General features: G+C 36.9%; 1 protein-coding gene across 2 annotated transcripts; it reads left to right on the top strand.

Annotated features, from left to right (window-relative positions):
- The first annotated feature begins 46,833 nt into the window (after positions 1-46,833).
- VGLL3 (vestigial like family member 3) lies at positions 46,834-96,377 on the top strand. Of its 2 annotated transcripts, none has more exons than XM_081063582.1 (4): positions 46,834-47,484; positions 61,047-61,164; positions 69,849-70,373; positions 91,121-95,680. In XM_081063582.1, exons 1-4 carry the CDS (start codon positions 47,359-47,361, stop codon positions 91,162-91,164), a joined length of 813 nt encoding a protein of 270 aa, XP_080919708.1. In that variant the 5' UTR covers positions 46,834-47,358; the 3' UTR covers positions 91,165-95,680. The 2 variants fall into 2 exon arrangements, with proteins under 2 accessions (XP_080919708.1, XP_080919707.1); XM_081063581.1 differs by having other exon boundaries at positions 46,950-47,484; positions 60,870-61,164; positions 91,121-96,377.
- The last annotated feature ends 47,802 nt before the right edge of the window (positions 96,378-144,179 follow it).

The raw sequence follows: 144,179 nt of genomic DNA, 5'->3' as shown, positions 1-144,179 counted from the left end.
TATATTCTAGTAACATTTTTAATCTTCATGACAAAGATAGAACTGTAAAAGTTTCTTAGGCAGGAAAAATAAAATAAGCAACTAAAAAAGAACCTCAGAAATTTGAGGAGAACATGTTGTGATCTAATAATTATAAATTGATTCAGTCATTTACTTACAAATGCAAGAATAATTTTCAGGTAATCACAAGTTCAGAAAACATATTATTCATGTATATTTTCTGGAAAAAGCAGATGTCTGTACTAATTGACTAAGAAATAATTCAAAGTAAAAAGAAAAATTTCAAAATTAGAAAATTACGTGATACAAAATCTGTGTGATGCATACCCATATTACTTACTTTTATCAATTAATTACTTTCTTTGTGGACCAAACCAACAGTTTTGATCTTTACTAGGGCTAACCCTTAAATTAATAGAAAACAATAACATGTTCTTCAGGATTTCAAAAAGCATACTCTAAACAAGTTTAGTATTTCATAATTCATTTATTGAGCTTTTTCTATATTTCGTTAAGCACTGTTTTAGTACTCACAATATTTTTTTTCTAATTTATCACTCACGTCAATTTTATAACATTGATTTTTAAAGCCTATTTATTTTTAAGTTGTTGTAGGCATACAAAAAACTTGCAAATATTGTAGAGTTTCTTCATATTCCTTACACTGTTTCCATTAATAATCACACCTTACATAACTATGGCACAATTATCAAAATTAGGAAATTAGTATCAATATAATACTATTAACTAAAATACAGACATTCAAATTTCACCAATTCTTCCAGTGTCTTTATTTCTATTCCAGAATTGGATCCAGGCTCCCACATTGCATTTAATTATTATTTAATTTACCCTTAGATAGAGTCAGAATAGTTAAAACAGTTACTCAGTCTTTTTTTTTTTTTTTAGTTTGTGACCTCGGTATTTTTGGGGAGTTAGGTATTTTTTTTAACTCCAATAAGTATCTCTGTGAGGTCAGCCAGAATGAATACAGAAAAAATAGTTGTCTTTCTTTGAAAAATATGAAAGTGAGAGCCCACTAGTGGTCTAGTGCACAAAATATTGTATCACACAATAACCAAATGCTACTGTATTTTTCTGAATGTATATATAAGTATACAGGTACATACACACATAATTTAAAGTACAAATCAATCAAAGATTTTCTTCTTCAATTTTCTCCTGAAACAAAAATTATAACAACCAATTTTATAATCAAATATTAACTATCTTATAAAACCAAGCACACAGCTGGAGATTGTTTTGAAAATACTAATCTCAACTCAGGCAAATTTAGATCCAGCATTTACTTATCTATGTTTGTTCCCAGCGTCTTCCAAGTAATAGACTTCCACAATTTTATAAACTACACTAAGGGCCCTGGCATTTTACATACATTTTAATAATTTTGCATCATTCTGTAGCAAACATAATTTCTCTGCTGACTAGTGTCAAATAATGAAGTAAAGCTACCGGAAACAAATCAAGCTGTTTTTATTCCAGATAAATAATCTTCTGAATATAATGGAAACTACTTAAAATGTATTTGAATTCCTCTGTTAAATTTGGCAAGTAGAGCAAGCTAAAATTTTTCTAAGTGTGGAAGCTATATGAGAGCAAGAATATGTGTCCTTCTTTTGAATTGAGCTCCTTTTAGTAGACAAGTGATGGACCAAAGGAAAAGAATATTTATTCCTAAAACACAGGCTTCTGAAACTTTTCAGTAGACACACAACCTTAACGATGGGCTAAGAGAAGGAAGCCATGAAGCCTAGACAAAGTAGAAAAATGGAACTGGAAGCCATTCAAGTAAAAATCAGATGAGAAAAACGAATTTTGTGAATAGATAATATTTCTCCTTCAGCTAAACCATGAAGTGCCACTTGTGGTTTCATTTAGTTGATATTTACCAAAAATAGTTTTGTGTCATAAAAAACTATTTTTTCCCCTTTCAGTGATATCCATAAAATGTAAACTGTGAGATATCTGTAAGTTCTTCTAAAATGTACAGCTGGAAAAACAAGGATTTTAAAACCCTGAGATGGTTTGGGTCTATTTCAAGGTTTTGTTCTTGGCCTTACACATAAATGAAAAGTTGCCCTTGGCCTCCGTATGTGGGAATGACAATTTAAAACTTTCAAATACATACGTATTTCATTGGTATATTATATGCAGTCTTTGTCCATTTAAAAATATTTAATATTTAGAAACTTTAATAAAGAATGAGAAATATATATATATTTACTGAATATTAATAATATTTGGTTTCTTTTCTATGACTAATATGTTTTCCTAAGCCTGGACATTATCTTTTGGCACATTATTTTATCTAAAAATGGATAATTTTCACTTCTATATTCTCCATGTAGCTAAACATTAATGTTTTGATATATTTAACATGTATCATTATACCAAGATAGTATAAAAAAGAATCTTTTTGCATAAACATTCATATGGTAATAATAAAAAAATGATATTATCCTTTGCAACTATGTAAATCAAACCTGGCAGCTGGTTGTTGGCAGTTAGAAAAGACCCACACAATTATTATTGCAAATTATGATGAGTAACTGAACCCAAAGCAACCCCTGGCACAACTGGATAAGTTAGTCAAAGAAAGAATTGCTAGCAATTATGTTTTCTGATTGCCTACAAGCAGACAACAAAATTTGTGGTTGGTGTAGTCTCATGTATGTCTGTTTTCTTAGCTAACTTCTTGGTCTGGCTCCTTGAAGCACCATGGGCAAAAGAAAAATGTTTTATATTTTTCCTTTAGAATCAGAATGCATGCTTATCCTTAAATATCTCCTGCTTCTGCCCCAATTAGCCTCTGACTATAACTTTCTGTAGTGCATATGAGATTAATGTGCAAAAATCAACTGTTGTGAAATTCCTACTAAAATTTTGCTATTTACTAAATAGCAAAATTTATAAAATTGACTATTAACAATTTTACATTTAATGGTAAATAACTGCTAAGTGAGCCTTTCCTGAAAGCATATTTGAATGAATTCAGGAGGAAATGGGCAAACAGAAAATAAGAGAAGAGTTGATGAGGTGATAGAAGAGACCAAGTTCTTCCACTTCATAATTTGGCCTACAGCAGCCTTGGGAGAGATTAGTAGCTTTGGACCCTGCCACTGTGTCTGCATCATCTGTTAGTTGTGATATGGGTCAGAATAATATTGTAAAGATATTAATGATATTTCCTTTTCCCACCTGGATGCATTCTTTCCCTTCCTCCTGACGCCAGCAGATAGACTTCACTGTTTTCATCATTTTCAGGAGGGAAGTGTCAAAACAGAAACACAGTGGCCACAGCAACAACCAAAACAATATCAAAAGAGGGAGAATCAAAGAGGGAGAATGTTTGAGTTTCTCCATGGCTTTCATTTTCAGATGCTTAACCCCTTGGAGAAACAAAAAGGATTTGAGATACAGATAAAGATACATAAAGGGAAAATGATTTCTTTTCCCACCAACTTTCCCAACTGGAGGGAAGAGAAAGGAAGAAGACAGTTTAAGAACAAAGGGTGGGAGGTATGTGAGGATCGGAGAGAGCGATTGATTATGTATCTCATCTCCGGTTAGAGTCCTGGGAGGTTGACCTCTAGGCCCAGAAACCATGGAAATCATTGTAGTGATTTCTGTGATTCTAACGTGTCATGGAAACATCATCATAATAACAGATAACATACACTTGAAGGGGTCACAAGAGTAGAAACTTCAGTGCTGAGCTGAGTGGCCTGATAACGAAGGTCCACATGCAGCAATACATGGACGCATGACTTAAAGATGTGGTTCCCCACCCTGTAAGCACTTGAAATTATTTAACATAACTCAAACTTAAACCCAACCCCAGAGGAAGAAGCAGAAAGCCTAAATTGACTTAAAACAATTTTCTGTTACACTGACAAAATGAGTGCTTAGCTTACAATTAATTTGTTACGAAAAAAAATTAAGTATGTTTCTTACACACTGAGTTCTTGCACACTTACTGAAATTCACACCGGCTATTACACACACATAAGCAAACATTTTACAGTCAGGGAAGCCGTCTCACTGTCAGCAAAGGTGGCACCATTTGAGCAATTTCAAAGATGAATGCGCCTGATGAATTATGGATGAGGAACATTTAGAGAGAGAGTAAATGCAAGACTATGTAAGGATGAGAGGAAATTGTGTGTCTGAGTTAGCTCAAGAGATAACTTATAGAGTACATTCACCTATGAATTGTTTGACAGAGATGAAGGGTAGAAAAGTAGACCGAAACGGAACACTAAAGTCCTTGGTTTAGTACTATAGTTGATACAGATCTATTAAAATATTTCAACTAGAGTAGTGGCATGAACAAATACAATTTTGGATAAAGATAACACCAGCAGAATGTGTAGGATTCTTTGAAAGTGGATGAGAATAGAGGCAGACAGACCTCTGGGAAGCTGATAAGAAATTATTACAGTAAAAACCATGGGAGTAGAGATAGAAGAAGGAGTTGAGATTTACTTGGCATGTAGAATTGACAGGACTTGGCAAATTTGACATTAGTTATGAGGGAGAGGTTGATGATGGCTCCCAGTTACTGAATGGAATGTTAGTACAATTAATCAAGCAAGATAAGGAATATGGGGAGGAGATATGTAGAGGTGACCAGTTGACTATTGGAAAGAAATTCTTGGATATCTGGAAGATTTCTGCACTAAAAGCAGATTAGGGGAATTCCGTGACCACAAAACATGGCTTGGGGAAATTTGTACAGACTTTCCAATATTTGCAATTTTACCATGTCTTCCTTACTTGTCTGTCCCTTTCTTTCTTCAACCTTGAATCAGGCAACAAAATCTGAAATTTTCAATGTTACTCAAATTTGACATCTCCTGTGACTTTGTATTTGGTCCCAATTTGCCTTTATTGCACTTTCCCCGTACTGATTTAATTTTGGAATCTTGAACATAATAATCCTCATGCCTCAGGATGATTTAAAATGACCTTGTCCTGCTTTGTGGCAGGAAATAGGCCATGAACCATTCCAGTCAAACAGGAAAATAATAGACTAGGAAGAAACATATTTCCATACACTGTAGACAGAAAATCACCTTGCCAATGGACCAAGGTAGTATTCATTTACCAACGAGCAGGTGGCAGTTATATAGAATTAATGAACTGCCAGATATACCAAATGCTCCAGTACTTACGACAATGGGAAACACATATGCAGTGATTTCTTTATTCCATACTCATATTTTAAGTGCTATATATATATATATATATATATATATATATATATATATACACACACACACACACACACACACACACATTTATTTAGTCCCTTGCCTCAATCCTATGAAGTACTGTTATTAACCTCATTTTGCAGATGAAGAAACTGAGATACAGAAAAATTAAATTTTAATTTTACATAATAATGTGGATTCAAACCCAAGAAGTTTAGCTCCACAGACTTCATTCTCATTCAATATACTATACATTTGCAATTAGTTTCCTATTGCTGCTGTGGCAAATTATGTATGACAAACTTAATGGCTTAAAATAACATACATTTATTATCTTTCAATTCTGGAAGTCAGAGTTATTAAAACCAAGTACTGCGCTCCTTTTGAAGGTTCTAGAGAAGAATCTGCCCCCTACCTTTTCCAGTTTCTAGAGGCAACCTGCATTCCTTGGCTTGTAACCCCCTTTACTTCAAGTTTGAAATCCTTTTCTAACTCTGCTTCCATTGTCACATTTCCTGACTTTGATCCTTCAGAATCCCTCAAATAAGGGCACTTTTGATTAAATTGAGCCCACCCAGGTAATCCAGGATCATCTCTACCTGGAAATCCTTAATTTAATCATATCTACAATGTCCCTTTGCCACATAAGGCAACATGTTCATGGGTTTCAGGGATTAGGATGTGGACACATTTGGGGTAACACTATTCTGTCTGTCACACCAGACACGAGGGTATCTTCTCCCTGGGAGACCTCAATATTACCCTTCTACTTTTACAGAGTTATTTAATCTAAAAGTAACATTTCTCTCCCACATAGACACACACAAACACACTTTCCCACTCATACAACAACTGTCCAAAGTGGAAAAGGAAGTTTGCATTAAACACATGAAACAACATCATGATTGAGACCTGGTACTTCATAATGGCCAAGACCTATAGTCCTGCCTAGATACCAAATGGGCACCAGAAAATTCAGCCAGAAGCCAGTTTGGTAGACCAACTTCTGTAATTGTTAAATTGAGCCCTGGCAGATCCTTTGGTTTATTTATTTATTTCACACTACTTTGTTTTCCAAAGGATTTGAAGTGATAAATTCCTATTGAAGCTGGGTAAGGATTATAATTTTCAATTCTTGTGGTGCTAATATTAATATATTGTCACAAAACATGTAGGAAGATACCAAATACATAATGGTTCCGAGTTGCCTTTGTTTCTTTCCAGAGTCCCCACACTTGAGTCAAAGGTTAGAAAAAACAAAAACAGACAAACAAAAAAATGTATGTCAGGAATTACCCCACAATCCCTTTAGGTGGCATGAAGTTATAGTCTCTGGTGGGAAAATTGCTGACAGAAGAATGAGGTCCAGGTTCCTTGTCCTTTGTTTTATACTAAATTAAGCACTTAGCTGTCATTTGCTTTAATAAATCCTTCATAGTCTTATTATGTTCCCAGACGAACCACAACATAGTAGTATACATTTAAATAACACGAGTAAAACGCAGATGTCTTAGAAAGCATTGTTTACATTTTGCTTCTATTTTGGGTATATTTACAGAAGATTTAAGTGCTAATTCTTTTGAACTTTTTTCACAAAAAGAGGGTGAATCTACCTTTGAGTCATTGTTCAGGTTCGAGATAGTCCTAGGTTATGGCTGGCTTTAAATGGTCCTTAGTCTTCAGCTTTTCATTTATGAATTTGTAGGATATTCATTCCTCCCACATACATATTACCTGTAGTCTCCAGAAACAAGTAGAGGCAATCTCTTTTCTTCCTTTTTTGTTCTTCATGCTGTTAGAATAAAAATAAGGAGTTTTTCTAAATGAGCTGTATCTTGTTCACACACATTATTAAACTGGGAAATTGGTACAATTCCATGTTATTTTTAAATCATCTCCCTAGAATGTACTTATCTATTCTGAAATATTCAGAAAGTTATTATTTTTTATGCATTGACAATTCTTGTACATATTCATTTTCTAAATACTTGAAAAAACAAAATGTCAAATTTGAAACTTTTATATTGTATTTGTGGTACAGCCAGTTTTCCATATTCATGAGTAAAACAGGTAGTGCTTATTAACTGAAAGAAGACCAAATTTCTAAATTTTCATTTGATAAAAAGCTCTTGGGAAAAAGGCAGAACATCTTATTTCTGTTTCCCAAACTGCTTAGATTTAAAGGTACATCTTAAATCCAGGTAAAAAAAAAAACACACAAAACAACAACAAAAAACGTTTTTTAAATTACTTTCTTTTCAGAAGAAGAATGTACTAGGGAACGTATTAACTGTTTAAAGTCTGCATTTAGAGAGTATGGCAACTGGACTGCTAAGATTGGGAGAAATAACACAAGTTCTGACTCTTCTCCCAAGAGGTAACAAAGCCTAATTCTAGGAATACAGCACATTTGTTTTAGCTGAAAGGATAGCCTCAAGATTCTGGCATTTTATAAACTTCCCCACCCAACTTGCCCAAATTTAGATATGTGAACAAGAAAGATTATGCAAATTAGTGCACATGTGACTAGATTGTCATTAAATGCTTGTTGACTGAGTTGCTAGCTGGAGTAAGAACTGGCACTGAAAATGCGGTTTGGGAAAGGCCTGGGGGGGGTGGTTAGGGAGGAAACACAGAGAGCCATTGGAAAGTATGCTGTTTAGAGCAGAACAAACCTCAGAATGATTCTGGATTTGTGGAGTGGGAAGAAGAGCAGGAGAGAATTGTGATATGTACACACACACACAGGCACACACACACACACACACACACACACACACACATATTTTCCCTTAGAACAGGAACTTTCTTTGCAAAACTGGACCACAATTGGCCCTAAAAGCACTGGACTTGAGCATCAAGAGAATTGGATTTTAACAAATCTGAAACTTGCCGTAATTTAATCTGGAATAAAATTGTTCATCAGTGCTGTGTCTAGCTCTTACTTCTTACAATTCTGCATGCACGTCAATCTCTCTGGAAGAACTTCCTTGAACCGTCAGGACCAGTTGAAGGCCTGTCTCTTTGGAAGTAAGTGGCTGGCCCTGCAAATCTCTGGGCATTAAATTCCCCATCATTTAAACAAAAAAGTTGAATCTGATATGTCTACAGTTATTCACAGACTGTTGGGAAAAATGAAGAAATATAAATGAATCCTAAAATACTATCAATCAATTTACCAGAGAATATGTCATTCACTATACAAGTATTCACGAAGCAACTATTACGCACCACACATTTCAGTGAGCAATGGGGAAATACCGATGGGCCAAAAATAAAGCACTCCTCTCAGAGAGTATGAAAATCAAGGTCTTATATTAAAATGTTTTTGTGGGGCTCCTGAGAGGAGGACTTCAGCAAACACGTGGTGTGTAACATCCCTGCTGTCCTGATTCAGGCAGCCAGACTCCAGACACTGTCCTTATTCTAAAGAGCTACTTTATTGCTTTTGGGCCAGGTAACTGAGAACAATAAACTGTGTAATGATTTAGAAGTATACGCCTGTTCAAACAAATTACACACTTTCCCTAAGAAATCCTGGACTAGAATGGACACAGATCCTTCATTCTTCTGACCTGTATTTCTCTAATATGTTGCTGTGGATTTTCGCTAGTTTATTTACAAAAAAAGAAAATGACTTGGAAAAGTCCCTTTTATAGAATGAGTTTCAACGTTCCTGGTGTATCCCAGCTGGCACTTACCTCCATTTTAAAAGGAAACGAGAGTTTGCTCTGTTTAGTAGTGAAACAAAGATACCTGGACACTACCACACCGACCAATGCTCCTGGAATAGCATAAAATGATCAAATAATAGAATACAAGCATAAACTATTTGAGGAGATTTGTGTGGTGACAACAAATGCACATGCTGTCTGATTCTTTGCTCCTTCTTTCAAGATTTGTAGGCAGAGTTTTACTGATCGTTGTGGTGTTAGGAGGGGTTTTACTACTCATATAGCCACAGGTTTCTGGATTTGTCTGCATCCCAAAGAGTTGCCTTTGCTCTGCTATCCTCATTTAGCATGACCCAGGAGGGATTTCAAAGGCCTGCTCATTTCTTTTTTGGCTCCTCGTAGAACTTCATAGGGAATAGAAAAATTCCTGAGCCAAGAAGGCCAGCCTACAGAAGAGGTCAACTCCAGGAAGGGTGTGGTGTTCAGTGTTTCTTTATGGTCCACAAGTGAAATGGCCAATGCTGTGAGGCAAAGAAATGTGATTAATATGCTGATGCCTTTTCCATAGAGTAATCTTGTCCAACTCTTCCTTAGTCTCTAGAAAGACTCTTTTAAGAGGAGAGAAAGAAAGAGACTATCTATGTGCTCGTGTGGTGAGTGCGTGGGGAGAATTTGATAAAGTGTGACAGAAGGGGAAAAGAAAGACATCTGAAGAGAATGTGTCTAAACAGCTTACACAAAATAAATTCTAATTATCAATCTTTACATTTTCATTAGAATCAATTGAATGAACATATCTCAAGTGAGTTAAATCCTGAAATCAAAGATTACAATTGTTGTGGACTGATATAGAATACTGAAAATAATAAATGGCTTTTCATGAAAGCCACATAGGGTTTTCTTTACATTAATACAGAATCTTAGGCCATATCACTTTGATTGGTCAAAATTATGAAAATTGATCAAAATATTTTCTTAAAAGAATCAAACCATACAATATTGGGTGACTTTAGGGGTAAAAGTAAGTAGTATATCATGAAATAGTAATAATAGAAATAATGATAACTATCATTTGTAAAACATATCGAACATATTGTATAGTGCATAAAGGTCTTTATTCAATTATTGATCCATTTTATTTATTAAATGTTTATTTAAGAATTGACTCAACAAACATTATACAAGTCTCCTCTGAATGAGCAAAACAAAATGCCTTTATAGAACTTGTAGTTCTGGAATTAAATGTCATATCCCATTTATCTTTCATAACAAATGTATGAGGCAAAATACCCACATTTGTAAACATGGAGCCGGACGCTCAAGAAGGTAATCCTCCAAGGATACTCAGCTGGTTGGCTGACTGCCAGGAGTGTGAATTCAGTTTGCTAAATCCCAAGTCTATTCTGAAGGTCCTGGGCTCCCTAAATTTTAGTGTACGAAGAAGCAGTGTGATTCAGATTTCAGTATGAGACTAGGACTGCTTTACTACTAGTCAGCATAAAGAAAAGTGGAGATCTGAAGTGTTTTAGATAACTATTGACAGTCAAGAACTAATAGTAACTTCATTTGCTGGCTATACAGAGTAGTCAGAAAAAGCAAAAGTTTTACAACTAACGGCAAGCAAGGATGTGATTCATTGATAAGCCACTAACGGCTTATTTTTTTTCCTCCTTAGAAAAATGCATTTTTTTCAAATAAAATTTAAAATAAATTGCAAATCAATTTTGTATTATAAAATTTTAAGCATAAAGTTGAAAAATATCAGGCATCTTTTGATTGTTCAGTCAATTCAATGACCAATCTTGAAAATTAGAAACATATGGATGCCCAAATTTTAAAAATATTTATTTGGATTGTTTTAACATCAGTCCAACTTTCTGGTGATAACTTTAAAGTTGGAGAAAATATATTTTTAAAATTTGAGTATTATTGAAAAACATTGCCACATAACTCATGAAATTGTGAAAATGTATCATAGCAAAACAGGGAAAAAATAGTCATATTTCATGGAAAAAGGAATGACTTGGAAAACAATATACACAAACAGTGCATTTTTAGTAAAATTGAGTCCATGTGGAACACTGTTTTCCAAAATATAGAAACTAAACCATCTTTTCTGAATATAAATTAAATGCAGAAGAGGAAAATAGTTCCCATTCTACCCCATTTCTCTTTATGGTTTATATAAAGCTAATTTTGAAGTATTTTTATTTTATTGTAATCGCTTACTGACATTAAATAGAAGCACATTCTAATACTTCAAGTGTTACTGATAGTTTTAAAATAGCCCTTAGATAGTACATATTAACATAATAGATTTTTGGAAACCACAGTTTTTATGGCCTGACATTAGACTTATAATTGAAGTGTGTATCTTTGCTTAAATAAAACAGGATCATGAAATGTAAGTTGAAGTTAGGAAGGCCTATGTTTTACTGTGGTAACAACTCCCAAATCTGAGAAACAACTAAAGTTTTGCACTCATGCTATTTGCTGGAAACAGGCCACCATTCCTACGCCAGCTTCCAGTCATTACACGGGAGGGTGGAAAGAGGGTGATGTAGGCACCGCAGTGTCTCACATTGACAAGGAGCCTGTGTAACTTCCACTAAAGTCACTTAACCATGCCAGCCATACTTTAGCCTAACATGGGCTTGATAAGTGGAGAAAGAGAATATTTATGAACAGCTCTAATGAATATAATGACTACTATAGAATGCATCTTTACGATCATCTAGTTTGTACCCATTTAACAGATTTGAAAATGAGCAAAAGAAAGGAGTTTGCTCAAAATCATTAATTAAAAACAATTGGTATAACCAAGGTTGTTTTTTTTTTTTTTAATCATTCTAAAGTTATATATTAAATAGCTTCTGTGTGCCAGCTCTGATCTAGGATCTTGGCTTTAAAAGAGGAGAATAAGGATGAGTTATTAAAACAATTTTCTCTTAAGAGGTGACTTCAGAATGATATCTTGGACGAAAAGTGAAGATTTCGAAAGAAAAACAGGAGAGAAAAAGAACATTTAGGTGGACAAAAGAGAATCAGAAGAGAGGCATGAAATAAGAGTGGGTTTTTATTGAGCCACAAAAAAATTAGTAAGGATGGGTCATAAAGTACAAATGAGGGTCTGGTCTACCAGAAAATAAGAAGGAGCTTGATATGAGGGAAATACTAAGGAGTTTGAATGTGTGCGGTGATTGACTAGGGGAGAAGAGGGTCTTCTGATTTCCAGTCCAACATCATTTCAAAACTCCATTTTAATACCAAATGCAGCATGTAAGTTAATGACCCAATTCTTCCCGAGGGAGAAGGCTGTTTCTGGGACTGTGTTTGAGCTCATTTGCATGTCTTTGAGACAAAAGAGTTGGGGCTGAATCACCATCTTCCATGACTAGTTTTCTGGTGTTTCACAGCCTGGAAGAATTAATAAGTGATTCAGAAGGACGACAGGGATAGGTCCAGATTCACAGTCTTCAAATAAGATTCAGCAGAGAGGGAATGGCTATCCCTGAGATTACGCTATAGCTTTGCATGCTCTACTGTATTCCAGAGCCAGAGGAAAGCCATGCATGCACTTCATATGTGTTTAGGAGGTTTCTTCTCTCAAAGGCAGGCAGTGCTGGATGACAAAAGGGGAGCAGGGCCCAATTTCCTTCAGCGGAGTCTGAACCCAGCTGGATTAAAGAATTTAAAAGCACACAACAAAAAGACCCTACTCATTGCATTTTCTATTCCACCCAACTCTCATGCCTGAGAAGAAGATATCACTGATTTTCTTTTAAAAGACAGAGAAGCAGGAAAATTGGTTCAAGGGATAGTCTTAGGGAATCTGACTATACAAATCAATACTCACAAAAGCACTGCTCATGTCTTTTTCTTTCAGACGTGTAACTCCTCCTATGGTACACAATTTTATACATTTGATGGAACACTACAATAAGCATGGTTGAAATTTAAAAAAAAAAAATCAAAAAGAAAGCTTTTGCAGCCGCTGAAACACCCAGGACTACAACAAACTCTAACTCTGACCACATGCAGAACATGTTGCTTAGAAACCCCAGGCAGAGAGTTTGTGTAGCCACTTTAGATCTCCCCAGCTTTCCCTGTGAAGAAACTGACATTGGGAACCACAGCATTAAGAAATGTAGACACGCAAGTCATATGTAAAGGATAAAAAAAAGGTATATATATACCTTTGGTCACTGTTGGTCCTAAATATACATAGGTCTAAACGTCTTAGCTTTTGTTTTATATTTAACAAATTATATAAAACCTGAAATCCTGACTTTCACTGTTTGGGTCTAGGATCAAAATTCATGCTGCTTATGAGAGTTATTCCCCATGTGCTCTGTGGCTTTCTAGTCTCTCTGATTAGAAACTGTTCACCCACAATGTGAACTTTTAGGAGTCAAGTTGATGCATGTTTAAATGTTTTATTGGTCTGGAACACAATCTCACACTCCTATCTGCATTAAAATTCCCTATGATTTCATATTAAGAATAACTGTATCACAGATACAGTAACTCCAGATTATGGATTACACAGAGTGAGTTTATCTCTTAGACAGATTATTGCTGTAGCCATCCATCTGTTTCACTGTGGTGTGCCCAATCCTCAGATTACACACTAACACCAGAGAAAACTTCTTAAAAAGCAAATCTGATCTTGTCTTTCTGTTACTTGTAAGTCACTGTTGGTTCACTACTAAAAACAATAAAATCTAAACTTTTTAGTATGGCATACAAAATATCACTATTGCTTCCCAATAGTCCATTCTATTTTCACTGTCCTCTGAACATGCAATGCCCTTTGAGACCTCGATGGGTTTGTTCCAGCTTTTCCACAACTGGAATGTTCATCCCCTCCTCTCAATCTGATGAGCATCCACTCACATTTAAAAACCCAGCAAAAATATCATTCTTTTGGGGAAAGCCTTTCTGATTTCCCTCAGAAAAAGATGGTTACTATACTAGACAGTCAAACTCTGAATCTGGCCCAATCAAGGAGTTTAATAAATAGTGTTAACATGATTTAGAATCTTTTCCCATTACATATTTGACTTTCTGATATAAGTAATTTTCTAGTCATAGTTGTAACTTCATTACATGTGAGTTACAGTCTTACAGCAGTTGTAGTCAAAAAACTTAACACAGTATCACTAGGTAAATTGTTTCTGTTCATTAACTTATATTAAAGTTTTGGAGCTATGGTTCTTCTAAAGAAATGATATCTTATCTCCAAATTGATGAAAACACCAGATTTCAGAACACAACATTTTCCTTCATGGAACATTCTGACTGAATCCAAGTATAATACAGATAATTCATACATCAGACATACAGATATTATTATCATAAAGATAATAATAAAGTTTCCATTTTATATATATGTATATATATATATGAGAAAATACTATTAATATTTGAGAGAGTGGCCCTGTTACTGCTAAATTATATCTTTTTTTATTAAAATATATGTATATACATATGCATATATATATTTAGCAGTATATATATACATATATACACACTACATATATAAGTATATATGTATATATATGTATATATATGTATATATATATATATATATATATATATATATATATATATATATATATATATATAAACTAGGGGTGCCAAAAATGTATACACATTTTAAGAAAGGAAAAAAGTATTAAAACTGTAATACTCAATATATACTGATAACAAAAGATGAATGAATACAAGTCACGTTTGACTTCTGCAATTACAAGAGTTGCTGAAAGTGGTTATCATCAGCATCCAGACACTTCTGATTATGGCGAACTACTGCTTGAGCAATGTTGACCAAAGTGTCTACTTGTACACGTTTTTTTGGCAACCCGGTGTGTGTGTGTGTGTGTGTGTGTGTGTGTGTGTGTGTGTGTTTGGTTAGCTTAATAAACACACATGAGAAACCCACTTTTTATTTAAAAATAATAACAGACTATATGATTATCTCGTAATTCTTATTTTATTTGTAATGTGAATTCTACATCTTCAGATTTTACTGATTCTCCCCCATTTCCCATCAGGTCCATTAGACACTATTGTAAAACCAATTAAGACTATTTTATATAGCTGTACAAATGAAAATACTAGGTATTCACTTGATATGTCTTTTTTAGAATGGAAACTTTTTGAAAATAAGGACTTGGACGTGGTATCTTGCTCAATACTCTATTCTTAATGCTTTGCTCAAAATTTGAAACATAGTAGTCTTTTAACATATAATTATTGAAGGGATGAATATAAAAATTGAATGCTTAATCACATATTAATTTTCTCATTTTTTTTCAAATATTAAACACAGAGCTTTAGCATAAAGGGGCTTGAAAATATTTATTTTAATAAAAAGATATAATTTAACAGTAGCAGTTACACTATCTCAAATAGTGTTTTCTCACAAAAAAAAGGTTTTCAAGTACTTATTATTTGTTAAGAACAACATTTATAGTTCAGACAGGACCAACGTGGAGATACTGTTGCAATCACCATAAGCAGCTACTTCTAGATCTGTACTTGGTTTTGTAGGCCATGAGATTTTCAAAGATCATTTTGCGACAAAATGTCTGTTACTCAAAGCGCTGACAAAGTTTTTAAGATACAGACCTATGAAATTCTACTAAGTATGCAAATATGGACTTTATGATTCTCTTTGGTATGAGGATACGTAGATGTCTAAGTATGAAAAAAAACACAATAATACTAGCAAGGAAAGATTAGGGTTTTGTGTGAAGTCAGAGAAAGAGATCAAGAGAAAAGAGTGGGAGGAGAGAGAGAGAGAGAGAGAGAGAGAGAGAGAGAGAGAGAGAGAGAGAGAGAGACTTGATCTGTGTGATTATATCCCAGACTGATGGAATTTCTATTGAGGTAGGGGTGAATTTATTTCCATCAGGTTGAAAATAACATAGCAGGGTCGTGGAGTGACATTCGACATGAAAGAAAGATCATTAATATAATGGCTTATTGGGGAGAACTGAAGTTTGACATGTTAGGCAAAACCCAATGACAATCTTTTAACAGAATAAGGAATATTCCAAGTCTCTCTTCAAATCAGGGAAGAATTTTATTCTAGAAGAATATACTTTTGATAATTTATGCAAATGAATACCTTTGGAGGCTGTGGTCAAGTGCAAATCCAGTGTAGTGTTCAAGTAGCACATGATGAATGGGTCAAAGTGAGCAAGGTCAGCAACACATGCTGCTCAGTGTTTTTCACTGATACTATCACATTTAATAGTTTTCCTGTGGTGTATTTTGAAATCTAAAAAAAAAAAGGGGGGACAAAATAACGTACTTACATTAGAGGCAGCTTATTAATAGGAAAATTGAGAGCACAGTTGTTGTCCAACAGGAAAATAAAACTGGGACATTTTTATCTTTTCATTTTTACAAAGTCATGTTTTTCACATTTTTCTGATGAGAAATGATAATAATGATCGGTTAACATTTTGACTGCTTACTCTCTATCTGTGATTCTTATGCATTATCCATTTAGTATTCATAACAACCCTACGAAGCTGGTGCTATATTATTATTGTGATTTTTCAGGTGAATAAATTGAGGGAGAGAATGGTTAAATATTCAGCCCTAGGTCACACAGCTGATAAATAGACCTGGCATTTCAACTCAAGTCTGTCTGACTCAGGAGCCTGCACGGCTGACTTTGTATTTTTGCCACACATCTGAGAATGGGGACAGCTTATCCCTGTGTATGCTGAGTGACAAGATCTCAGGGGAGTGGTGTGAAGAGGGTAAGAAAGGGTGAAGGAGCTAATTTAAATAAACTAGGGAGAGTGCTGTATGGATTCAGCCTGGGATAACCATTTGTAAATCTATGTCTAAGATCCACTGCTTGTAGAAGTTATCTCATGATGAAGGAACAGAGGTTTACTTTGCGTGAAACCTGAGGAGTCTCATTTTCCTTGAGAAAAGTTATAAAGGAATGACTGAATGCACAACATCTTGAAGGCCCAACATTCTTGACATGTGATATACCTTCAAATTTCTTCCTTACCATCTTTGAAGCTGATATTTAATCTCTGCATAAGAATCACTTAATCCATCACTGTGCCCAAGCTGCCTTTTGGATAGAATTCAGGAAACATTTTAAGTCACTTAACAATTCATTTTAAAGAGAGGGAAATTACAATTAATACTTACAAAAGAGATTCAAAAATAACAACATTTAAAAAAATTGGACCCTTTCACATAGTATTTTCATGCTTATGGTGGAAAGCACTGGGTGGTCTGTTAATATTGAGAGCTGCCACTGAAATAAAATGGTGACTATAGTGCAAATCTGTATAAATCCTCAAAGAAAACTTGATCTTGGAGATGTTTTTGTCACCAGGGGAAGTATCTGTTACATTGATAAGAATATAAAAAATATAAATAATAGACCCAATGTTGTAACTTACACTGATGATGATACCATAGCACATCCGGGTAAATTCAGAATCCATACAGGTGCTAAAACCTCTGAAATTTTTTAGGGAGTATCAGAAATTTATTTGCTGTGTCACAAATCCATTGCTGGGTTTTACAATGGGATCTCTGGACTGCCATAGTTAAAAGATATTCAGCACACTTGAGGACAAAAGTCTCTCAGTTGTCCCTGTAATTGCCTGGTGTGTGCCCAACAGCTTAGATACTGTTAGATGAGGTGATGTATTCTCGTGGTAAAGAATACACGCTCTGAGTTCTTATTTACCTTGAGACATGTATTAGATTTACCACTAGATAGTCATGTGACTCTGATCAAATTATTTGTTCTAAGCCTTAGTTTCCCCATGTGTTTAAAGTGAATGTTATAAGACCTACTAATTTGGTTGTAAGGATGAAATAAAATAATCAACAGACAGCACTTGGTGCCATCTTTGACTAACAGTCGGCACTCAATGGAGAGCAACCATTATCATTTCAAAAAGAATCTTAGGGATGGATGCCAGACTAAGCAAATAAAAATAAGGGATTTTCATTTAAACTTGAATTTCAGAAAAACCACAAATAAATTGTAATGTAAGTCTGCCCTATGCAATATTGGGAACATACATTAAAAAATTATTCATGTCCGAAATTTTATCTGGCAACCCTAATCATTGTGTTGATGATAGTAAGCATTCAATGGTTTTGTTTAATCAGTTTTGTTTGAATATGTAAATAAAACTATGGATTGAGATTTTTTTTTGAAGTGGCTACATATTGATGTATTTAAATAAGTTAATTTTGCTACTTTGAGGAAACTTTGATCTAAGAGTATTCACAGAGTATTCTAAGAGAATAACTAGATATCACTCTCTTATTTAGCTAATAGCATAGAACCTACTAGGTGCCTGTGTTTGTTAGTAATGAGACATACAAACAAAAAGAAATGCCAATACAGAGTGACAGAGGTCTACATTGCAAAGAAATACAAGATTACAAATCAGTATGGTACAGATCTAGAGAGAAGGGTCCAGGAACCATGGGCTGCAGGTCAATTGAAGAACATTCAGCAAATAATGTGCCAGATATTCCATGAGTAGAATGGGTCTACAATGCCAAAGCCCAAACAGGTAGATGATGTAATAATCACATAAACACATGTAAAATTACAACTGTGGTAAGTACACTGAAGGAGGGGGTAGGTAAATGGTGCTATAAAGGCATGTATTAAGAAATTTGTACCTGCTCAGGGAAGTCAAGGAAGGGTTCTCTGAGGACATAGGAGAGTCAAGATCGGAAGGATAAGCAGGAGTTAACTAGGAAAAGAGAGCTAAAGGGATAGCATTCCAGGCAGAGAAAATAGCCAGTTAGAGGCAGTGGCTGACCTGGCCCTGCACTGGGACCACTCCCAAAAGGCCCAGAACCAACATACTTGGAGGTTGTCTTCAAACCACAGCAGAGCACCACCCAATTAGCCTCACAAGTGCACACACGAAGGCTTGTCTCAACAGGCACTAGAGGCTACTGGGGTGAATCGCACTTAGTGGGGTAAGTTCCCTGCACAGCAGCCTGTAAGCTGTGGGTGTGGCAAGACCCCATAGTCAATTGGCCTGAAGGTCAATCCCACCCACTGACATGTCAATAGTAACGTAGGCTCAATTATAACAGGAGGACACATGCAACCAACACAAGGGACAGTCCTGGAGCACCCAGTGCAGGTGAATAGGGAGAATGTGTCACTGGGCCCCACAGGACACCTACTACATAAGGCCACCTGGTCAAGCCTGGGAGATATAGCAGATCTACCTAATGCATAGAAACAAACAGAGAGACAGCAAAATGAGGAAACAAAGAAATACTTCCCAAACGAAAGAACGGGAAAAAACTCCAGAAAAAGAACTAAACAAAATGGAGGCAAGCAACATACCAGAGACAGAGTTCAATACAATGGTTATCAGTGTGCTCAAGGAATTTAGTGAGAACTTCAACAAAGAGATGGTATGCATAAAAAAGGACATAGAAATCGTAAAAAAGAACTAGTCAGAAATGAAGAATACAATAACTGAAATGAAGAATGCACTAAAAGGAATCACCAGCACACCTGGTAAAGCAGAATATCAAATCAATGATTTGGCAACCAAAGTTGCAGAATACACGCAATTGGAACAGGAAAAAAAAATTCTAAATAATGAGGGTAGTTTAAGAGACTTCTGGTACAATATCAAAAGCATAACAATATTCTCATCAAAGGGGCACCAGAACGACAAGAGAAAAAGACAAACAGAGAGAAAAACAAAAGAGACAAACAAAAGAGAAAAAGAGAAACAGATTGAGAACCTATTTGAAGAAATAATGACTGAAAACTTTCCTAACCTAGTGAAGGAAATAGACATACATACAAGTCCAGGAAGAGCAGAGAGTCCCAAACAAGGTGAACCCAAACTGGCCCACACCAAGACACACTATAATTAGAATGGCAAAGGTTAAAGACAAGGGGAAAAAATCCTAAGAGCAGCAACAGAAAGGCAAATACCATGTTTCCCCCAAAATAAGACCTACCCCCGAAAATAAGCCCCAGTTAGGATCGTCAGCCAGATGGATGCATTTAGTATGTTATGATGATGTTCCAGAAGAAACTGAGATGACTGTATTTGAATAGATGTAGATACATGATAAATAATACATGTAGATAAATTGTTATACATGAAAAAATAAGACATTCCGGTAAATATGCCCTAAAGCATTTTTTGGAGCAAAGATTAACATAAGACTGAGTCTTATTTTCGGGGAAAACTTATAAGGAAGTTCCCATCAGACTGTCAGCTGATTTCTCAACAGAAACTTTTCAGGCCAGAAGGGATTGACACAAAATATTCAACGTGATGAAAAGCAAGGACCTACAACCAAGATTACTCTATCCAGCAAGGCTATCACTTAAAATCTGAAGAACAGATAAAGAGCTTCCCAGACAAGAAAAAAGTAAGGTGTTCATCATCACCAAGCCACTATTACAAAGAATGTTACAGGGACTTAAGACAGGACTTCTTTTGATTTAAAAATAAATAAATAAATAAAAATTATGAATAGTAAAATGGTAATAACTACATATCTATCAACAATTACTTTCAATGTAAATAAATTATATGCTCCACTCAAAAGACATAGAAGGGCTGAATGGATAAGAAGAAAACAAGACCCTTACACATACTATCTACAAGAGACTAACTTCAGATTGAAAGACAAACACAGACAGCAAGTAAAGGGATAAAAAAAAAAAAAAGATATTTCATGAAAATGGAAATGAAAAAAACAAACAAAGCTGGAGTACCAACACTTATACCAGACAAACTAGACTTTAAAAGAAAGACTATAACAAGAGACAAAGAAGGACCCAGTAATTCCACTTTAGGGTATTTATCTGAAGAAACCCAAATGCTAACTTCAAGGGGATGTGAGCATCCATATGTTCACTGCAATATTGTTTACAATGGCCAAGATGTGGAGGCAGCCTGGGTGTCCATCGACAGAGGAATGGATAAAGAGGAGGTGGTACATATATACAATGGAGTATTGCTCAGCCATGGAAGGAAATGGGTTCTTGCCATCTGTGGCGGCCTGGATGGTCCTGGAGGGAATTATGCTGAGTGGAGTATGTCAGACAGAGAAAGATCGATGCTATGTGATTTTGCATATATGTGGAATCTAAAGAACAAAATAAGCAAACAAAACAGAAAGAGACTCATAGATACAGAGAACATTTTGATAGTTGCCAGATGGGTGGGGGGTTTGGGATAAGTGAAAAAGGTGAAGGGATCAAGAAGTACAAATTAGTTGTGACACAGTAATCATGGGTATGTAGGGTATAGCATAAGGAATATAGTCAATAATATTGTAATAATTATGTATAGTGTCGCATGGGTACTTGATTTCTTGGAGTGATAGATGGGAGGGTGAAGGGAGACTGAGTGTAAAAGGTAAAGTGAATAAGAAGTACAAACTGATAGTTACAAAATAGTCATGGAGATGTAAAGTAAAGCACATGGAATATAGCCACTAATATGGTAATAACTATGTATAGTGACAGGTGAGTAATAGACTAGTCAGGGAGATCATTTCCTAAATTATACAAATGTCTAACCACTATTCTGTACATCTGAAATTAATGTAAAATAATATTGAATGTCATCTGTAATTGAAAAATAAAAAAGGGAAAAAGGTGAAAAGGAATAAGAGGTTCAAATTCCCAGGTATAAAACAAATAAGTCATGGGGATATAACATACAGCATAGGGAATATAGTCAATAATACTGTGATAGCGTGGTACGATGTCAGGTGGTTGCTGGACTTACCATGGAGATCACTTCTTTAGTTAGATAAATGTTGAATAACTATGGAGTACACCTGAAACTAATATAATGTGATATGTTAGCTATATTTAATAAAAGTATTAAAAAATAAAATAAAGTGAAAAAAAACAAATGGGAACAAGGGAATTTTGGAGGGATGGGAATATTCTGTATTGTAACTGTGGTGGTGTATATATTTGTATATATTTGTCAACAACTGTATGTATTTGTCAAAACTGATAAAACTATACCCCTAAAAGCAGAAATTGTATTGTATGGAAATTTTGCCTCAAAATATGAATTAATAGGAAATCATATTTATTTCCATAAGTTATTACTTCACACTTGAATTACATAATACACACTTAAAAAACTAATAGATACCTAAAAATATGTAGCCAAACTAATAAAGCCAAAGCATTTATGTACAGTTTTGTGGGTTTTTTTTTGCGGGGGAGTAATTCAGAAATTTAGTTTCCTGTAACTCCAACTTAAATATTAAACTTCACAACTAAGAGATTTAATTTTTATTTTCCTTTTAAGGAAATAACCCTCAGCATGTAACGCATATCATGGATTTTATGGCCCTTGTGTTTTACAAGAGAAGTGGGCCTCAGTAAATTATTATAAAATGCTTTAGAGTCATTCACATTGCCTAAGAAATATTGCATAATCTAAATAAGAAATGCTACATTTCAATGAGCATAATATTTTAATTTGGTTTTTGCACAAAACTATTCTGGCAGTTATAAATTACATGAACATGTGCAAATTCATTTGACATGCATTATTCAAGAACAAATAATTGTCCAGAAAGATGAATGGAGAAAAAGAATGAACTATAATCTCTCTCTCTCTCTCTCTCTCTCTCTCTCTCTCTCTCTCTCTCTCTCTCTCTCTCTCTCTCTCTTTCTCTTTCTCATTTCAAGATAACATACCTAGTAAATACAAAAAGAGAGAAAGGATCACTTTATTTCCACTAATAATTTATTAAAGCAGTAAAAACGTAAGCTATAATAGTATAGGAAAAATATAATTCAAATCTTTGTTTCTGTCCCAAATATCCTAATAATTTAAGTAATTCTGTTGAAAAAACAGTGAATTAAAATAAATATCCCAATTAATTTTTAACTAAGTATTTTAATACAGAGCAAAAATCACATCGATTGCTTCTTTTGGTCTTTTTTGAGAGGGTGAGAGGGGATTAAATTTATCAAGAACTATTATGCATTAGACACTTGTACTATGATGTATTAGACACTCTCATGTAATCTTTTCTACTCTGGGTCTTTCTACATAAAGAGCTTATTGCTAATCGCAATTCTTCGTCTCTCTAGTAAAACCTAAGATACCAGAATAATACTGCAGCTCTGCATCTCTTGATTGCTAAAAACTGTAGACAGAGAGGATGCATTTTAGGCTCTGGCTTTCCTATCTTGATTCTGTGATTTTGTGTAAGATTTTGGTGAGAAGAATATCGCTGTGTTTGAAATCAGAATCTAAAGTAGATTTCCTGTTGGTTCAGTATCATTACCCTTCCTGTCTAGCCCTTAAACACTCCCTAGGCAACTACAATAAGGAGCATTGCCAACCACTTCCTACCTAACAGGGTGGCATTACAAAGGCACTGTTCCCTCTTATTTCTCTAGTTTGCTTCTTAAATCACAAACACTTTGAAGACTAGTAGGGTTGATAAGAAAGGTACTTAGAGTCATCAAAAATCTACTTTTCATCCCAGTATTCATCTGTACTCTGAGAAAAATCAATAACAAAAAACAAAAACAAAACAAACAAAAAACCTTTAACAAAAAGTGAAGTAATGAGATATATTTAAATGTCTCCAGTCCTGTTTCATATGTTTCATTCTGCCTTCAAAATATGAAGCCATACTTCTCAGTAATAAGTGATTTACAACCCATCGGCATACAGATATCCTGGGAATTTGTGAGCAGTCAACCTCATGGAAAAACCAAATAATGTTACCTGGGAAGATTGGAATGATGTGTGCAGGTCATTGCTCTCACCCCCCAGAGCCCAAGTCAACAGCAGGCAAGCGAGCTATTTCTATCATGTAATGATTGGACCATTGGCTGAAATTGGGTTTCCCATCCTACACAGATCCTGAGCATTAGAGTCATGTTTCTTATAATGTCTTTGCCCCAATTTCTTGCCCCAGGAATTTGAACTAGAGGACCAAGCACAGTCATTGGACCTTGGGTTTCTATACACCTCCAACAGTCTTCCCAGCTTCCCAGTCTCCCCCCAGATGTTCACTCACACTCCTTTACCTCCTAATAAGGAAACGAACAAATGTTTTTTCTGTGTTTATTTTTTTCCTCTCTCATAATAGGACTATCAGACTGTTGGAGAGTATAATCATCTGTTAGAACAGAGCCTAAATCCATTAACAATGTAAAAAAAAAAAATGATTCTGTCTTCCTTAAGAATAGAGACACTTTGTCTTAAAGAAACCCAATGTTCATGCCTGGCTCAATTCCCAGCAGGGGAAGAGAGATGTTTCATTTTGTGTGGTGAAGCAAGCCCCCAAAGAAAGATGTAATGGCTCCTTGTAATGTAATGCAGAGGAAATTTGGATTTTCATATCAAAACCACAAGTTGAAGCTTTCTATGTTGTTACGAATTCAAGAAGAAAGTCCTAACTCTCTCAATTTCTTTTAAAATTGTTCATCCTATCTTCTTTATTTTTTTTTCCTTCTTTTCTCTTTCTGTTTCATATTTACATTAAGTATCTTCTCAACGTACTTCAGAAACATTGTTAGGATCCAAGGTCTAAAGGAAAAATAAAATTAAATAAAAGTATCTACTGATTTTCTCTTCCCTCCTTCCCCCACCACACACAAAAAAAGGAAAGGTTTTAGAGTTTTTCAAAGACTGCCATAAAATGTCCAAATGCTTACACAGGCATGAAGGCGGAAAGCTATACCTGAAGGAATACTAGAATAGAAATATTATACTACTTTTATGACTTGGTCATTTCCCAGTTTCTTTAGTCCTCAGCTCCTTTATCTTAAAATGAAATAACTATACTAGATCTTACAGTTATAACAATCTGTGAACCTTCCTCCCCTAGGTTTTTCTTATCCTTAAGCATTATAACAGTCTGACAATATATAAAAATCACTCCTATTTATTGAATCCAGACAGTTCAAATGTTGCACTAATGAGATTCACACCTGCTCCCTTTCCTATACACATGCTTACACTTGGACAGAATTCCTTAATGTCAGATAATCCCATACTAGGTATTTCACTGTAATGATGAAGCAAAAAATAACTCTCATAAAAATATACAAAAATCTACTTGCCTGCTCTTTATGTATAGGGTACAATGGACACCATCGGCCTTCTGCTTTCGTCTTATACAATATCAAGCCCATTCTCTTCTTATTTGTTCTTATAAAGGCGTGGATGATTATAGATATACAAGATATGGGTAGTGCCATGGTACATGCATTTTAAAAGAGAACAGAGATGGAGCTCTAACCTTGAAATATCAGCGATGATATTTGAGATTTCAGGAACATCTCTCCTAAATACCTATGAAATAATCCAGTGATGGTTCTGCTGGCAGAAAATTCAATGTGTTAAATGTGACGCTTGCACAAAACAAGAGCAGCAGTGTCCAAAACAGCATGCACAAATTCAGGGGAAATATGACTTGAAAGGGTATACACATATAAAATATAGAAGAAAAAAAATCAACCTGTCAAAATGTTCATTAAGGGGTTATTTGCTAAAAATAAATAAATAAACAAGCAAGCAAGTAAACAAACAAATGAATAAACAAATATATTTTTTTTAAATAGCAACCAAAGAAAAGTAGTTTACATCATTAGTTATTCAGGTAAGAGAATTTAATCCATACCTTAAAAATGATGGGTATAAAAACCAAAGAGTAACATGGGAAATGTTTATAACATGTTTTAAAAAGTAGTTTCTAAAATTTGATATATACAATCTATAAAGCCATCTCTGGAGTATACAGCAAGAATATTTGTCTGTTTCATTTTGTACACCCCTATAGTCCCAGCGTGTTAAACATTATCTGGCACATAATAGGTACTCAGTAAATATGTGTTGTGTGAACTTAATGATGAATGATTTCAAGTGAATATTAAAAGAAAATATACAAGTTAATGTGACAATGGTTCTATGTTGAAGTGTGGAATTATGGATTTTACTTTTTCCCTGATTTTCTGAAATGTATTTCCCTTCTTCTACCTTATATATTCTATTGATAATGCAGAAATATGTCATTCTCAGTCTCCTTCTACCCCAGTACGTGCTTATTTATGTTTACAAATTGGGGAAATGAGGTAATTCTACGAGGAAGGAGATTAAAAACAAATAAACAGATTACATTTTTTGAAAAAAAACAAAAATGAAGACAGAGTGTGGTATGTACTTTTGTACTCCTGTCTACTTCTAGGGACAGCTACATAGCACAGAAATGACTTCTCTCTGTTTCAGTCATGAGCTAATTTTTCCATTGTACATTTATCCCACAGCTAATAAAACAGAGCAATTCTACTTGTTTTTAATGTTCTGCCAATGAACATACTGCTAAGAACAATAAGTATGAAATAATTTCTCATATTCTTATTCAGAGAGAATTAATCTTTTACCATGAAGTTTGGCCAAGTCAAGCAAATTAAGCCTAGGCAGCAAAGCTTCAATTAGACATGTTATAGCACAGACTTACATGTAGACTCCCTGAGCAGATTGCAGTTACAGAAATAAATTGGTAATATAACAATCTGTGTTAACCTCTGATATTACTCTGGTTTTAGTAATATGTGAAGTCTGGGACAGAACTGCCCTGTGTTCAAAGTCAAAATTGCAACCTGGTACATAGCTTGATGCATATAATTGCAGATACTTCTTTTCTGTTTCAAAGTTCTTCATTGATCCATTCACTCAATTCACTTATTCAAGAAACGCATACTCAAGGTCCATTACTTAATAGTTGTATGATCTTGGATGATTGCTAAACTCTTTTGGCTTCAGTTTCCTCATATGTAAAGGACAAGTAATGTTTGTAACTATCTTACAGTTCTTGCTAGGATGAAGTGAGTTAAGATATGACGTGTTTGAAAAGTTTTGGCATATGATAAGACCTCAATAGGTGTGAGATACTTTTACTGTGCCCTAGGCATGTGCTAGGAATTGAAGGTATGGTGATGAAAACTACAGGATTAGTTCTGGGTCATGGCAGCTTGTGATCTAATGGGTTTGTACAGACAATTCTCTGTGGGTCTCTAGTATTTCAGCGTGTCCTGTGAGCAGAAGCACTGACAGCCTTTGTTCTGATTATTTTTTCAGGGATGTTCATAGAGAACGACATTGGAAGATAGAGATAGTGATAGCATCCTCCTCTAGAGAAGAGAGCAGGTTTATTGTCCATTATTTTAAAAAGTTAAGGCTTCGTTCTGGGACAAAGTACGGACAGGCTTGCTTGCAGCCAATTCTGAAAGACTGACACTTCCTAAACTGGGGATTCCTTTTCTGTAACGTGACACATTGCATGTGCACATGTCATCTGGATGACGTCATTCCTCCTTGGAGAAACAGGGTCTCAGACAATTAGTACAAATGCTAATGTTTTGGCTTCAGCTACTGCTGTGAATAATAAACTGCTGTTTTTCTGATCCAGGAGTCTTTTGCCTTCTACCAGCATCAAAGCTAACTTTTTTACTTCCAACTTGAATAAAATCTCATATTTTTCATAATGCCTGACAAACATTTTGTGAATTATCAGAAATTTAAAACATGCCTGTATTAATACAAATATATGTATACACATATACACAGATATTCTTATGTGTATAAAAAAATGAGGATGTCTAAATGTTATAGGAACATTGTCCAGTAGGATGTGGTGGTAGCAATTTTCTATTACAAGGAGTACCTCGGTCTTTGAACGTCTCCATTGATGAACATTTTGGTTTATGAACACCGTAAACCCAGAAGTAAATGCTTCGATTTTCAAATATAACTCAGAAGTTGAACATGTCATGTGGTTCTGCTGCATGCAAGATACTGAAGCCTAGCTGTTGGCTGTTTTAGAACATTTCAGAACTCAAACAGTCTTCCAGAATGGATTACGTTTGAAAACTGAAGTACCACTGTAATTTATTGAATGTAAACTAAAAACCTTAGAATTGGAAGCAAACGTGAGAATCATCTATCAAAACTACCAGCACGTGCTGAGAGGTAAGCCTGATCTTGCCTACCACTTTTTCTCTAGTGCATCGTAGAATAACTGGCACATAGTATGTGCTCATTGAATACATAGTTTAATAAATGGACACATAATTTATGAATACATTTACTAATAAATGTATTCTTTTTACTGCTCAATAAGTTCCACAACAGGGTAGTGTGAACACAAAAAGAAAAAGGGGTTCTACGGAAATTAGCCTAATAGGGTGATCTGATCATAAATTTGTAACAGCATGGTCATGATGGGTAGTCATGCCCCAGGCCTCTAACTTATTTAGTGAAATGTTTAAAACAGCCCTCCCCATGGTTCTTGTGCACCTAGCTTAACACACCTTTGAAATGTCAGAAGTAATACCACTCAACATGGCTATTATCTCTCAAGAGAGCACATAATCTTGTTAATGATCCTGTAATCCAACCCTGCTTTACTTTCTCTAATACTCCTTATGTTCTCTCCTTAATTTCAAATATATGAAACAAGCTGCAAAACTGCTATTCTCCAGAGCATTTGAGATCTTTTTCCCTGGTATATCTTTTTCCCTGGTATACATCATCAGTTTGGTTCAAATAAACTCTTACATAAATTCACTACAGAGAGATCCAAGATGGTGGAATAGATAAACCCTGTGCCTGCGTTCTTCTGTAAACACATTAAAATTACGACTACATTACAGACCAATCAACCTGGAGAACTATCTGAAGTCTAGCCAACCAGAAGTCCTACAACTAAAAATATAAAGAAGTCATGTCGAGACTGGTAGGAGGGCAGAGATGCGGAAAGGGCCCCACATTTGTATATGGCAGTTGAGATTCAGGAGGGATATCTTGGCTGCCTTGGTTCCCTCCAGAGTGGGGAAGGACCCCTGCTCTCCACATCAGACTCCCCAGACCAGAGTACTGATGCTGAGACGCGGAGCCCCCACAACATCTGGCTGTGGTATGTGGTTTCAGCGGGAGGACTGGAGGACAGTCAGCATTTTCCCTGTGAAGGATCCACGTTTATGCAGCCAGTAGGCTGGTGCGCCATCTTTCCTGTGTTGAGCCCACACCTCTCTGGCCAAATCTGAATCTGATTGGCCTGTTGAGCTCTGATGCTGTGTGCTGCTCACTCACTGGGAACCCACACCACCCAACTTGAGCACTGCTGAAGGCATTTTCTCCAAGAGCAGCCAGCACCATCCACATTGCATTCATTCTTGGAAAAATATTGGACAGGTCCCAGGCAGGTGGGTACTGGCTTCAGTGTGCTCTGAGACTTTTTCTCAGTCGCTTGAGGTTCAACACTGGCACCAAACCAGAGTCTACATTAACCTGATGACCACAACTCTTTCTACTCTAGTGACTTCCTGAGTCCCTGCCTCAACCAACTCGAGTACCACACAAGTTGTTATCAGCAGCTGAACCTTGAGGGAGCTGGCAGGTGGCAGCAGGCCACGGGGTGTCCTGGTTCTTTGTGGAGCTACCCCAGACCCGGTACTGGTGGCAGCCATTCTCAGTTCGCAGTGTGGCCTCTCCAGCATGCCTCCAGATCCAGCAAAGGCAGTGAACAACTGTGCATTACTTTGCAGTTTCCACCAAGTCGCCCCCAGCCAGTCACAGGTAATGGCTGAGCTAAGCCTGCACTGGAGACCCTCTCAAGAGACCCCAGAAAAAACATACTTGGTGATTGGCTTCAGACCACAGCAGAGAGCTGCCCAATTAGTCCTACAAGTGGCACACAAAAAGGTGGTCTCAACAGGCACCTCAGCCAGCAGGGTGAATCTCACTCAGTTGGGTAAGCCTCACACACAACAATCCATAAGCTGTATACATGACCACACCCTAAAGCTAGTCAGACTAAGTAAGGGTCAGTCACATCCGTTGATGTTCCAATAGTAATTAAAGCTCAACTATAACAGAAGGAGGGCACCCACTTTCCACACAAAGGACACTTCTAGAGCACCTGACTCAGGTGACCAGTGAGACTGAAACACTGGGTCCCACAGGACACTTACTATAAGGCCACATGGCCAAGACTGGGAGACATAGCAGATCTACCTAATACACAGAAACAAACAGAGAGGCAGCCAAAATGAGGAAACAAAGAAATGTACTCTAAATGAAAGAATGAAAGAAAACTCCAGAAACAGAATTGAATGAAATGGAGGCAAGCAACCTGCCAGATAGAGTTCAAAACAATGGTAATAAGGATGCTCAATTAACTTAATGAGAACTTCAACAAAAAGACTGCAAGCACAAAAAGGGGATATACAAACCATAAAATGAACCAGTCGGAAGTGAAGAATACAACTGAAATGAAGATGGCACAGGAAGGAATAAACAGCAGACTAGATGAAGCAGAAATTCGAATCAGCAATTTGGATGACAAGGTAGAAGAAAACACCCAATCGAAACAGCAAAAAGAAAAAAAGAATCCAAAAAAATGAGGATAGTTTAAGGGGGCTTTGAAGACATCAAGCATAACAGCATTAGCATTATAAGTGTACCAGCACGAGAAGAAATATAGCAAGAGATTGAGATCCTATTTGAAAAAATAATGACTGAAAACTTTCCTAACCTAGTGAAGTTAATAGACATTCAAGCTCAGGAAGAGCAGAGTCCCAAACAGGAGGAACCCAAACAGACCCACACTAAGACACGTTATAAGTAAAATGGTAAGAGTGAAAGGAAAAGAGAAAATTTTAAAAGCAGCAACAGAAAGGTAACTAGTAGCTCATAAGGAACTCCAATAAGACTGTCTGCTGATTTCTTAACAGAAACTTTGCAGGCCAGAGGGATTAGCACAAAATATTCGATGTGATGAAAAGGAAGGACCTATCACCAAGACTACCAAGGCTATTATTTAAAACTGAAAGAAAGATCAAGAACTTCACAGAAAAGAAAAGGCTAAAGGAGTTCATCACCACCAAACCAGTATAACAAGGAATGTTAAAGAAACTACATTAAGACAGAAAAAAAATAAAAAATAAAAATTATGAACAATAAAATGGCAATAACTCCATATCTATCAACAATTACTTTCAATGTTAATAGATTAAATGCTCCAATCAAAAGACATTGTCGGGATGAAGAGATAAGAAAACAAAACCCTTACGTATGCTACCTAAAAGAGACTCACTTCAAACTGAAAGACACACACAGACAGAAAGTAAAGGGATGGAAAAAATATTTTATACAAATAGACAAAAAAAAAAAAAAGCTCGGGTAGCAATATTTATACCAGACAAAATAGACTTTAAAACAAAGGCTATAAGAAGTGACAATGAAGGACCCAGTAATCCCACTTCAAGGAACCCCAAATGCTACTTTGAGGAGACATGTGTATCCATACGTTCATTGCAGCACTGTTTACAATGGCCAAGATGTGGGGGCAGCCGGGGTGTTTGCCAATGGATGTACAGATAAAAAGGAGATGGTGCATGTATACAATGGAATATTGCTCGGCCATGGCAGAGAATGGGTTCTTGTCATCTGTGGCAGCATGAATGGACCTGGAGTTCAGTGGAGTATTTTAGACAGAGAAAGGCAGATGCAATGTGATTTTGCTTATGTGTAGAATCTAAGAACAAAATTAACAAACAAAACAGAAACAAACTCATAGACACAGAAAACATTTTGGTAGCTGCCATATGGAAGGGGGGTGGGAGGTGCGGGTGAAAAAAGTAGAAGGCATTAAGAAGTACAAATTGGTTATTACAAAGTAGTCATGGGGATGTAAAGTAAAGCATAGGAAATATAGTTAATGATATGGTAACAACTATGTATAGTGCCAGGTGGGTACTAGACTAGTTAGGGGGATCACTTCTTAAATTATATAAATGTCTCACCACTATGCTGTACACCTGAAATTAATATAAAATAATATAGAATGTCAAAAAAAATCTCTACAGGTTTGGCTGTTTCTTTCGTTGACAGTAGGTACTTGTGCCTGGTAAATTTAATCCATTGCTGAACTGCTGTCATTGGAAGTTCCTCCTTACTATATTAGTGGAGCGAGGAGAAAATATGCTATGGCAACATAAAAAATCACAAAATATTAGTGAATGGCACTACATAACAAAGATGTTTATTTAGCTCTCACAGCACCATTCAATAGGGTTGAGGAAGCTCACCTTCCTTGTGGCTTTCTCAGGAATTGGGGCTCTTCTATAATGTTGCTCTTTAAAAAAAAAAAAAAAAAAAAAAAAGGCAGTGTTGTCTCTGCCATACTTAATTTGAATTAATATTTGATTTCTTAAACTTAATTCATTGATTCTAAATCTTCCCGTGGAGCCAAACACAATAACAACAGCAAAAAAAGTTTACTATTTTCCACATGACATGATAGACATTCCAATATTTATTTCCCCTTAGTCTTGTTGATGTAAGAACGTCCAAACCCACAAAGAATTTTTATAAAAATTTATTTGAACCAAACAGAGGATACACCTGCAAGAAAGATCTCAACAGACTGAGAAAAATGCTTCCAAGAAATTACAGTGTACCATTTCTTTTGTGTATTTGGAATTAAGGAAGATTACAGGAAGGTGGGAGAAAGCAAGGCCAGGATCAGATTATAGAATCCTTACCAGATTAAGTGCTAGTTTGAGGGTAGTTCCTTTGAAAAAGAGGTATTTCAAACATGTGTTAACCTGGAGGCATAGAAACAATGGACAAGGCTTGCTTAAGGCAATGATAAGCCTTTTACTAAAGAATTTCTATGCCTGGGGGGGGAGTCACTACCCAGTATAATCTCTCCAGTTAGGAATTTATGATCACATCACCCTGTGAGGTTATTTTCCACAGAACCCTTTTCTTTTGTCCACAGTCTCAAGTTTTTCTAGGCTAAATTAGTATAATTACTCTAATTAGGCCTCACATGAAGTCACCCTCAGGTACCTTATCAATTTGATTGTTTTCCTATGAATAGGTTGTCAATACTACTGAAAGAGTATCACTGAGAACTGAATGTAGCACTTGAGATATTGTCAGACAAACAGATGAGAGTGAGGCTTATTTCCCATGATTTAAACTCTAGAGAGTCCAATGCCTCTAGTCTGTCATATTACCTCACGAGAATTATAGGACACCAGGAAGGACCATATTTTAAGTATCAACTGATTCTTGCCATACCTCATTCCATTTCACCCTGTCACCTCTCCTCCATTTAGGCCACTAGACTTCAGGCAGGCGTTGACCCAAGGAGGAGTGGCAACCAGGGAAACTGGAGAACAAAGATATCAAATTCTTGACTTTTAAGCTTTAAAAAAAGCCACACAAGAATACTTGAAGATCTAGTTTTTCCTGTCTTTTAAGAGATAAGAACTCTCTGGGCTAGAAGAAATAGGAAGAGTTGTAGAAGAAGCTAGAGTGTTAGACACCGGACAAGGCATATATGTGGAGCAGGTTGTCTGTGCAGTGTCCACGCCCCTCTCACACTCACTTCTGGAATCAGTTCCTCAAAAAGGAGGAGAAACAACAGAAGTCAGTCATGAGCAGTGTCATGCAGGGACTCAGCTCCCGCTCCCAGCACAAGAACACAGGATATGGTGAGGCCAAAAAGGAACACCAAGGGAGTCATAGATAGGGGAGTCATACCACTATATTCTCAATGGCAGCGGGTCGAGACACAAAAGCAAACATCCGCCAGTACCCCAACGAGGGGTCTTCCTGCACCCCAGTCTTGCTGGGGGCTGGTTGAGACACAGGAAGTAGGACCCACATGATGCTCAGCCCGCCATCCGTGTTTGCTAACCCCACTTGCTGGCCACAATCCGCCGACCACCTCTCTGCCAACCAACCAACCCCCCAGCATAGCCATGGTAGTTATATTAGTGGCTAATGGCTAACCGGTAACAGCTGATGGCCACCCAGCCACAGTGGATCTACTAACCAAGCCAGCACCTTTCCACGTGAGGCCGAGAGCATGGAAACTGCTCTCTGGAACTCTGTCCCCACCAGCAGAATTTGAAAGGATAGAGTGCCAGTGCATCCGCCCTCTGGCATGCTGAAAGCAGCAGCCTCCCAAGAATGTCACCATAACATGGGGAATAAGTAGAGATGGCTACGTGGGGTGTCAGGACTGAGAGCCTGAGGCAACTTTGCCATAGTGCCATGCATGCACTGTCCTCCCTTCCCGCCAATAACCTAATATCATTCCAAGCAAGAGAAAAAGGGAAAACTTGGAAATGGCCAGTTTAAACTGAAATCATCGAGTGTATCCCAGAAAAAGTTGAGAAAATCCTGAAGTGACTGAGTTTACCTGAACTTGACTAAGATTGCCTTTTCACTTTCAGGAGGACCAAGGGCTATAAAATGGGGAGTAAACTGTGTTTTAGAAAAGTACTGTGAACTCTTTTCATTTCCAATGACACAATGTAAAAGTATTCTCACAACTGCAGATGATTTGCTTGTGAATGAAAAAGGTACGGGTTTGAATTTAGAAGATTAAGGTTTAAATTACCTCCTCTATGTATTTGGGCCCATGATTACCTCTTCCCTTAGCAACAGTTTTATCATGAAAAACATATTGACTTTCTCTTAAGCAGAGTGAGACTCTTAAATGAGGCAAATGCCTGGGACATGGTTTTGCAATATTTAAATTAACATAAATATATTGTATGAGTATTAGTCTATTTCTACCAGGTAACTGTGGTCTTAGAATTAGGCTAGATTTAAGGTAAGTGATTTGATGTTCCATTTTGATATTGGATATAGAGAGACACTAGTTCAGTGCTTCTCAAATTTTAATGTGTATATGAATCACTTGGAAAATCTCATCAAAGTGCCGACTCAGATTCAACAGGTTTGGAGTGGGGCCTGACACTTCTGTCAGGGTTCCACTTCTGACAGACAGGGTTCTGACAGGGTTCCACTTCTTGTAAATTCCCAGATGATAATAATCCTGCTGAACCATACACCACACTTTGAGGAGCAATGCTCTAGTTAATGACTAAATTTTTGCACATTTCCTGAGCTTGAAATCACAATTAATTGATACCCGATATTGCATCTCACATTGCCCAAGAAGAGCTTCCACACTTCTTTATTCTGATCATCTGTTCATATCATGTCCCTCATATTCTCAACACATCTGATGTTGATGATATGACCTAATTATCAAACGCTCTTACTTTTAACTTTTTAAAAAATATTTGTTATTATCCATAACGAACATGGTGTGCTTTCCGGGAAAGTATAAACAAGCAGTTCAGTCCTTGAGAATTTATGAGATGTAACCCCACAAAGTGGGCAGCAGACATGCCATTATTTCAGTTATACACTTATAAAAAGAACAAAATTTATATTTGGATATTATAAATAAGAAAACTGAGCCAGTATTAAGGCAGTAAAGATACTGTTTTATTTCAGTCAGTCAGTTGCTTTGACTGTTCCTATCTTCTTGAGATTCCAGGAAGGTGCTGTATGTGGAGGACAGGTTGTTACTCGAATCTCACATGATTTTGTCCTTCTAGTGCACTGTAGACATTAGACATGATGTTGTCTGTTCTGCTGCTAAGAAAAAGTTGTAAACAAGAGACTGTGGCTTCCCATGATAGAATAGGTAAAATTATCCAGTACGGCCAAAATGACACATCAGCTTTCTTTAATACCATATCTGAGACATAGTATGCACTCTGGTTAGACACTGGACTATGGAAACACATTGCCTGGGTGAATAATACTGAGCAAAGCACTTCACCACTTGATGCGCTGATTTGCTAATGTGTATAATGAGACAATTATTATGTTTACCTCATGGTGTTTTTGTGAGGATTAAATGAGTTAGTATAGGTAAAATGTTTAAGACCAGCCAGACACAAAGCAGGCACTATATAACATTTAGCTACGACTGTTACTGTTCTTGTTACTATTATCACTGTTACTTCATTTCCTTATCCTGATCAAGTTTCTGTTATGGTTAGGTAATTTGAGAAAGTCTATCCCTAACTATATCGCCAGGATAGACTTGATTTTGCATTCTCTTTAGACACTAACATGTGAAAGATGAGCTGCTATAATTTACAGTTACTGGAGATAATATGTATATTCTGAAATCTCAAAGGATTTTGTATTTTTCCATTGTACTGTGGTTGTACTATACTACAGAGATGGCTCACATTAAAATCCTTAGAAAATAAAAAAAAACAAAAACACAGTATTTTCAAAAGTATTACTAATCACAGCCAACTTTATGACGTTATCCCATATAGATAATATGAAAAGACACATGTATTTGAAGACATCTAATTACTCATCAAAGAAGAGATTTAAAATTAAGGTAAAAAAAAGAATGAAAGTGCGTATTCTGTGTAAAGGTCACATAAAAAATCCTTAGTTTCCTTGTTCTTCCTATTTGATGTTGAAAGAGACCAAAACAAGAACATTTATAGATTAAAAATCCCACAACATTCACTGATCACAGAAAGAATTGTTGAATTCAAATTAACTTCAGCAGGTTTACACTGTACCTACTTTGGCTATTGAGAGAGTCACAAAAGAAATATCAAACTCTACCTTCTTTCTCATAGAATTTATGTATTTATTTATCTTTTATAAGGGAGGCTGTTAAAATATTTGAAATAATCAGGGCAAAATACAGAGCAATAATAAGTATACAGATGGTCCTCAATTTATGATTGTTCGACTTAATGATTTTTAGACTTTGTAACAGTGTGAAAGCAATATGCATTCAGTAGAAATCATACCTCAAATTTTGATCTTTTCCTGGGCTAATGATATGTGGTACAGAGTTCTCTTGTGATGCTGGGCAGCAGCAGGGAGATTATTGTGCCCAATTGTAGATTAATGTAAGTGCCCTGAGCACGTTTAAGGTGGGCTAGGCTAAGCTATGATGTTTGGCAGGTGAGGTGTATTAAATGCATTTTAAACTTACAATATTTTCCATTTATGATGGGTTTACCCCGACGTGACCCCACCGCAAGTCAAGAAGTATGTGTGATTACACACAAACAAGTCAGCAAATAGAAGGTGCAGGCAATGCAAATAACAACGGTAGAAAATAAGCCAATTTTCAAATGTAAAGATATGCTTCTTAGAAGAGGTGCTACTTATAATGGACCTTGCAAGTACGTGGAATTTTGAATATATTTCAGGCATCTAAAGCCACAGGGAAAATAATGTTAAGAAATTCTATCCAGTGACCTGTTTATACAATAAAAATGAAGTGGGCAGCTGGATGCAACTAAATTACTTTTAGGATTTAAAGATATATGCATACCTCATTTTTGGATAAAACACAACACATGGAAATCTGGCAAAAACCAACAGCAAAAAAAGTAGAACAAAAATTGTGTTTGTTTTATAGATGTTATTAGCCTTTAAATTGGTCCAAAAAGATTTCCTTAAATACAAAGCGTCTTTTTGTGCTTATTAAATATAAATTACTTGTAAACATTGTGATTTACTCCATTCTTCCAGGTTCGACACCTTTTCTAGAAGGTAAGAGCGTGACCCATAGTGCCACTTTTGTCTAGTGATTGTGGGAAGTGGTGTGGGACAGCTTTGCTTCTCTGCTTTCTCTCTTCTGAATGATAGCAACATGGGCCTTTGGCTTCATTTATCCTAAAATATTTAAATAAAATTATAAAACTAATATATGAAAAATGAGAAATAAATTCAAACCAGATTGCTCTGGCTGCTGTGATGTATTAGTCCAATTGGTCTTTGTCTGTGGCTAGTTAGCCTGGTGGGTTAGAACACAGTGCTAACATTGCCAAGATCAAGGGTTTAATCCCCCCTGGCCTACTTAGCTTTGTTCCATTCCATGGTCAGAACTGTACACATACCCAGGCCAGACCTCACGTGAATGTACTCTTGTCAAAGCGGACAGAGACAATACAGTTAAATTAGCCTGGATCTGCCATTACTACCAGGAAAATGAGCAAAGAAGCAAACAACAAAGTCAAGGTACATGTTGAACTAATGGTCTGTGATTATCTTCCACGAGGACAAATGATTCTCTTTCATGGTTAAGTACCTAGTCTTTGCTGATTTTTAAATACCGGCTAAGAAGTATCTTGACATCTCTTGATCTCATCTTTCCCAATTAGGATTCCTCTATTACTAAATTTCTATAAAATAAGTAGATGAGGAGTACTATGAAATCCTATAATTTGAACCAAGATTACTAAAGGAAAAATAAAAAAGACAAAAAAGAACTACTGAGAGAGCATTCTGTTTCAGGAATACATTCGAGTGGCAAACAGAGATACTAAGAGAGGGTTTGGACAAACCTCCCCCAATGAGAAACTTGTAACCTTGCTGCTGCTCTTTGCTGTGTCTCCACTGTGTCAACGGGAGATATTTACAATCTTACTTTTTTATTGAACAAACCATATTATGAGGATTGAAAAGAGTCTCATTACTAATTGTAAATAGGTGAAACCTCATCCTCAGAGTATTTAAATAAGGTCTTCTCACCTTGTAACTAGCACTGTGTCCTCTAACCTAAAATCGTTATAAGAGGAGTAAATATGTGGAAGGGGCCACTTCACTAAATGTTGAAAAAAAATATCCCTTTGAATCACAGCAGAAATAGTATCTCTATAAGAAGCACTGCCCAAGAACTTCTTTTTTTTTTTTTTTTTTTTTAATTAATTTTATTGGGGTGACAATTGTTAGTAAATTTACATAGATTTCAGGTGTACAATTCTGTCTTACATCGTCTATAAATCCCATTGTGTGTTCACCACCCAGAGTCAGTTCTCCTTTCATCACCATATATTCCAAGAACTTCTTGCATGGATGTTTTTAAAACACTGCAGAGAGAACATGCCGATTGTTACAAGCTTAAATCTTACCAGGCTGAAGAGAATAGAATAATGCAAAACATAATAAGCATATTCCATGAGTAACTCGCACATGTCCTATGCCCTAGATTGTCCTCGAATTCACAGGACTGGATGGTTGGCTTGTGCATTTAAAAAGACTCCTCCCCCCCAACATTTCTTAAAAGTTTCTAGTTGTTCTATAATAGGTCTTGTTTCACATTTTTGTCTATTCTACAACTTACCTAGGGAGGTTTGTGACAGACAAATATACTAACATTTTAAAGTTCAGCGTGGGTCAGTTTCTTTCCTACGAGCGGACTGCATTATCTATTAATCCTCACAGAAACCTTGTGGATATGATTATCTCCACTTAGATATGAGGAGTTGAAGATCAGAATTTTGTGTGAGGCCAATATTTGAGCTCTTTGCATTCTTGTGAATATCCGAATGTGAGTATCTGAGGGCTCAATTGTGACCCTGATTTTACTAGTCACCTCACAGCGCTGCCAGCCCCTGCTGTCCTGGTAAGGAGGTTGGCCACTGGTGACTTCTCTAATCATTCTCACCTACACAGCTTGCTGCCCTGTGCACCTGCCTACTCTGGCCACCCCTTATTCCATTCAGAGTCTCTGCTTCCTGAAACTAAGGCCCTATTTTTTGGTAACATAAAGTGCTTTTTATTTTTTAATAGATTATGAGAGAAACCCAAAAGAATAGAAAAAATTAAGTAGAAAAGTACTTTTGATACAAAAGTTCTCAGTTCTACGTAAAGAGAAAATGTGGAAGCTGCTTTTATAATCCTTCGCAATTAATTTTTCCACTGAATGTGGAAATGTTCAGGAGATCCCTATTCACTTTTCTCTAAAGCAGTTCTTAAAGCTAGAAACTCAGGCTCAGTGAGGATTTTAATTAAATTGACCCATTAGATGATTGAAAGTAGGAAGTTTTCTCTAAAACTTGTCAATTATTTGGTGAGTCTATCTTCTTACCTCCTTCACACAAATACTTGAAGTTAAATATATACATAGACAATTTCATTGGGCTTAGTGCCCATTGACTATTAGATAATTTAGTATCATAATTTTTTTTTTTTTTTTTAGAAACAAGTGTTTGGAATCAAACCTGGGGTCAAATCCTGGCTCAGCCACTCACTTATCTCAATATTTAATTTCTCTGACCTTAGGCTTTTTCATATCCAAAATGGCAGTAACAACTACTTCATAGGATTTTTGTGAGAACTAAATGAATGAGAAAATGCCTGGTCCATTGCAGAGCCTCATAAAATGTGAGTTGCCTTTATCATCATCTTTCCTGTGATAGCACAAAAAATCATAAACACCTGATCTATATGAATCCCTTTCATTATTCTTCATCCTCTCATAAAAGCACATGCTTTAAATTATCTAACAAGTCTATGACCTACATTTTGGGTAGGAAAAATCTACTTTTAAACATAACCTATCCCTACAACTGTGACTATGTTGACTCCCAAAGGAAATTATCCCTTAATAAAGTATAAAATAATTGCCTCATTTAATGAATACCTATTAGGTGCTATGATATAGTAGTAAATAAAGTAAATAAAGCATACATGTTTTATGCCTTTATGGATCATAATGAGCAGACAGGAAAAAAAGTGTTGAAGAAAAATGCCTCTATTTCAAAATATGGTAAACACTAAGCAGGCTGGGGGATGAGCTGGCTGTTAATTGGAGAGAACAGTGGGTGTGGGACAGGGTGTATTTTAAATTGGGAAATGTCTTTGAGGAAGCACGTTTCAGCTAAGACCTAGATGTTAACTAGGCCAAGGGGGTGGGGGGAAGAGTTATACTAATAAATGTTGCTTGCAAAGACTGAGGGACAGAGGTCATTGTAGTAAATCGAATGAATAAACAGCATTTTCTAGAACAAAATTGCCAAGTTGACAGGAGGAAATGGGTAGTTTATGGAGGTAAGCTGACAGAGGCAGAGATAGAGAGAGAGAGAGAGAGAGAGAGAGAGAGAGAGAGAGATTTTATCGTATTCTTTCTTAACCTAACTATTCACCTCATTCAACTCAATGGACGTTAAGCTAGACCCGAGTAAGGGTAAGATGGAAGACATGACTATTATTCTTTTAGTAGTTTTAAATTCCCATATGTCTCTCTCATGTTATGTGTATATCTTGCCAATTTGAGTATGATTTTAGCATACAAAGGTTAGCATTTTTTAAAAAGACATGGCTCTGAAACATGAACTGACATTTCATTTGATTGTCAACCCTTAAAAAGGTAGCCTTTTCAATGCTGCAGACCAAATTACCTGTGTCGAACTTACTGAGACACAGTATGCATATATATATATTCATTGTGGGGCATTGAAGAAATATTCAATAATAATTTGGGCTACATATGATTTATTTGCTTTATTTATTGACTTCGGATTCCAGATAAGATATATCTCCACTCTAGAAATCTTGGGCCAATTTTTTAAAGTTATTTGCATATAGAGGTGATTTGAAGATGGATGAGCTTTTTTAGGGTGAAAGGATAGAGTAAGATGAGAAAAAGGCCTAGGACTAAGCAACTAAGAACTCCTATTTAGAGACTAAGTGGAGCAGGATGTGGCAAAGGAAACTGAGACAGAATAGCCGAAGTGTAAGGAAACAGATTAAGATAGGAGCGATATCATGGAAGGATGTCAAGACAAGAGACAATTTTAAGGAGAGATCAATTGATGTCAAAATGTCAAAATTTATGAAGCTTAATTATGGTGAAATTAAAAAAATGAACTTCGAACTTGTTAACATGTTCATTAGTGGTAAGCTTAATAAAAGTTGGTGGTGTGCTGAGGTAGAGATCGAATTGCAAGTTGCCCGAATAGTGAACAGAAAGGAAGAGCTGGATAAAGTTAATTTGAGGGATTCGAGAATGGTGAAAAAGACATGAGGCAATAGTTGCAAAAGGTCATGGTAAGCATCTAGAGAAATATAATAAAGCTGCTGGCCATTGAGTAGGGCCCATTTAAGGAAGGTGATGTTGCAGGACAACTGAAAAAGATGTTTTAGTGCTTTACATATTGAGTTTCTACCTTCTGGTTTCACATCTATTCCATTGGTGTTATTGGCACCTCCCTTAGATCCGAGCAACCAGAGTTTGTCCCTGGCCTTTGAGCTTTAGAGTACTCATTAGCCCTTGTCCTATTTATTGCTCCTCTCCTCATAGGAATCTGGGCAAGGGGACATGCTCACCCAAATCCCTCCCTTCTAGCACCTCCTCTCCTACTAAATTATTGCTTTAATTTCTTATTGCTGCTATGACAAATTATCACAACTCAGCGATTCAAAACAATGCAGATTTATTATCTTACAGTTCTGCAGGTCAGAAGTCTAAAATGGCATTGGCAGTGCTCCCACTTTCTTGCCTTTTCCTTGACTCGTGTCTGCCTTCCATTTTCAAAGTGATCAGTGGACTATCGTCTTTCTCATTTTATATCAATATGACACTGACTCTTCTGCCTCCTGTCTCCCTCTTAAAAACACCCTTGTGATTACACTGGGCCGACCCAGATAATTCAGGATAATTTTTGTATCTTAAAATCATTAGTAGCCTTGATTCTATCTTCAGTCTTAACTTCCTTTTGTGATGTAAGATAAACATATTCATAGGTTCCAGAGATAAAAGTAGGACATCTTTGCTTTTTGGGGGGGTACTATTCTGTCTAGAATAACCACGTATCTGTACTTAAGACCTAGGAATTCCCTGTGCAGGTGACGGAAGCCTACTCTCTCAGAGCCATGGAGTAGGCTGCATTATCAGTGTGTTCAGTTTAGGGCCAGAGGTCTGGCCAAGAATCATGTTTAGTGGCTTGGGAAGAGGGTTTGGATACATAGGTTCATATATCCACACATGTGCATTGAAGTTCCCATATGTTCTCTTACACTGAGATCCCCAGTTAAAGACAACAAACAAACAAAAAACCTGCCCTCTTTTTTACCCTATCTTATCTCAAGAGATATTGGGAAAACCCACTTCCAGTTACCTCTCTAAATAAAACTGGTTTTGGGGAGTTCACCTCACTAAATTCCAGCTGAGAAATTCAGGAACTTCTGGGAAATTTGGTGCATAAGACCAAAAATGTAGTGACTATAAACCCCTGACTCAGAAGAGTTGGAAACATTTAAAGTAATTTTGGTATGTTATTGGAATTGCAGTGTCTAGAATAGAAAAGAGGAGGAGGATAAACACTGATGGGTAGGATGGGGTTCCATATCAGGACTGGAGCAGTGTCAGAGAAGGAGGAGAAAAGATAAAAGAGCAAACTTGGAGGAACTGTAGCTCAAAAGTACAAATAATCAGATTTCATCCCATTAGTAGTTTATTCTGAGTGATTGTGACACCTCTACATAATGGAGATGACAATGAGTACACCAGTGGCCAGATTGCATTCTCGGATCTGAGTGACTCACTAGTATTAAACGCAATTGGCCTACATTCCACTCCACCACACCCACTCCTTTTCCGTAACTCCAAATTGGCCAAAGAATGATCTAATCTAAAACCTCTTTTTTTTCAGGTATGTATATATGTATTTGCTTAAATGAATATGTACGAATAGATACATGCATGCATACATACACACATATAATGTGCTCATATGTGTGCATGTAAATATACATGTGTGTTTATATACCCTTATCATAGAATGATAGAAAAAGAACTGAACCAAGAGTAAAGAGACCTGAGGCTATGGTTTTTTGTTCTGCCTCCAGGTCCATAGACTTTAGTCCGAATACACGTTTGCTTATCTTTAAAAGGAGATGTTTTAGACCAGATGATCTTTTTGATGCTTTTCCATTCTAAAACCCTAAACATCTACCTGGAAGAAGTCAGGTACATCTGCTCACCTCCCAGAAGTCCAACTTAGCTGTCCTTAGCAGGAATTATCTCATATTTTATTAATAAGTCAACACAGACTTCATCCTTTGACAGGTTATTGTCTCCCTCTGCTCTGCCTATCCTTCTTCTAGATTCTAATTCTGGGCAGAATTTATCTTTCTCTCATTTTCTTCCATATGTACAATATAGAAATGAAGGGAGGTATCGAAACAAAGATATTGCATTATAGAAAGATTTTGCCAAATACCTCCAGACTTTTGAGTCTATGTCTTATTAGTATCCAAGAACTACATCTTTGTCATGCAATAAATATTTGCGTCACACTGGAGGCCATGTAGGGTACAAAGAAGATGCAGAAATTGGGGGCTATGGACACTCTGGATCTAGTTCTGTCTTTATTTTCCAACTCAACAAATATATACTGAATATCTTCTAAATGTTAGCTACACAAGATATAAATAACCTCCACAATAGTCTAGTGGAGGAGAGAGATATTGAACACAAAATTATACCAAAAAATAATCAACTACTGTCATATTAAGTTCTTTGAAGATAAAAAGGAAAGTGTTTAGTACTTAAGATAAGAGGTCTGGTTTTTGAGGAAGGGCTGCCCTCTCAAACTAGCTGTGTGGCCTAATTTACACTCTAGGTCCTACAGTTTCTCCTAACACAAGGCACTTTTCATTCTAACAGTCAGTAGAAAGCCTAAAAAAGAGTTATCAGTGATTTCATATATGCTTGGATCCTCCATGAGTTTGTAAGCTCCTCTATGAGTTTTTCTCCCCTTTTTATGCTTTCTTTATCAATGAATGTTTATTAAGCCAGGTATTATATGATTGAAATTCAGAGATAAAAGTCACAATCCCTGCTTTCAAGCAGCCATGGTCATGTTGAAGAAACAAGCAAATAACCAATATCAAATCATGTAGTTGGTTATTAATATGCATATGATGAGAGCAATACTTGTGGGGTGCTGGAGTTGCCAAAAGTAGAGGCATCAAAGCTGGTCATCAAAATATTTTAGAAGATGACCCCTGAAGAACAAGGAGTTAGCAAGTGAAAAAGTTGGGGTGTAGGGTATTAGTGCAGATGTTCTGGTCATATGTAAGAAGGCCTGGCAGTAGCAGATACCATGCTCCTCCTTAGAAGGAGAGTTCTCAATTCAGATGGCTGAATGGGCAGCTGAAGGAGATGGTGACGTAGGCAGGGGCAGAATTTGAAGGTTGGGATTACAGACTGTGGGGAACGACTGTGAACATTTTTAGAAGAGTCATGAAACATGAGTCTGTTAGATTTGCAGTGGCTAGGACAGAAAAGAGTGGGAAGATAAATTGTCAAGAATGAATCAAAGGAGGGTTCAATTTGGGGCCTGGAAATTGGGTAGCAGCCTCCTGTAAGAGCCTGAGTGAGAGATGCTGAATGAACTAAGGATTATAGAAGCAGAGATAAAGAGATGAGGGAAGAGGACCAGTAGAAATGTAAAAATTGGACTCTAAAATGTGATGTGGGGACTGTGAGAAGAAGGAGGGGATGTTGGTTAATTCCCAGAATTCTAGCTCCACAACTGATGGGTAGGAGTTTCAATACCTGAGATGCAGATTGAAAGAAAAGGATCAGGTTGGGGCTATGGGGGAAAATATTAGTGCCATTATAACTAAGGTTCCGATGGGACATCTATGTGGAGACACCCAGAGAGAAGCTGAATAGACAAATCTTGAATACCGGAAAGGGGTGTGACCAGAGAATGTCAATTTGGGAAAAGGCAGTAATAGACATTTTAAATAAATTTGTATATATCTTATTGATAGGACTACTGCCCCAGTACAGAGAACACATTTAAAGTCCAAACTGTGTTTGCCCTTAATAAATATTGTTAATAGCCGATGGATGAAAGAATGAGCGACTGAATAAGAGCTGTTATGAATAGCAGAGTTCCTATCCATTTATTATAGTTGTGTGTTTTAGTGTATGAATGTGTGTATGTATGAGTGTATATGTATTTCTGTATGTGTCTATACATATACACTCAAATAAAAAAAATGATAATATATTAGTACTGTACATCTGCGTTAGTCTGATAGGGCTGCCGTAATGAAATATCACAGACTGGGAGACTCAAACAATAGAAATGTATTTTCTCACAGTTTTGGAGACTAAAAGTCCAAGATCGAGGTGGCCTCAGGATTACTTCCTGGTGAGACCTCTCCTCCTGGCTTGTAGACTGCCTTCTCACTGGTTCTTCGCAAGACTCTCCTTCCGTTCCAACACAGAGAGAGATCACTGCTGTCTTTTTCTTATAAGGACACCAGTCCTAGATTAGGACCCCACCCTATGATCTCATTTAACCTTAATTTTCTCCTTACAGGCCCTATTTCCAAATAGTCACATGGCGTGGGGTTTAGGGCTTCAACCTACAGATATGGGGGTGGGGGTGGGGGATGCTATTCAGTCCACAACAAAATCAGTACACTTGACATCCAGATTGACTTTTCTTCTGACAAAGGGTAGTCTCTGTGAAAATAAAAGATTGTTCTGTCATAAAAAAAGGATATCTATGTATAAGGGGAGAAATACATCTCTTAAAAGACAGAGCTTAGAGTTTACTTGTTTACAAAATATGTATACTTCTTTTTTACTTTACCTGATTATACAACAATTTCTACCACAGATTTTCTCTTTCATTTTGGAGAGGGTTATGTCACTTGTTAATAGATAAACCTTTAAATAATTTCATGGATTGTTAGTGTTTATTGTTCTATGGAAACCAGGCTGGAAAAGCCAGAAAATGTTGACATCCCACAAGAATGTCATACCATGAAGGTGTACACTTAAAGCAGAGACTGCTTGTAGAAAACCGTGTTGCATTCCTGGCATGTGCGCTCTTGCAATAAAGTTAACTTTCACTTATGGTTATAGTTCATGTAGGGAATATTCCAGTTTATTTTGCGCCTGCTCTGTTTTACTTCTTGGTACACTGGGCTTTCCTTTGGCCCTGGCTCCTGCGTTGGTGTTCCCTGTGCAAGCTCCTTGGGGTGGGGAAGCCCTCGCCCAGGCGGCCAGGTGACAGAGACTGGGTGGGAACCCGCGGAGCTCTAAGGGCGCGGAGCCTCTCGCATACCATTCCCCTCCCACCACCATCCCAAAGCTGGGAGGCGGAGAGGGCTTCAAACTTCGCTCCAATCCGCAGCCTGCCCTTCCCGGGGTCCCCCTGCTGGGCGACCGGCCCGCTGCGGATCGAGTTGGAGGAACTTTGCTGCGCTCCGCGTCAAGCCTGGGGAGGCGAAGCGCTCCCCTCCTCCCCAGTCGACCCCTCCCTCTGCCACTGCCTCCCGATCCTCGCCCAGCCGGGAGCACTGGTGATAGGACGAGGCCGGGGCGTGCATTGTGTGTATGCAAACCAGAGCTCCGCTCCCCAGGGCTGCCCGACCTGGGCCAGGGCTGCAGCTGCAGCTGGCGCTGCCCTCACCGGAGCCGGGCACTGTCATGCCTCCGCCGCGTCCCCAAGCCGCTATATAAGCGCGGGCCAGGGGACACCCGGAAGGGCTGAAGATGAAGGTGCCCGCGCACGGGCCCCCGCTGATTGCCAACCCTTCCCGAGCCCGCGCCGGGAGCGCAGCCCGCGGACGCCGAGGACCCGCCTTCGCCGCAGTAGCAGCTGGAGCAGCGAAAGAGGCGGCAGCTGCGGCGGCCGCGGCGGCGCCCATCGCGCGAGCGCGTAGAGAGGCGGCGGCAGCTCCGGGGCCGCCGCTGCCCCGGCTGCCATGAGTTGTGCGGAGGTGATGTATCACCCCCAGCCGTATGGAGCGCCCCAGTATCTGCCCAACCCTGTGGCAGCTGCAACGTGCCCCACAGCCTACTACCACCCGGCGCCCCAACCTGGCCAGCAGGTGAGTCACCGACCCGGCAGCCTGCCGGGGGCGGAGGCGTGGGCGAGGGGTACAGAGAGTATCGGTGTGGGGCTTCGGCGACGTCCCGCCGGGACCTGTGGCACGGAGGATGCTCGGGGACCTGCGGAAGCGCCCTTCAGCAGGAAGCTATCAGAAGACGGGAGGAGAGGCTTCGGGAAGGGACGAGCCGCCGGGTGGAAGGGTGGGGATGCGAAGTGAGGCACTACCTGGCTGGGGGCTTCACTGAGCTGTTGTCACCGGAGCTCAGAGGCTACCTTCATAGCCACCCTAGCTCTTAGGGCTCAGTTCTCTGAAGCTCACCAAGGGCATCTGTCTTAGGAGTATGTGAGTAAACTTCCTTTAAACCAAATATTTTGTTTCCTTTGGAAAGGTAGAGTGTTTCAGGGTTTTCTTGATTAAGGGAATGAAATGTGTCGCTGCCATGGGGAGGCTACCTGGACAGTGATCTCATGGAATGACCTTTCTGGGATTTCATGGCAGAACTTGCGTCTAGTGGACCATCTCTCAAAAATTACTAGAACTTCTGTGCAGAGTGTGTCTTCTTAAGTCTGTGACTTAGAGGACAGGGATTGATCCCCAAATTCCTCACTCCGATTGTTTTTTTTTTTTTTTTTAATTAAATTTATCGAGGGAGGGGGCATTGGTTAATGACATTATATAAGTTGCAGGTGTAAAATTCTATAATACATCTTCTGCATATTGCATTGTGTGCTCGCCACCCAAAGTTTAATCTCCTTTCCTCACCATATATTTGACCCCCTTCTTCATCTTTGCCCCACCCTCATTCACTTTTAATTCTATCAAAGCACATTTCAGTCTGTTGGAAGTGTGGTGTGTGTGTGTGTGTGTGTGTGTTCCTGTCCCTTTCTGGCCAAGAGGTAACCTTGGATCACTGGATACTGGGTCTCCAAGAGCAACTGAGAATGCTGTTGATAAAAGGGGTTTGGGAACCAAATAGATGGTACAGTTCCTTTAGAAGGAAGAGTAGGGTTCTGGAGAATTTGGCATTAGGTACTCCTGGGCATTCCTCTCTGGACACCAATAGAGTGTGTGTCAAATCTTACTTAGCTCTACATAAAACACATATATGAGTATGTGGCATTGGGTATAACAAAAAAGGGTCCTCAGACTCTGGTAGTTAGTGTGGGTTCATTTGATGAGACTAAAAAATATACTTATAGAAAAAAATATACTTATCAGGGAGCTAGATATGATTAGGAAACTGCTATCCACAGAATTTATTGATTGACTTTGTTTAGTTTGTTAGGAACCATGTGCTTTATGGTGGTCTTAAGGGTTTGGCTCCTTAATTAATCTGGCCTTTAATTTCTGCATTTTCTTTATCTCAGTCTCTTTGCTAAATGTATAGTGCTGCTCTTTGGAAAGAAATTGTAACTTCTGTTTAAAATTTAGGGACTGTGAAATTCATCTGCTTCTGAAAGGGTACCTGCTTCAGGTTTATCTGCCAAACAGTATAACTTACCGAGCACCAACCAGGGCAAAGGGTGAAGGAACCCTACTTTCTTGCTATTGTTATTGTTATTATTATTATTATTTAATATTCAGCAGTTTCAGCTTTTCAAAGATTACTTTTGGGGAGGGGGAAGGGAAAAGTTTTTTGTAGTTTGTGGTCCAGGGTGACAGATTAAACCATTTGGTTATATTGTTTGCTTTTCTTTGGCTTTAAATATAAGATATATACGTAATGGACAAAACCAGATAGGTACAAGTTAGACAAGTGAGGTGAAGAGACGCTGGAAATCAGTTTATGTGTTTTATAAACACTGTATCCCAGATGAACTACCCTTTCTTCTTTTCCTTTCTTCTATCTCAAAGACTGTAAAGGCCTTCAATTACCAATTGGAATGTGGACAAGCAACAGACTCAAACTTTACTAAACACTCAGAAAGGTATTTTTTCCCCTTAAAAAAATAACTTGAACTAGTAGAAGTTGTGGATGAGGTTTTATTTTCTAGAGTTGTGAAAATAATTCCATTAAAATATGAATCTGTGCTGGGGGTTAGAATCTTTGTAATATTTTTGAGCTATAAAATAAAATGCGGTATCAGAAAAATTATAAATCACTAACCATAAAATCTAGATTTTAATAAGAAAGAACTCCAGTCTTTTATCTAACATGTGCAGTTGCCCCGAGACTCAGTTCCCAAATTTCATTCTTTTGCTAAGACCATCAACAAACTGAAGGATGAGCTTTGCCTTTTATCGGATCGATTCACAGGGATGAGTGGCACATATTAGTAAATAACGATCAACTCCTATACTTCAGACTTCTGTAGATATTGTTTGAGTAGATATTAGGTTGAGTTGACCTTAATAACTTAGTTGAGAAGCGTGCTTGGAAATTTTCGGGCTGCTTTTACCAAAATGGCCTGTTCAAAATTATTTGGTTAAAATAAAAAATAAAAATAAAAAAGTAAAGAAACTATTTGACTATACCTGACTGGTAAATTATAAAAAGAGACTTGATAGGGTAACTACTGTTCTGTTACTTTCAGGAGTTTATTTTGATGACCTATATTTTCTATTGGAAAAAAGAGTACATCAGGAAATTCTTATCAGGCTGACAGCATTTTTAGACTGTGCGGTGCGTGGGTGAAATGGGACTAATATTGACTTGGCCCTCATGCAGTCATCTGAGAATACATATTTTGGTTGTTTTTGCATTCCATAAGGTTTTATCATTATTATCCATGAAGATTGTTTTCTCCGTACATGGGAAGTGACCCCTAATAGCATCTTGCCTGGGAGACAAAAATAAGGGCTACAACTTCTACTGCATTTGAAACATTGATTTGTTGAGGAGAAAAAAGGAAAAGAAGCAGGGAAAAAAATGATAGAGTTATAAAGAAAGTTTAATGGTCATTTATAAAATGTTAGAAAAGAGAACATTAAAGTTTTATATTACTTGTATATTCAACTGTAGTAGTGTATCTTTGAACTGATTTTTTCCAATTCTGTGTAGCTTTGAAGTCTATAAATTAGCATATTAAAATGGTTTATTATGATGGATTTTAACATAGGTATATTTTTTTCCGTTTAATGTATGATCATATAGCTGACAATTCTTTTTGAAATAATAGAACTTCACACTCCAGGCATGTGTAATCTCAGCCTTTCCTATACAAGCGCAAACGTTCACTTGCAATTTTAAGTTTAGTTGTTTTTATTGAACATATGATACATTGCAGGTGGGCAATAGGTTAATGTCTTAAAAACATAGTTAACTGCATATAAATCAGGCTGAACTGTAATGTGTTACTTAGGCATGCAATAGGCTAAATGAATCAAAGTGAGATGTAAATATGTCTGAAGAATAAATGTTATAGTCCCTGATGTTAATTCCTAGAAATTGTGTGGCTGTGCATAAATCTTACAGTGTGCTCTACAGAGCTAAGCTCCCTCCTTTTTGTGCTCACGATCACTTCATAGTCTATACACCCGTCCCCAACATCTCCTCCAGAGAGCTCTTGACTCAGTCAGCACATGCTCTGAAGGCATGATGACACAGTAGAGCGTGTGCAGAAAGACATGCACTTGTATTCTAACAGTGAGCGTAGGAACCAAGAAAAAACTTTCAAAATTCGTGTCAGGAAAAACTGAGGGAAATAATATAAAATCATAGATTTCCTTCATATCCAGTGGATTTCTGAAATGTAGATAGTCTATTGTTGTCTGATTCCCCCCCACCTCCATATATTCATAATGTTAACATTAGGAAGATACTTAAAGCAAACCTTTCAGAATTGTGTAGTTTATAGATGAGATAGTACAAGTAGAAAACAATCACTAGTTTTCTAACTGTGTGTAGGAGTTTTTAGCAATCACATTGTGGGCTTCATATAAGTTAGAGACTAGTATTTACTCTGTCCTCCTCAAGGGTGACGACTGGGTGAATCTGCATGCATGCTTTCACTTAAAAGAATGAAATGCCCTTGGGAGGCAGAACTCCAGTTTTAAGTTTGTAGGGAGTTTTTTCAAACTCTGTTTTGGACTCTGCCACCTTGTTTAGGTCATTAAACCTCTCTGAGATTCTGTTTGTCAGGGGTAAAAAAACAAACAAACTGGAAAAACATGCCTCAAGCCCTTCTTTTACAAGTGGGAAAATGGATATTCATAGAGCTGAAATGCCTGGCTAAAGATCTCAAAGCTAATTGGTGACAAAATTAGAACCATCAGAATCCCCTACTCCCCAATGTAGCATCTTTCCACAATGTCATGCAGTCTCCTAAGCTTTTTTTTTTTCTTTTCACTATTGCACAATAAGCTTATTTTTGTCTTTCATGCTCCAAATCAACTTTTTTGATAAAGAAGATTAATATGCAGTAGATTCTTTGGCCTTGGAGCTTGAAATTCTTTCCAAGTCCTTGGTAGTGTACATTTTTAGTTTAGGCATTCCAAAGTCCTTTTGCAAGCATTTGTATTATGCTAATGACTTTTGCTATCCATGCTATCTCCTTCGTTGATGAGGCAGAATATCCACTTAGCAAATGAACATTTATTTATTTAAAATAATATGCAGGAAGTGGTATTAATAGTCAGTGTTAAGAGCCTCATATATCATTGCTATTCCAACATAAGTTTATATTTGTTAAGAGCAAAAAATACAATTATGTCTCAGATAGTTTCAAGACATAGTCAACTTATTTAAGGTGGAGGATCTAATTTTCTTGCAACCGTAAGCAAAGACTTAAGTGGATTTATAAGAGTTCATACCGGACTTCTTTGAGAAAGAACAGCCCCTATAATTCCACACTACACAAATTAACTTGACTACAGAGACTTAGAAGCTTAAAACGCCCCACAGTTTTATGTTCTCAGTAACGTTCCAGCCAGAAGACTCAAAGCTAGAGAAAAAAAAAATAAACTTTAAAATAACTAAACTGAACTGTTGTCTCTGGCAGTCAACCAGAATGGAGATTACAATAAGGATAACAAGGGCGGGCTTGAAATCTATAAAATCACGTGTAGTGAGGATATATTCACCAGGAAACCAAAGGCTAGGACAAGGTAATACTTGTTGAAAATTTAAGTGTTTTAGATAAATGCAAGGAAGGCTTCCTTCACCTAGCACTTATTAAGTCTCACATCTCACGAAGTTGGGATGGCAAGGTCATGGCCCAAATAAAGGAAGTGAGGGTATTCAGAGGGTAGGACCATCCTAGACAGTGACTCTTTGGGCTATTACAGAAGTGATGCTGAGCTGACCTGGTTGAGTAGTGTGTATATATCTGTCTTATATCTTTCTGTGCAAAGGGAATTTTCAGTGAGACTGAAAATTTGCTCAGGATGCTTAGGGGCAGATCCTAAAGCAAATTTGTGAGTGAGGTGACTGTCATTTTAAAACCCGGGCGCTAAACTTAGATCCAATTCCCATCGGCCCAGTTTCCAGTTAGCTTTTACAAAAATTCAAAACTAATACATTTGGTAATAGATGATAATACTTAATGTATTATTTCCAGAAAAAAACATTTTCATTCAAGAATCAGGGGCTCTTTAATACTTGAACACCAATCTCTGGCAGAGACAAGTGAAAGAAATAATTTTGGGCAAAACTGTGCCCTGAATCGTTCAAAAAGCTTATCTTTAAGCAGCTAGTTTTCTGCTTTATTCATTTTGGAAGACCTACGGGTACCTTGAACTATGAGACTCAAACATCGGCTTCTAGAAATAAGTCACAAATGCCATATTTATAGGTATTTCAGTGGATACCAGATTTATGCCAGTAATTTACAAGTGTGGTCTGAACTGGGGTAACTGAACTGTTTTTCATTTATCTCATACTTTAGTAGAGGGAAAAAAAAGAATGACCTCAAGTAAACAGGTGTCCTTTTCCTCTTCACAAAATATTGTTTTAGTATGCCAAAACACTTGTCCATGTGGGATTTAGTGGGGGGACCCAAATGATGCATCCTTTCTTGTTATTGTGAACATAAAGGAAGCACCAAAACTAATTCCTAAGATTTGGGCTAGATGACCCATGTCTGGAAATGAATTAGTCTTCAATGGTCTGTAGGGTTTTTTTGGCTAGTGTCCTGCAAAATTAGAAGAGGCAGCCAATGGATGGAAGAAAATTAAGTGTGAATTTTTCTAGAGCTCCAACATGTTGCTTATTAGGATATAGAATTGGACAAGACCTTTGAGATAATCAAGTCAAAATTCCTTATTTTCAAAAGAGGAAGCTGAGGGCCAAAGGGTTAGTCAGACTCATGGACTAGCTTTGGTTAAATCCTCTCTCTCATTGCAGTTCTTCCTATTGCTTTCCCTTCTCATCTGGGCTTCCTTAGAAACAAGAAAACAATTAGTAATTTACCAAACGTTACCTTCTTACTTTTCTTATTTAAAAATTTTTGAATATTAGCTACATAGAGAAATAACACAATTAGCTGTATGGATAAACCATGAGGTTCTTTATTTTCATGGCCTTTACAATGCTTTCCCAACAAACTATGAGTAGTTTGAGTTTTGGGGAGAGGCTATGGCTTTCATCTTTGTGGCTCCAAGTCTTTGCACAATTACTAACACATAATATGAAATAATTGACAATTCAGTGAATAACAGAGAAATTAAAAAAAAAAAAAAGAAATCATACCGTAAGCTAGTAATAGAATTTTACAAACATACCAGAAATTTGTACATCAGAAACCATTGTTCCATTCAAAGTAGTCAGTTTGGGAGAGAACATGTACCCTTATTTTGTGATCATTGCTTAAAACATTTTGGGAATGAAAATTTTGAAGTTCTCTCTAAGCCTCTGGCACATTTTTTGGAAAATACTGAAAACTGGAAAAATTTCATTTGTAGAGGGGGATGGGTTTGATTTTTCATAATGACCAGATTTATTGAGAGGCAAGAGCGCTCAAAAATAGCTGATCATGTTAAGTAATATTATTTTTAGTTTATTCCTTCCTACTATAAAGAAAAATATAAACAAACAAACAAACAGAATCTCAAGGTGTGACTGTACCTCACAAATTGCCTCTGTTCGCATTTCCAAAATAGGATTTTCAGAATAATGGCAAGTAATTATATTACGTATCTGAATTGCCAAGGGGGCAATACATTTTTAAAATTTTAATAATTTTTATTGTTAGTTTCAAGTGTACAAAGCAACATAGTGATTGGATACTTATACACTTCACAAAGTAATAACCCCAACAAGTCTGTTACCCATCTGACGCCATACACAGCTATTACAATACCATTAATTATATTACCTAAGCTGTACTTTATATCCCATGACTATAATTTTTTAAAACTTATAATTGACATTCAATATTATTTTATATTAGTTTTAGTTTCAGGTATATTGCTGTGATTAGGCATTTATATAGTTTATGAAGTGATCTTCCCAATAAGTCTACTACCCATCTGACATTATAGTTTTTACAATATTACTGACTATATTTCCCATATTGTATTTCACAACCCTGTGACTAATTTGGGACTACCAATTTGTACTTCTAATCCCTTCACCTTTCTTACCCATCCTCCCAACACCCCTCCCTTCTAGCAAAAAACAGTTTGTTCTCTATATCTGTGAATCTATTTCTGTTTTGTTCATTTGTTTATTCTGTTCTTTAGATTCTATATATAAGTGAAATCATATGGTATTTGTCTCTCTCAGTCTGACTTATTTCACTTAGCATAATACCCTGGGACGATACATTTTTAGATAGAAAAGTTCAGTTTCATCTAGATATACATATATTTGGAAGAGTACTGCATTACTTAATAGCCATCCTCTGATATGTTTTTTTAAAATTTTTTTTTCAGTTCCAGTTGACATTCAGTATTACTTTATATTAGTTTCAGGTGTACAACATAGTGGTTAGACATTTGTATAATTTATTTGGTGTTCCCCTCTGATATGTTTACATATCTAATTTTTTAAATGCATTAACTTTAGATTCTCCTTAGTTAGCATGCGATGCCATGCTGACTCTGCGCTTCTGTTTGTGTGTTCAGTTAAAATAAATATCAGATAGAGACTCATTTTTTTCAGTCTGTTTTCTTGGTACATACTTTGTAGTCAGACAGAAATAGGTTCTAATCCCCTCTCTGCCATTTACTATTTAGATGGTGCTAGCCAAGTAAGTCAGTACTTGCGTATGTAAATTGGGAATAATTACTTAGACAAAATATTTGTGAGTGTGAAAGAGTTCATTAAATACACACACACACACACACACAGAAGGTGCCAAAAAATGCATACACATTTTAAGAAAGGAAAACAACTATTAAAATTGTAATACTCAATATATACCTATCACAAAAGATGAATACAAATCATGTTTGACTTCTGCAATGACAAGAGATGCTCAAAATGGTTACTATCAGTGTCCAGACCCTTCTGATTACGGCGTACTACTGCTTGAGCAAGGTTGACCTGTGTTCACCTGTATACATTTGTTTTGGCACCCCCGATATATATATCGGGGGTGCCAAAAAATCTGTACACATTTAAGAGATGTTATGTATGCTCAAGCAGTAGTTTGCTGTAATCAGAAGTTTCTGGACACTGATGGTAACCACTTTGAGGATCTCTTGTAACTGCAGAAGTCAAATGTGATTTGTATTTATCTTTTGTTATTTGTTTATATTAATACAGTTTTCTCCTTTTTTAAAATATGTGTGCATTTTTTACCATATAGATATATATGATATCTATATCTATATATCTATATCTATATCTATATCTATATCTATATCTATATCTATCTATCTATCTATCTATCTATCTATCTATCTATCTATCTATCTATATCTGTGGCACATCTTCCTTATCCTGACCCACTCTCCCATAACCTTATTCCTTCTATTCCAGGTAGGCTAAGGATCAAAATTTCAAGTGTCTCTGAAATTTAGAAAAAAAATCTGTTATCCAAGTGAATTCAGAAAAATACGATCAAAAAGCAATGCACCACTTTTATGGACTTCACAGTTTGAAACCATTACTCCTGGTTAGTGGTCCGTCCTTACCGTGTTTCCCCGAAAATAAGACCTAATTGGAAAATAAACCCTAGCATGATTTTTCAGGATGCTCGTAATATAAAATAAGCCCTAATTTGTCTTTTGGAGCAAAAATTAATATAAGACCTGGTCTTATTTTCGGGGAAATAACAATGACACACCAGGTTTTGTATTCATTTTTGCTCCAAAAGATGCATTAGTGCTTACTTTATGTTATGAGCATCCTGAAAATTCATGCTAGGGTTTATTTTCGGGGAAACATGTTATGGGCTCTAAGCATGTTTCAAACATTAAAAAAAAAAAAAAAAGCAAAAAGCTCTTTCCAAATATCCAATGATTCATTAAAATACTTTTGTTTCCTTAGGAAAAATGTTTCCACATACGCACAGTAATCATTTGGCATTTGGTAGGCTTAAGCCTCAGGGAGTTAGTGGTATTTGGCTCCTGACATGGAAGTCTTTCTCTTGTCAGACAAACCCTTTCCCCTGCACATTCCTGTGTGAGTTTGTTTCTGTTGCGCCTGATGGCAGGCTGCGAGGTGGCTGGGTATGGTTTGCGCTGCCTGGGCCGCCTTCTTCGCTGCTCCTTTGACCTCTTTCTGAGTTAGTTCTAACTTTGTGGCTATCAAGTCCCTCGTTGTTTCATTTAACTTGGGTGTCATTTTACCTGGGCAGCAAGTGTCATTACTCTGAGATGAGAATGAGTAATGTGCATTACATAAACCAACTTGTAGTTTTTCAAGTCTCTTTTGATGGCTTCTTTATGTTTGTTCACAATTCTTCAGGGTCTCCTAAGGAAAGCATAAACATTTCTGAGTGATTTGGATCTGTTTAGAAAGTGATGGTGCATTTTGAGAAAAATATGAACGGGATTGCTTTTTAAACTTGATTCAGGACATCTAGGTTTTGATGATTTGAGAATTATTCTCCACATTTTGAATTTTCTATGTTATTCTCAACAAAGAAGATAATACTAGGGAAGTTTCTTTCCAAAGAACAAACACCAAGGCAATACAGAAAAGCACACAAGTAACATACTTAGTTTTTTTTTTTTTTTTCTCAAAAAAGCAAAGAATTGATTTATTGTCATTGGAGCACAGATAACAAAAAGGCTTAAGAGTCTGTGGAGATGAGTGTCAGGATGTTGTGACTGTCAACATATGAATCAACTGCTGTCTAAATTCCGTGTTCTGTTTTCTTCATGCTCACACTTAGTGTTAGAAAAATGTATGCAAATTGTTAGCCTTTTAGGTAGCAGCCAGGCCATTTGGATACTTTAGAATTCTCCCTTTAAAGTTGATGTTGACAGTGAGGATATAAATTGTGTGTGTGTGTGTGTGTGTGTGTGTGTGTGTGTGTGTGTGATATAAATATTTAAATTGATTCACTATAATTTGTGAAAATTGACCCAACTTTATCTGAAAAAGTACAAGAGGGAATGAATGCTAGGTATGTGCTTTGCAAACCCTTCCTATTGGTAGGTATATGATAGGCTCCTTTCCATTTTATTTGTTTGATAGTCTCCAACAAATTTATTTAATTAGTAGAAGACTTGCTTTAAAGAGTTGGGAGAGAGAAAAAAAAGTATATTTAATCATTCCAAAAATTTTTACTTAAATAGAGGAATCAATATAGATATTTTATAGAACCACAGGTGTTTGTATATCAAAATAAATAACATCAGTGTATTTTTATAAAAATGCATATGTATATATACAGACTTATTACATATATATGAAATGTAAAGAATATCGAGAAACGATGCATCCATTGACAAAAGAATAGTTTTTAGAAAATAGATTAATACAAGGTCTTTTGATACAATAGCAAATTTTGCTCATTTTCCCTATTTCATATGGAAAAAGTATGTAATTTTTAGATTAATTTATTTGTATCCAGCCATTCAACAATGGTTGAAAAAGAATAACATGACATTATTTGGCATTTAGAAAATTGTGTAATCTTAAATAGATTGAAAATCTATAGATTAAATTCAATTTCTATCAATTAAAAAATTAAGATATTTCATTATTGCTATTGGTCATGATACTATGCTACATTTATATCCAATTTTGCAATTTATTTATTATTACATATATGAAACTTTAATTTAATCTCATTTAATAATTAGTTGCTAATTGGATTAACATAAACCATTGCCTTTCTTTGCATAATTAACATACCCAGGGCTTTTTCATTTAAAGAATATATGTTAAAATTAAACAAATGAAGCAATAGCTGCAAAACTCAGTTCTTACAAACTGATGTTGAGCTAGACGTTAACAGGAAAATGAAGTCAGTTTCATAGAAAATAATGAACTCTGTGGACAGTGAAGCCACTCTGTAGATCAGTTTTAATTTCCTTCTCATATTAAAAACTGCTTCTTTCTAATATGCCAGAGTGTTCGACAGAGAGTACGTGTATATTGCTTAAAATGGTATAACTTCAAGTCATATGTGCACAAATAGTACTGTAATTTGACTAATAAATCATAATATGCATTTAATTATATAATGGAATTTAAAGCTAGGAGTAACTTTAGAGGTAATTTAGATCAATCTCCTCATTTTATAAATAACCTATGTTATTGTGCTGCTTTTACTGTTAAAGTAAAATATACCCATGTTTAAATCTGTGCAAAATAGATTGTAAGAAATATAACCACTCAGTCATTACAATCACCTATTCAGCAGTGAGGCATATTCACTCACAAGGAATGAATTATCTATTTATCAACAAGTGGTAATCATATTGACACAAATTATAAATAAAAAGCAATACATATATTTATAAGTAGCAGTCCCTAAATAATAACCAGGAGCTCATAATATACCTGAAAATTTCAGGATCTACCTCACACAAGAACAACACATCCATTGCTAGTGGGAAAGGGTTTAATTTACTGAATGATGCATTTATAATTTGGAGCTGTAGCTTTCCAAGCTAGTAATTACATTAGAAACGTAAGAGTCTGGGTTATGTGTTTTGACAACATTTGCAAAACTAGAACAATTTATTTTTTTCACCTCACATTCATTTTCCAGCATGTATTTTTTTCTGGAATTGGAAAAAAATGGCATGACAAAGAATAAGGTTTTGCAGGTATACAATGACAGAAAGCTCATTGTGTCATTACAGTAATGAATTTTATAATCTTTAGCTTTATCTTATATCTACTTAACATTGAAGTTGTTGATTATAGAAGTAATATGTGTGCAATGAAAAATGTTTGGAAATATTGAAAAGCAGGAATAAGAAAATAACAACCAGAAATTTACCACCCAGAAATACAATATAAAACATAACATTTTGGTGATTTTCCTTCCCATAGTAAATACCCGTCCTCTGCTTTCCTCCAACATATATATGTACACGCATGTGTACACCTGCATAGTTTTATTATACATTCTGGCTCCACCACTTACATGCTTTGTGAGCTTTGGCAAGTTACTTCACATCTCTGTGACCCAGTTTCTTCATCTTTAAAATATGGATAGTATCAATAACCATGTTACAGAATTGTAAAGATTAAATGGGATAATAAATATAAAGTCTCATAAGAGTGACTGGAATAATATACATTAATTATTATTATTGTTAGATCATATGTTTAAAAAAGATTTATAAATTATCCAAACGTTCTCATTTTTATTTGAAAGGCACATTAGCCATTGCTAGTATCTTGTATTATTTTCTGTAAGGCATGACGATACCTTTTTTCACTGCTCTGATAATGGTGGTAAGTGGAACATCTGAAAAATATGTTCCATGCAAAATGGATCTTCACACAGACTTATTTTGTCATTTTAGTTCGATTTTGGAGAAATGAATTCAGCATATCTGCCAAATCTTTTTATAAGATGCTACATTCCTGTTTTTGTTTTAGTTTATCTTATTTATAAAAAGCTTTTTTTCTTCTTCACCCCACCCGTAGACAATTAGGCCTTCTATCCCCTATTTCTCCCTGTCCCAAAGTATAATGTTGCTGCACATTAAATCTTTAAAATAAACAACAACAACAACATGGGATGGAATTTGTCATTGTTTTTTTAAAGTCACTCTCCTTTGGTCTATCTAGATTTAAAAATAAAATAAAAAAACAAAAACAAAACCTTTTACATTATGAAAATATACCATGTAGTAACGGACTTTTTTGTTGTTGCTAAATTTGAAATAACAAACTTTCCCCCCCCCCCCAGGGTGGGAAGGAGAAGGCTGGTTTGGGGAGGGGGAGGGAGATGGAGTAGCGCAGATGAAGGAGACTCAGTCTGCGAACATATGTTACCATGTAGATGTTTTTAAGTGACAAGTGAACTAGGTGATGCGCTTTGACAGACTGTCTTTGATACCGTGTTTTGTTTATTCCATCCCAGAGGAAGTTAGCGGTATACAGCAAGATGCAGGACTCTCTGGAAGTCACCCTTCCCAGCAAACAAGAGGAGGAGGAGGAGGATGAGGAGGAGGAGGAGGAGGAGCAGGAGCAGGAGAAAGACCAGCCTGCCGAGATGGAGTACCTTAACTCTCGCTGTGTCCTTTTCACTTATTTCCAGGGAGACATTGGGTCAGTAGTGGATGAACACTTCTCAAGAGCTTTGGGCCAAGCCAGCACCCTCCATCCAGAATCTGCCATTTCCAAAAGCAAGATGGGGCTAACCCCCCTCTGGCGAGGTAAGAATTCAAAAGCAGAGGCTCTCCAGGGCCCTGTGTCTGTTTCGCAACCGCCTGTACCAGGTTCCAGCTGGAGACTTGCGCCCCGTAGGACGGATATCCACTTGCTTTTTAATTTTTAAGGACAGCAAGGAATTTCTTTCAGACAAACAGCTGGATCGGTTTTGTCACATGTGGAATGCAGGGTTGGAAAGGATGCAGTCACACCCCTTAAATTCCTCATGGAAAGTAGTGATGCAACCAGCCGGCGTTTATAGTGGCAGGATCCAGCTGCGAGGCACCATTCCTTAAGCCCCGATGGCCCAATTTGGATCTCTAAATAATAGGCGTGCCTGGATCAGCTTGTAAAAATTAGCTCTTGCTCATTCCACTAGGTGCTACGTGGTGGCATAGCAGAGATCTGAGTCTGACCCAGGAATACAAACTTTGAAAGCCTTCTGTGTTCTCTTGATAGCTCTCTCTGTCCTGCTTTGTTGTGGTATTAACTCTTTGTAGTGTACAATCCAGACGTTATTGGCTGACTATGCCTACATGGTTTAGACGATTGTTTTTACTTTGGTAAAGTAAAAACAGTAGATCGGACATCCTCTTCTTTACTTTTCTCTATAGAAGTCACAGAGGTGTGTTTGAATCTGAGTACTACCTCACTGAAAATTGTTGGGTGACATCTTAATTGGGGTGATTATAAGGTTATAATTATGAGGTTATAATCTAATCTTATAATCGAATCTAATCTAATTTTATAATCTCTAATATAATCTTATAAGATTATAAGGTTAGAGAAAAAAATAGTACTTCATTCCAATGATAGTTTTAAGAAATGTGTTATGAATGTGTTTTTTCCTGAACTTGCCAGGTTCTAGGCAGTATCTAGTAAAGTGGTTCTCAAAGTGTGGTTTCCAGGTCTGGGAACATTGACACCACGTAGGAGCTTATTAGAAATACAGATTCTTGGGCCACATCCCAGACCTACTAAATCAGAAACTCAGGGACAGAGTAATCTGTGTTTTAACTAGTCGTCCCAGTGTGATTCACAGGCAGGCTCAAGTTTGACAATCATCGATCTAGTGCTGTGAAAACAACAGACTGTAGGCCCCTTAACTCACACCTACTGAATCCGAGTCTCTAAAGGAATGCTCTGGAAATCATACTTTAGCAAGTGCCCAAGTGATCCTATGTTGAGGAAAGGCTGCTTACCTGTGGTGGGGCAGGTGAGAGGCGATGGGTAGTCAGGCCCCTCTCAGCATCAGAGGAATGGTTCCACTCCATTGTGGGAGAGGTCTCGGCGGTATGAAATTGCTGGGCCTAATCTGTAGATACGATGCTTTTTTTCTCCCCTTCCTCCCTCCCTTCCTTCTTTCCCTCTTTGTAGTAAATATGAAGGACACTAAGATATGGAGTGACTATAGAGGGGAAGGTGTAGTACAAACTCAAATGACTGAGACCTTGATAGAGGTGACTTGGGAATCATCACCACTGATTTGATTAGGACATATTACAGACTTCCCACAAGAACTGAGAACAAAGTCCTTGGAAACCTAAGATGTTATGGAATCAACCGATTCCCTGTTTGATAGCGATAGTGAATATGTTTAATAACTTGTAGAGGGTGAAAATGTGAAAATTTCTGTTAATTACCTGGCTTTAATGAATAGTTTGGTCTATCAATAATAAATCCTATCAAGATAATCCGTCCTAGGAGAATAATTAATACAATGCCTATTTCTTTTAGTATAAAGGCATCGGCAACCTAGCAATCATTTAATATGAAATGTAGGAATGAGAGCCCCAAATTATAACTAGAGGTGAGAGTGATTTGTCTATGGTATCAAAACCAGCATAGTTTTAAGTGACGTGTTGTGTATATGTAAAAACTCTACAATTCAGTGTTTTTCCCATAATCTGCATGACTGAATTGAGAAGACCTTTGGACAGGTGTCAAATTGCAATATAGAAAGGGTGAATAATGCGAATGATTTAGTAACTATTATTACAATTTTCTTGGCATTATCTTAAATTTGGTCTTTAAATCTCTCTCGTTTCATTCATTGAATTGCACAGCAAATATTTATTATTAAAGTCTTACTATGTTCTAGGTGGTGGGAAAATATCAGTGAACAGGAAAGTCTAAGACTACACTCATGGAGCGTCCCAGTGAAACAGACAGATAATAAATATATAATGAAATGCAAGGTACTATTTTACTTAGGGTGATAACAGGCGCTCTCTCTGATACCATCCCAGTTGAGCACAGACGTGAAGGGGAAATAAGAAGCACATGAATATCTAGGGGAAATTATTCAAGACAGAGGCAATAGCCCTTAGAAAGGCCCAAAGTAATGGCTGAGTATGTAATGAGAAGCAAAAATTCTGGCAACGAGAATTTGTACAGCTTTCTATATCTATTTAATTTATCCGAGTAGCCCTTAGTAGTCTTACTTAGACTACATACATCTAGTTATTGCACATCATTTTCCCGAACACTCGGGATAACGCATTCTCCATAGAAGATCTGGAATAAATATGAATTGAATGATGAAGTGACTGATTTAAATGAACCAAGTGTGTACCATGTACCCTGGATTCGAAAACAAAAAAGTCATTAATAGAAAATTATTAGCAATACGTTGTATGAAATCATTAATTACAGTTTTCTTATTTATAAAACAAGGAGGTTGAATGGAGTGATTGTTGAAATATTTTCTCTGTAAAGTTCTGTGATTTCAAATGTATTATTTACTTTCCATTTGTGAATAGTACTTGACCATAGTTGTTTCTAGTTGTAAATCAGTCAGTTTTAGATAAACATATACGACTGGGATATGATTCATAGATTCACAAAATAAAGATTTAGTTAATAATATCTTAAAGACAGGTATAATAAATTGAGATTCCCATGTCTAGTGAAGAGAGTTATTGGGGATTTTGTAGTAATTGCCAAAGCAATACAGGTTTGAATAATTCAGTCTTTGGATTCTCTTCATTTTGGGTTCCGGTTTGGGCCTTCTGACTGTCTGGTTGCAATGTGATTTTGCATTAATTACTTAAAATATCTCTGGGATCAACTTTATATAATATGTGTTTGCCGTTATCCATTTTCTAGGGTTATTGTCAAGACTCTTTAAATAATGTATATAAATAATTTGACATAGGGCTTGAAGCAAGGTGCTAAATCAAGGTCAGAGGCATTTTCTCTCTTCCCTAAGTGAGTTTCCACTCATGTTGCACATACGAGTAAAAAACCAACCTTGGGTTTCTGTACAGAAACGTTGTTATTTTGGAAGTTTGTGTTTCTGGCTAAAACACAGTGTCTTGGACATATAGGTCCTCAAAGCTATTGACAATGTTGATGGCCATGACGACAGTACTTTATGCAGTAGCTGCTGGACAGCTGTATTAAATTAAAGGGTCTAATTTACGGCACAAAATTTTTACAGGGCTGCACAAGTGCTGCAGTGCTACAAAGGAATTTAAAACCGAATCATGATTGATGGCAGAATATATTTACACAGTAAATCTTTAGACAAGAGTAGATGTCAGCTAATAATGGAAAATGGTCATACTTTAAATGTATAACTTGATGACGTGAGGAAAATCCTTGTTAGGTGTTTTGCAACTGTTAGGCAAACAATTGACAAGGAATATTTGTACTTTGGTACAATATAACATCATTTCCTTCTTATTCCACTACATATTCTAGCAGGAATCGAATAGGGCTTCTCAGTTAAGAAAACCTAATGAGTTAGATTACCCCACCTTCCCACTAAATAGAAGCATCGGCTTCAAATATGTCCATACATGGATCTCAGAGCTCAAGTACTATTACAGAAAGTGTGTGCGTGTGTGTGTGTGTGTGTGTGTGTGTGTGTGTTGGAAAGGGGTGTAGTTAAGTAGAGTCATAGCAAAATCTATCGCTGACTTAAAAACCATGCTGAAGAGTCAACTTATTGACATTTTTTCTTATGTAGTAGCAAAGTAATCATTGCTTGATTGATCAACATAATATCTGCTTGGAACAACTCCTTCTCATAAGAAAGACCACTCAAAATGAGCACTAACCTATAACAACAAAGAGGGCAAAGGAAAGGAGGGCTGGTCTCCTGAGCTGCAGAGACCAGGAGAGAGTTGAGCTGCATCTCCAGGAGGCACTGTTGGAGTAATTGCTTTTGGGAAGTTTACAACAGACACGTGGAAGGGAAGTGAGGGCTGACTGACCTCATGGTCCTGCCTCCAAGGAGTGTGGGCATCTGATACCGCCTTTGAAACTCATTTTAGAGTCACGAGGCCCATTTAAACAACTCTAGAACAAAGTAACTAGCCGGCAATCTTTGGACATAATGGTAATGCTAATTCCTGAGTGACAGAAAACGTTGGAACGCATATCCTTTCACCTCTGACCCAACAATTTCTTTTCATGGGAAGCAAACAAGAGGATGGGAATTAAATTGTAATGTAGATCTTTTAGGTTAAGAATGCAGTAGCATTTTTTTTTTCACTGAGGCTAATAAAAAGGTAAATGTTATCTTGTAACATTAGTGTTTTAAATAAATATTTATTCTAAGAATATTTTCTGGAGATGTCTAAGATAAGATAGAGGTTCTACGACATTTTATTGTCCCATTTTTCTTTTTAATATAATTTCCTTTTTTTCAAAATTAGGTCATACAATGTTTGTGTTTTAAAATCACACGTTGAATTTCCTCTTGCTAAACTGTTTGCCCTCAGATTTTTTTCAGAGACCTTTAGAATTAATATAAAAAGTATCCCAACTACTATGAATTGAAAGAGCCACTTGATGTTCCATGTTAAACTCTTCTATATCTCTAAGGTATATTTTTGGTATAAATTACAAACGTGAGAGTATTGGGTATGTTTTGGGTAGATCGTAGTGGATATGTATCAATTTGTCATTTTTGTTGTTGTTTAGGAATAATATTGTGTGTACAATATTTTTTTAATCCCAAATGCAAACTGAATCAAAATTTTCAGATTTTTTTGCAGATGTCAGATTGTCAGTGTTAATATCATCCAACTATCAAGTAACCTTGAGCCCAAAGTCACCATGGAGTGTTAACAGTATATAGTTCTGAATTTCCCCCACTAACCTGAAAAGCAATATTTCACGGAAATAGCTGGTGCACAATTTTTCATATGCTTTTTCATCCAACAAATGTGGCTGTGATTAAGTACTCGTAATCAAAGAGTCATGTAATGAAAAAATTTACATACATATGAAATAAGTACACTGATTCCCAGGCATGAAGAAAAAGGGTATCATCTGTTTCTTTGTATCAAGATTATTTTTTAACAATCAAGATACCAAATAATGGTTTTGAAGTTTAGATTTGTCCATAAACATAGTTTCTACCCGATATCATTTCATTTACTTATAAAATGCAACATTGTTTTTGAAATGGCTGCATAGATCTCTGCAAAGTCTGTATTAATCTCAGGAGACATACTAACTGGGAAATAGTAAGTTGCTTTTAATTTTATTTTTCTCTGGGGCATTTCAAAGCTTTGTTCAGACTTTATGAAGTATATATTTAAAAACAGATTTCCACTTTCAATGATAATGTCTTCACTAATCACAATACTTCATAAGTGGACAAGATTTTTGGTAATGGATTTGTTCATTCACATTTGTGTCTGCATATGCAACATGCTTAAGCATCTATAAAATAAAATTGGGTTTTATTTACATCTAAATGAAAACAAAACAAAGGAAAGCAACCAAAGAAGTGATGTATACTTTCTGTACTTTTGACATTTAAATGGGAGATTTTAATAAGGGGGAACTCTGTATTTCTGGTATACACCTGAGAGGTGGGGTAGCCATTTTTATAGTGGGATTCTGGCCCGAACAGGAGAGCAAACTTACGAGTAGAATGAAGCGTTTGGTACCAAAGATTGGATCCGTGCAAAGTGGCAAATTGATGGTGGCAAAGCTACCATACATACTTATACACTATCTGATATAAGGAGCTTCTATAAACTCCTCCTATGGGTTTTAAACTTTAATCATTGACAGCATTCATTTGGGTGTGACAGAAATATTCTACAATGGCCACCACTTAAGGCAAATTGAATTTTCTTGTCACAGCTTACACAATGTTCTTTCTTGTCATTGGCAGCCTTTTCTCATGTCAAAGGAAAACAATTCTTAAATAAAACATATTTGCCTCAATGCCAGTAAGTTTGATTTTAAGTGCTATTTTCTGATGGGTTGTGATTTTGGCAAAACAAAGTCATTCAATGAAAAGTTTGCCAGGACTGTTTTGAGGACCTGAGGACAATATACACCTCCATCTTTTGCTTCTTGAAGACCATAATCTCCTTGATACGCCCAAGGGTTTTGAGATCCACGGAAATTCTGCAGGGGAGAGACTTGTATGTGAAACACTGAATAGCTGTCTCTCTATAGAATGAATGAATGGGGTGAATGATGATAGCGCTGGTGTAGGGCTGACGGGTGGAATGGTAGTTTGCAGTGCTAGCACTACAGCCGTTAAGGAAGCTAGAGAAAGGGAATGTTTGAATATCACAGTACTATCCTAATTATGTTAGTCAAATTACACTTGTGGTGGTTGATTCAAGTTATATAAGCTTCCCTGAGGTTAAAAACACAAACCAACAAACTATGTCCTAGAAATTTATGAAGTGAAAACATGAATATGTCAGACTTCTGAATTTATTCATTTCCGAGTACTTCTGGGATAGCCTTTATTCAATGGAAAAATCTAGCAAGGTTCTTTTGTGTGGAACCCAGCATAAAAATAGCATCTTACTGTAGATGCGTGACTAATATGCTAAGCAACCTTATCTTTAGCTACAGATAGAAATCATAGGTCAGTTAACAGAATGATAGAACTATGGAGACAAAAGATAGTTGCAATTTAATTCATATGTGTCATTTTTAATGAAAGAAACTAAGCCACAGAGAGGTCAACAGATTTATTTGGGGGCCATAAAATGAGGTAGGGTAAGAGCTGTGTGCTGGTTCTCTGGCTGGGACTCTAGACTCCCAGTCCAGTGCTCTTTCAGCTACGCCACACCATGGCCACAAGCTAGCACAGGAGGTATCGCTCTTTCTAAACAGATATCTGACTACGTCACCCCCTAGATTAAAATCCTTTAAAGCTCACTGGGACCTTCTCAGGACAGGGCCCACATCCAGTATGGCCTTAGCAAGGCCTTACCCATCTGGGTCCTTCTTGGACCTTAGTTTACATTTTTGCCACCTTTTGCACACTGAACTTTTTTCAGTCTCTTGAATGCTACTTTGTGTGTGTGTGTGTGTGTGTGTGTGTGAGAGAGAGAGAGAGAGAGAGAGAGAGAGAGAGAGAGAGAGAGAGAGAGAGAGAGACAGACACAGACACAGAGACAAAGAGACAGAGAGAGAGAGAGAGATTTGGGGCCTTTTTTTACATACTTTTTTATTTGCCTAAAACACTCTTCCTTACCTCTTAACAAGGCTAGTCCTACTCGCTCTTTTAATTTAGCAATCCTTTTCTTAGGCCCCTCCTGTGCTCCCCCTATGACAGTGCTTACCATGTCACATTGCACATATCTATTTACTTATCCTCCCCCATTGGATTGTGATGAAAAGTGATGTTTGTTTGGTCATCCCTGGCCTCCTATGTTTGGTACATAGTAGGTCATCTATAAATATGTTATGGAGCAGTAAGTGGTGGAGAAATTGAAGCAGAGTTGGGAAGGAATCTCTCTTTATTCTTTATCTCTAAGTGCTCTTCTTTGATAGTACCCCCTTTTCCAAACACCTCAAACCCATGCATGACCCTTCCTTGAATCTCTTCCACTCACGATTTGCAGACTCTTCATCAAATTCTGTTCAAGTTATAGTTGCAATTATGCCCTCTTGTGGCACAGTTATGAAGAATGCCAGCCATCGAGGCCAGCTCCCTGTCTTCTTCAAAGCTCAGTTGCCTACTTGCCAGCTGTGAAGCCTTGGGCTTCTCCCCTGCCTCAGTTTCCACACTGATGAAATGGAGATCATAACAAGCTACATCATAGAGCCGGAGTGAGGATCCATGGAGATCATCCATGAAATGCCCCTGGACCAGTGGTCCGCTTTTAGTCACTATTATTAAATATTAACTATTATTAGTTTCAGTCTAGAGGCTGTAGACCTCTACAGAAAAAAATAAACTTGGAATAGACTCTTCTTGATGGAAAGTGAGTGTCGATGATCATAATTACGTGTAGCCTTTCTTCTATTTGTGACTTTCAGCATTAAAATGTTTAGTTCGAATGCCAGTTGTATTTGTGTTTAAAGGAAGTTAGTAAACATCATTATTTCCAACCCACCTGAATCACATCTATGGCACAAGCTTTCATTACCAGCCACATAAGGAGCTCAGATGTGATGGCAGCAAGATGCCCAGGAAGACATGAAGCTTTTAAATCCAGACTTGCAAACTTTAGCACAGACTGTGACTGCATAAGCTAAACAAACAAGGGTTGGAGGGGACTCATTCAGCACCTGAATCCTTGTGCATTGACTTGGCACAAGAGCACAGAGGTTTGCTTAGTTTCAGTTCACCTCTGTGTCGGGAGAAAAAGAATGCATACTGGTTAGCCTGCTTGTAAAAGTTGGACAAGTAGAGGCAAGTCCATCCTAGATCTGAATCTTATGTAAATAATTTATTTTTCTGTCTTCTCAGACAGCTCAACTCTCTCAAGTCAGAGGAGTAGTTTCCCGACTTCTTTTTGGACCAGCTCTTACCAGCCTCCACCTGCACCCTGTTTGGGGGGAGTGCATCCTGACTTCCAGGCCCCCCCTGGCACCTTTACCGCGGCCGACCCCAGCCCCTGGCCAGGACATGGCCTGCACCAGACTGGCCCAGCCCCTCCCCCTCCCGTGTCTGAGTCCTGGCACTATCCTTTGGCATCTCAGGTGAGCCCATCCTACAGCCACATGCATGATGTGTACATGCGGCACCACCACCCCCACGCCCACATGCATCACCGGCACCACCACCACCACCACCACCACCCTTCTGCTGGCTCTGCCCTGGATCCATCCTACGGGCCCCTGCTGATGCCATCAGTGCGTGCAGCCAGGATTCCTGCTCCCCAGTGTGACATCACAAAGACAGATCCAACGACAGTCACCACTGCTACCTCAGCGTGGGCCGGAGCCTTTCACGGAACTGTGGACATAGTACCAAGTGTGGGGTTTGATACAGGTGAGCTGGGGGATTGCTTCCTTTTCATAAAAAGAAGAAAAAGTTAAGAAATGAATATTTTTAAATTGGGGATGTTTTAAAGACCTTGAAATATATATTTTTTTCCCTCTTCTATGTTACATAAAGTTAAGCTTTGCCAATATGTTTATATTTTGCAATAATTCTGCATTCCTGGAGAAACTGGTATGATTAGCTCATAGAGTACAACCTGAGAAGGTCTTGGAACTTTTCTCCCACTTCTTAAGTTAGTGATCTGTTCCTTTGGACTGGAATCTCTGGTACCTTATGCTTATATAGAGTTGACCATATTCTTTAAGTTCTCTCTGTGCTTTATATTATGTGTAATGCCTAACAGAAGTCATAAATAGTATGTTTCAGTTAATTTTTACTTCTCTCCTTCTGTTAGGTCTTATGACTTATAAAACACACTGCTTTCTGGAGTGAAGTTCATGATCTACTCTTTGAAAAGAATTAGGGAATGTGTTTTAAAAAAAATTGGATTTCCCTTCCCTTCTCTTTCTTTCCTTTGCCTTCTCTTTTTCCCCCTCGCTTTCTCCTCCTCCCACTCTTCCTCATCCTCTTTCTTTTTCCTCTCTTTTTCTCTCCCTCTCTGTCTGTTTTAAATAACACCAAACTTTTAAAAAAGAAGTACTGTAAAGTTTATATTCAACAGATTTATTAAAAAAAAATAAAAATGGTAAGGGACATATTTATTCACAGAGCATTCAGCTCCTCTCTGGAATTCACTAGTTCTGAAGGTCATGGTGTTAGAGCTTGATTTTTGGACCAGGCTAGTCATATTCATAGTATTAATAGTTCTGAGTTCATGAAATCACAGGCATCAGAAGCTAAAAAGACAAATGAAGTCAGTGATTGATTAATTACATCTACAGAGTCAACATTCCAAAGTCACCCACCTTCACCTCCAATCCCAGGTTTTTCTCCCGGAACACTTTGTGACATATGAGAATTTTCTCTACAGAACTTTAAAGAAACTGTCTTTCCTTAGTTTTTCTATAGTGTGCAGGATCTTTAATATGAATGCTGGTTCATAGCAGAGAACTCCCCAGAGTAGTAAATGCTCATCATGAAGTGGCATTCATATAAGTTGAACATTCTTATCTTGGTTACTGGTTCTGACCTGGGCTTTCCAATGTTGGTCATTCATTGCCTAGCCTTACCCATTTCAGGTTTCTATTGAGTCTCTAGGTTTAAACTGCTTTTCTAGGCAAACCATCAGGAGACTTGGTTCTCCCTCTCTAGGAGAAGAGAATATGATGAGGCTAACTACCACAAGCTTCTTTTCTTCCTTTGCTACACGCTATCAGAATGAAGGCAACTCTTGAGTTGTTTGATGCCTCAGGCCAGATATGAGTGCCAATGTGGTAACTGCCATCATGGGTATCCAGTTTCTGGAGACTCTGCCCTATCCCCCCCGCCCCCCACCACAGTACTTGTGTGCTCAGAGTTAACAGTGCCCTTAGCAGGCAAAGGGAACATTCTTGTTTTTTTTAATCAGTTTGGGCTGCTATAGCAGAATACCATCCACCTGGTGGCTTAAACAACAAACATTTAGTTCTCACAGTTCAGGAGGCTGGGAAGTTCAAGATCAAGGTGCTGGCACCTTCAGTGTCTGGTGAGTGCCTACTTCCTTGTTCACAGGCATTGTCTTCTCGTTGTTTCCCCAACTGGCATAAGGGATGAAGAAGCTCTCTGGGATCTCTCTTCTAAGGGCACTAATTCCATTCATGAGGGTTCCTCCCTCATGACCTAATCACCTACCAAAGGCCACACCTCCTAATTCTGTCACATTGGGCATTAGGATTTAACATCTGAATTTTAGGGGGACAAAGCCATTCAATCCAAAGCATCCCCTCTGTATATTCTAGAACATAAAGGGGGAAAATGAATGTGATTGCTTGTTGTTCTCTGTTTCTAATTCTCTATCACCTGTTACCTATTTTTGTACTTGTCAACTTTGGTGTGAGCCTCATACACTAACTTGTATAGATAGTCTTTAAATAGTCTCTTTTGGGTGAAAATCATCCTACTTTTTTTGGAAGTAGAGGAGTGAGGAGTTTTTTTCTCTCTGAAAAATCTAGAGAGAACCCATTTGTGTGTATTATATAATAGTTCTTGTTTACTGAGCTATGAATTAACATTTATTGAGTACCCACTTTTTAAAGTATTGCCAGAGATGATTTATATATATTACTGCTTTTAATTCTTAACTAAATCTGAAATGGGTCTTCTTAGTTTCATTTACAAATAAAGAAACAGTCTCAGTTTTCCTATTTGAAAACCGCTTGCTTGAATCGCAAGTTCTCAAGCTGTATTTGAACTAAGACTTGTCCTGCATATAAACGTAAATTAGACTTGATTTGGACTGTTAAATTAGACTATGAATAGTTAATGATGAGGAGTGAAGGTTTATTTACCTGCTTGAACACACGTGATGCTGCTCTTTGTCATTGTGGGTTTAGGATTATGATCATGATTCATCCATGTCCCATAGTTTTCATCCAACTGAGAAAACAAAGACAATGAAATAAAGCAAACAAAGATCAAATTATTAATAATTTGGTCAGACCAAATTGGAGATCCTAGATTGAGCTTACTGCTGCAACTAGACTTCCTAGTATCTTGGGCTAAATTTAGATTTTGGGAGAAATCTAAACTTCTAGGGAAAATCTAGAGTTCAAAGAAGACTCCCATAGACATCTTCTTTGTCACACAGTTTAGAGGCTCATCAATGTGAAAAGAGATTGAGGGTTGTTGCTCAGATTTGCTTCTGAGAAGCGTCATCTGAAGCATGATCCTGTTGGGCTTACCCTACAAAAGGCAGCAGCAGGTGGAACATGCACCTCCCTACGTGGGGGCTGGCCCAGAAACAGAGAAAGGGGCTGAGCCCTATGTGCTCATTTTCCTGTCCCGAACTCAGGCATCATATCAAATATATCTCTCTTCCTTTGGTAAGAGTTACAGAGTAGTGTTTTAGGTTAGTTTCCAGAAGAAACAGACTCCAAGATCCAGATTTGATTGTAGATAGTTCATGGGGTGTTGTTCTCAGGGCAACAACTTTGTGGGATGAGAGAAGAACTAGACAGGAGTAGTCTCACTATGATTAAGTTTAACTGAGCCTTAGTTGATTCTACAGGGAGCTCTGGAGCTCAGATGGCCCTTTGTAATTGTCTTGCCTTAAGTTGAAGTAGATGGGCTTTTATATTCCTGCACTGACAAGTTATTGGATAGATTTGCCCACGGTAAGGGTACATGGCATTAGGCAAGTGACTGTTCAGCTGAAGGCAATTTCCAATACAAGAAACAACTGAAAGGCATGAGCTGCCAACAGCAGGGGAAGGGATGTCTAAACACGGAAGGGGGAGGGATCAATGACCCATCACCATATCCACTACATGAGGCCAACGAAAGAGTAGCTTCTTGTCTATTTTTATGACTACTTATAAAGGAACAGAAATTTCTGCCAAAGCAAAGAAGGTAGGATAGCTGAGAAGAATGAGAGATGCGTTCCTCTCTACAGTCTATTTGACATTGACCTGACCATGCAGCCCAAAACGGTAGCTCAGCTCTGGATTCTGCATCAATGTTTGGTGGCTACTGAGTAGCCGTGGGAAGAGCCTGCTGCATTCAGGTGAGACAAGCATGCAATTTCTCCACATCCAGGTACTAGGCCACCAAAATGAAGGTCACTTTCACATTCTATTAGGAAACAGATAAATTAATGAAAGCATTTTGAGAGCTACTTGACAAAGGATGTGACATTCTCAGTAGGGGAAAGGTTTAATAATTTTAGGTACATTTTTATTTTGCAGACATCTATAAGGAAATCTGAAGGTTGAACATGATACAAAGTTTAATGACCAAAGAAAATTTTACAGTATCATGTATGGTGTAATCTTGGGGTCAGCAAAATTTTTCTGTAAACGGACTGACTAAAATATTTAATGTTTTGCGGATTTATGCCATCTCTGTCACCACTACTCCATTCTGCATTTGTAGTGTAGAAACAGCCACAGAGTGAAAAAAAGAAAAAATAAATTAATTAAATTGAGGATGGCTGTGTCCCAATAAAATTTTATTGACAGACACTGAAATTTGAATTTTGTATATTTTTCATGTGTCATGACTGCTGCTCTTTTTTATTTCCTTCTTTCTCAGTCATTTAAAAATATAAAACCCATGTTTCCATTTTTAGCTCATGGGCTATATATACACAGACAATGGGGCCTGATTTGGCTAATGGACTATAGTTTTCTGACCCCTAGTACAGTCCCATGGCTAATACAGTCCCATTAGTCCCTGGCTAATAAGGTTTTTATTTATCTACACACACATACACACATGTGTGCACCCACACTTCCTCAGTGAAAATCATTGGGAAATATGTACCCCCAAGTTTTAATGAGTAATAATTATTACTCCTAATAATTAGTGGGCATCCTGAGCTTTGAAAACAGACTGTCTTATTTTATAAGCTCACTTCTGTCACTTACTAGAGCAGGGCTTTGGGCAAATTACTTAACCCCCTGGCTATCTCAACTTACCTTTAAAAGATGTCTCTGGGTTGTTTTGAGGATTAAATGAGTTAATGAGTAAAGCATTTACAAATGTGCCTTGCACATAATAGGTATTCTTTAAATTTTAGTTAATCAAAGGGAAGGTGGACAGACCCTCACTCTTTTTCACTTTTAAATTATTATTATTGAGCTATATTTCCTATGTCATATACTACACCATTTTAAAATGTACAATTCAGTGTTTTTTTAGTATGTTGATGATATTGTGCAACTATCCCCACTGTCTAATTCCAGAACATTTCTATCACGTCAACAATAAACTTCGTATCTCTTAGGAATCACAGCCAGTTCCTCCCACCCCCACCCCCTATGACCTGGCAACCACTAATCTACTTTCTGCCTGTATGAATTTGGCTGCTTTGGACAGTTCATGTAAATGGACTCATAAATGTATCTTTTTGTGTCTGCCTTCCTTGACTTAGCCAGTGTTTTCAAGATTCATCCATATAGCATGTATCAGAATTTCATTATTTTTTAAGGGTGGATATATGCCATTGTATGGATATGCATACTACATTCTACATTTTGTTTATTCATTAGTTGGTTTGTGTCTGTTTTTCTGGCTAATAAGAATAATGCCATAATGAATACTCATGTACAGTTTTATGTAAACATATGTTTTCAATTCTCTTGGGTATATTCACCTATATACCCAGGATTAGAACTGTGGGGTTGAGAGAACCTCACTTTTTATTTTATATATTTCTGTATTTCTTGAAAGTTTTTCAAAGAACATTTACTATATCTGTAATTAATTTAAAAATTATTACAGAATATAGTAACAGGTTAGAGTTCTGGGGATTTGTAGGCAAAATTCTTCCATAAGAATGAAGTGAGTGAGATGGTCCATCTTTTCTGAAGGGCACAAACTGGGGTGAGGAGAGTGAGGTGCCTCAGGCACAAAGTCTAAAGAGATACTCATTCTCAGAGTACTGCATGTAAATGCCTCCTTAAAATTTGCCCCCAGGGTGCCTAGCTCCCCTCACCCTTGTTCTGGCCCTACTTTGCTGTCATGCCTAGTTGGCTTTCACTTTTTGCTCCTTGTGTTGCATAGATACTATATACAGATACCTTAGGATGGTCAACGTGTTGATACGATTATAGGGCACCTGTGTCTGCCTCCCTCCTGAAAATACACATCTTTACAAAAACGCTGTTATCCCAAATCCCACATTAGGCTTTCCCCTTTCCCTTTAGGGGTCTCCAAAAAGGTTCCAAGGAACAATAGTTTCAGCATGTGATAATAAGAGCTTAACTGAGGAAAGAAAAGGTCTATGGTGAAATGTATTTGTTAACATTGCCTACTACATACCTCTTTTTGAGATCACACTTTAGCATGTAAATTCTTTAGTAAAGAAACATGTTAAATTTTAATAGGAGATTTTTCCACTCTTATTTTCTTATGGGCATATTTTTGTTTTTAGCCTACTTATTAATTTCTCATGAAATGTTCTTTTGGAAATGCTATTTATCTTGATCCCCCTCCCATAATAAAAGCCACAGTTTTCAGCTTTTATCAGTAACTTTCACTGACATGAAGCTGCTGTAGAGAAGTGTCGGTTAGGAAGGGTAAGTGAGGCTGAAGATAATAAATACCTGGAAGGCTAAGATGAAGAAAGAAGGTTATCAAAGGATATGGAGAACTAACTTCAGGAAGTTCAGAGCATTGTACTGGGACTCTTCATGTTCAGGAAGAAGAGAGTTAAATGAAGGTGTATTAGTGATTATAATACAACATATTATTAGATATGCATATATGAATGTAAGAATTTGTCTCTGTATCTTAATCAGGTTTTTTTCGAGGTGACATTAAGTGAATTCTGAACTACTACTCATCTTTCAGTGGCTGTAACCATACAATGCATATCACTGAAACCCTGTCATTCTTCTTTCCTGTTATTAGCAATAATTTACCCCAAATAAGACACACAATGTTGTATACCCAACCAATTTGAATTAATTTTTTTATTAAAATTTATTGGGGTGACAATTGTTAGTAAAGTTACATAGGTTTCAGGTGTATGATTCTGTAATACATCATCTATATATCACATTGTGTGTTCACCACCCAGAGTCAGTTCTCTTTCCATCACCATATATTTGTCCCTGTTTACCCTCATCTATCACCGTCTTCCCCCCATACACTCTGGTAACCACTAAACTATTGTCTGTGTCTATGAGTTTTTGTTTCTTCATCTGTTTGTTTTGTTCCTTTGTTATTTTCAGTTTTATATACCACATATCAGTGAAATCATATGGTTCTCGACTCTTTCAGTATGACTTATTTCTCTCAGCATAATAATCTCAAGATCCATCCATGTTGTCGCAAATGGTGTTATTTCATCTTTTCTTATAGCAGAATAGTATTCCATTGTGTATATACTGTGTTTCCCCCAAAATAAGACCTCACCAGACCATCAGCTCTAATGCATCTTTTGGAGCAAAAATTAATATAAGAACTGGTCTTATATAAGACCCAGTCTTATGTTATATGAGACCCAGTATTATATTGTATTGTGTTATTATATTATATTATATATATTATATTATATTATATTATATTATATTATATTATATTATACTATATTATATTATATTATATCACACCCAGTCTTATATTAAAATAAGACTGGGTCTTGTATTAATTTTTGCTCCAAAAGACGAATTAGAGCTGATGGTCTAGCTAGGTCTTATTTTCGGGGAAACATGGTATACCACATTTTTATCTAACCATCTATCGAGGGACACTTTGGTTGTTTCCTTGTCTTGGCCATTAATTATCAGAGTGATGCAAATAATAACCACAATGATATATGACCTCACACCAGTTAGAATGGTTATCATCAACAAGACAAATAGTAACAAGTGTTGGAGAGGCTGTGGAGAAAAAGGAACTCTCATACACTGTTGGTGGGACTGCAGACTGGTGCAGCCATTATGGAAGGCAGTGTGGAGGTTCCTCAAAAAAATTACGAATAGAATTACCGTATGACCCAGCAATTCCTCTCCTGGGTATCTACCTAAAAAATCTGAAAACATTTATTTGTAAAGAATTAATTTTTTAAGTAAAGATGTGTTAATGAGGTCTTTTTACTGAAATACAGAGTTGACTTTATTTATAACTTCTGCTTCATCTACTGTATTTAAATTTACCAAAGGAAAAGGAGTCATGCTTTGTGTATGACTTCTTTTTTATAAACACAAGCTGCTCATGGTTTGAGATTGTTTTCATCTCTAGATCCACAGATTTATTTTGTTTTAGGGTCCCTCATGTTATTTTAGCTACAATTTTTTATAATTTTTTTTAACCTTGAATAATGTCACAATTACTCAATATAAAATGTACATTAAAAGTTTAGAGTTGAGGTACACATGCTCTTTATGCTATGATACATTTAGGTAGGTTAAAATTAAAAACCAAAACAGAAGAGCATTTTGTAATATATCACAGGTTAAGGAAATCTGGAGCTAAAAGGGGATTAACATATTGAGATACCTACCCTGTGGCTTGTCAAAAAAATTGTCATGTGAACATTAGTTATACATTTGCATAAATAGATTTGATGAGTGAGTGAATCATGATATGATTCTACCCCAAACAATGATTATAGCCAGGTATTAAACATTATCTTATTTATCTCTCCCCAGTGACCATATCTTCAGATATCAAGTGAAATCAAGATTATGTATCATAGAATGGGACATTGATTCTTGCTAGACAGAGAAAAACAAAACTACAATAGAGACTACTAGATCTACAAATTACTTACTAAATGTAGGTTGTGAAAATTTTCATAAGTACAGGAAGTTATGTTTCTAGTATTCTCTCAGGTGTTGAGGCATAAACTGATTTATTTCTGAAGAGACTTTCATACTAATGGAGTTGATTAGCCTGTGAATAGAATTATTCCATTAAGAAATATGGAAAAAACTTTTTGAGGACTTAAAGTTTGATAATAGTGAGCACTGGGCACCAATGGGGAAGTTTGGAGTACACAAGTATCCTTCTTACCTATTCTTTTTTCTTCATAGACACTTATGTTTGATAATATCATAAATATAGATTCATCTGCAATGGTTTTTTGAATGGTTATGGTATAAAGCTTGTAAACTACATTTAAAAAAATTCTGTCTTAATCTGAATCTTTTAATCTAAATAGGTTTTGAAAGTGCCTTCATTTGCAAGCTACGAAAATTATATTTTAATGAGATTTAAGTTGTGATTATTATTGCTTAAAATTGTTACATCGTGTTCACTTTGCAATAGATATATTAAACTAGTTCAATTGTTAAGATCCTGGAGGTCAGTCTTGCTCAAAACTATACAGATTTTTACATTACGGATAGCTTTTATATTGCTATCCTTTAGTAGAAACCTATACTCATATATCTTTGTTTTATCAAATACAGGGAATAAAAAAGCAAGGTGAAAAGCAACTGTGCATTAGAGCAGCAAATGGAAAGGCAGTAGCTCTCCATGATAGAGGGATGAACATCAAGTTACCACACACTTTTCTATCCAACCTGTAAATTTGCCATCTTGCTAGATCACGTCTCAAGACCCATGCCTTCTTATAGGTGCTCTGGTGCTGACAAGCCTGGACAAAAAAGACTGAGCTTGTACGAAAGTTCTCAGAATAACCATGTTAAACTATTACAACATCCCCTTTTAGAATGTTACTAATTTTTGAATTTCACTGAGGATAATTAAGAGGATTAAAATAATGTATATTTGTGTCCAATAACCTCTTGGAAATTATTTGCAAAAAGAGACTAAAAGAAACCAAGAGTAACCAACCTAAGATATTTGAATATTTACTTCATATTATAATGCTCCCATTCCAGGCTTTGCAATGAGAGAGATAAGGTAAATTTGGAGAGAAATCATTGGAGAGTCACAGTAATAATTAACAGGATAGAATGATTTATAGAAAATATGAAAGCGTTAAGGTACTTTTCACAAAGAGAGGACATCAAAGTAATGCATGTTGAAGGTGGTCAACTAAAGACACTCTCAATCCTTTCTACATTTGCCCATCTCATGGAGCATATATTTCAGTTGTTAGAATTCTGAAAATTATCGGGTCAGTCAGGATAGATTCATTGAAGTCTATCCTGACATTATTAATAACTTTTATAAATGATGAGAAAGTTAGGAAATGTTCTTTGGTGGGGTGTTATAAGATAGAATAGGTATAGAAGTTTACTTCTAATGATTTGATTTCAGCAGATAGACAAATTAAATACTATTTTTATAAAAGCCAGCCATAGGACTCCGTTTTTTAGTGGCAGTTAGGCTGTTTCATAAAGTTTTGTAGGTTTCTGGATATTTACCTTCAGGGCATTATCTCACTTAGGATAGTTAAAATGTCACAAGGCAATAGTTGCAGATTTTAAAAAAGTACTAGGTAGAATGTTTAAAAACTAATACTTTCTTTGCACTTTTTAAAAAGTGTGTTATGATTTGGTAGCAATAAAGACTTCAGCAATTAACAACCAGTTGTTTCACACTTTTTGCAAAACTTTTTCTTATGTCATAAGTCTATTTTTTCACTGAGAGAAAAAAAAAAAAAAAACCACCAAAGGTGTGTTAAAATATTTATACACTCCTGAATGACATTAGTTGTATAGGGCACGTGTCCAGAATGACAATTTTGTGACCAGAAGGGTAATGGGAACCATCTTTGAGATGCATGCAATATGCCAGAGAGTGAGATCTGCATGAAAAGGACCTGGATGGTGAATCACAGAGAGAAATGCATTCCAGAGCACTGCTGTCAGTGTTGAGTATCCCTGGCTGGATTCTGCAGGACCTTAATGAAATTCCAGTGCTACCCCAGAGCTCTGTCGATCTTGTCCAGGCTCACTTCTGGGCCTTCATCCATAGGATGGTGCCATATGTCACAATGCCCAAAGCATGGGGAATTTCTCTTGCAGATCCAACTTGTACCTTACAGGACAAGTTCAGGAACCTTCTGAGAGGAATCAACATGTTTTAGGATGCACTTGCTTAATAATATAAATAATCACGTGTACGTGTGTGTGTGTGTGTGTGTGTGTGTGTGTGAATTTGAATCCCTGTAAAATATAAAATACATCTTGGTTCAGGGAAAAAGCTATTTCTCATACATTGCTGATAGAAAATTAAGAAGTTGTAAGCTTTTTAAATAAGTAAACTAGAAAATGCATGACACTTTTAAATACTCATAAACTTTGGCCCAGAATTCTTACTCCTATGAGTCTGTGCCACATAAATATAAGCAGAAGCATATGAGAATATATGTACAAAAATGTTTATTGTGACAATTTTCACAGTAGCAAAAAACGAATCAGGTGACATCAAAGGGGGTCTATGAGTGAATTATGTTCTGTGTGGTATTGCTGACTGAAAAAAAAAAGATGCAAAAGAGCATTTATATGCACTTCTTATAAAAATGAATGACAAGAAGTGCTGTATGTGTGTGTCTGTGCAGTGTGTGCATGCACACATAATTCAATGACAGCAGAGAAAACTCACTTGTCAACATGTGTTTCGTTTTAGGGTGGCAGGTATTGGTCACTAATTGGAATTTAAAGAGGAGAGAGGGAGGAAAGTTTAGAAGACAAAAACATATTTGTATGTATGTACGTGCATACGTATATGTGTGAAACAGAAAGAGGGAAAAAGGGAGGAGAGAGAGATTGATTTTATTAATAATTTATTCCCACCTCCAAATCACTTGGGGGCTCATAAGAATGATGGTCAATATAGGGAAGTTTAATCTTTGCAGAGATGTAGAGATGTGTGTCCAGAGAAGTATCTGGGAAAGGCAGAGGACCAAAATATAGATTCTGGGACCCATATCAATACTTAGCTGTATTATGTCAAACAAGTCTCATAACCTCTCAGCTCCTCTTCCTTAGATGCAAAATGGAAATAATATATCATACCCTAACAAAACTGGGAGATTCCAATAAACTAATGTCCATACATGTGTTTTCTAGATGATGATACATGGTGCAGAACTAAAGTTCTCATTATCCTCAACAAGTATGGTGCATTTCAAACAGAAAAAGAAATTCACACTAGAGATGCAAAGCAGCGTGAATAATTGAGATGCTGGCTTTAAATGCCTCTGCCACTTCCTGACTGTATCTAACTTAATTCATTTCTGTTCTCGAAGCACAGAAACTCTTGTATTTGCCATACAATGAAAACTGGGTGCTTTTTATTGGGTGGGCAGACAATGGGAGAGGTGGAATAAAGAAGGAAAAGATTTGAGGAGGTATCAGGATGGACAACTTCAAGGAATTTTAAAACATAGTTTTCTCTGTATAGAACACTACCATGTGGAATGAGAGGGTACTAAATATACATATACATATATATGTATATATGTATATATAGAAAATTTTATATGCAGAACAAGGAAGTTAGACTATGCATGTAACTCACCCAAACTCCATTAATACATGATAATTTTTGAAAGTTGTGAACTAAAATCTAATCCATTTTCCATTCGAGTATTATTTTTATAAGCACATTTTTACAGATAGCTATATACATTGGGTAGCACCTCTTGCTTTCTGAAATGTTTTCTTCAAATTTGCAAGCAAAATTAGGCAATGCCATCATCTTTTGATTGTGTCTTAAAGGAGTTGTCATCAACCAGCTGTGGTTAAGATTGGGGACTTTTTTTTATTAAAGTAGAAACGTCTGTGCTCGCCTGAGAGGGAAACTATAGAGGTTGAAAAAAGCTCATGGGTAATTCTAGCATGGCTCTGAAAAAGAATCACTCAAAGCATTAAGGCCTGTTTCAAAAGTCATTGTCTTTTTTATCAGCAAATTACCTTTTTAGTAATGCCTTGCTGTTTCTTGCATCATGTGTAAGGGTATGGCTAAAAGAAACAGCTCAAAAGAAGAACTCTGTTTAGAACGTGTCCCCAGACAATTGTACATTAGCTTTCTAACAGGCTACAGAGATCGTATACAAAAATTCTATATGGCCTGCGGAATTTACAGCTTCTCTTTATTCTCTTTCAGGCTGCCTAACTCTTTTCTTATTGTTCTATTTATCAACAATATAAGGTTTCACAAACAGTTGTCTGTGGCCAGCATGTTCTGAATTCCTTGGCAAAAAGACGACCAAAAAAAGTCTTGCGAGAGACCAATGAGATGCAAAATAAGCCGTTTTCATTTGGACACAGCCTAATACACTGGAAATTTATCTTCACAATTTTTGTCAACCACAGGCATGTGTTATAATACTTACTTTTGTGGCTGCTTTGTTTGAGCAGTATCCGATGAGGCTCAGCGTCCTCATAATCATTGAAGTTCTATTTATGTTTCCTTGGATTCAACAGACTTTTCTGGAAAATATCAGAGAGCAAGCTTGTGCTCACGTCACATATAAGTGAGATGAAAAATTACTAATGTCAGTGTAGAATTGATGTATATGGAACATATCTCATTCTTACTGAATATTTTCCAATATGTTTTGATTTAATGGAGAGGTTGATTACTTAAACCAAATGGGCATAAAAATAGATTTGTGTTTCTGCAGTTCTAAAGTAATTTATAAAATGTTTGTGTCTTTGAATAACCTGTACTCCCAGGTACAGTGTTTCCTGTGTCAGTGTCGTATCCCTAATTATATTTTCGTGGGTAAGCAGTGGATCCAGATTAGCTCTTCTTCTGGTTGGATTATCTATTTTCTGGATCATAAAGCTGTCACTGCATAACCTAGAAACCTCTTTAAAGATGCATGTTTGGCTGCATTTGTTATCCAACAGATGTCTGGATAGTCAGAATCTCTCGAGAGTACTATAACTTGTGGTTTCAGTTACAATAAGTGATCCAAGCATTTTTTTGGATTTGCTCCTCTCCAGTTCAGGGAGAAAAATCTGTAGAAGAAATTACAGAGGGTGTTCCATTTCACTCTACACCACTCCCTTTCCCCTTTATCCTTTGTCTCTGTCTTCAAAGTTTCTTTATATCTGCTTTTGAAATCGAGGTCACTGAGTTGGTGAGCAGTGTCTGCATTCCATATTGCACCTCCTGGTCCCCAGCTTCTCGCACCCAACAGCTTATCGCATTGACATTCAAATTTTGAGTACAGTAAATTGCTGTCTTGATCAAAAACTACCTAAATCTGTGATTTATATTTTGCATTTGTCCGCAAGGTCAGTTAAAAATGACTGGTTCAGATTTGTAACTCCATACCCTGGTGCTTAAAGTACTTGCCAGTTTCCCTTCCAGCGGGGCATTTTAACATGCACAAGTCTGAGGAAATGGATGTCACTAACAGCAAAGGCTGAAGATTCTGTGCCTGGGCGGGTCTGTGGTTTGAGAGGGAGGAAGGTTCTGAGACGGCAGACAGAGGAAGGTGGCTTGCTGTCTGGGTCTGGAAAAACAGCAGCCGCAGGAAACACCTGGGCACTAAATGGCTTGTCACCTGCAGTGTTTGCCTCAGGTGTGCAGGTGCTGTGCTTCTTACAGTAACTTAGTAAATTGTGGTCTACTAGTAATGTCAGGTTCAATGGGTTTTACATTTCTAGTCCTCTTTAGAATCTGAATTTAAAGATATTTTGACAAGTTCAGACAGTTTTCACCTCATTGTTTCTGACAGTACTACTACAAGGAGATTTTAAGTCAATTCTAAATGTGCCTCAAGGAAACATCTTCATATACAGAAAAAAAAAAAACACGCAAAGAAACCTCTCTCTGCTAATAAATCATTATGCTGTCAGAGTTAGGAATGTCTTACCGTTGTTTTAGTGTGTAAGAGTTGTAATGATGTAGGATCATTGTGAAGCAGGTGTCACAATAAATTTAATCTTTATTCTGGTTCTAGAATACATCTTATTTAGGATGATTTTAAATAGAATTATTGTCCAACATTTAAATACTAAGCATGGAGGTACTTACTACTCATCAAACTGGCAAACATATTTGTGATACATGAGGAAAAAATGCTAATATACTTAATATACAAAAAGCAGTTAGAAATCAATAAACAAATTATTTTCTGAAAACCATAGAAAATTGGCCAAACACAGAGGAAGAAATGCCATGATCGCATTATGTTAAGCCTCACTAATACTGAAAGAAATGCAAATTGAAACAATTAGATACTTTTAAATCTCCATAATAATAATAAATAGTAAACAAATATGAATACATTGGTACAAACTTCCTGAAACATTTAGCACCCACAATGAAATATGTAAATGTAAATGTACATAAACACTTGTAATCAGCAATTATACAAACATGTCAGGAATTTGTCTCATCTACTGAAATACTCACGTAAGTATCAAGTATGTTTGTACAATGTGAGTGTGTGTATCCAAATGATGTACATCTAGAGAGAACTGGGTAAATTATGGTATAGGGTAAAACAAGGGTTGATCTACATACCAATGCAGAATAGTTTTCCGAGATAATATTGCTGGGGAAATAAGCATGTTGCAGCATGGTATAAATAATGGTATGAGTACATAAGTACATCCAAGTGTACTCAGCAACTTGTGTGATGACAGGGGATATTATGTAGAACTTTTACTTTCCAAATGCTCCATAACTTGATTTTTAAACAAGAAATCTATGATGTTTTGAAACTTTAAAAATGTTTTTAAAAAGAATAAAGGGAGGTCTCTATGGTGGTCAAATATGATCTATCTTGATATGGGCCTGATATGAAATCATAGTTCCCAAACTGTATCTCTCTAGCTCCCCCCCCCACACACACACACACATTAGTGTTAAAGTGCTACCACCACGTAGATCTCATTTAGAAATTCTTAACTGGCCTTTAAACTGATTGCCCCAGGGCGCAGACAAACAAATGCAGTTGTATGATCGTTACCAGTGATAATTTTATAAAGCAGGAGAAGATAACAAGACTGTCTCTAGCAGCACTTTGTGATCATTTCTCAATGACAGTGTTAGAGGTCAAATTGTTGGTGAAGGTTGGATATTCTGATATAACATCCCCCACAGTGTTGAATATATTTATATTTGTAATGAATATGACTTATCTTTATTAAAGTAGGGATGAAGCAGATGATTCTTTTTTTTTATATAGTAATAAGCTACCAACTTTTTAGTCTAATAGTAAGCATTCTAATTCAAAAAGGTTTCTAGACACTTCATTCTATGAAGTAAAAAAGTTTATAATTATTCATTTAAGTGCTTTCTTTACTTATAGGTCATAAAATATTCTACCCACTTTCAGGTTTTATGTTCCTCTCTTTTTATCAGTAGGATGTTCTCCAGTGTACGGTTACCACATTACCTTACTTTTTATCTCCAGCAATAAAAGTAATTGGAAGCATATTCAACTTACTTAAGGACTATAGCCAATGGTGTTGTCAAGTGATTAAGCTTCCTTAGAAGGAGGATGTGCTTTTCTGGTGGACATGACTCTTGACAATGAAACAATCCCCAAAACTCAGGTGTGCCAGAGAGCAACTTTTTCAGTAACCCATTTTTTCATTTATTTCTTCCCATTGTCAGAAAACGTAATCTCATTGATTATGAGTATTCTTAGCTCAACCCCATGATATCTCCATTGTGTTCAGTTTAAAACATTTTCCCATTTTGAGATAAAACCTCTTCTCAGATTCTTCCCTCAGTGTCTCTCTCGGATTGTCTCTGTGCTACTGGAGTTAGTTACATCACAAAAATTGTGAATTAAGTTGTTGCCGTCTGATTGTTGGCCTTGTCTTTTCCATCCTATCCTGGCCTTTGTTTCCAAGCATATACCTTCCCCCCAACTCTGCCTCTCCTTCATTCTCTCCACAGTGCTCCCCCTATAATGACCTGTTTGATAGGAGTTCAGCTTCCTAGTGTTTGCGATCCCTCCAAGGTCCTTGAGTGGTGTGCCCATGCCATTTCTTCTGCCATGGGGTACCTACATCATAGCTATTCAGGACATATTGGCAGGCTCACCAGAATTCTCTCTGAGCTAACTGTGTTCCCTTCTTAGTGGGCTCATGGGAACTTTAAGATCTTTTCATAAGACACCTAAGTGTTGAGATAAATTAGAGAGGGGGAAATCTGCAGCCTTTTCATGTGTGGACACACTCTGCTACAATCTCTACTTCCTCATTCCCAGAGCCTTTTGCAAAAGGTGAATCTGTGACTCTATTGCCTCCCAGAAATCTCAACTAGAAAATGAGAAAATGAGTTATGGTGCCTTGTTATACAGACAGATTCTTCAAATTTTATAGGGAAATCAAATTATGATTCTTTTCCTTGACCAAGACTTCTAATTATCCTAAATTTATTTTTTATGTTCATACTTCCTTTGCACTCTTCCTGGGTCTGTTGTTTTTTTGTTTTCATTTGTTTGTTTGTTTGTTTGTTTTCCTTTTCTTTTGGCGGTCAGGTGGTAGTGGTGGTGAAATTGAAGGGAGGAACTGGGTCTGTGGGCTGATATTTCCATTTAGGTTTTCCTCTTAAATAAATCCCAGATTCTCAAACTCCGAAGCCAACGATGCGATGTCTTTGTTGTTGGTCCATTTATGACAACCACCTCATAAGCCAAATGGCTACCCTATGTCTTCAGTGTTCACACAGGGGAAGTTTGGGGGGGCAGGGGATGGTTATGTATCAAAAACCCTATCAGTGGCATATGGCATATCCTATTTCATGATCAAAGTACATAGTTCTCATCCAAAGTATAACAAACTACTGTATAATAATTTACTACGTCTTCGGAAAAACATTGAGGATGTATAGTGAAAAAAAAAATCGCACAGAAAGCTATTTTGTTAATTTTTAATGATGTTTCTAAGCAGTGCAAAATAACATTAAACATGCATTAACGTTTCCTTGAATTGATTTTATGAAAGAATTTTGATTTGGGGAGTTAGGGAAGTATAGGCTAGTGACACAGCCTACAGCCAACATAGTCCATATAGGGAGAGGCATATACCTTGTGGTTAGGACCACTGACACTGTTATCAGACCGCCTTGTTTTCCTAGCTCTGCTACTTGGTAGTTGCATCTTAGTCTCACTTGTAACATGGATATGATCATAGCATGGTTGGAGACATTGAGATAATTCATGTAAAGCACTTAGCACAGTGCCTGGCATATTCAGCACTTCAGATGACGTTCACTAACATCATTTTTATGATTTTTATTTTCCTTTCTACTGCCAATCTCATGGACTAAACAATAAAACCAAAACTGAGTTTCTAATATCAAGAAGATAAATATGGGTGATTTCAGACAGCCAGTAGGGAGATTTCAGGATATGTTACAAACTTATTTCACATGGGTTTGAGTTAGGAAAATGAAAAAGCCAAAAAGCCTGAATAGGAACAAAATTATAGTAGTGGATTTTGTGTTCTGGTAAGAAAATTTAGGGAAATCTCAAATATATGCAGATTACATAAGGCTCATGGATTAATGATTTTGTCCCCTTAAACCCTTTCTGGGAAAACTAAATATACTGGGTGAGTCTTAAATATTATAATCTACCTTCATCAATTGTCAAACAAGAAAAATCATAGCCGTACTTCTCTGTTGCAACTTACCAGTAGTAGGGTCTTTTGAGTGAGGTTGTTCATTTTTCTTGTGCTTTACTGAGGCCTATTTTGAAATTTACAGGTGTGAATACCTGTTAATTAATGCAAAAAGAATTTAAACCACAAGGACCGCATTAGATATTTAACACATTTCAGACCCTAGATTAATTGATTTTTTTTTATTAGTTTCAGGTGCACAAGACAAGGTGTAATACTTAGACGTTCATCATTTATATCCCTCACACTGTGAACCCCTCTCCCCCCATCCACTATCCCTCCGACGTCGCACTAAGCCATCACATTATATATATATATATAAAATTATACTTGGCATTCATTATTGTTCAGCTTCTGGTGTACAGTGCCGTGATCAGGCATCTACAGCATCCCTGAGGTGGTCTCCCAAATGGGACACGTGTCCATCGGATACCCTACAAAATCTTTACCACATTATTGATTACGTTCCCCAAATTAATTTTCAAAAACCCTGAGGTCATTTTGTGGTTACCGACTGTTTTCTAATCCCCTCACCTTCCCCCTTATCCCCACCCGCCCGCCCATCTAACAACCCTCAGTTTTGGGGACAAAGTGAATTGATTTTTTAAAGGGTTGCATCAGAGTAATGCAAAGACTTGGAGGGAAATATTAAAGAGATGAAGTTATAATGAGACAATGCCTTCTGTTTCCCTGGTTGGAAAATTTGGGACTATGTTAAGTAATCCAATTCTTGTCCACAGAAAAAGGCTAACATGATTTTGAAGGAATCATATGTCTTTGCAAAACAAAGTAGGGATTGCCTTTATTTAAGGGGGAAAAAGACATTCAGACCACTTGATGATTCCAACACTATTCATGAGTGCCGTGCTGACATTCTATAGATTGATGGAGCCTTCAAGTGTGGAAATACTGAGTCATACAGAAGATGAGACGTTGTAATAATGAAAAAAATATTTATGCAGTCAGCAGATTGTCATTTAAGGTGGTTTCGATTATAACAGTCACCCAACAGAGACAATGTTAGGTTGTAAATTATTCTAACCACACAATCGTTTGAAGGCAAACTTAAAGTAAATCGGTGTGCCCCAAATCCTTTTATTTATTCTTCCTCCCCCCTTCTCTTTATCCTTCTCCCTTTTTTTGAAAGGGGAAAGGAAAACTATTGACTCTGTATCTAAACATGATACTAGTAAACATGAGGAAAAAAATGAAGGCAGACATAATCTTTCTTTAGGAAAGTGTTGCTTTTTCCCAGTACATAAGTGCCAAAGGACCTAGATAGTGACTTGTGGTTCTATGCGTTGCTTCTTTGTCTTCTATTTGTGTTCTCTCCCCTTATGTAGTTTTGTAGATTGTCTTAATGTCTCCCATCAACGGCTGACTAATTGTGTCTGTTTGTGATGTTACTCATTGTTTTATAAAATTATTTGACAAGTTGAAGGGACAAGAAATGAAATCAGTACAGCTGTTTTAGTAACAATTACAGTTTAAAACCATATTGGCTTATTTAACCATTCTATTTCTGACATCCAGCCCAGACTTACAACAGTTTTAGATCAAGGATCGAGAAGACAGCCTGTGATCTGAGCACCCCCACAAAGCAATCAGGCTGTGTTTCTCCCCACTTATTGAATCCCCTTACCTTCGTGTTTTGGTATTTGGTGTCAAACCAACTTAAGAGCAGCCATTATTCTGAGTCTTTACTCTTACAAACAAACAATTAGGCCTCAGAACAAAAATAAAGGAAACTGAAGAAAATGACTTCAAGTGGGTGTAGGCTGAAGGAGTTATGCTAATTGCCCAGATCAGAAATTAGTCGACTGACTATCTTAGAACCAAATCAGTCACATTTTTTTGTTTTCTCTTTGATAAACTTCTTCCTAAACATTTTATCTTTGAGTTGGAATTTATACATGTTCACATATTTTCCTTTTTTCACTATTCTTTTAAATGTATCTATAATTTTTATTGCTATGAAGTATGGATTTTTTTATAAGCCATCTTAAATATTTTCTGGACGAAAATGTGATAAAAATAAGTAAATTTATAAATAGAATATAGGTTTGTACTATTAGCTATGAACTGACTATTCTATTTTACTAATAATAGTAGGGTCAATTTTTAACCATTATTTATAGCAATTCCACTATGGAATACATTTGAAAGTAACACCAGAATTTGTTCACTACTTTAGCCCCAAAAGTATCATTTTTGTTGCTGAAAAGTATTAACTGAAGTGCTAGTGAATGCCCCAAAGATTGGTTACATGGTTTTCCCACAGTATCCACTCCCTTTGAAATTAAAAAATAAAAATTAATTTTTTATTTTATTTTACTTTTATTTTATTTTATTCACTGATACTCCAAGGAAATATAACCCACAGTAACGATATTGTACTGTACAAATAACACCGCTCTAGTCTAGTTTTTGTAACCTACTGTGTTGGTTGGCATTTAGAAAATTGTGAGCTCAAGCACAGAATTTCCTTGGAGCTCAAGTGGTCCTTAGGCCATACCGCATAGTTGCCTATCTGGTCCTTTTGGTTTCTGTACCCAATGCATTGTAGATTATGCCCATTTTTTAAAGGTGACATGTATTAATGCTTTTCATTTTCCTCATTGTCACCTTTTCTAGGTCTACAGCATCAAGACAAGAGTAAGGAATCACCATGGTACTGAAACACAGTATTATCAAGTCAGGTTGGAGTGTGAATCCACAGGCCCACTGGGAAAAGATGCTGCCAGGATTTTCCATTCTGCAGTGGGACACGGTAGACATGGAAGTACAAGAGGAAGTGTCAGCCAGCTGACTTGGGTTTGGAGCCTTTTCTTGAGAAAGCAGAGTGGGTTCTAGACATTGAAGAAAAGCATTTTTGTTTGTTTGCTTTTTTTCCCCTCATCTGAGCCTTTGCCAACTGTGCAACTCTCTTTTTATTTTTGTCTTGCATTTATCAATACATGGTTTAATTTTTGTTTCATTTTGATTTTTTTGAACCAACCACCTTGTCAGGAAAAGATGAACCACAGATGGAAATGCTCATTCTTTCAGGAATACAGTGTGTAGCTCTACGTGCATCTATTTTTGTAGAAATACAGAAAGTTTGATTTAGTATTGATGGGCTATTTTTGAGGGATGTATGTTTTTTAATATTGTAAACATTGTTAAGTTCTGTTTAAAGAACTTGCTCTCAGAGAAGCACTGGCAAAAATGTTTAAAATGCTTGTTTTTAAGATGTCTGTGATATGCTCTGTGCTTTCTAGGTTACCTCAAGTGTTTGATAGTTTCTCCTTTTTACAAAAATAGCATCATAGCTAAGCCAATATAGTATTGTGTCACATTATCTCAGAGAAGATTTAATTCCACGCTAGTTTACTTAGCTTTGAGTTATATGTATAGCTTCAAAAGGAAGTTTTTAATGGCCACACTAAAGAAAGGATATTTCATTACTTTGATTTCTCCCAGAGGTTAAGAAAGTTTTGCATAAACTTTCAATCAGATGGAGAGTTTGCCTAGAACATATAATTCTTTTTCTAGTCCATCCGACTTTGATAAATAGAACCAGAGTTTTATCAAACTCCTGGAAAAAAAAAATGCATTTAACCATGCTACCTTTGAGTTCCAATGATTTATTTTCCTTTTTCCTAATTATTCATTTATGGCCATTTTTAAGGTCATATTTCAGTGGACTTTTTTTTTTTTCCTGGAGATAGTTTGAAGGGATAATATTTGGGCAGGTACTAGACACATCACAAAGACTTTAACTGAGTGGCTGTTTCTGATAATGTTACCTATCATTGTGAATTGAACCTAATATGCTGTATATGTAATATTTTAAACACAAGTTTTTGCAATTTTTTTTTTTTTTGGTTTAAATCTGGTTTAGGTGATTTAATTTTAAGAAAAAATAGGGAAAATGAATTTTAAATTTGGATTTATGCCACACTTACTGAAACTGGTTTAATAAATTGACAATTTATTATTTGAAATTTATTATTGAAAACCCTGGATTCAACTTGACATGACCCTCAGAATCTAAATTAGGTGAAGATGTAATTATTGTTAAGACCCTGCTAGGAAAAAATTAGGATTATGAAAGTAGCAGTTAAAGACAGTTTAAGGGCTTTTAATGAAAAGTCTATTCTTTCTTTCAGCTGCTTCCAGAGAAGGGTCATGTTAAAAAAATTGATGTTATATAGAAATTTTTATTTGGTAAAAACGTTTCTACAATTTTCCCCATCCCTGTCCTCAGCCACATGAAATACAATGTTTAATGAAATACCACTTTCAATCTTAAATTGTATAAATCACGTATGTGAATGTTACAGATATAAAAATGACACAACCTCTGCTTAGCTAGGCAGAGTTCTTACAGATAAATTTCAAATATTTCCCTTAGCTCTATTTTACATACTAGTTTTCTTTCCTGATGCATCTCATGCATTATACATCTATAACACTGTCTTACTGTGTTCTCCTCACTTCTTACATTGCTTCTTCTTAACCAGACTTTCCTTAGCATAATACACATTTTTACCTAATGTGAGATCCAAACTTAAAGTATCTTCCACTCACTGATGATATCAACTTGGATTTCTAGGGACTGGCTTGGTTAAATTATCTATATTTTGATTTACAATTTGATTTGATACAATTATTTGTAATTTGCCCAAAGCTGTGGAGCACAGAGCTGAATGAGTCTATACAATTGGTTTCATCTTGTATCCTCCTGAGTTTTCAAAGACAAGTATTTGATAGTTCACATAGGATGACTCACTGAGGATTACTTATTTTTCTCCTGTAATCTATTAACTTCCTGTGCATTTTCTCTTAGAACGGTGGTGTCCTCCATCCCATTCAGATCATTCAAATTGGACTTTCCCAATTTAGAGAAGAAAAGTATTCACTCTCTGCTCTTTTCCTTATTCTTTACCGAATTGAATTAAAAGAGAGCAGATGATTCGACTGCTTCACCCTGAAAAGAGACTGGGCCTTGTGTGACTCTTGGCAACTATAAGATGAAATATGAAATACTTTGCTCTGGAGGCCCCCCAACAGTTGGGGACCTGAATTCTGCTTTCCACAGGAAAGATTTGTAAGTGAGCTATTCTACTGAGAACAGGCCCAGGTGTTGTTAGCGTATGGCAAGGATTAGATCCTTGATACGCAAGGAGTGTATCGAAATCTCAGTACAAAGTGAATGAGTACATGTTTCTCTGTAATGGTCTCGCATCCCCTTGTTATGACCATATTAATGTTACCACCAGAAGTTATAAAAAAGGATGAATTGTAATTTGGCATGATATTCTGAATTTACTTTAAAATGCTAACACTCTCTGGGTCTGGTTTCCTCACATCAAAATGATGCTGTTGAACTTTGTTGGCTTTACAGTGGTACCTCAGTTTTCAATCATAATCGGTTCTGGAAGTCTGTTTGAGTTCTGAAATGTTTGAAAACCTAAGCACGGTTTCCCCATAGAAAATAATGTAACATGGATTAATCCATTCGAGACCTTTAAAATCAACCCCCTAAACTTCAAATTTAGCATGGATTTTACTGTCTAATCACACCATAGACCTATAAAATTTACAGCATTCATAAATCGAAATGTTTGTCAACAGAGACGTTCGAAAACTGAGATACTACTGTATTGAGAACTCCCACCTCCCTCCCTAATTTCACTTGGAACCACTATACCTTTGACTAATTTACAAATGAGACATTATCCAAACTTTCTAAAGATCTGTGAGTTAAACCCTAGAAAATCATCTCATTTATTTAACATCTAATGTATGCTTCCTTCCAACACTAAACTACAATGAGCTAAGGAACAAGACAGATCTCAGCAGGTTATTGGTCCCTCATTGTTTATTTGAAAAAGAGTCTCTAAACTTTTTAAGAGAACAATGTTTCTTCTTAAGAAGGTTAACCATCCCTTCTAACTTCCCCCTGTAATTTTTCGCCTTTCCCTTTCCTCTTAAAATTACTTACATAATTATTTTAAGCAAAAATGGCCAGGATTGCTCTAAATTTTGTAAATGACAACTAGTGGATTGCTAATAATTGAGCAATTAATTTTTTTAACTTTATAACAAACTTAAAAAAACATTCTAGCCTGGCATAAAACATGCTGTGGAGGAGTTTGTTATTCATTATGCAAATAGTATTTGCCCATTCCTACTTTAAGACCTGTAGAACATGTGACAGAATCTATCTAGCTTTTACATTTGCTATCTGGTTTTATGTTACATCTGTACTTTAAACTGGCAATCAGAAACTATTTTTCAAGAAACTGCATTTTATTCCTTACTGAGTGTCCCTTTGTTAGATAATATTTGCCAAATTAAGTCAATGGGGCAGTGGCATTAAGTGATGGAAAAGAAAGTATGTATGTGTAAGAGTTGTGACTAGGGGTTGAATAGAGAAGCAGAATGAATTAATGGAAAAAAGCATTGGCTTGGGCATTAAGGCATTCTCCAAATTCTAGCTTAGCCACAATAAGATGTGTGTGATTTGGGGTTTCGTTTATTTATCTCCTGAATAATTGGGATAATAATACCTAACTGGCCGGCTGTGAAGGTTGGAAATCATACATATGATAAATCAGCTGTCTCATAGTAGATGTTTAATAAATGCTAGCTACCACACGTGTCTATCAGTTGAGTAAGTAGATCATAAAATTGAGCTCCCAAAGTGTCCCTTCTCTTTACTCTCCATACCCATTTCTGTAGCAATCACATAGATACAGGACTGTGCTTTTCCGTAACAAATTATTGCAAGATAATTTTTGCCTTCTACTAGGTGTTGAAGATAAAATGTAAATTTATTAATTATCTCTAATATTTTAGTGTGCCATTTATGAAGGAAAATAAGTTAACCTCTTAGTGGTATGTAGGTCCAACTCTGAATTTTCTTGCATATTCTAAAATTCTATTCATTCAGGACTGTATGGATTATTTTCTCCAATACTAAGGCGACAGTTTCATTAAATTACCAAAGTTTATATTTTTCAGTTATATTTTGGGCTTCCTTAGCACCTGGAATAAAAACATCTCTTTTGAAGTTATCCATTTTTTTTTAACTTGCCTTGGAGGAAAAATTGCAAAATATGGTGGAAAAAAATCATCCGCATGAAAAGGGGAGGAAAAAAAACACACAACCCTTTACGATCTCAGTCAGCAGATTTACTCTACTTCAGAAAAAAAGAAACAACTCTATTGGAAGCAGATGTTGACACTGTGTCAGTTATTGAAGATGGAAAGAGTTTATTTGAACCGTTGCAGTTACAAAGGGGTATTGATGGCAGTTAGAATTCCTGTGATTGATCACCTTCGCAACAGACAGAAGGACAGCAGAAAGCAGAAACTGTTTGAGACCAAGATTGAAATCAGCCTGCCTGTTTTAATATGCAGGACCCTAAGGACACAGTTTTAGTTGTTGTTGTTGTTTTGTTTTCTTTCATTCAGGATAAAAGAAGCATCTTTCAGAAAATTTAAGGCTTGTTTGAGAAAGAAATTAAAATTTATTTCCTAAAGTCATGGCTCAAGAGCCCTTTAAATCTAGTATTAAAACTATTATTAAAGTTGTTTTAGAAAAATGAGGTGAAAGATTCAGTTCAATGATGTATGCTGAAGACAAATATGTAAACTATACAAAAGTGGATGACTCTGGTGATGGGGGTATGGGTGGGGCCTGCAAGGAAACTTCAGTCTCAATAGCTTCAAAATGTTAATTACCTTCCTAACTTGGTCATGGAGGAGGTTTGTCACAGAACAGACTTTCAGAATTTTTCTGTAGGTTTTTTTTTTTTTTCTTTTAGTGCTTTCTGGGAATTTTGCCTTATACACTTTTCCAAATTATTCATTATTATTATTAAAATATCTTAATTTTCTCATTTCTTTTATTGTCCATTGTGCTTTTTGTTTAGTTGAAAAATATTTTTTATAGTTTCGCATAACTGATCAAACTAGTTCTCTTGAAATTGCAAATTAATTGGATCCAATAAATTTATCAGAATCCCCCTTTAAAATTCCGAGAAATAATAAGTGTAATTTGCCAATTCTGTTGTATAAGTAAACAATGACACCTTTTAGAAAAGGGCTGGTCACTATCAATTAACTTCCTTTTTAACAGTGTCTGGACTACTAAATTTTGGCCTAAGAAGAACTCTTTTAGAATACGAGATTCCTTAATTAGCTTTTTTCATTTATGCATAAGATGTGAACTTTTCTAGTAATATCTCTTTATACTAATAAAGATGTACATTTTTCAATGCTGTGGCTAAGACAAAAATTAATAATGAATATTTACATACTTGATTTAATTTCTTAGGATATTTACAATCTTAGATATAATATCTGATTTAAAATTACTATTCCATACATTTTTCTGGATATACATTGTAGGGAAACGTTTCCATGTGAATTCATTGAGTCATTTTAAAGTGCATATATTGAAAGGAAAACATGGATTTAACTTGTTTTCATCGTATAAATCTAGATAGGCTGATATACTTTCATTTAAAAAAATGCACAGTGTGGTGAACTTAATATTTGTCACTTGATTAGGTAAACTGAAAACTAATGATAGAAATATTATCTTGCAATATTGAAATTCCAGATCTGTTAGTTTTATGAGTAATTTCATGCTATCTTAATTTTATATTTCCAGAAAGACAAATTAATTAATCTTAATGTTGTCATTTTCAATTTATAAAAAATATGTATAATTCATGAAACGTTTAGCTTTACAAGCTAATTATAAAATCATATGTTTTTTTCTGTTTTTCTTGGGGTTGGGAAAGAGATGTTTTCATATCTCTATTCACTTTTCAAATGCAGGTCTTATACCTATGTGTTGATGATATAAGATAATCAAGGATTTTGTAATAACAGATGTCATCTTCAATTTGTTCAATAAATAATTTAATGTGACGTTAATGTTTATATTTAATGTAGCTTTTTGGTTTTGTCTGAATTTCTTGACAGTTAACTAAAGCTTTCTGTTTTTTTCTTATTTAATTAAGCAACTTATAAATATCTTTGGAAATTAAAACATCATAGTATTTTTTTGTTTGTTTAATGAGGTTAATTTCGAGAGCCAAAGAATGGATATGTTACAGTGAAGAATGGATCATAAAACAAGCGTTTATAATGGAAGAGCAAGTGAAATGGGCTATATTAATTACATAACGACAAGAAACTTATGAACTTTTTTAATACAATGCTTTAAAGTTATCCATTCACTCTTTGAGAGAAGTGTATTTTGTTTTGTTTTTACATTTGTTGATACAGAACTTGGTATAAGTAGTATGGAAAAACAAACAAAACTTTCCTAACAATTCATTGACATTGAAGAAATACACCTAGAAAGAAGTCCAAGACCTTATATTTTTAAAGGAAGCTGGAGTTTCCCCACATGAGTCTAATGTTTTATTAAATAAAATCCTCATTGTGAAAGCGCAAAGCCTGGAAATCAGTATTTAAATCAGTAGACCCTCCAGCATTACAGGTAAAATAATTTGGCACAGACTTCTGAACAGGCTGCCATATTTAGACTAGACTACTGTTACGGGTTTTCTATGGATGCTGTAAACAATGACCACAAATTCGGTGGCTTAAAACAACATAAATTCATCTTAGGGCTCTGTAGGTCAAACATTCAGCCTTGGTCTCGGTGGGCTAAAATCAAAGTGCCGGCTGCATTCATTCTTGGGTACTCTGAGGGAGACTTTGTTTTCTTGCTGATTTCAGGGTCTAGAGTTCTTGGCTAATGTCCCCCTTTTTCCATCTTCAAAGCCCGTAACCGCTGGTCAAGTCTTTCTTACTTGGCATCACTCTGAGCCTCTCTTGCCTTCCTTTTACATGTTTGAGGACCTTTGTAATTACATTGGCTCTACCTGGATAATCCAAGATAATCTCCCCATCTCAAGGTCCTTAAATGATTGCATCTGTAAAATCCTTAAATGTTAGGTAACATATTCACAAATTCTGAGGATTAAGATGTGAACATTTAGCAGGGGAGGCATTCTACCTACCACAATTACTATTAGATTTCAATTATTATTTTTTATCAGTCTTGTAATCTAAGAGGATTTACTATGTCACTGGAACTAGCAAGGCTTGTTCCATGTTTGCCGTGCTCATTTGTGTAGGATTCATTTTCATTCACTTAAATAACTGCATATGAAGGAAATTCTTGTTGCTATTTCAAACATTTCACGTGGTTATTGTAGTGCCTTGGGATCCAAAGGGTTATGTGGTATTTATTTCAGACAGGCACTCAGGGGGGTGGAGAGCAGGACATCTGGTGCAGATTCTTCCTAGCTGAAGTGTGTTTTCTTTGGGGACAATCACTACCATTTAATTGTTTTGCTTCCTTTTTTGGGAACATATGCCCATTCTGTGATGTTCTAAGTCTCCAAGCATCTCATTTGACCTGCTTATCCACATTTAACTAAATATCTATATATGACCACACTGACGTGGTAAAGCTTTTACATTTCTGTCTAGGTTGAATCATTACATCTGTTATCAGTTAAGCCGTGGAAAAACTGTTATGGAATGCAAACGTGTTATGATACATTCATTTAATGTGTAAAGTAGGTACCAATACTCTAAAATGCTGTTGATCAATAAATGAGCTAGGTTTGATTAAAAACAACACGCAAGCACAACTGTTTTACTTTCCATACCAAGTTTGGCTGTGGCTGAATGAAGAACACCGGCGCTGATCTTCACTTTGCACTTGTACAAGAGAGTATTTGCAGGAAGCCAAATATAGCAGCAGAGGATTTACTATCTTGCCAAAAAATACAAAATCTGTTCCCCTTTAAGCACGACACTCTATCCTTTTCTTGTGGATCTTGCTAAAAGGGAAATATAGTTTTAAACAACCCCATTCTGCTGGAAGTTTCTTAATCTTTAACAAATGGGCTGTGTGTGGTTTTGTGGTGTTTTATGTTTCCAAAGGAAAATGGCTACATGAGAAATCTATCCAGTGTTACCATTTTTTCTTACAAAAAAACTTCTAACTCAAAAATGAGAACCAACAGCAACAAGGAAAATCACACTTTGGTGTCTTCAGAACTAACGAGGATCACTGAGTGATGATTTGTGTTTCATTTTGTATTGAATCAAAGATAATTTTAAAAAGTGGCTTCAACCAACCAGGTGCTTTCTTTGCCTTAGAACATGGGTGTTTTGCTCTGTATGTTGTCTGATAGATAGCTGGAGTAATCCAGATTTCTCCAAAATGTGGGTCATGACAGTGACTCTTCTGGTCGACTTATGATGTATATACAAAAATTTTAAAACAGTTTTGTAAACATCACCAAGAAAATAAGCTTTGCACAGTAACAGCTTTACCAGACATCTCCGTGTGGGATTTTCAAACAAACACAAGGCTGTTTGGAAATACTTGGTATATGTAAATATGCAAAATATGCTGAACAGTGCTAGCAGCTGTAGGGTGTACACTCTCATCCTTGAGCAGAATATTTTGGTGGCGGTGGTGGTGATTTTTTCCATCTTTGCTTGTCACCGCCCCCCTCCCCCCCCCCGTCTCCACCCACTCCCCCATCCACAATCTCCTCCAAAAGCACATACTTCACACCCTTCCCCCCTATTTCCACACTGCCTCAAAGAAAATCATTTCAGTAGATTCCCACTGGAAAAGGTGGGTGGTGCCTTGAAGGAATGTGTGAGTTACACAATGTTGTAAAGGCTGAGCTCTGGGAAACTTGCTTGCACTTGCTCTGACACCAGCCTCGCACACAGCCCAGACACTCCACAGGCCAGATTCCATTAAGGCTTGTCATTGCAGGGGAGCAAGCGTCTAGTTGAAAGTGGCCTCCTGCCATGATGATCCCAGAGATCACAAAGTAATCATTTTAAGTGTGTGCTATCAGGTTCTGTAACATTAAGATACTCATTCATTTATGAAAATAAGCATACGCCTTTCTGCCTGGAGCCAAAAAGGAAGGGAGGACCCAAGAGAAAAATGAAAGTTTCTTCTCACAGGATTTTGACAGATTGGAGGTTTGGAGAAGAGAAGGTAGCAAATGTGGAGAGAGAAACCCTGGGTCCTCAGACCAGTTTCTCTGGTTATTTGTTGATACCATTCAGCCCCATGTTTCCTCAGTTTCCTTATCTGTCAGGTGAAGATGAAATAAGAAATGTAAACTCTTTTGAAAGAACTAAAAATACTACATAGCTACAAAGAGATAGGAGCTGGTATTTATTAAGTCTTCTATATACTATGAACATTAAGTGAACTTATCTCAAAGAATTCTCACCAATATCAATATGTAGATATCACAGCATTATTTGGGAGGCTGTTAACAATATATTAAAAATAAATGGAAATTTGAATTTTAATGATGCTACTTAGAAGCTGTACATCTTTGGACAATTTCCTTAACCTCTTTAAATCTCAGTGTGTTCATCCATAAAATGAAGTAACTATTTCATTTAGTAACTATTCCAATATTTAAAAGTAACTATTTCATAGAGCTGTTCTGGAGATTAAAGTATGTCAATCATTTAGCACTGAATACTATGGATTTTCTTTTCATCTTATTTTTCAGTAATTTTAGGGAATTGAGGAAATCATCCGTTAAGCACTTGCCCGAGGATATTCAGCTTACAAGTGACAGAGTTAGGATTCAAACTCAGATTTAACCAAAAAAAGAATATTAGAGCACCACACTGGCCCCTCCTCCCCTGTAAATTTTTGCTATTGTCCATCTGAACTTCTCTGCTGTGAGCATATTTTAATAATCTCTTAGCCAACTGGGATAAAAGAGACAGTAGGAGGAACTGACAATGACCAGAAAGAGCAGGGTGCTTTAGAAGGACGAGCAACAGTAATGTAGCTTACATGAGCCAAAAGAGTTATGACAGATTTTGCAATTGCAGAATAATTTTTGTAACTTGGGGATACAAACTAATTCATTCAACATATTCTTCTGGGCTGAAGGGTCATGGTTATTTTTCTACTCAGGTCAACCTCAAATCTCATTAAAATAATGAATAATGGGTTGGAAGAATTATAACTTTTTGTGTTGACATCTTGTTTTTTATCTGAAAATGTCAACCCCCTAATATCTTTAGGGATGAGTTCGTGTTTTGTCTGCTAAAAAACAAACAAACAAAAAATCAAAATTATACATTAATCCTTTTTTTTATAATTAAGGTAATAATATGTATGAAGAATCCTCATTTCTCACACCCTGAGTGTGTGTTGGGGGAGGAGTCAAAGTGATAGAACAAATCATTTAAAAACACACAATATCTTAACTTTCAGCTTCTCTGTCAGAAAGCTAAGAATTTGGTTTTAATCTTCTTACCCTTTATTTGTCAGTTGTTTAATGTGGGAAAAATTACTCTTCCCTACTACTATTACTACTACTACTACTATCATATATATATATATATGTATATATATATATATATATATACTATCATATATATATCATATATATATATATATACATATATATATACACACACACACACACACACACATACACATATGAGTGAGTGTGTATGTGTATATGTGTGTGTAGTAATACCTACATTATAATAGATATATGGGTTACGTGATATAATGTATAAATACCTTTTAAATGCTGGACTTCCTAGGATGCTTAGAATTTCATATATCAATTACTAATGACCCCAGTTTATTAGGCACCGGCCACAAGAAACTTCACAAAAATTGCCTCATTAAATCCTCAGCACAACTTTCCAAGGTGGGTGTTTTTCTATTCCCACATTCAGATGAGAAAAGTGAGTTGTAGAGATTTTAATTAATGTGCCCAAAGCAGAATCAAGAATGAATGCTCAGTCTGTGTAAATTCAAAGCTAATTTTTTCCCCTCTATGCCAAGTTGCCTCTCAATCTACTACACAATTAATATTGAGTAACTACTGTTCGTTCACATTTACATATAAAACATATGTAAGCAAGAGTATAAAGTCCTACTCTGAGTGATTGGATGCTTGGCATCTAAACTTCTTATAACATAAATGAGCTGTGCTCCCTAAACTAAATTACTGGTCAGCTAATTTCATGACTGAGATATCATGATGAGTAATTGGAAAATCTAGTCCAATGTCTGCATCACAAATCAGATTATGATAAATTTGTGGAAGAGAGAGATAAACCCCATTTGCTTCTTCCTCCAAATTCCATGAAAAAGCAGAAGAAATCTCTCTGTTCCCAGAACCCCAGAACTTAATGTGTGTGTGTATAACATATTTTTTTCCTTCTCCATTTAGTTTTCCTATACGGTCAACTATATAGCCTAACAGTACTAATACAAGTAAAATAAAGTCGTGATTTTAATCCCTAGGGACTGTGGTCTTGAATTTATATGGATGTTAAATCCTTTCCCTTGACAGGTGACAGTGGCCATAGTGTCTGTACTGATTATTTGAAATAAGCCAAAACTGCTCTCTTATTAGGCAAAGCACATTCATAGAAACAAGTCTTAGAAATGTCAGCTTTTTCAAAGAAATATTCTTACATGCAACCACTGCTCCGTGTCCTATGCTGTATGTCTGGGCCTGTGAGGCCTCTGGACTTGTCTCTTTCTGGGCCCCATCATGATCCCTTTTAGACTTGTCAACAGAAATCAACTTTTCTGATGTTGATCTTTTTTATTGCATTTCCCAGAAGAGATTTTTTTTTTTTTTTTTTTTACCTGTTTTGACTTATTCGGTTGCTCATAATAGGTCTTTTCTGTCCCAGTCCTGCTGAACTCTGGCTCCTGGAATGAACCAGGATCAGGCTGTCCAGAAGCCTGAAAGGATTCACTTGAGAAAGGTAATCACCCAAGGGTTGATCTAGGATTCGTGGGGCCTAAAAGACTTACAAAAGTTGGGGAAAGGAGAACTTCTTAAGAAGAAAAAGAATACAAAATGAATACTAAATTATGCATGAAAGGCAATATTTATTTAGAATGAGAAATCACAACTAATACATTTGGAAAAGCTGATGGACACCATAAACATGAAATCCAAAAAGTCTTGTAAATTTGTATTGACTACCTGCCTAAGACACTTACAGGATATAACATACTACTCTTTCAACAACTAGCTTTTATCTTCATATTTCAAACGCATTTCTTTTTCCTTATCCTCTGTGTTTGGTGGTACAACACTCATAAGACTTGTTCAGAGAGTAATAGGCTCTTAGCCCCTTTTGAATCAGTACAGTGAGGGGTTGAAATATTCCCAGATGCCGTTCATACACTAGGACATGATTATTTAATTACACCTAGAAGTGTTTGAGAATGGTATGAATCAAAGTAGACATATCTGCCAACTCAATTTTCCCGTAGCTTGATCCCCACAGCAGCACAAGGGGAAAGTGTGATGGAGAGGACATCTGAATGGGAGTGTTCCTAAATGATTGTAGTTCAATAGCTTATTTTTGAAAAAAAATTGCTGGAACATATGTCGACATGAATGCTAGGATCATCCCTAGGCTTTGGAAAGGGCCTCTGCAAATAAGGGGTCCTGAAGCTTTAGTCTCATTAGCTCAGGGCAAATCTGCCTATTCACTTGCTGCTTAAACACATCCTGCATGGTGAAAATGGAAGCCCTACCTTCAAGAGCACTGGTGTGTGGCCTTGCATTTTTAATTTCCTAGTTCCTACCTGTTGCAGTACATTAAACTATAAATTCAAAGATGATAAGAGAATTCTATACTGAGTAGCCAAGATTTAAAAAGGCTTCAGGTTGAGAGAGAGAGAGAGAGAGAGAGAGAGAGAGAGAGAGAGAGAGAGAGAGAGAGGAAGACAAAGCCAAGCACATTTAGAAGGAATTCAACATGGACAAACAAGGAAAAAACAGTTTGTAAGATGACTCTGAACTGAAGAATTTATGTGCAAATAACCTGAAGCTGAGAACAGTGAGGAATGAGTTACCCCCTGGACAAAGCAGTCTTGTTTTTCTTAATAAAAAAAGAAAAAAAAGAAGAGGGAATAGATTTTTGCAACTATTTATGACCACAAACCAGAACTATATCACATGAATGAAGTCTTACTGTACAAATGAAGCATTCCTGACAGAATACTTTCTTAGATTATCTGGAAAAAAAATGGATTCCTGACCTAGTTCTCTCATTAACAACCTACATGCTTCTGGGGGGAAAAATCACTAAATTTCCTTGGTGTGTTTTCTCATCTATAAAATTGGAACTATAAATCTAGATAATCTCTACGGCTTTTTCTAGTTCTAAATGTTCTGTGATTCTACATGTATTTTCTTTAAATATAATACTATAACCTATTTAGACATCAGAATTCATAATTTCCTGGAGCTACAACACTTTGGAAAGAATAACCTAATCGGAAAAGATTATTTGACAACTTCAGATGTCAGTGGCAGTCTGAGCTATAAAAATTCAATAATGACAATGCCGTACAGAGTGGAACAAAGAAAAATTCCAAAGACTCTCTTTGCAACAAATGCCATTGGTATTTATGTAATCTGAAGAAGAAAAAAAAAAAGACACATGATTCCCACAGGAATTTGAAACCCTGGAATTTGTATTTTTAACATGGCTTATCCCTCACGGAGCCAATATTCAAACCTGTGTATAATTTAGACTTTTTGCTCATCCCATGTGTTCCATGTGCTGGTTTGAATTACTCAGTGGTGGAAAATAGAAATGTAGGGAAAGAAAAAGAAAACTTACAGTGTTTCTATTACTAATTATGTCAAACACTGTAGACAAAGTTAGAGACGTATCATCAAAGACATAAGAGCCTGCCCCCTACTCACTTAACTCTGCATGGTTTTAAAAATAAAATCCTTGTGATTTGTCCAGCTTAATTTTAACAACACCTATTGGCTTCTATGACTTCCACTGGGAAACTAATAATTGAATAAATTTCAATGTCAGTGAACATTTGTTGATATTTAATTTCCTGGTGTCCGAATTTCATGTAATTACCCACAGTCATTTGCACTCTCATGAGGAAGAACCATTTACCACGATAATCTGAAAGCATTTACCACCGTCTCATAATGCCATCTCACGTATTGAATAAAAGAGTTAAATAGATACAGTCCCTGTGCTCTAAAACCATCATTCTCTGTCTCCTAGGTCTGGCTGTACCACGTATTTGGCCATCTATTCTGTTTTGTCCAATTAATCTTATTTCCTTAATTTCTCACAAGTAAATGTCTGTTTCTCCTCAATTTCTTCCTCCTAATAAGTGCCCTAATGCATACTTTTCAGTTCTCATGCTCCTAATAGCTTTATCGTAGGTCAATTTTACACATGGAGCCTGATGCCCTCCTCACTGGGCAGTAATAGTTGTGTAATGAGGCCAGAATAGTCCACCCCAGGTGGAGGGAAGAATTGTTTCTTATTCTGAAAAGGGCAACCACATTTGTTTCTTTGCAGGCCTGGGGACTGTTTGCTCTCAAATCTCTTCCTGTCACTCCCAATTTTATACTCAGTGTCGTAGGAAGATTAACCCTAGGCACTGGCAGGAGATCAATGTGTGAGACCAGGTGGTAAGGAGAAGCCAAGATATTTCTCTTTCTCTCACTCTACTTGGATCACATCTCTGGTGTCAGCCGTCTCCAGCGGTGGCTGTAGTGCCTGCCTGCCACACTCCCAGATCCTGCCAGATACCCTTGGCCTCTGGCTCCCTTAATACAGTTTCTCCTTTTTGCTTTGATGATTTGGAGTGGCTTCCTGATGTTGCTAATGTCTGGTTTGCTTCACCATCTCCTTAGCTCTCCCATCACTGTGTAACCAGTTTCCTGCACTGAACTTGCTATTTTAGATACTCAGAGTAGTTTCTGTTTGCCTGGTGTGAAAGTGATGGATACACTTTTGCCGATAATGAACGGTCCCAGGAAACAAATGCTCAAGAAAGGGTTTGTAGAGTTCTTCACATGTTAGAGCATGAGTGTAGGAATGCCCACCTTGTAGGCACAAAGGGGAACTTTAGTAATTCATGGTGTGCAGAGGGGTCACAGCCACCTATAGTATCAGGGCTCTAAGAAACTAAGTGACCTGCTGAACTTGGCCACTGTGGCGGTGACGACGGTTATAAGTATTGTAGAGTTTGAGAAGTATGTGAGGCAGCACTGAAGGACTTGAAAAAAACAAACAAAAATTGACTCAAGATTTTGAACTCTTAGCTCAAAATATAGGTAGAAAAACAGCTTCATGAAAGCTCTAAATAAAATTTTTTAAATTCATTGTAGAAACAGGGTGGACATGGCTGAAGATCAGAACTCAAGTCTCATGGCATGGTTTGGAGAATCATGATGCAGATTGGTCAGGCAATTTGGTCCAGTTTCTTAGTAAGAAAGGGATGATTGCCTTAGACATGAGCAAAAACATTTGGGTGTTCTCAGAAGAAGCTGGAAACCCTGGGTTCCCATAAATTAAATGAATCCCCAAATTCATTCTCCAGTTAAAACAATCCGTTCCCTCTCTCTGAGAAAGTTTGTTCTTTTACATGCTCTACCCATTTTGCTCCTCACTGCCTCTATATGCAAAACCAGAGTCAGATTCCAATAAGACCCAAGGGAGAACCACTAATTATTTTGGGAGAAAATAGCCTACACATCACTGGGATTCCTCCTATTTACCATTTGGAACTTGAGAATCATCGACATCCTAAGCATGTTAGACTGAGGAGATGGAATAGAAAGCTATGGGTGGACCTGTTGGATATAGGATTTGATGTACTAAGTTTATTGGCTGCAAATGTCTCTAACAGTTTGCTTGGTGGACTGACTGAAGCATAGATATCACAAAGGGCTACGTTTAACAAGGTCAGGAAGTCAGAATTTCCCTGTAATTGTTTAGAGCAAGGAATTCAACAGACTTACAAATTTGGTAATGTTAGAATACAATTATTATGTGCAATTTGCTTTTTCTCCCTCTTACAATGTTGCCTGAAAGTCATAGAAACCCTCCCGTCTCTGGGGCTTGAGAAATGCGTTATGAGAAAAGAGGCAGAATCCTCTAAAACTTGGTGTTGGTGGTCATTTGTAGATTGGGGAATGATGGTGGTGGGAGTTGCCACCCTTGATGTAGTTAGTATATATGACTTTAATGAAAATTGTGGGATCCCAGGGTGACAGAGGCCAGATGTCAGCGCTTCACCATCAGTGATAAGGATGTCTCAATTGCCATAACTGCTGTAAAGATGAGCCACCATTTGGAGTGTTTTAGTCTAGGGTCTGGGACAGGGCTAATTGGTTACAGGGTCCTAGGAACAAAATAAACAATCATAAAATATTACTTAATCTATAGTACAGGAAATAAATTCAGTCTGGGGAGAAGTAATGGTGTCTGAGTCACTGACATAAGAAGTCATGGCCTCTCATCCAGTTCCTTCACCCAAGCTAGTCCATAAACCTGAACCTCCTGACTGAAGCGGCGACTGGGCCCCCTTGAGGAAGGCCGTCCAACACTGCCATGCGTACAGGCTGTAAATCCTCCTCCAAGCATGCCCTGGGGGAGAGGGGTGTATGGCCTTCTTGCCTGCGACTGTGCACTGAAGAAAGGGAAAATCCAGACATTGGCTCTGAGTTGACATTAATCTGAAATGCCATTATTGCCCAGTAACGCTTATGGAAATTGGCTGGTGAATGGAGTTTTGGCCCAAGTCTATCTCAAAGTGGGTCTAATGAATCCACAGATTCATCCTTTGGTTATTTTCCCAGTTCCTGATTACATATTTGTGTAAAGTAAATTAAGAAACTGACAGAATCCCTGCATTGACCATTATGATAAGAAGGGCCCTATGTTAGCCCTTCCTTGGTGTAATGAAATAGTAAACCAAAAGCAAAATCTCCACTCCGGAGGATTAAGGATGATGGAATAGTGCTTTCTAGGACCTCCACAGTTAACTCACCTACAAAAAACAAGAGAATGCTTATAGACCATTCTAAATTTAATCAGGTAATCACTGCAATTGTAACAACGGTTCCAATTTGTATCCTGAGTACAATAAATCAAAGCAGGCTTTGGAACTTAGCATACAGTTAATAACCTGGCTAGCAAAATGTTTTGTTTTGTTTTGTTTTTCTTCTTTTCCTTCTCCATAATAATTTGAAAGCATGACAAGAAACAACTCATTTTCACTTGTCAGACACAGTGGTATATTGTATGTATATTGTATAAGGTGTGAACGCCACCGTGTCTTAGGGCTATGTCAACTTCCCTACTGTTACAACAGCGAGACCTCACCACCTTGATCAGAATGTTTCTAAGAGCTCCCACTGGTCCACTTCATTGTTGTGGATTGAATCTGGTGGGGAGGGGAGTAGCAAGAATATCCTAAATGCCCAAGAAGTCATTTGTGTGTAAGGAGTCAGAGATAAAACAAATAAAAGTCCTGGATTCTGCCCTGTCCGTGGGGTTTCTTAGGGTGTGTTGGAATATTCTCTCTTGCAACTGGAGCCATGTATATCACAGGAGAAACAACTCCTGGGGTACAAAATGTGTTTTTATAGAAATAGACATATTTCAGAAATGGATTTGCCTTATCTGTTCACCTTGATTCTTCCTTTAGCACTGCTACCTATGCAATCACAGAATGCCTTACTCACAGACATGGTATCACATACCACATTGCTTCTAACTGAGAAACCCATTTCACAGCCAGAAAAGAGGCCAATGAGTCCATCAAATTTACTTAACTCATGCACCAGCTGATCTGGCGGAATAGTGGAATGGGTGAAGATTCAGTTTTGAGGCCACCCGGGACATGACAGCCTCCAAGGTTGGTTTAGCAGTCTTACAAATTTTGCTGAACTTGCTTTGAAATGGTGACTAATATGTGGTGCTCCTTTCCGTAGTCAGAATACACTGATCCGAGAACAAAGTCAAGGAAGTGGGAGTGACCCTTCTCATTACTGTATCTAAGACCTAAATGCAACAAGTCTAGATGGCCCTAGAAGCTCATTTTTTTTCTCCCCTTTTGGTATCTTGGAAGGTAGATGACTCAGTTGTACTGAACTCATACAGAGAAACAAGGTGGCCTTTAACTGACGTCTGCATTCCTGGCGTGAAGCCTTCCCAAGGACACTCAGTATGTAGAACTGGGTGATTTTTATGCATCTTCTGTAGCATTGTACCTGGGCCCACAGATAACCTTGATATATTTCTGAATTTTTACTGAAAATAGAAGTTTCCTATCTCTTCTTAGGTTAAATAATCAATCTGTAATGGAGTGTGGGCTTGAGGCTTAGTTGATGTCTTGGAGAGTTCTCAGTCACGCTTGCAGCCGTCTATCCTAGCATGGCCCCTTTGGTGGAACAGTGGCCAGGCTGCACTGAGATCATCTCTACTTTACCTGACCTGTGAAATAATGAGAGTTCGGGAGGCCGTGTGTGTTGTACTACCTCTCTATTGTCAGTTATTTGCCAATAAACACTACATATGTATATTTTCCTGATCAACCCTCTGTATACACAATAAATACATGTGTTGCTCATGGTATGTGTTTGGGGCTCCTCGCAACAAACCACCCACTGTGCAAGTTTTTGCTTTAACTTTCTGCAAACTTGAGCACAGCTTTGCTAGAGATCTCAGTTCCTAATGAAGGAACTAAGGTTTAACCAGGGGATACAATTGTTTTATCAAATTGGGAGTAAATTAGCACGTGGTTATTTTGCGCTTCTCTTTCCCTTGAACCATCAGTGATAGAGGGAGGTTACAAAACCAAGGGGAAAATAGATAGTTAATAGTTTGTGGCAAAAAGGAATATGTATGAAATTTAAGGGATTCTTAGTGTGCATCTTATTACTTTCATATTATATAGTGAAGATCAATGGAAATCATAGAAAACCTATAAAGCCATGGTCTTGGAATTTAGACCTGTCACAGATGTAAGTTTGATCACCCCAGTAGGTAATGAACCAGACCATCTGAGGCACAGGCTGAGGGCAAGAGTAACATAGTTTACAAGGAATAAATAACACAGCTCTTGAGTGCCTAAGACACTGTACCCTTAAGGCATGTTATGTGCTGAGTATGCTGGTTCTTTTTTTTAAGTCCTTTTTAAAAGATTTTTATTAAAATATAGCTAACATACAACGTTGTTATTAGTTTCAGGTGTACACCATAGTTATTCAACATTTATACCTAAAGAAGTGATCACCATAAGTCCAGCAGCCATCTGACACTGTACCATGCTATCACAGTGTTATTGACTATATTTCCTATGCGGTACACTACATCCCCATGACTTATTTAATTTATACCTAGAAATTTAGAAATCTATTCCCCTTTACCTTTTTCTCCCTTATTAAAATTTTCAATTACAATTGACATTCAGTATTACTTTATATTAATTTCAGGTATATATCATAGTGGTTAAACGTTTATATAATTGAAGAAATGATCCCCCTGACAAGTCTCGTACTCACCTGGCGCTGTTCGTATAAGGTATATTCAAAACATATGGTGAATGTTTAAATAAAAAAAAATTACAGTAAAAGACACATTGCCATTAATTCTTCTCAACGTACTCTCCCTTGCTTCGAACACACTTATCCCATTGTTCTTGCCACTTTTTGAAGTGGTTCTGGAAGTCCTCTTTTGTGAGAGTCTTTAGTTGTGCTGTCATGGCTGCCTCAATGCCCTGTATTGATTCAAAACATTTTCCGTTCCTGGTCATTTTAACTTTGGGGAAGAGCCAGAAGTTACATAGTGCCAGATCTGGTGAATAAGGTGGGTGAGGACACACCATAATGTGTTTATTTGACAGGAATTGCCATACCAGAAATGATGTGTGACATGGAGCTTTGTCATGATGGAAGATGAAGTAAAGACGCTCATGAAAGAGGACTTCCAGAACTGCTTCAGAAAGTGGCAAGAAAGATGGGATAAGAGTGTTTAAAGTGAGGGGGAGTATTTTGAGGGAGACTAAAGGCAATGTGTCTTTTACTGTAATTTTTTTTTTAATTTAAACATTCACCATATCTCTTGATCACATCTCATAGTTATTACCATATATTGACTATATTCCCTATGCTTTACTTTAAATCCCCATGACTATTTTGTAACTACCAGTTTGTACTTCTTAATCCCTTCACCTTTTTCACCCTGACCCCCAACCCCTGCCATCTATCATCCCAACAAATCTAGTACCCATCTGACACTATGCATAGTTATTACAATATTATTGACTGTATTCCATATGCCATGCCCTACATCCCCATGATTACTGTGTAACAACCAATTAGTACCTCTTCATCCGTTCCCCTTTTTCATTCACTCCCAACCCTCTCCCATCTGGCAACCAATATGTTCTCTGTATCTATGAGTTTGTTTCTGTTTTGTTTGTTTATTTTTTTCTTTAGATTCCACGTATAAGCAAAACTACATTTCATCTGTCTTTTCTCTGTCTGACATACCTCATTCAGTGCAATACCCTTTGCCAGGATAAGATAGTTTTCAGTCATTTTTTCAAATAGGTTTTCAATCCCGTGCTTTCTTTCTTCTCCTTCTGGTACCACTACGATGTGGATGTTGTCACTCTTGATGCTGTTCCAAAGGTTTCTTAAACTGTCCTCATTTTTTAGGATGTTCTTTTTTTTTTTTTTCCCTGTTCCGATTGCGTGTTTTCTGCGACCTTCTGCTACCTTCTTCTAAATTGATGACTCTATCCTCTGCTTCATCAAGTCTGCTGGTGATTCCTTGTAGTGCATTTTCCACTTCAGTTATTGTGTTCTTCACTTCAGATTGGTTCTATTTTATGGTTTCTATGTCCTTTTTTATGCTTGCTATCTCTTTGATGAAGTTCTCACTAAGTTCCTTGTGTATCCTTATAACCATTGTTTTGGACTCTGTCTCTGGTAGGTTGCTTGCCTCCATTTCGTTTAGTTTCACCTCACCCCTCCCTGGAGTTTTCTCCTATTCTATCTTGGGACATATTTCTTTGTTTACTCATTTTGGCTGCCTCGCTGTTTATTTGTGTATGAGGTAGATCTGCTACGTGTCCCAGTATTGGCCACGTGGCTTTATGTAGTCAGTGCCCTATGGGGCCCTGGTACAGTCTCCCTGGTCATGTGCTCTGGGTGTTCTAGGAGCATCCCTTGTGTAGGTGTGGGGACAGAGCCCCAAAAAGCAGTTTCCAGGCTCTCGGCCTCACATAGAAAGGTGCTGGCTCGGGTAGTAAATGGCCATCAACTGTGATCAGATGGCCATCAGCTGTGGCTAGTTGGCCGTCAGCTGTAACCCGTAAGCCATTGGCCACTAATATAACTGTCGTGGCTACGCTAGCAGAAAGAATGGGGGCTAGCAAGAGCGGATTGCAGAGAGGCGGATGCCACCGGTGAGAATATAGTGATATGACTCCCCTACCTATGGCTCCATGGGTGTTCCTTTTTGGCGTTCTTATGTGGGGAGTGGGACCAGAGACCCCGCTGGACGCCCCGCACCACAAATGGCGCAGCGAGCAGGGTCCCCCGCACGACACATGGCATAGTCGGCAGGATACGGTGCTGGCCAAAGCTTTCCGAAGGGCAGTGGAACAGTTTGTGCATATGAAAGCTCATTCTGAGAAAGACCAGGAGGAGCAGCTGCTGGAGGTCTTGATCCCCGTGGAGAGGTGGAAAGATGTGGATGGTTCCCCAACCAGCAGAGGCCGGAGAAAGCGAAGGCTGTTGCGGCGCTGTGGGCTAGGAAGTGCTTGCTGACGCAGCCTGGATGCAGGACTTGTCCCTGGAGGAAACGCTTGCTGAGTCCTCCGTGGGAGATGAGCGTGAGGTCAAGGTCATCCCTCACCCCCAGGACAGCCCTGGCGAATGACTATGGACTATGAGGAATTGCCTTCCATCCCTAATTTAATGGACGCTTGACTGTTTGGGAACATACCACCATGTAGTGGGACTGGTGGATGTTTGCTTTTGTGTCTTGACTGGCCGCCATTGATAATATGTAAGCACCTTGATGTGAGCCGCTGTTGTTCCAGCACAGTACCCCGAGAGGCCCAGAGAGAGAGTGGCAGTGCCCTGAGAGCCCTGGCTGTGTCCAGGAAGTCTGGCTGTGTCCAGAGAGAGTGGCAGTGCCCTGAGGCCCTGGCTGTGTCCAAGAAGTCTGGCTGTGCCCAGAGAGAGTGGCAGTGCCCTGAGAGGCCCTGGCTGTGTCCAGGAAGTCTGGCTGTGCCCAGAGAGATTGGCAGTGCCCTGAGAGGCCCTGGCTGTGCCCGGGGAGACAGGTGGTACCCTAAGAAACCCAGGAAGTCTGGCTGTGCCCAGAACTGATAGTGCCCTGAGAACCCTGGCTGTGCTCAGAGAGCCTGGTTGTGTCTGGGATATTGCATTCACCTCCAAGCTCCTCGCACAGGGCCCCTCGCGGAAGACGCTTGTTGCATAGATTGTGAGGCGAGACCCTGTAGGGGTGGAGTGTGGGGACAAAGCCCCCAAAAGCAGTTTCCAGGCTCTCGGCCTCACATAGAAAAGTGCGGCTTGGGTAGTAAATGGCCATCAACTGTGATCAGATGGCCATCAGCTGTGGCTAGTTGGCTATCAGCTGTAACCCGTAAGCCATTGGCCACTAATATAACTGCCGTGGCTACTCTAGCAGAAAGAATGGGGGCTAGCAAGAGCGGATTGCAGAGAGGCGGGTGCTGCCAGTGAGAATATAGTGATATGACTCCCCTACTTATGGCTCCGTGGGTGTTCCTTTTTGGCCTTACCATGTCCTGCGTTCTTATGTGGGGAGCGGGAGCTGAGACCCCGCCTGCTGCCACGCACGACAAATGGCGCAGCCAGCAGGGTCCCCTGCACGACAGTAGGTTTTGTGTGCCTTTCTGTTATAGTTGAGCCTTGATTGCTATTGGCATGTCAGTGGGTAGGATTGACCCTCAGGCTGATTGGCTGTAGGGTTTGGGAATGTCCACAGCGCATAGGCTACTGTACGGAGGGCTTACTCCATTAACTGGGATTCACCCCAGTGAGCTCTAGTGCCCGTTGAGACCACCCTTTGCGTGTGTCACTTGTGGAGCTAAATGGGTGGTGCTCTGCTGTGCTCTGAAGTCAACCTCCATGTATATTGGCTCTGGAGCCTCTTGGGAGGGACTACAATGCAGGACCAGGTCAGCCACTGCCAGTGACCAGTTTGCAGCTACCTGGGAGGAGCTACAAAGCGATCCACACTGTTACCTGCCTGTATTAACCCTGCAGGTGTGTAGGAGAGGCCACATTGAGAATTGAGGATGGCTGCCATCAGCACCAGGCCTGGGGTAGCTCTGCAAAAATCCAGAACATGCCAAGGCCTGTTGCCACTTGCTGGCTCCCTTAAGGTTCAGTCCCTGATAAAGCCTCCTGCAGTATGCACATTGGGTGAGACAGGTTTCAGGGAGTCACTAGAGTGGGAAAATTTGTGGTCATCAGGTTAATGTGGTCTCTGGTTTGGTGCCAGTGCTGAACCTGGAGCTCTTCAGCCAATGTCTCAAAGCACACCGCAGCCAGCTGCTGCCTGCCTGTGTCCTGCAGATTCCGATAGTTTTTCAAGGAAGAGTGCAAGGTGAGCAGGGCTGGCTACTTGTGTGAGAAAGTGCCTCCAGAGTTCAGAGAATTGGGTGGCGCAAGGTCCCAGTGAGTCAGCAGGGCAGAACAGTGGAGCTCACCAGACCAATCAGATTCAGATTTGGCCGTAAACATAAAGTGAAGTGCTCAAAGTATTAAAGATGGCGTCTGCCTGTTGGTTGCACGACAGAAGGAACTCTCACAGGGAAAATGACAGTTGTCCTCCAGCCAGTATCTTGAAGCCAAATACCTCAGTCTGCCCCCCTTATGCCTCCGACGACACCCTGAGTTACCGTCCGTCCTCTGGAGCACGAGGTGAGTTCCTGCGAGCAAGTGAGTCTATCTATGCACAGGCTCTTTAAGAGGATGCCTGGATTTCCCACTGCCTTCTTTTCCACCCAGATGGTCAGAATCCCTATGTTTTTCACAATGAGACGTTGTGGCAGCTCCTCTGCCTGGCACCAGTCCTCTGGGCTGGGTAGGCTGGTGTGGGGCTGGAGTCTCTCGCTGGGGAAGTTCTGTGGCTGAAATATTTCTCCTGGTTCTCAACAGTCACATGGAGGTTTGGGGCCAGCCCATTTGGTGTCTCCACCCCTCCTACCACTCTTGACGTAGCTTCTTTTTGATATCCATAGTTATAAAACTTTTGTTCATCCACACTTCAGAAGGTTCTCCAAGTCGATTGTTCTGTAATTTAGTTGTAATTTTTAATGTGTTCATGGAAGGAGGTACGCACAGTTTTTATCTACTCTGCTATCTTGGATCTCGGTTTGTTGGTTCTTGAGGTCAGTTCTCAAAAGAGAGAAATAATTCAGACACGGGTTTAGCTCACAGAAGTGCAGGATCTATAAAATATGAAAGTATAACCAATTTTCTGCTCTTCTTGTTTTTCAGACCTGTTGTAAGGGTCAGTGTGTTCATATCAGTGTTGTTCCTACAGTAACTGTTTTTACTTTATACTGTGTAGGAGATCTCAAGATCTTCGTACTTTTATTAAGAGTATCCCAAATAATCTGACCCCTCATAGAAAACTCACTTCTACTCCTGATTTTCTAGATACCAAGTAATTATTTATATACACTTTTATTCTGACCTCATGTCATGATTTTAATTTATTACACATAATTTTCCCCAAATTATAACTTGATTTTTTGTTTTTAATTTTTTTTTTTTTTAATCTAGGATTTGTCCTCCTCGTTTAGGCAAAACATCCTTTTTTTTAGAGACCACATTCCCCTATCAACACTTGTCTCAAGGGCAGGACTTGAACATAAATGAAATTCTCATTTTATTTCCTCAATAAATTCACATTTCTTTTAAAGCAGCATCCATTTTGAGTTGAGGTTATAAGATCATAGCTCTTTAATATATAAGTACATGCTTTAAAGTAGACATATTCTTATTTTCATATGTTTTATCTTAATATTTTATTGTTAGCTTGTTAAAGGAAAAGATTCTATTTAATCAAGTAAAAAAAATCTTTATGCATTGAACCCTTTGCCATCATAATTTACTGGTTATGTATCTTAATTTCTCCCAATTAGTAAATAATTCATGTCCCACATTTTGGAAATTCTAAAGTGCTCTGCACATGTAAACTTATTATATTTTCAGGTAGAATCTTCAAGTTGTCACCTAATTAATGAGTGCACCTTACCTGGAACTAACCATATCCATTGCCTACACAAAGCCTCCTGGCTTTTGATATTTGTCTTTAACATCAGACTTGTTGCTAGTTTTTTCCTAAATTATGGGACCTAACTTATGGTCACAGATATTTTATTCATGAAATCTTTTTACAGGTCTTATTTGAAAATAATTTTCGTTTTCCTTGTCTCAAATGATTATTTTTTTCACATTTGTCTTTGTTATTTAGCTTTGGAAATTCCATCACTACTGTAGAGAAAGTTGAGAATGTATTTGTATGAAACATTTTATGAAAGGACCATTTCACATTTTAATTTAACATTTCTTGATTATAAATAATATTTTAGATCCTAATTTCCATTGCTATTATTAATATAGGTAGGTAATTTTTGTTGAAAACAACTAGCTGTGACCAGCTGGATATTGCAAACCAAATTAATAAATTACTTTGAATACACTATTTTTTCACTAAAATATAGAATATTATTATAAATATATATCAGCCTTGCAATTTCTAGAAAGTATAAGGAATTAATATATTTTTGGATTTTTTCCCCTTGTGTCTAATATATTTTCCTCTAAATTAAAAAAAAAAAAGTCACTCTTTGGAGCTTAAAAAATGATTTATACTTTTGGTAAGAAAATATGTGGCTTGTATAGTTCAAGATATTGAACCTATTGACAAAGGTCTAACATTCTAATATGTTCTAGTCATAGTTCTGTATATCACTATTAGAGTTATGTAAATTGTTTTACTGGTACTTGAACAACTCTTCTAAGTATCATCAGAAATGATTGAAACTATTTTTTTTCAAACTCATTTTAGACCATTTCAATATCCAAACATTCTGATAATTGAGGGATACTAGTCTTCTGATTCTGACAGAATCCCAATTCTGTAGTGATGTCTGAATGATAATGGAAATGGTATTTCAAGTTTCAGAACCTAAACTTATGAATTTGTGCTATAAAAGGTTTACCTTAAATATGAAAATGTGTCTTGCAACTAAAAAACCAAATTTGTTTAATACATAATAGTCTTCTCCTTAAAATTATAGAAACATACTTACTGTAAAAGTTTCAGAATGAATATTATCTGAGGTAAAAAGTATATACATTTTCTGAACATCAAAATTTAAAATCTAATGTATAAGCAAGCAAAATTTTAAAAAGCATACACTCTTTTTGGTCCAAATTGCTTCATTATTTTTTCTTCTATCACAGATTATATAAGTAATTCATTATATTTCACTTAATATAATGATTGGTATCTCTAGGTGTTTTGGGAATCATTATTCTTATTAAATGGTAAGCATATGGTGTATCACTATTTTAGACAGGATAGGAGGTTGAGGTTATAATCATTGAACCTCAGGGGCTTAATACAAGGAACATTTATTTCACACTCATACTACAGATGTTGACAGGGGCCTTATTCCACTTTATCACTCTATAACCCATAATAAAGAAGGCTTTGTGTCTTGAAGTTGCAACATCTAGAACAATTTGTGTTAACTTTCTACTTTATTTTTTTTTACACATTCATTTCAGAAAGCAAAGGTGTGTTTTTTTTTTCCTGCACATATTTAATTGGCTCTAACTATTTACATGGTTCTATCTAGCTGCCAGAACATGGAGAGGTGGGCAAGAAATGTTTAGTGAACATTTCTCTTCTGCAGCAACCAACAATAACAAATATTTATCGAGTACCTTTACAGAGAGTTAGATATTAAAAGCCGAACAGAGAGTTAGATATTAATTCTTCTTTGTTTTCTGGAAGCCTATAAGCTAACCAAAATTATTTCTTCAATAATATAGTCATCCAATTGAAATGATACAATGACTTCTCCAAAGGATTCCAAAAACTCAATATCCATTCACATTTGAAAGAAAGAAAATATCCAGTAAAAATAATTAAAATATTGTAGAATATTTGTCTAATAGATAGAAATATACAAATTATTATTATTATATATATACATATAATACATAATTTTAAAATTAATTACAATTTGAAATGATGAGCTTGTGATTCAGAGAGCTTAGGTACTCCAAACACACAGCCAATAAATATGGAGAAAAGGTACAGTTCATCTCAGACTACCCTGCCTTTTGTGGTAATATTTAACAGTTCTCTACCAGCAAGAGAATATTCCAACCAGCACAGTCGAAGGCAATGGTTAGATGCTCACAGTGATAATTCTCTATTGATTTCCATGTCACTCTTGCGCTTTCTGTTAAAACATTGAGATGGATCTTTTTTTGAGCAACCCATATTTATGGTACTTCATTAGGTTTGTAGATTGATAGTGTATTGCTCAATGTTCACCATAGAACAGAGACAATAGGATGTGTGTGCTTTATGTATGTACGTACGTATGTATGTATGCATGTACGTGTTCATTCATTCATTCATTAGGTAAGTACCAAAATGGCAAGGTAGGCTGGCAGGCAGGAGGTCCAGGGAAGAGCTGATGTTGCAGTTCAAATTTGAAGGCAGACTACAAGCAGAATTTCCTCTTCCTTGACAGATATCAGTCCTTTTTTGTCTTAAGACCTGTTTAAGATAGAAGAGTTAAGCTGAGATTACAATGACCAAACCCCAGGTGCTTAATGAAAGAAACACTTATTTCAACTGATGGTCTGAGGCCCGCCCACATGATGAAGGTAATCTGCTTTCCTCACAGTTTATTGATATGAATGTTACTATGATATAAACACACACACACACATAAAAAAATAAATAAATAAAAAAAATAAACCTTTTACAGCAACTACTAGAGTAATGGTCGACTACATTCTTGGGTACCATAGCCTAGCTTAGTTGACATAAAATTCACCATCATAGATCAGGAAGCTCTAGAAAATTCTTTAAAGGATGAAGTTTTTTCCTTACATATTAATATAATCTGCACTTCTAATGTAAAGCTCATTAGAATAAATGTACTAATACCCAAATGTCTTTCCAGACTCATTTTAAATATGCTTTAAAAAGTATCCACAATTAAGCCCAAGTCAGGAGAATTCTAACTGAAAATGAGCAAGTGACATTGTTGATTTAGCCCCCTCCTAGAAAATATAACTCAATGCAACTCAACAAGTATCCAAAGGGACCTATAGAAAGACAATGAAAAACCCTATTTGCTCCTATATCTACTGTGTCATTCACTTTCCAGCATGTATACTGCCTTACAGTCTTAATTATATTTTCACGTGCATAAGCCTCGATTCCCCAAAATGACTGCCCTAGAGAATGATACAGTTCTTCACATAATGGAATGTGTCTTTTACTGGCGGGCTCTACAACACTGTGTGCTTTGATATGTTATAAATGATATCCCTTCTATTTCAGAGATTTTTATTCTGACTGGAATGAAATCATTAGAAAAAAACTGACTAGGTGTCAAAATGATATTTTAGGAAAAGTTTGGTAAGGAGTACTGAATTCAGCATTAGGAGAACTGGCATCTCTTTGTGGCTCAGTGGCAAACAAAAGGTGGACATGTCAACTCAGTGGCATGTCAACACTCCTGGCACCTGAGCTTGCCACCAAGGAAAGGAAAGACTGTAAGGCTCTAAAGATTCTAAGATTCTGTAATTCTTTGAAATATTCTAAGACTCTACTCACATTTTTATCTTTCCTAAATTATCTTGTTCATGTTATTCATATTGAGATAATATCCTTAAATATAATAAATAATTGAATTCCATTTAAGGCTCTCTTAGTTAAGCTGCACCCAGATTTATGACCTACAAAACCTATGATATAATAAATGGTATTGTTTAAGGCATTTAAAAAATATATAATGGGTATTGAAATAATACCTTTAAATTGTTTTGAAATTCTCAGAAGAAAAATCTTGTAGAAAAAGAATTATATAATGAATAAAGGGAATCCAGATGGCACATGATAAACAGAAACATTCTGGTATTGTATCATCCTGTTGTAGTTAAAAGATATTTTGAAAAATAAAAATAAAAGCAATGCTAATTGTTTTGAAAGGACCAGCTTCCTTCAGCATTATGGCTGACATTTCTATTTTCTATGTCATTATGATTGACAGTTTGAATAAATCTAAATGAAATATTAGCAATTCAGCCCAAAATAATGTCAAAACTTCCATGTCCAGCATAAGTGTCAAACTCCCGACATAATCCACAATTACAAGACTCCTAGATATCACAGTCTTGTCATTTTTTATGGGAAATCTACCAACACAGTAATTGCTTTTTGGTAGGATACTTTTTGATGTTGAGGAGTCAAATTTAAACCATCTGCAGACAGATGGAAGGGAACATGGGATTAAGGCTGTTACCAAACTCTTCTGCAGCTGTCAGGTTCCATTTGAGGTGGTCCTAACAATTAATTAGCAAAAGGCAATAATACATCCTGGGACAAAGAAACAGGAACTGGGGAGGGAGGGAGGAGTGTCTTTCTCATGGCTGGCTGTTTCGGCAAACATGAGTAAGTGATTACTGGACTCACTTTTTCAGAATACTGCTCCCATGGGCCCAGACTGCAAATTCTATTCAAAGTCACTGGTGTCCTTTCTGGTCATCAGGTCACATTGTGACTTCCAATCATTCAAGGTAGAACCAACTCAGGCTCCAGGAACTGATTTTCCACACCTCCCACATTCTTCCTCTTATGATTATCACCCAATCACTCCTGTTTGTTTTAACCTTTGAAGAGAAAGAGAAAAAGAACAAAGTGTTCTCAGACATGTCACATGCCTTCCAGACTCCACAATGTTAGCTCGCTACAAACCTCCTTTTGATGCTCTATTATACTCACTTTCCTTGTCTCAATCTTATTTATTTTTTAAGAGCCTTTAAAGCCATTTCCTACTCTGTATGTAGCTTTATACCTGCTGCAATTATAAGCCACACAGTAAATCTTGCCTGGGGACATAATCTTTCAGTGCTAGTATAATTTCCCCAAAATAGACTCTTACCCTCTGTGGACAAGATTCTTTGATATACTTCTCAGTATTTACAGTATCTTTAAAGCACTTTACACAGAGTAGGAGTTTCTGGATAATGGTGATGGTAATAACTTGAGGTCCCATTTGCAATGGTACATTTGGAATGGAAAACCAGTTTTAAAAAATACTTGTGGAGATAATTGCATCATGCAATATTTTTAAGATGTCAGGGTAATAATATGTTCGAAGATAAAATCCTGTGGGCTTAAGTTTCTCCATTTATCATGACTTAGTACTATTCAAATTCACCTCTCATTTAAGGGCAGAGCCCATTTCCAACAAGAGTATGGAATATAGTGCAGTTCTTGAAGCAAGAACGAGGAAGTAGTTTAACCTTTACAACTATAAAAAATAAAAATAAAAAAACACACACAAAGATCATTACTGGAAATGTAAGCAGAAAGAAGATGGAAACTCAAACATGAAAAAAAAAGCTTGTGAATAGAAAACATGTGGTTGGATTCATATAAGCTTTTGGGGTATGGGGTCCAGATTTACTTCTGTACTAAAAAAGATATAGCAGAAGGGGCTAAATGAGGTCTGTCTTTCTCCATGGAGTCATCTGAGTTGGAAATGAGTTGCAATATTGTAGGATGTGCAAGAACATACCAGAAGTACTTTCAATATCAGTCATCTTCATGACTACTAAAACAAAAATTAAAATAATTATGAATGTGAGAGGTATTTATATCCATAAATTGATACACTGATTTGTTAACTCTTCATTTATCCCTGGAAAGAAGAGGGATGAGAAACTTTAGATAGTAACACATATTCTTTTACTGCTTAATTATCTTGCCAGTTGTCTGATGGCTTTACATATATTGACCCTCCTAATTCTCACAAAAACCTTACTAGATATGCGCTGTTATTATCCTGTTCGTCCAGAAGAAAAACAGAGGCATTGAGAAGTTAAATAACATGTTCAAGCTCACACATGGCTAATGAATGGAAGAAATGGAATTCAACCGAAAACAGTCTGAATACAAGGGGCAAGCCCATAATCACCACTCTAAACCACCTCACATGTCATTGGATAGTTCAAATAGTTGTTTGGCAAGGAATGGACAAGGATGAAACAGAGTCTAAGTTTACAGTTGATAACTTGAATAAAATGACTGGACTTTGAGAGCAGTTGATGAAGAGAGCCAACAGGTACATTTGTAACCCAATGGTTTCTCTGTGGTCCTGAATGAGGGCACCTGTCTGTGGATAAATTTTGAAACATCTCTAGAGTCCTTGCTTGGTAATGTGTCAGGTTCTTGGACATCAGTGGGCTGGATGCTGTCAGTTATGCTTGTCCAAGAACAATCCAGGTAGCCAGTTTCCGCTACATCTCTTGTTTTAGCACTGTTGCAGTTCTGATGCTGATATGAGGTCCTGTTCTGCATTGGTTCCCTCTTCAAGTTGCAATGTGTTGTCAGTAAAGATGCCCTAGAGTTTATTTGCAGTTAATGTCACTTGATTGACTTTTATAGAGTGGAATAGAGCACTGAGTGAAGTCATACCCCCAGTCTAACAAATTCCATATCTACAATGTAGAAACACCACACTACTTATTCTTATTAGATGGCAAAAATACCCATTATATTCATGCATCACATCTTGGTACTTAGTTGAATTTTAACACAGAACATGAACTATTACATAATTTAAACCAATTAATTTGGATTAAAATTCAAATCCTTAAATATTTTTTAACTCTTTTAAATATTAAAAACCTAAATATTGACCATTGCAGTTTCCATATAGCTCATGCTCTAAATTTATTTCCTCACTTGGCGGTTAGGTTAAGAGGGTCCCTATTCCTTAAAGTGCTGCCTGGAATTTATTTCTCTTCTTATCATCCTTGTGTAAATAGGTCAGTTTAACTTTTATCTCAAATGTAATTTTTTTTCCAAATATTTAAGATGTCTGTTCACTCACATCTAGGATGCCTCTCTTACCGTATTTCTTTTTTTTTTTTTAATTTTGTTGCCCGTTACTGCTATTCATCTGCCTTTCTAATTGCCCCTATTTTTCTTCCTAGAGATGATTTTCTGTAGGTTTTCTTATCATTTCCTCTATCCATCACAGAAGATCTGTTACTATTTGTAAAGCAATGTTAAAGTAAACTTCAGGCTTACGAAGCTTTCAGTTCAAGTTGTAACACAGAGCACATATATTTATTTCACTTCCTTTCTATCAATTCAGTACAACATCAATACAGAATTACAAATGTCAAAAAAAAAGTGCTGAGTGAAGTGAGTCTATTATCAGAACAAATATTTAGCTATTTTCTGAATAATGAAATTCAGATGGATTTGAAAGATAAATCAGATGACTGACACCCAAGTTTAGAACCAATACGAAGAAAGCTTCATAAAATAAAAAATAAGCTGCTATGTATTAAAACAAAAATCACCAATGTGAAATATTAAAAATGGACTTCAAGAAAAAGTCTAGAAAATTACCAGGACATAACAAAAAGAGAAAGAGATAAAAGTGTAAGGAGTAGAATTAGGAGTATGAGTATAGATGATTGTTCTCGGAAGGTCAACATCTATGAAATAGGAATTCCAGAAAGGCAGAATGAAACAAACAAACATGGCAGGTGTGCTAGAAAGAAGAATGGCTACCAAAGGTGTCTATGTCTTAATTGCTAGAACGTGTGAGTATGTTACCTTACATGGCTAAAGAAGATTTGCAGGTGTGATTAAATTAAGGATTTGAAGATGAAGAAATTACCCTGAAGTATCCAGATGGGCCCAATGTCAACCCAAGGGTCTTTATACGAGGAAGGCAGAAAGGTCAGAATCTGAGAATGATGACAGAAGCAGAAGTCTGACTGATTTGAGGAAGGAGCCAGGAGCCAATGAAGGCAGTCAGCCTCTATAAGCTAGAAAAGACAAGGAAATGGATTCTTCTTGACAGCTTCAGAAGAAATGTAATATTGTAGACACCTTGATTTTAGGACTGCTGATCTCCATAGCTGTAAAATAATAATTTTGTGTTGTTTTAAGTCACAGTAGGGGGAAATTAAAAAAGTGAAAATGAAATAATCAAGGGGAAAATAGAGTGAATTTCCTAAAGGCAAAGAACAGTGATTTTAAGATGGCATGAATCTCTTAAGTACAAAAAAATATCAATGAGAAGAAGAGGAAGAAGAAAAAACAAACAAACCAACAAACAAAAACACAACTAGGAACATCACAAGATTTTAAAAGTTGTTAGCAGAAGATTCAAAACAAAAGTTAAAGCTAAATCGAACAGCTACTTACAAAGGATCAATTTTAAGATGTGGATCATATTTCTCATTAGCATTGTTGGATGTTACAAAGTGATGGAACATGCCTGTTGAGGATAAACAGTTTTAAAAATTGATATCTATCCTCAGACAATCTATTAATCAAGGTGAGAAATAAAGGCATTTTGGAAAGATAAATGCTCAGATAGTTTACGCCCTGCAAATCCTTCCTTAAATACATAAAAGTGTACTCTGGCAAATAAAGCATGAATCTGAGTAAAAGGAAAATAGGGCATCCGTGAACCAATATGCCGAATTCAGGAAACTAAACAATAGACATTTCTGGATCACATATACGCGTATGTAGCAGCATAGAAAACAAGGAAGTCATATTAAAATAGGAAGTCAATGAGTTTTGGAGGAGAATTTGTTCAAAAAAAAAAAAAAACACCCTGAAGCCAATGATATAATGAGAAAGCTGAGTGGTCTTGGCTAAAGGTAAATGCATATTAAAACATGAAATCTTGTAAAAAGTACACTACATCCTCACAATTATACCGATCTTTAATATTTCTTTTTAATTTGAACTTTTCTCCTCTTGTATATTTGAAGAATTCATTAAAAAATACTGGTTTGTTCACATCAGGAAGCATGGATTAGTTGGAAGTAGAGTTTTATTTTCTTCTGCAAGGCAGAAGTGGATTTCAATCCAAGCCCTGATTTTTAGAGAATATTGAATCTGATGCTGTTCTTACTGAGTTTTGTTTTTATCATCTCTAAGCTGGACAACACATTCCAATTAATTCATAGATTAAAGAATTACTTTAAATGAGGTACCATGTAAAAGCCCCTATCATCACGTAGGCATTTATTTTGTTTCTTTTTTTTTTCTTTTCTTTTTTTTTTTTTTTTGCCTTCCTGTTCTACCCTTAGAAGCATACGTTTGAGCCTTTTTACTGTTCATTATTCTCAAGAAGATCTTGGGATCTCACAATTTATAAGGTCATATTCACTTTAATTCAGGGTTAAGATTCTCTTTAGAGTCTCCTTAGAAGTAGCTACTTTTCTAAGAGTCTACTTACAGCCAAAGTCTAAATTTCAAAAGCAAGAACTGATGAGAAGATTCCTCACATTTTCAAGTAAGCGTATCCCCCCCGCCCCCCCACCTGCCCCCCCCCACTGCAGTTAACTGAATTCTTGTTTAGGAAACAGGAAGGACAATCTTAAATTCTTTCACAAGCTTGTTCCTTTTTGCACCTACTCCTACTTCTTATTGCCCAGGGAGTTTGAAAGAACATCCTGGGATGCATGACAGCATAGTTGCAAAATCTGTAGCAGTTGAAATGGTCCAACCATTATAAACTTTTGGCTTTCAGCTAAGACTTTTAAAGTTTCAACATTATTTGCAGTTCCTGGAAATATTTTTTTTTTTCCAGAATAAAACGGAGGAAACTGAATTTCCACTACCTACAGCCTACTCTTGTTTAGCTATCTGTAGCCTCCCATTATCTCACCCCTTAAGAAATATACATATTCTTTTGGCACTTTCTCCATCTTAAGTGCCCCGTACAGATTTTTACATGTTTCCTCCATTGAAGGCATATCTAACGTGATGTCTCGAGTCATAACCATATCAAAGAGATTTTTGTGTTCATATTTCTATCATATTTTATGTGTATATGAACTTCACATAGACATATCTCTCCAAACAAACCCTGGGGTATTTTATTTTTTCTCTACTGTCAGCACTTCAATTCAGCACTGAGTCTGTGAGAGCTTATGAATAGATAGTGAGAGCAGCACAAGTCTACTGCTGTTCTCTGGGGGTAATGTCCCAGGTTCCTTCCTCTTCACACTCATAGGTCGCCAGAGATCTACTGCAGCAGGGAAGGGAGTGTCATCTCTGGCTCCACCCCCCCCACCACTACCACCATCCTCGCCCCCACCCTCTTACCTTGCCAATTCCCAGCAAGAGGGGTCTTTTGAATGCTATAATATTTTTAAATGACCTTCCAATTTTGAAAAGACTGAAGAATGCTTTTCTGTTGTGATGTGTTTTTCTCTCATCCATAAGCATGCAATCACAAATATATAGTGACCCCCTCTCTGAGGCTTGCTGGTACACTGAAAAAGAGCACAAATGGATTTCTTGTTTTTGGTTTTGTGCATAAGGAGAGTGGAAATTGCCACACCATCCTAACCACAAGTAAGAAGCCAAACAGACTGAAAAATCAACAGCTACTCTTGCACCCCTAAGAGAAGGAAAGACACAGGGCAAACCACTGTGACATACAAGCTAATACAGGGAGTCTTAGTTTACAGGAGCAGAAACAAACAAGTGGAAACTGCTGTGGAACCATGCTGGGGTAGGGAAACCTGAACTGTAATTGATAAATTTCTGGAGGGTCTGTGTGGACAAACCTGAGAATTAAAAACTCCAGGGGGATTCTGTTATGGTGGGGAGTGGCAGATATTGTGAGATTTATCACCAGGAGCTTGACCAGATACCCACAGTAAATATCTGAGAAAAATCTCTACAGACTTTCCACAGGGGGATGAGAAATGCAACCCTTTGGAAATACCCCAGAGCACCGTTTTTCTTAACAAGGGTTGCCCTCAGGGGAAACTAGTCAACCAGAACCTAACCTGAGGGGTTTTCACAGAGCCTAAGTGACATGAGAAAAGAAAATACCCAAATCAAGCCCACTCTAGCCAATCTGTTCCACCTAAGGAGAGAGAAAAAAGAAAAACTGAGAAACACTTGTGAAATTTACAGTGCAGAGGCACAGGCTCACAAAGACCGAGATCTACTCATAGGACTATAAAAAGTTTCCCATTCCCCTATTCTTCACCACCACAATACTAAAGGCTTATTTCCAGCAACTCCTTTTATTCAGTGTGTCATGTCCAGCTCTCAAGAAAAATATACAAGTCATACAAAAGTAAAAAAAAAACAAAAAAAACCCCACATAATTTGAAGAGACAGAGCAAGCATCAGAACCAGAGATGGCAGGGATGTTGAAATGATCAGACTGGGAATTTAAAACAACTATGATTAATATGTTAAGGGCTCTAATGGATAAAGCATGTCAGAATGAATGGGCAATGTGAGCAGAGATGGAAATCCTAAGGAAAAATCAACAACAAAATAGCTAGAGATGAAAAATATTGTAGCAGGAACCAAAAAACTCTTTGATGAGCTTATTAGTAGACTGGATACCTCTGAGGAAAGAATTTCTGACCTAAAGGATGTATCAGTAGAATCTCTAAAACTGAAAAGGAAAGAGAACAAAGATTGATTTAAAAAAAAAAAAAAAAGAAAGAAAGAAAGAAAGAAAACGCAGAACAGAATATCCAAGTGATATAGGTTAGCTAGCATGTCCCTTGGTAGACAGGGAGGTCCGTGGTGGAATAAACAAAGACAGTCATATCCTAAAACTTCAGGTTTTGAAATCACTCCTTCACTCCAGGACATAATGTAACAAGGCCTTGAGGTTAATCATAAAATTCATTTTGGCCTGACAAATGGAGCAGATCTGATAGATAAAGAGTGGGTTACTTTGCTAATTCCTTTAGGATGGACAAGCAGAACAAACCTTGTAGACAGATTTCATTACAAGGCGGCAGTTCCCTTCTTCAAACAAATTCCCTTCTTCACCAGCTCCCTTTCCCCAAGCAGGCAAGGGAAGGTATAAAAGGAAGAGCTTTTGCCTCAGTCATGGGGCACCCCCATTCGGGCCCCCCTCCCGTTCTGGTGTTGCGACCTCTTCTCCTGCCTCTAATAAACTATCCTCTTTTGAAAACTTTTTGCCCCTTCATGGTCCGTGTTTACATTCTTCAGCTTCACGAGACATGATCCCGGCCCACACTCAGAAACTGTTGGCAGATCCAAGATCACCTACATCACAAGGCCTGTGGAAAACTAAAACAAAACAAACAAACAAACAAAAAGGTCTAACATACATGTATTGGGAATACCAGAAGGAGAAAAAAATCAAAAGGAACAGAAGAAATATTTGAAGTAATGAGAATTTTCCCAAATTAATGTCAGACACTAAACCACAAATCCAGGAAGCTCAGAAAATACCAAGCAGGGTAAATGCCAAAATAAACTCCACATCAGCATATCATTTTCAAATTACAGAAAATAAAAGATAAAGAAAAAAATCCCAAGAGCAGCCTGAAGAATAAAAACACCTTACCTATATGGAAACAAATAAAAGAATTACATCCAATTTCTCCTCAGATACTGTGCAAGCAAGAAGGGCATGAAATGAAATATTCAAAGTGTTGAGAGAAAGCAAACAAAACAAAATACTAACCTAGAACTATATACCCTGTGAAATTATCCTTCAAAAGTGAAGGAGAAGTAAAAACTTTCCCAGAGAAACAAACATTAAGAACATTTCTTGCCAGTAAACCTGCACAAGATGTGTTAGAAACAAGCAAACAAACAAACAAACAAAAAACTTCTTTTGAGAAAAGGAAAATAATACAGGTCAGAAACTCAGATCTATATAAAGAAGACTATTGATGAAAGAATAAGTGAAGGTAAAATAATTGTATTTTTCTTATTCTTCATTGATCTAATAGACTTTTTTAAATGAATAGAAACAGTGTTTCAATTCTATGCTTATGTATGCATCATATATATTTGCTACGCTTGCTTATATATAAGTAAAATGAATGACAGTAATAATGCAAGGGATGAGAGGAAGGAATTAGGATTCTTTTGTGTAGTGTTATTTGAATGTGGACTTGGATTATTTGTAAAAGTATACTGCAAACTCTAGGGCAACTTTTTTTTTAAGTTTATTGGGGTGACAATTGTTAGTAAAGTTACATAGGCAACTTTTTTGAAAATTTAAAAAAATCAGAAAGTATAACCCATATGCTAACAAAGGAGAGAAGATGGAATCATAACATGCTCCATTAAAACCATAAAAGGCAGAAAAAGAATGAAAGACAAAAACAGGAGCAAAGAATAAGGACAACACATATAAACTAGGTTCAGCTATTCTCCTTCTGCTTCACTTGTTAAGAAGTTGAGGTTTGGGGGTAGAGGAAAGGGATGTACTTCACATCCCTTTGTAGGGAGTCTTCATTTTGTTTTCATTTGGGTTGGCCTCCTCGGGGCTTCCTCTGTTTCTTGGATATGTACTAGCTGATATCTTTTCTGTCAGTCTTGTTCACTCTGTAGTTAAGCCTCCTACATATCTCTGAAACTTAAGTTTTAGATTTTGAACTTCTGGCTGTGACTGTCCTTCCAGGAGCATACCATCTCCCACCTGGTTGATTCAGATTACCCCCAGGGTCATTCTGGCTAAAACATACAGTTCTTGGCCTTGACAAAAATTCACCTCATGACACTACAGGAAGACTTCTCAGACCTGGTGACTTCTAACGTCCTCTCCCCACTATAGAACCACGGCAGGACCAAGAGAGTGTCATCCATATTTCTCTTACCATGTCGCTCCACCTTCTTCACTAGACTGGGCTACCTCGTGTTGATACAGTTTGCAGAGAGCATACGGTAGTAGTTTGGCCCAAATGGTCTCAATAGCAGGAGTAAGTCAGGATCCCGGAAATTAATACTCTCTTCAAAGTATCTAATAGAGCTTCCTCTCTCCCAGCTCAAATTCAGAGAGGAAATACTGAGACATGAGTCAGTCTTCCTCCCCCCCCCTCCACTTCCATTCTCTGACTGACCTTCAGGGAAGGGGCTAAGTGTTAACTTCACTTATCCCACTGCCACTTTCCTGCTATACTAACGTCAGGGGAGCAGGTTTGCTTTCTCTAACTATTGGAAAGCACCTCGTTTAGCCCTTCATATATTCAATAAAACTAAAGAAATCACACCACTCTTTATTTTTTTTAATAATGTTGGAATTTAAGATTTCTATCTTGTAAAATATTACTAACATGCTATTTTCATATTCTTTCTTTTTACATTTCTTCTGAAACACACTTTAATCTTATGTCCCAGTGATGCCTATAGCCCTGGACCTCAGGTCAATTAATCTGATGGCTATATACACAGAAAAGAAAAAGAGTAGAGTTCATTAATACTTTCAAATCATAATTGACATTGCCATTCTTATCTTCTGAATTCAGATGCCTATTTTAACTGCCCATCTAAAAAATTCTACAAGGAAGTTCGATGATCAGCGCAATGTCTTTATGCAAAACCTGAATTCCTTATATTCTCCTCTACCCCGATACCTCGCCTTTAAATCTCATTTATTGTTATCATTTCTTCTTCGGTGCCCCACTGTAGAAACTACAGTCACACTTGACTTTATCATTTCCTTTCTCTTGCCCTCTTCTCTCATTAAGATATGCCTCAATGCACCAAATCCAGAGTAATCTTCCCAAAATCTTTAGGAAAATGATTGCTAAGCTAAATGTAAGCTAAGCTTTCTTTTCTGTATCAACAATGATACTATTATGTAGATCACAGGTTGTTGGGAGAATTAAATGAGACAATGATGGATGGACCTAAATTCCTTGTTAAATGGTAAAAATTACTCTCATTTCTCACTTCATAAACTTCCACAGGCTTCTCCTTTCCTTCTGGGTCCTTCTATATTACTTTCAAGCTTTTAGCCAAATGTTCAAGATTCTTCACCATCTACTATTATATTTAACACCTTGAGCATTCAGTGATCAAGCCACTCTGAAATTTTCTCATTCAGTGTCATGCCTTGCTTTTCACAATTAGGTGTGCTCTCCACTGTTTGTCTCGTTGCTTAAAATGAACTGTGCTCATTTTGCAGCTCTACAATTTACTCTCCTGGTAAACTTAGGAAAATGTCATGATCTTTCTTGTCTTTTGTTTCCTAAGTTCAATCCTAGAGATAAAAATAAAATTGAACTCATGGGCTGTTTCTGAGGATTAAACAAAAAAATACATATTGATATTACAAATTGTCTATTGTAAGGGTCCTATTGTAAGAGTGCAGTACACGTTAGCCACTAACTAAAGATTGTATCATTAATTACTATTTCCTATCATCATTATCATGATCATCATTAGCAGCAGCAACTTTTCAGAGAGTACTTACTTAACCTTCAAGAGCAAGTTAAAACACATCTCATCTGTAAAGACTGCTCGGGGAAATCTATTCATTTGCACTGTTGTGTCTTATGTGATCTTGTGTTCATCTCCTCATTTCTCAGCATCTTGAAGGCAGGGACCATGACAATCATCTTCATATTTTCAGTATCTAGTCAATGATTGTATATAGCTGCTGCTCAATGAACACTTGCTGAAAGAAGGAGAGCAAAAAATAATAAAACTTACAGTGTTTTTAGTATGTGACAATTTGTTCTGAGATCTCCTATGTATTGAGTCACTTAATTCTCTAATTGCCTTGTAATTAGCTACTCCGATTATCATCTCCATTGCACAAGTGAGAAACTGAGAGCTGGAGAAGTTAGTAGCTTGGTCAGAGCAAAGAACTAAGGTTATTTTGTTCAAGAGTCTATGTTTAACCTTAATGCTGCATAACTTTCCCTGGGCAGGAAGGTAGACAGAAAGACAAAGGATGAAATTGGTTACACTCTAAGGTCCCTGTTTAACATTCTGTGATCCCAGGATTTATCTTAGTGTCTTTGAATCTAATATATGCAGAAATAATACATAAAGAAATGATTTCTTCAGAAGTTTTATAAAAGGTTCTAACTATTCATATTTATTCACTAGGCATATCTAGTCTGATAAAATGACTGTGTTTCCTATTAATTAACCATAGCATGCCTACTCATACTCTCATCTAGTTATAGTTTTATGCAAGTTCATTTTCTTGAGATAAGTGGTTCTGCTTTAAATGGAATCAATTAGGAGTCACCTTGAATCTGGAATTTTATAATTCTCAAAGTTTAAACTCTAACTTCATCCCAAACAAAAGTTTCACTCTGGGTCTGACTATGCTAGATTTATATGTTTGAAAACCCATTGCTTTCAGGTAGTTGTCATACAGGTTAGCTAGCATGTCCTTAGGTAGACAGGGAGGTCCTTAGTGGAATAAACAAAGACAGCCAACCTAAAACTACAGGTTTTGAAATCACTCCTTCAGGTTTTGAAATCATTCCCTCCCTCCAGCACATAATGTAACAAGACCTTGAGATTAACCATAAAATTCCTTTTGGCCTGGAAAAGGGAGTAGATCTGATAGATAAGAGTGGGTTACTTTGCTAATTCCTTTAGGATGGGCAAGCAGAATAAACCTGGTAGACGAATTTCATTACAAGGCACCAGTTCCCTTCTTCAAACAAGTTCCCCTGTTCAAACAGCTTCCCTTCCCTAAACAGACAAGGGAAGGTATAAAAGTAAGAGCTTTTGCCTCAGTCACGGGGCCTCCCCCATTCGGGACACTCTCCCACTAGAGAGCTGTGACTCTTTGCTTTCAATAAACTAACCTCTTTTTAAAAATCTTTGCCTCTCCTGGGTCCGTGTTTCCATTCTTCGGTCTCACGAGACACAATCCCAGCTCACACCCAGAAACTGTCGGCAGATCCAACGTCATGTACATCATTTGGGGACTCGCAGGAAAATATTCCTCCATCAGTGTTCCTGGGGATACTGTGGTATATAGCAGAGAGTTGGACATTTCTCTTAGGGTTTTCACTAAATTCCTTTATCCCTGAGAAGGGACATAGGGGCACTCCATGGTTGTCAATGCAACTATTGCAGAAGTAATGAGAGTAGAAGGACTGTGTGATAGAGGAAGGTGAATGAGAGGGCATTCCATAGAAGGAAGACGTGCTAGTGAAGAGTGGAAGATCACTGTGGGTAACCGGGGGCTCAGTCCTGCTGGGGACCCTCAGAACTGTTTCTCTGAAGCGGCCTTTACTGTAATTCCTGTCCATTGTTATTGAGGGTTGCACCCCAAGGGCATAATTATCTCACACTCCCAAGTTGTCCGGTGTGCAGACTAAGGGAGCTTCCTGTCACTTCCACAAAAGCTATAAAGCAGAAAAGCAGAGAAGCAGGCACTTGAGATGGGATGCTGCCAGAGGACACACAGGGAAGCTCGCCACAAATGCTGCCGAAATTGTAGGTTGACTTAGGGGAGCTTAACACAGAGTCCCCAGATCATCTACTTCTCATCTACTTCTCAGGCAACATCCCTTCTCAGGCTCCGAACTATTACTGTGCCACATTAAGTTCTAGGGTCCCCTCACACTTGGCTGGCTCTCCAGTTGGTATATAAGCTGCTTGCCTGAAAGGACAATGCAGCCCTTTATCCTTTCGGTTTCTGAGTCTTTGGTTGCCTTGCCCCTTATCAGGCTATCGTTGCGGCAAATGACTTTTCCTTTTATTATTAAGCATAGAACCACCATAAGATGTCACAATGATCCCCTGCAGTGCCTAACACACTTCTCCATCACATGGCAGTGACCCTACAAATTCATGAAACCATGGTCAATAATGCTGCTAATTTACTAATTCCTTTATTTACTTGCTGGTCTACAGACACAGGGAGCCCAAAATGACTAGGTAAAAGTTGCAGCTTTAGCTTTGGAGGAATCCTTAGGTTTCCTAGAAGAGATATTTTTCCTGCTAGGGTTCAAGACCTTGGATCCTGCATAGTCTAAAGTTGCAGGAATGAGCAGTACAAGCTCCCCAATGGGTCAGTGAAAGGCACAGTGAGAATAGTAAATCTTTCTTTCAACATTTGACTCCCACACCTGTATATCCTAGTACTGGGTACAAGGTATCATATAACAGCTGTTGATTAAATATGAATACCGCATTATAAAAGTCAGCATCCTAGCCACATAAGGTGTCTGCCCCATGCTGGCTGGCTAGGCCTTAAACATAAGGTGTCTGCCCCAAGCTGGCTGGCTAGGCCTTACAGGGACCATTTTTACATACTATGTGATTCTCTATGATGTTGTCATCACAAACGCCCACCTTAGATGTAGCATTACTTCTGATTCACTACCATGACTGGGTATGGTTGGGGTAACCTCAGATTTGCTCTTGGTATTTCACCTAATACTCTAATACTCTTATACTCTTATACTGCAGATCAGAAATCTGATGTGAGGGTTCTACAAGATTCTAGATATTTATGATCTCATTCAAAACTAGGGGTCTTGGGAAATGACAAGAGTGCATCCATGGAACGATTGGCTCTGCTGCAAGAGATTTTAGGCCAGAGATCCATTTACTGCCTTGCAATGACGTAGCGGATGTAAGAGACAATTTTATTTTAATATCAAGAAGGACTCAATTTTCAATGTCTCTTGAAAGATCTTGGATAATCCTCTTCCTCAAAATGCAGTTATTCTGTTACAAGGTTGTAGATCCATCAAAGAGAGATTGGTGTAACATTTATTATATATGCTTTGGGTGGCATGACAGCATCTTTACTCACAGAACTGTCTCCCTTTTGGTCACTATGTCCTATGTTGGAAGCTAGCTCAGATCTGAAAACTGGGGGAGGAATAGTAATGTTCATTGCAAAGGCTGGTAGAGGCCTTGATCTACCAGCTCTTGAGGTTTTTTTCTGGTTACCCATGTCAAGCAACATTCTAGTTGGCTGCTCATTTATTCTACTTCTAGACATACCACAGTCTCCCAGCCATTATCCCAGAACACTGTAGGTAAAGCATCACTTCTGTGCCACCCTGGGATTACTGAGCTGTATAGTAATTATGTTTACTTTGCTTCTGATGGCTCAGTGCTGCCCTTTGATTTTCGCTGTGCTGGAGCTATGTCACCTTCATTGACATGAGGGGCCTCTTGCTCATGACATCATCTCCTCATGTTATTGCTGTCCTACAGAGGAAAGCCATAGCGAGCTTCTCCAAGACGTGAGTGTTTTCCTCAGCAAAGCAGGTCTTCTTGGTGCACCAAGTATTGCCACTCCGATTATCAAGCTCCTACTTATTCTGTATTTTTGACATAATTTTAGCCTAGAAGACCCACTGAAGCTGAACATTCTATCTCCTTTGCTATTTTGCTACCTTTGCTTTTAAATCCTGGGCTTGAATGTCAGCAAAATCTATCCCCAGCTGTAGAAAATAAAGGTCTTTAAAATTTTCCAGGAAGGCCTTTGGCTTTCCCAGCATTTCCTGAGTTGCTAGGTGTCTGACTTCAGGTTGTCATTCTCTTTTACTAAGGTTTCCAATGCAAATGAAAAACTCAGCTAATTTCATAATCTTTAAGATCACCATTATCCCTGCCCAGTTCAAGCATTAGAGCTACTCCATGAGCCATTGTTTTGCCTCTCTCGTGCCCCTTATTCCATTCCAAAACAGGTGAGACTATGAATGATTGTGATGCCAAGTTGGAGCTTGAGACAAAGACTTATGAAAAGGTAGTTTCTTTGGAAAGTGGTTCCTGGAAACAGAAATAAAGGGATGGGTAAAGTGACAAGAAAAAAGGGCTGGGAGGAAAGTTTATTCCCCTTGAGAACAGCTGGGACTCAATCCCGCTGTGGTCCTAACTCTAAAATAACTCTAGCTCTTTCTTTGTTTGTCTTGTTCCTTTGTTGCTTTCAGTTTTGCATCCCACATATTAGTGAAATCATAAAGAAACAAAAATTCATAGACACAGACAATAGTTTAGTGGTTACCAGAGGTTAAGGGGGGTGGAGGGTGGTAGATGAGTGTAAATGGGATCAAATATATGGTGATGGAAGGAGAACTGACTCTGGGTGGTGAACACACAGTGTGATATATAGATGATGTATTACTGAATTGTACACTTGAAACCAATGTAATTTTATGAACCATTGTCACCCCAATACATTTTAATTTAAAAAAAAAAAAGAACAGTCTTGCTTGCACCTCTGAATGAAACACCAGAGACTGGGACCTTCATCACCAGCTCCTGAGCTCTACTGATGGATTCATCCATGGACATCAACTCTATTTCTGGGCTGCTTTGCTGTCATTGTCTGAGTAGCTATAACAGAAAAGCAGAGAAATATGGCTGATGTTTCATGTGAGACGTGACAAGTATGATGAGCTGTGTCTATGACAAATATAGTTTGGTTTAAAGTGGGAACATCCATTTTATGGATGAGAAAATTTAGATTTAGATTCTGAAATGATTTATCCAATGTCACCCAATAAGTGAATGACAAAATGAAATGAAACCTTATTGGAAGTGAAATACCTGCAGTTCTACCCCAAGCCTACGGAATCAGAATCTACATTTTAATATAATCCCCGTGTGCTGTACTTGCATATTTAGGTTTGCTAAGCACTAGTTGAAAATGTCTGTTTGCGTGTGTGTGTGTGTGTGTGTGTTTATTAAATGCCTACAGTCATCAATTAAACAAAAAATTCTTATACACCGTAACAAGTGATCTCAAAGCTATGTTATTCTATTTAGTCAAACCAAAGAGATTCTCCTAAGTATTTTCTTTTTCAAATCTTATTAGTAAAACTATTTTGCTGTGAGGTAGCTATTACAATTTTTAAAAACATGTTTCTGTGGATTAGAGTTGGGTTGGGAAGTGATATAGAAGGTGTATTATTGTCATAAGTAAATAATGTGCCAACCAGAGGTAAAGAGGCAATGATACACAGGAGAAAGACTCAAGGATAACTTATTTGAGAGTGTACTTGTTTTCTCTACTGCTGCTGTAGCAAATTACCAAAAACTTGGATAAAACAACACAAGTATATCATCTTACAGTTCTGTTGACTTGGCTGGTTTCTCTGCTCTGGGTTTCGCCCTTTTCCTCAGGCTTAAATAAAGATGTTGACTAACCGGCTCTCATCAGGAAGACTTGGGGAGAATCTACTTCCAAAATAATTAAGGTTTTTGGAAGAATCCAGTTCCTTATGGTTGTAAGACTCAGGTCCCCATTTACTTGCTGGCTGTCTCACGGGGGGGCCGGGGGGGCTACTCTTAGCTCCTAGTGATCTCTCAGGTCCTTATGTGTAGGTTGTTGTATCTCAGAGCCAGTAAGAGCATATCAAATCTCTTCTGCTTGGAATATCTCTGACTTGTTCTTCTGCCACGTATCCCTTGCTTTGCTTTCTGCCATATTTTTTTCTGCCTTCAGCCAAAAAATGTTCTCTGCTTTTAAGGGCTGGCACGATTTGATTGAGCACACCTAGATAATCAAGGTTACACTCTCCATTTTTTAAAGTCTGTAACTTTAATTAGATCTACAAAGTCTCATTTGTCATGTAACATAGTAAATTCATAGATCGCAACAGTTAGAGGATGGGCATCTTTGGAGAGCCATTCTGCTTAACACGGAGAGCTCCTGGCTTCAAAAAGTAGTGGAGATGGTGTGGAGATAGATTTAGAGGGCTATAAATACGAGAAATAAATTCATTCTTTCAACAAATGTTTATTAAACAAATACTGCTTTCTAGTATTCTGGTATAAGATTTTGACTTTCGAGCAATAGGGTGTCATTTAAGGATATTAAATTAAAAAGTAGTAAAAAAAACAGAAACAAAACAAAAAAAAAACTTCTTTAGAAATGTTAAGTTGCTATCACCAGGCAAAGGGACCTACTGGGGTGAAGTAGAAGAGAGACTGAGGATTTCTTCCTTTTTAAAACTGCAGTTTAGGGCCAGAAAGATAAGGGTCTATTTTTTGGAAGCTGGCAATGGGAAGAGAAAGGAAAGCATGATTCTGAGTAAAACTTCACAGGGATAATTTACAGGACTTCATGCTTAGTATAAAAGGCATGAAGGAGATGAAAACAATGCATGATGCTGGAGAATTTGAGGAATAGCAAAATGCTCCTTACAATATCTGTAGTTCAAGAAGAACAAAGCAATGACCCCAAATCATTGAAATGACATACTAGAATAGAGGCACCAGGTGAGCCCTCAGCAAACAACAAAAGTAAAAACATCAATTTTCACATTCTCACTTCATTGTTCTTTTCATGTGTTGTTGCAGGCTCTCCAGATGGGCATTGCCTGTCATAGTGCATTTTCCATCACCTTAACTTAACCATCAGTAAATCTCAAAATAACCCAGCCATTCATAACAATTCTTGTCTATTTGCAGGAACAAATGTCACCTCTGAAATTGTCTCCCCAACAAATATATCAACAGAAATTATGCTAAAGTATGGGCCAAAAGTGTTAAAAAATGACTAAAGTTGAGAACAATTTTGAACCAATTAAAGAGCATAAATTATGTCTAAATTAATCCTACCATTAGAGAAGGATTGACATTTTTCTTACACATATTCAAATGTTGTCTCCTTTACTATGTTAACCAGAAACATTATGAAGAAATAATGGGCTAGAGACAAAATATGACCCATATGGTGGGCATTTGTTTGAACCTCTCTGGATGGAGAATTGTTTTCAAAAAAGAAAGAAACTCAGTAAAACCCTTAAGAAATTATTCATTCAAGTCTATATCTTGTACAGGTTTTATTGCTTCAGTTCTCCTCATTAAAAATAGCATTTATTTTGAGATTAATTTATTAGACATAAACACAACACCGAAGGTCATACTACAATCTGAAACTGTCTCTAATGTTTTTGGTTTGGCTTCACAAAAAATGCATTGTGTCGAACACTTTTTCTCCTTAATTTTTAAACCTTTGTGTATTTTTAAAGAAAATGTAATCCATATGTTTCTTAAACATTTACACTTCACTCATGAAATTCCTCTTGTGTAAGAGTGACTTGGGAATAAAAAAGACTTTGGAAATTGTTTATTTGCTTTTGGAGCTATTTTTATTAGGAAACAAATAGCATAATTATTGGTATAGTTAATGTTTGAAATCTCAGTGTTCATTTTTTCAAGTATATAAATAACACTAACTAGAACATCTATATTTGTCCTTATATCTTGCTTTTCTAGCCTATTAACATAGTGATAATCTTCATCATTCTAATCAATCGTAATACTATTATTGTTATTATTTACTATGATTGTTATAAATTCATTCTAACATTAATGGTATTATAAAAATATCTATATTTTTATAACATCTTCATTTACAAAATTATTTTACCTTACTCATCTTTACTTAAAGACTTCTGTGGAAAAGACTTCCAGGCATTGTAACACACTCACCTATTTAATTTTCAGAAAGAATTTGCCAATTGCTTTACATACTTCAAAAAACTTTTAAGGTCATTTGTCTTATTTTCACTTTCATGACTTCGAGTGTGCTATTCATCTCACTTAGCTATTTTAGCCTTTTCTTTTCAAATCTTTGTACAATTGTCTCTGTCCTTATAATTTGAATTAAAACTCATATCTTCCTAAAATATTTAATTGTTGAACTCAGATAATTTATCCTACATGTTCCATTTATTCCCTCTTTATACCTCTGAACACTGCATTGTTTGATTTGTTTATTTTCTGAATTATATATTGCCTTAGGTATTCCTAAACAATTTTATGAATGTGTGCTCTGAAACCCAAGAGAGCTTCAAGCATCTTTCAAAGTAGTGTTTATGTTTTGTTTTTTGTCTTTTTTTCCTTTCTTTCATGTCTTCTCATTGTGCTTAGTTCTGATTGCTACAACTTACGATCTCAGTAAATATGGCTGGTTCGTTAATTTTCACTTTATTATGTAACATGTGCTATTGTTTTCGCCATGAAAACAATCCTGTAAAATGCCAGCTAAAAGTGGATTTTGACTTAGTCTTTTTAAAGAAATTAGACTACATATTTGTAATTTATTGTAACGTGAGACTTGGCTCTTCAAATGTTTTTTGTTTTGTTTTGTTTTATTTATTTTTATTTTTTTTATTTAACAAAGATCTTGAGAATATTGTGTAGAGAAGAAGAAAAGGTGCTGAAAAAGACCTTAATAAAAACTGCCAGTTATAAAATATTGTTTTTCTGCGAAACAGAAAATGACAGACCACAACTAGTAAGGCATTGCTTAGACTTTGTCGCTAAATGCTGGCAATGAAGAGAGGAAAGACAACCTCACCTCTCAGACAGCTGACTGTTTTGGGAGTCACAAATGTAGAGAATTTCAGCACTGAAAAGTGATATTACAATCAAATATATGGTGATGGAAGGAGAACTGACTCTGGGTGGTGAACACACAATGGGATTTATAGATGATGTATTACAGAATTGTACATCTGAAATCTAGGTAATTTTACTAACAATTGTCACCCCAATAAATTTTTTTAAAAAGTGATAGGACAAAGGTAAAAGCGTAAAGGCATGCATCTCAGCCTTACCTTCAGAAGAAACAGTTTTGGAGAGGTCTCAAAGTTAGGCAGGTTGTGCAAGTTAAGCGATATAACAGGGCAAAACAGAAAATCTTTATTTAATAGGCACATAGCACTTGTTCAGGTTATTGTTTCGAACACCTTACAAATATTAACTCACTCAATCCTTATAACTATCCCGTTGGGTAAGCACTATGACCATCCTGATTTTACAAGTGAAGCACAAAAAGTTAAATGAATTGCCCACCGTCAACAGCAGGCACACCTAGAAATTAAATACAGGTGACGTGCCTCCAAGGACCTTGTTCTTAGCCCCTATGGGAGGTTTCCAATAAGGAATTTACATATTTATGAAAGTGAAGCAGTCAGAGAAGAACAAGCAGTGTGGCATTCATTACCTGACGGCAAGTTGAAGCTAAAGAAGTAAATGAAAAAAATTCACACTGAATAAACCAGGATTTTATCTTAAATGAATCGTTGAAATCATTGGAACGTCAGGGTATTATTTCAGTGTTAGAAAGAATATTCTCTAGCATCATGGAGTGTGGGATATAAAATGACTGGATTGGACATAGAAAGTGCTGGTAGGAGGTGATTGTGATGAGACGAGTGAGAAAATGGTGGAAAGATGGTCAAAGGGAGTTGAAAGTTATTCTGAAGGTGTACATTTGAGGGCTTGTTAAGCTGTTGTTGGTGTTCAACAAAAGAGAGCAAGTCATGTCTGAAGTGAATCCTCTGAGTTTCTGATCGGGGCAATCTGGTACATAGTGGTAACTATTTAAATAAGGATGGAAAAAAGGAAATCAAACAATAGCAAATGTTCATGACACCATGTAAAGAGAAAAAAGATATAAAGCTTGAAACGATATTCTGAATTGTCTCTATAAAAATATGTGTGCAATATATACACAAATAAATGCTCTGGTGAAAAAAGGAACACCTATTCATGACAAAATTTTTCAGTAGAATTTTAAATTTTCTCCTGTATTTTCTAATTTTTTTTGCAATGGGCATACATTAATTATATTTCCATTAAACTGAAAGTAAGTGTTACCGGAAATATTTTAAACAGTGATCTTATTTAGGGTTAACAGGGCAAATCTTTCTTGAAAGCAAAATAAGGTATGTACCAAAAATAGATGCATGATTAACTTTAGATCAAGAATACTCCTTATGAAGCTTTTTAATTTTTTTCCAGTGTTGATTTTTTTAAAAAAATATAGCTAACATACAACATTATATCAGTTTCAAGTGTACACCATAGTTGTTCAGCATTTATACACCTAAAGAAGTGATCACCATAAGTCCAGTAACCACCAGACACTGTACTATGCTATCACAATATTATTTACTATATTCCCCATGCTGTACATTACATCTCCATGACTTATTTGTTTAACATTTGGAAATTTGAATCTCTTTTTCTCCTTTACATTTTGCCCCCATTTAAAAAAATTCAATTAGTTAACATTCAATATTATTTTGTATTAATTTCAGGTGTACAGTATAGTGGTTAGACATTTATGTAATTTAAGAAGTGATCCCTCTGACTAGTCTAGTACTCACCTGGCACTATATATAACTATTACCATATTATTGACTATATTCCTTATGCTTTACTTTACATCCCCATGACTATTTTGTAACTACCAATTTGTACTTCTTAATCCCTTCACCTTTTTCACCCTATCCCCCAACCCCTCCAATCTATCATCCCAACAAACCTTGTACCCATCTAACACCATTCAGAGTTATTACAATATTATTGACTGTATTCCTTGTGCTATCCCCTACATCCCCATGATGTTTAACAACAAATTTGTACTTCTTAACCCCACCACCTCCTATTTGGCACCCACCTCCTCCCATTTGGCAACCATCAAAATGTTCTCTGTATCTATGAGTCTGTTTCTGTTTTGTTTGTTTATTTTGTTCTTTAGATTTCCCATATAAATGAAATCACATTGCATCTGTCTTTCATGGTCTGACATACTCCACTCAGCAAAATACGCTGCAGGTCCATCCATGCCACTGCAGATGGCAAGAACCCATTCCCTTCCCTGTCAGAGCAATAGTCCATTGCATATATGTACCACCTCCTCTTTATCCATTCATCTATCGATAGACACCCAGGCTGCCTCCCCGTCTCAGCCATTGCAAACAATGCTGCAATGAACATATGAATGCAGATGGACCCTCAAGGCGGCATTTTGGGTTTCTTCAGATAAATATCCAGACATGGAATTACTGAACCTTTTTCTGTCTAATGTTGTTACAGCCTTGTTTTAAAGTCTATTTTGACTGGTAAAAATATTGCTACTCAAACTTTTTATTTATTTATTTTTTCCATTTCATGAAATAATGTTTTCCATCCCTTTATTTTCAATCTGTGTATGTCTTTCAGTTTGAAGTGAGTCTCTTGTAGGTAGCATATATAAGGGTTTTGTTTGCTTATCCATTCAGTCACCCTATATTTTTAATTGGATCATTTAATCCATTTACAATGAAAGTAATTGTTAATAGATATGTAGCTACTGCCATTTTATTATTCATATATATATATATATATATATATATATATATATATATATATATATATATAATTTATTTTTTTCTTTTTCCATCTTAAAGAAGTCCTTCTAACATTCCTTATAACATTGGTTTGGTGGTGATGAACTCCTTTAGCTTTTTCTTGTCTGGGAAGCTCTTTATCTGTCCTTCAATTTTAAATGATAGCCTTGCTGGGTAGTCTTGGTTGTATGTCCTAGCTTTTCATCACATTAAATATTCTGTGCCAATCCCTACTGGCCTGAAAAGTTTCTGTTGAGAAATCAGCTCACAATTTTATGGGAGCTCCCTTATAAGTTATTAGTTGCCTTTCTCTTGCTGCTTTTAAGATTCTCTATTTGTCTTTAACCTTTGCCATTTGAATTATAATGTGTTGGTGTGGATCTGTTTGGATTCATCTTGTTTGGGACTCTCTGTGCTTCCTGAGCTAGTATGTTTATTTCCTTCACTAGGTTAGAAAAGTTTTCAGTCATTATTTTTTTAAATGGGTTCTCAATCCCTTGCTTACTCTCTTCCTCTTCTGGTACCCCTATGATGCAAATGTTGTTACTGTTGATGTTGTCCCAGAGGTCTCTTAAACTGTTCTCTTTTTTTTTCCT

Source organism: Rhinolophus hipposideros (assembly GCF_964194185.1).
Source record: "Rhinolophus hipposideros genome assembly, chromosome: 2".
NCBI classification, from domain to species: Eukaryota; Metazoa; Chordata; class Mammalia; order Chiroptera; family Rhinolophidae; genus Rhinolophus; species Rhinolophus hipposideros.
Note: the sequence above shows the minus strand (reverse complement) of the source record. Positions and strands in the feature narration are given on the sequence as shown.

Coding starts and splice junctions, on each gene's coding strand:
- VGLL3 (XM_081063581.1), top strand. CDS start 47,359: ATGAGTTGTGCGGAGGTGATGTATCACCCCCAGCCGTATGGAGCGCCC. Junction 61,165..69,848: donor GCTAACCCCCCTCTGGCGAG/GTAAGAATTCAA, acceptor CTGTCTTCTCAG/ACAGCTCAACTCTCTCAAGT. Junction 70,374..91,120: donor AAGTGTGGGGTTTGATACAG/GTGAGCTGGGGG, acceptor CACCTTTTCTAG/GTCTACAGCATCAAGACAAG.